Here is a 144179-nt window from a genome sequence, read left to right as displayed (position 1 = left end):
TGCATCCCGAACAAACTTCCTGGCAGTTGTGGATGGAATTTTTGTCGGTCTACCTGATGGTTTTGTTTTTCCAGAGCCCCTGATTTTCCATTTGGTAATCAGTTTGAACACTGTTGAATGTCATTATCAATTCCTTGGATATCTGTTTTATACAGTTCAAATACCTATTCCAGTTCACCCATCCTGACAGCACTATGGAGAACGTTCTTTATTCGGACTCCCATGACAGCACCACGAGAGAGGGGATCCGCCCTTCGGGAACAGGAAACCTACAGATACAAAAAGGGTGGCACCTCTCCCACGCATCAGTTGGTTTCCTGTTCCTGAGGGGACGGGATCCTACAGATATACCGGATCCCAGGCCGGCCGGCCGATACAGGTAGCGAGGGGGTCTCCTACCTCGGCCTGGTCCGGAGCTCCTGGAGGACGCCACGGTGGCCCAGGATGGGTGGCACGGCGGTGGTGGATACAGCAGGGAGCGGCGTCCGGAGGAGGTCCATCTCCATATGTGGTAGCCGCCGCCGGTAAGTATGCCCCCCCCGGGGGCTCCCAGCTCCGACGGCGCGATCGCGGAGGTTGGGGGGGGCCGGCGCAGCTGCAGGGCGCTGGGGAGAGCTCCATGGTGGAGCGCCCGGGCGTCCTGCGTGACCTCCGGTCACGTCGGAGTCGCGGTGACGTCAGGGGGCGGAGCCTGGGGGCGCTTCTGGGTCGGCGGTGCCACTGCGCAGGCGCGGGGACCCAAGATGGCGGCGCCCATCGGGAGGACGCCGGTAAGCGCCGGTTCCCCTGCCCGAAGCGGCACCAGCTGGGGAGGGGGGCCCTATTAGAGGGGAGGGCGTGGCAGGAGGAAATCTGTCCGGAGGAGGGGTATATAGGCAGGACCCTAGATGGGTGCCTTGCCTTGGCCACATTATTGCAAGCAGTAATGGAGAGCGATCAGGAGCAGCAGCGGCAACAGCGACAATCTTCACTGCCGCCCCTGGATGACCTTAGGCAGGTCAAACAGAAGAAGAAAGAGGCCCGTGACAGTAAGGAGCGTCCGGGACGAAGTGACCAATCCAGTCATAAAGGCTCCTCTAGGCGGACAGGAGCATCGACTGAGAAAAATCCCCCCTCATTCTCCGGTACTTGATTGTGGCACTGGTAAGTGATCTTCGTGAATGTTGACTCAGTGACGGGGCCTCCTTCTGTCTTTTATTCTAGGGGAAGAAAGCTACGAGTAAAACCAAACACAGGGAATGCACACTCTGTGCATGCCCGTTACCAGACTCATGCCCCAAAAAGTTGTGTCCCCCCTGTATCCAGCAGACAGTGGCGGAGGAGTCGCCCGCAGTAGCGGCATGTTTAAGGGATATAGTAAGGGCAGAGATGAAGGAAACCCTAAAATCCCTGTCCCAACCAGAGAGTTTAAGGGGTGAGGACCCGGTGGAGTCGGATTCCTCGACAGAGTGGAGGAGAAGTAAGGACTCCCATATTTCATCTCCCTCGTCCTCCTCAGAAGAAGAGGACTCTGGTCCATTTTGCCTGCCGCTTGACCGAGTAGACAAGTTAGTGAAAGCAGTCAGAGGGACAATGGAGGTGGAGGAGCCGAAGCCTCAATTATCCATGCAGGATGTAATGTTCGGGGGGCTGGAGCAGAGGAAGCGTAGAGTCTTCCCACTAAACGAAAAGATTCAGAATTTCATCCGCAGAGAGTGGAAAAAGCCAGATAAAAGAGGGTCGCTACCACCAGCCCTCAAGCGGAGATATCCCTTTGACGATTTAGCAATGAATACTTGGGACAAGGCCCCCAAATTAGATGCAGCTATTGCGAAAGCATCGAAAAGATCCTCACTACCCTTTGAGGACATGGGGTCCCTTAAAGATCCTCTAGACAGGAAGGCAGATACCGTCCTTAAAAATACCTGGGAGATGGCAGCCGGTTCCTTAAGACCAGCAGTAGCATCAACTTGCACGGCCAGGTCCATGATGGTCTGGTTGGACCAGTTAGAGTCGCAGTTAAAACAAGGAACATCTAGACAGGCAATCCTTGGGGCCCTACCAATATTCCAGGATGGCGCAGCCTTCCTAGCAGATGCCTTGGCTGATGCAGTCAGAATGGCCGCCAGGGCAGCAGGACTCTCTAATGCGGCTCGGAGAGCCCTGTGGCTAAAGTGCTGGCCGGGAGATATTCAGTCCAGGGTGAAACTCTGTACTATCCCGTGTGAGGGGGAATATTTATTCGGAGCAGTCCTGGACGAACTGCTGGAGAAGGCCAGGGATGATAAGAAAAAAATTCCCAAATCTTTGGTTCGCATCTTACCGACGTCCGTTTAATAGAAGGAGATTCGGTCAAGGGAGAAGGCGTAACCCTTCACCTAATAGAGACCGTCCCAGATGGGAAGATAGGAGAAGAGGTACGGGCTTCATGTTCAGACGCTCGTCGAGAGAGTGAAAAAGACAGAACCAATGACTAGCAATTCCCGTGGGGGGTAGACTGTCATCCTTCCTCCCAGCATGGCTACAAGTCACCAATAGTGACTGGGTGCGGAATGTGATATCCACCGGACTCAGGTTGGAGTTCACTCAAGTCCAATGGGATAGCTTTAAACCAACACCCTTAAGGTCTTCGCCCCTCGAGCAAGAGGCTTTAGAAGCAGAGGTCTTGAACCTGTGCCTGAAAAATGTTCTGATAGAGGTTCCAGAATCTGAGAGAGGAAGAGGGTTCTACTCTCCCTTATTCCTAATCCAAAAACCGGATAAAACATTCAGAACGATTATTAATTTACGTTTCCTTAATGAATTTTTGGTTAAACGTACCTTTAAAATGGAGTCCATTAATCCTACAATAAAGATGCTGTTTGAAGGGTGTTTTATGGCGGTCGTGGACTTGAAAGACGCATACTATCATGTGCCCATCCACGCAGATTTCCAGCAGTTCCTGAGAGTGGCGGTATCAATAGACTGTATAATCCGTCATCAATATAGAGCCCTTCCCTTTGGTCTCTCAGCAGCGCCCCGGGTATTTACAAAAATGGTGGCTGAAGTTATGGCTCATTTACGGGAAGTTGACATCTTAATTATCCCATACTTAGATGATTTTTTGATTGTGGGAAATTCAGTGGACCATTGTCTATCTCAGATAGAAAAAGCTAAGTCCAGATTAGAGAACCTCGGATGGATAATAAATTACGAGAAATCCCGATTTCAGCCCTTAAAGGTCCAGAAGTTTCTAGGCTTGCTGTTAAATTCAGAAGCTCAGCAGTGTCTGTTACCCGTAGATAAATTACAGCAGCAGGTTCTTCGGGCAATCGATAGACCCTCCATGACCCTCAGGCATGCCATGTCCCTGTTAGGCTCCCTAACCTCATGTATCCCAGTGGTCAAGTGGGCACAATTCCACACTAGGGCCCTTCAGAAAGACGTCCTGGTTAATATCAGAACCTTAGAGGTCTTCTTGCAGGGTCAAGTATTGCTAAGCCCCTCAACTATTAAATCTCTTAGTTGGTGGCTCGATGTCGGAAATTTAGCCTCGGGGGTGCCCTGGGTGATACAGATAACCCGCGTAATAACCACAGACGCTAGTCCTTGGGGTTGGGGGGGGCCCATATGGGGGACATAGTGGTACAGTGACAGTGGGACTCCGATGCTGAGACCTCATCTAACCAGAGGGAGCTACTGGCGATTGAATTGGCCATTAAAAAACTCATTATGTATCTACAGGGCCATCATGTGAGGATACTCTCGGACAACCAGGTAGCGGTAGTCTGTCAACCACCAAGGTGGAACCCGCTCCAACGCCCTGATGCGGATAACGGAACGTCTCCTTCAGATAGCAGAGAAAAATTTTCTATCTTTAACCGCGCTCCACATCAGCGGAAAAGACAACAGGAAGGCAGACTTTCTAAGCCGCAGGGCCCTAAAGCAGGGAGAATGGGCTTTAAACTCAGACATCTACAACCAGATTGTCCGCAAATGGGGTCCACCGGAGGTGGACCTCTTTGCCACCAAAGAAAACAGAAAGGAAAAAACTTTCTGTTCCCTAAATCCCAGGGAAAATCCACTGGCCGTAGACGCCCTCCTTATAAAATGGGACTTCTCGCTGGCTTATGCTTTTCCGCCTTTGAACCTTCTACCTCTGGTAGTGAGGAAGATCAGGGAAGACGAGGCAAGAGTCATATTGATTGCCCCCTTCTGGCCCAGAAGGACCTGGTTTGCATGGTTGAGGACCATGTCAGTAAGCGATCCCTGGGTACTGCCAAACCTTCCAGATCTCCTCTACCAGGGGCCAGTCAACCACCCACAAGTAGCGGGACTCCGTTTGACGGCATGGTGTTTGAGAGGACACTATTGAGGGATAGAGGTTTCTCAAAAAAATGTAATCGATACACTCCTAAAAAGTAGGAAACAAACCACCACAGGTATCTATGCTAGAACCTGGAGGCGATTCCTGTGCACTTTTGAGTTTAATATCAGGGATGGAATACCTGTAAAACAGATTCTAGAATTCCTCCAGAGGGGTCTCGAGTTGGGCCTTTCCACTAGTACATTGAAAGTACAGGTTTCAGCTGTAGGGGCCCTATTTGCATGCGACATTACCAGTAACCATTGGGTGGCGAGATTCATTAAGGCAGTTACCAGATCGAGACCCATACTCAAAGATAGGTGTATACCTTGGGACTTAAATTTAGTCCTGACAGCCATGACAGAAAAACCGTTTGAACCTCTGGATTCTGCTTCACTAAAAATGATATCACTTAAGACAGCCTTTTTGGTAGCAATAACATCTGCACGTAGAATAGGCGACATACAGGCACTTTCCAGATTGCCCCCTTACACAGAATTCTTACAGGATAGAGTAATCCTAAGGCCAGACCCGGCATACCTTCCCAAGGTAGCATCTCATTTTCATAGGACACAAGAAATAGTTCTGCCTTCCTTCCTCCCTAATCCAACCAATCCTAAAGAACAAAAACTTCAGGCTCTAGATGTTAAGAGATGCCTACTTAAATATTTAGCAGCCACAGATCCTTGGAGGAAGGAGAACGCATTATTTTTATCCTTCCAAGGTCCCAGGAAAGGGTATAGAGTGTCAAAGCGCACGTTAGCGAGGTGGATTAGGGAGGCTATCTCTCTTGCCTACACAGCAGGTGGCGGTCCGGCTCCACAGAACCTGAGGGCGCATTCCACTCGTGCCATGGCATCATCCTGGACAGAGAGATCGGGAGTATCCAACTGACCAGATATGTAAGGCGGCCACCTGGTCATCTCCTTCCACCTTTTTTAACCACTATCGGTTAGACATGGGTGCCTCCTCAGATCTCACCTTCGGGCTAAGGGTGCTGCAGGCTGAAGTCCCTCCCTAAATTAGTTTACATCTCTGTAATTCTCTCGTGGTGCTGTCATGGGAGTCCGAATAAAGTATTATGTTACGTACCGGTAACGGTATTTTTATTCGGTCGTCCATGACAGCACCACCTGAGAGAGGGGATCCGCCCTTCTTAGGAACAGGAAAACCTACAGATACAAAAGGGCGGCACCTCTCCCACGCATCAGTTGGTTTCCTGTTCCTAACAAGGACAGAACTCCCTACAGATCGTCCGTCATGGATAACCGAATCCCAGGCCAGCGGACCGACTCAGGTAGCGGGGGGTTCTCCTACCTCGGTCTCGCTGGGGGCCCTGGATGCGCCACGGTGGGTCCGGGTAGGATTTCCACGGCAGTGGTAAGAGCAGGCGGAGACAGGGTCCGGCGGTCGCCTTCTCCACGGGACCGGTGAGGTAAGCGGGTCCCCCTGTGTCTCCTTCCCCCGGGGGTGCGGTCCGTTCGGGCGGGCGCCGCCGGCGGTGTCCCACAAAGGGAGCGGCGGTTCCGAGCTGGCGGCGCAGTTCTTGCCGCGCGTCCCTGCGGCCTCTGTCGCGCGGGGAAGTGACGCGGCGAAGGGGGCGGGGCCTAGCGCCGAAACCGGAAGTCGGGTGCCGGCGACTTCCGGTTGTGGTGAACGCGCGCCGATGCGCGCCCGCCGCCTGAGGGGGCCGGGCACCTGAAGGGGAGGGGGAGGATCGCGGGGAGCAGTCCAATGGGGGGGCCGAACACCGGACAGAGTCCTGCTAATCCGGAGGGGGAGCCTTCTTAAGACAGAAGGCATCGCTGCTGAGGTGCTTCTGGAGGCCCAGCAATGGACACAACAGAAGCCCCCATGGACCCACAAGAGGTGCAGCCCGTGGCAAAGCGCCCCAGTGACCAACCTAAGAGGAAGGAGGGACGTTCAAGTGGACGGAGCCACAGCAGTTCCTCTAGGTCAAAGGATCCTCCTGCAGCCCCCCATGATCCGGTACCTGTCCTCATCTGCAAGGGTAAGAGATCTGCGAGAATGTACCCTGATGCAGTGTCCCCTTATGTGTTTGATTCTCAGGGGAAGAAGGCCACAGGGAAGCAGAAGCACAAGGAATGTGCCCTCTGTAGTTGCCCCTTACCTGATGGCCACCCCAAGAGATTGTGTCAGTCTTGCGTGAGACAGACGGTAGGGACGGAGATGAGGGGTAGAACGTGAGTGGAGTATCAGACTCTTACACTCTTTCCTATTTATACAGGTAGCGGAAGAAGCTCCAAGCTTCGCTACAGACCTGAGGCAATTAATCAGGACTGAAATAAAAGCCCTATCAAAAGAAGGTTCTTCTAAAAGAAGACGAGCTAGTGTTTCAGGCTCAGAGTCTTCAGTCGGCCCTAGGAAGGAAGATATCTCCTCAGAGTCCTCGGCCTCCTCTTCTTCTTCCGAAGAGGATTCCAGCCAGTTCTGCTTTCCCTTGGACCAAATGGATAAATTAATTAAAACCATAAGGTCAACCATGGGGGTAGAAGAAAAAAAGACAGAACTGTCTGCTCAGGACATTATGTTCGGGGGTCTAGACCCCAGAAAACAAAAGACTTTTCCACTAAACGAAAAAGTCCAGAGCCTGATTGACAGGGAGTGGAAAAAACCAGAAAAAAGGGGTTCTATGCCGCCCGCTTTCAAACGTAGATACCCCTTTTGAGGACCCAATAGTAAGTCGATGGGATAAGGCCCCCAAGCTGGATGCAGCGGTAGCTAAAGCCTCAAAAAAGTCATCTATACCCTTCGACGATATGGCCTCCCTTAAAGACCCCCTAGATAAAAAGGCAGATTCCTTTTTAAAGGGCACATGGGAGATGTCAGCAGGCGCCCTAAGGCCAGCAATAGCAGCCACGTGCGCAGCCAGATCCATGATGGTCTGGCTGGATCAATTGGACTCTCAGCTAAAGGATGGAACCTCGCGAGCCTCCATCCGTAAGTCTCTACCAATTATCCAGAATGCTGCTGCCTTTCTGGCAGATGCCTCGGCGGACTCAGTAAGAATGGCGGCTAGGTCTGCAAGTTTGTCTAATTCGGCCCGAAGAGCCCTCTGGTTAAAATGCTGGCCGGGAGATATCCAAGCCAGGTCCCGTCTCTGTTCTATCCCCTGTGAGGGTGTATACTTGTTCGGCCCCGTCCTAGACGAACTGTTAGAGAAGGCCGGGGATGAGAAAAAGAAATTTCCGAGTCTGCCGAATACATCCTGGAGACGTCCCTTTTCTAGGAAAGGGTATTCCCGCAGGAGACAGGCCAGAGATCAGAACAGATGGGACAACAAAAAAACCAGAGGTACGGGCTTCATGTATGGAGGAGGGGGGCGCCAAGAAGGTCCATCACTGGATAATAAGAAGCCGCCCCAATGACTAGTGGCTCCGGTAGGAGGAAGATTATCTGCCTTCTACCCGGCCTGGGCCAGAATCTCGAATAGCAGCTGGATACTGGGGGTGATAGCTACAGGACTGCACCTAGAGTTCGCCTGCGTTCCCCAAGATCGGTTCAAGGTAACTCCACTCAAATCTTCCCCGCTAGAACAAGCTGCCCTGGAGACCGAGGTCCTCGAGCTACTGGACAAAAAATTCCTGACGAGAGTTCCAGAGGAAGAGAGGGGGAAAGGCTTCTATTCCCCCCTGTTCTTGGTCCGTAAACCGGACGACTCATTTAGGGCTATATTTAACCTCAAAGCCCTCAATAAATTCCTGGTTGTACGTCCATTTAAAATGGAAACAATCAACACCGCAATAAAGATGCTGTTTCAAAACTGCTTCATGGTGGTCCTAGATCTGAAAGACGCTTACTATCATATACCCATAGGTCTAGCACACCAATCTTTCCTTAGACTGGCGGTTCAGTTGGATGGGTCAATCCAGCACTTCCAGTACGCGGCCCTACCCTTCGGGGTGGCGGTTGCGCCTCGAGTATTCACCAAAGTGATGGCAGAAGTGATGGCCCATCTGCGCGAGCTAAACATTCTAGTCGTCCCCTATTTAGATGACCTCCTTATAATAGGCAGTTCAGCCGAGCAGTGTTTAGGACAGTTACAGAAAACAACGGCGGCTCTAGAGCGGTTGGGATGGCTACTTAATATCAAAAAATCCCGTTTGCAGCCATTAAAAATTCAACAATTTCTAGGCCTAACCCTAGATTCAAAAAAGCAGGAATGCAGTCTGCCCCCAGAGAAGCTGCTGCACCTGCATGGCCGGGTCCTGAACGCCTCCAACAACCCCTCCATGTCCCTCAGGAAAGCCATGTCCCTGTTGGGTTCCCTCTCATCCTGCATTCCCGCAGTCCAGTGGGCCCAAGTTCATACGAGAACTCTACAGGGCGAAGTTTTATGGTATCAGAGGATTCTTGGGGGTAACTTAGAAGGTCGACTGACCTTATCTAGAAACACAATAGAGTCCCTGGAATGGTGGCTAGAAAGAAATAACTTGTCTAGAGGGGTCCCTTGGGAGTATAACATTACCCGCGTGGGATGCAAGTCCTTCCGGTTGGGGGGCGCATATGGAAGAAATTCTGGTCCAGGGCCTATGGGAACGAGATCAGATACAAATGTCTTCTAATTTGAAAGAATTAACAGCGGTAGTACTCGCAGCTAAAGAGCTCCTTATGTATCTACAGGGCCATCACGTACGAGTTCTATCGGACAATCGAGTGGCCTATATCAACCACCAAGGCGGAACTCGATCCAGAACTCTGATGAAGGTGGCAGGACAGTTGTTCCAGCTAGCAGAGCGTCATTTTTTATCTCTCACGGCTCTTCACATAAGAGGGAAAGAGAACATCGCGGCAGATTTCCTAAGCCGCAATCTGTTAAAACAAGGAGAGTGGGCCTTAAACACCTCCATTTTCGTTCAGATTGTGCAGAGATGGGGTCAGCCAGAGGTGGATCTATTCGCCACCAAGGAGAACTCGAAAACGACACAGTTTTGCTCCCTAAACCCCAGGGAGACTCCTCTGGCAGTAGATGCGCTTCTGATAAAATGGGACTTCAGGCTAGCCTACGCCTTTCCTCCCCTATCTCTACTTCCTCTAGTGTTGAGGAAGATCAGGAAAGACAGGGCAAGGGTCATAGTCATCGCCCCGTTCTGGCCCAGAAGAGCATGGTTTTCGAACCTCAGGATCATGTCGGTAGACGATCCTTGGGTTCTCCCGGACATCCCAGACCTTCTGTCCCAGGGCCTGGTCTTCCACCCTCAGGTGGCTGGCCTACATCTCACAGCGTGGAATTTGAGCGGTCACTGCTAGAAAGTAAAGGCTTCTCTCCAGACCTAATTGACACTCTACTAAAAAGTAGGAAAGTAGTGACAACTAAGATTTACGTCAGAATTTGGAAAAGGTTCCTCGAAAGCTCAAATGTAAATACTGGTGATTCCGTCCCCATAGGCCAGATCTTGGAATTTTTACAAAAAGGGCTGGACTTGGGTCTCTCCACCAGTACCCTTAAAGTACAGGTATCCGCCTTAGGGGCCCTCTTTAGCTGCAACATCGCGGCTAATTATTGGGTCAAAAGATTTATCAAAGCAGCGAGTAGATCCAGACCAATAGTAAAGAATAGACTCACGCCATGGGATTTGAACCTAGTCCTCACAGCTATGACAGAAGCGCCATTTGAACCCATCTCGTCGGCCTCTATTAGGAGCCTGTCCCTCAAAATAGCTTTCCTAATAGCCATAACGTCAGCCCGTAGGGTAAGCGATATTCAGGCATTGTCTAGGCGCCCACCTTTTCTTCAGGTAAAGGAGGATAGGGTAATACTTAGACCCGACCCAGCGTATTTACCAAAAGTAGCCTCCAGCTTTCATAGGTCGCAGGAAATAGTCCTTCCATCCTTCCTCCCTAAACCAACTAATGAGAAAGAGGAGAAGCTACACACTTTAGATGTTAGGAGATGCCTCTTGGAGTATCTAGCAGCTACCGATCCCTGGAAGAAAGACAATGCTCTCTTTGTCTCCTACCAAGGCCCTAGGAAAGGTTTTAGGGTGTCCAAAAGTACACTAGCCAGGTGGATTAGAGAAGCAATCTCGTTAGCTTATGCCTCAAAAGGTAGAGTAGCTCCGGAGAAATTGAAGGCGCATTCCACCAGAGCCGTGGCAACCTCGTGGGCCGAGAGGTCGGAAGTCTCCATCGACCAGATTTGTAAGGCGGCCACTTGGTCCTCTCTGAGCACTTTTTATAGTCATTATAGACTAGACTTGGGTGCCTCTGCAGACCTCTCCTTCGGTATCAGGGTTCTGCAGGCTGTAGTCCCCCCCCTAAAGTAGTGATTACTCTCTGTAATTCTCTCAGGTGGTGCTGTCATGGACGACCGAATAAAGTCTTAGTTACTCACCGGTTAACGGTATTTTTCGGAGTCCATGACAGCACCCATAGATTCCCTTCCCTTAGTTAATTTGGGTGTGCACGTCTTCCCTTTGTACATATCCACGGGTGATAAAGATTTAAGTGTTGATATTGTTGTACATATAATTATGCATTAACCTTGGAGGTCCTCTTTTTATACTCTGTAATCCAACTGATGCGTGGGAGAGGTGCCGCCCTTTTGTATCTGTAGGTTTTCCTGTTCCTAAGAAGGGCGGATCCCCTCTCTCAGGTGGTGCTGTCATGGACTCCGAAAAATACCGTTAACCAGTGAGTAACTAAGACTTTCGGAAGCCCATGACAGCACCCTTAGTTCCCTCCCTTGTTCACGTATAAGGGTGCACCCCTTTAGAGGATTGTTTTCGCGAGTTCACCTTATGTGGAAGATGGTTTAAAGAATTGTAAATAGGATAGATAAGTTGTGTATATGCGTTGTACTAACCATGGTAGCCTCTCAAGCTCTGTAATCCAACTGATGCATGGGAGAGGTGCCGCCCTTTTTGTATCTGTAGGTTTCCTGTTCCCGAAGGGCGGATCCCCTCTCTCGTGGTGCTGTCATGGGCTTCCGAAAAATACCGTTACCGGTACGTAACATAATACTTTTTATCCTCACTGGAACAGGAAACAACAAAAGGTTAAAAGGACCCTCCCATCTCCACCCTTCGGTGTTTTTTCCTGTCCCAATGAGGATAGAAACGACAAGAGGATGCTCCTTTCCCTAGTTGCACCAGGAAGATCAGCCTTTCCCTTCCTGCTAGCAAGAGATCTGCGGCCGACACCCTTAAATGGGGGGGTCACTCAGCCTACCTCAGTGAAGCGCTGCTCCTGAGTTGCGAGCCGCTTCCCCCTGCCAGGGGCTCTTGGCTCGGATGTCTTCCTCCGGCACGCTGCAAGTACTGTGGGCGCGCTTCCAGCGATGACCTCTCTGCAGGCCGGGCAGAGCACTTCCGGGTCACGGCAGCATGCGTTCCACAGTGGAATGCAGGAAGAGGATCCGGCGAGGACATCAGCAGAGAAGTCCGACGTATGGGTATCGTATAACTATGGTCCTGGAATGTGTGTAGGCAGCACTACTGTAAGCTTGGGACATGGAGGATTCCGCTAAGGCTGACATTCTCTTTATGCCCTTACCCTACACATAGAAACACATGACATATGCTCTGTGTATTCAAGGGGGGAAACACCTGTCTCAGCACCGCCAAAGAAGGATATCAAGAAGTCAGGGAAGTGTAGGAGATGTGCTGTCTGTAATGTCAAACTGACAGATACGTGGCACAAGTACCTATGTGAACCCTGCACTTCAAAAATCATCAGAGAGGAGCAGACTTCTTTGCTGTCGGACATGAGGTCCATAATCAGAGAGGAGGTCCAGGCCTCTCTTTCTCTGAGTTTATATTCTTATGCCTCACAATCTGAATCCCAGGGGAGGGTCCCGTAAAGACCAAGGGAGACAGACGTGTCCTCTGAAGATGAGATGTCTGAGTCCGGCCAGGTAGAAGGGGGAAGTATTTTCTGACCCACCAGAGGGGGAGGGAAGAGATATCTCTTTTCCTCCGAGGACACAGATGAACTCCTCCGTGCGATACGAAATGCCATGCAGGTGGAGGAAACCCCAAAACTCCTCTTCGAACAGGATGAGATGTTTGGGGGGGTTATGATTCCAGAGAAATATAGTATTCCCGGTCAACAGCCACATTTGTTCTATGATCGTGGTGGAATGGGAGGATGCAGAAAAAAGACTGGTTATCCTGAGAGACTTTAAACTTCACCTAGCCTTCGAGCCAGAGGGTGCCAAAGTCTGCGAAGACAACCAAAATAGAAGTTCTGGTAGAATAAAAGTGGCGAAGAGAATTTCAATCCCGTTTGAAGATTCCTACAGCTTGAAAGAACCCATGGACCAGAAGGCGGACAGCTTCTTAAAGAGAACCTGGGAAACTTCGGTAACCATAATCCGGGCGAACATCGCGGCAACCTCGGTGGCTCGATCCATCCACTTATGGGTCGACAACTTAGAGGAACATTTGAGATCTAAGACTCCCAGGGACACCATCCTAAAATCCTTTCCCCTCCTGAAACTGGCAACCAGATTCATGGCGGACGTGTCAGCAGAATGTGTTCGATTCGCAGCCAGCAATGGGGTTTTCCAGTGCCGCCCGAAGAACTATCTGTTTAAAGACTTGGTCGGGAAACACTCATTCAAAAAAAAAAAGCTCTGTTCTATTCCCTTCTCAGGCAATAAAGTGTCTGGGCCTGTTCTAGATGATATTCTGGAAAAGGCATCAGACAAAAAATTTGTTCCCTGAGGAGAAACCAAAGAAATATCAGCCCTTTCTTAGGCCCCATCCTAGCCAGTAGCCAGAAGTCAGGCTAAAAAGGGGAAGGGTTAAACGGGCAGATGGAGCTACCCCAAGGGAGGTAGGGGTAAGAATTCCATTTTTGGTTAAGGCTCAGGTAGAAAGTGACTCCATGAGAGTGGGGGGACTGCTAGGGCGGTTCCTTGGGGGCTGGCAGGAAATCTCAGAAAATAGTTTCCCACGGCTACAAAATAGAGTTCATCCATCTACCCCCAGAAAGGTTCATAATAACAAACTCCCGCCTTCAATCAGCTGCTTCCCCCATGTGGACAGATGTCCAGGACCTACTAAGAATTGGAGCGGTAGTCCCGGTCCCCAAACAGGAAAAATGCAAGGACCATTACTCCAGTCTCTTGTCAGTAAAGAAACCCTCGGGAGAGAGCAGGACAATAATAAATCTAAAGCCCCCTGAACCAGTGGATAAAATGCAAAAAGTTTAAGATGGAATCCATCAGATCTATGATTCCTCTTTTAAACAGGAATGCAGTGATGTGTACTCTAAATTTAAAAAAAAAAAAAAAAGCGTACTATCACGTTCCCATCCACGCTTCATACCAGAGATTCCTAGGGTTTGCTCTGAGGGTTCAGGGGAGGGTCCGTCACTACCATCTCCGATGTCTTCCCTTTGGCCTAGCTTCAGCATCCAGAGTATTCACCAAGCTTGTGGCAGAGTTAGTCACCTACCTAAGGAAATGGGACATCATCATAGTCACCTATCTAGACGACTTCCTAATCATAGCCAGCTCCGAGGATCAGCTCGGGGAACACTGCCAGACCTTGATTTCCAAGCTTCAGAGGCTGGGATGGATCCTAAATTGAGAGAAGTCGGACCTTGTTCCAGAGTTCAGAAAGAAGTTCCTGAGGGTCGTGCAAAAACTCCCATCTAAGAACATCTTTCTTGCCAGAAGAGAAACAGGGTGCCATACTGGAGAGAATCCACCAATGTACAGGAAGCTGCTGCTCCATCAGAAAAGCAATGAAAATCCTGGGACTGATGACATCTTGCATTCCCTGTGTACGGTGGAGTCAGTTCCACTCTCGGGAGTTCCAGGGAACGGTTCTATCTGCCTGAGACAGACATCTGTCGCTGGACACAGTGATGCCCCTCTCTCCCGGTGAAGGAATCTCTCTACATTGGTGGACTACTCCAGAAAACCTCCAGTAGTCGAATCAGCTAGGCTTGGTTCCCTCTGCTGAGGAAAATGATGGAAGAAGACTCCATCCTCCTTCCAAGGAGAAAAGACCTCCACCAGGGCCCATTTCTCCACCACAATCCAGACAGTCTTCAGCTCTCTGCATGGATCCTGAGAGGCAGGTCCTGAAGTCAAGGGGATTGTACGACGAAGTATCGTCCACCCTTCAAGCAAGCAGAAAGCCTGTGACCTCTGCGCTATATATATATATATATATATATATATAAAAACAGGAAGCGCTTCTGCATTTATTGCGGAGAATCATTGGTAGGTACATCACCAAGATCCTTGATTTCCTGCAGACAAGTTTCAATAAGGGTCTCAGACCAAGTACTCTAAGTGACAGATCTTGGCCCTTGGCGTATTTTTCAACTCTCCCCTATCTGCCCACCCCTGGATAGCTATTCAGAGGCTGAAGCCTTCTGTAAGGAAGCCTGTCCCACCTTGGGATCTAAACTTAATGCTAAACGCATTTTGTAAACACCCATACGAACAAGCAAAGGATATGGACATCAGTAAGCCCTCATTTAAAACTGCTTTCCTGGTAGTAATCACATCGGCCAAAAGAATAGGGGAATTACAAGCCCTATCTATTCAAGACCTGTATTTTTACAGGTGTTTGAAGACCGACTGGTCTTGAGGCTTGACCCAGCGTTCCTCCCCAAATTAGTATCAACTCCGAACATGAATCAGGAAGTTGTACTGCCCTCCTGGCAGCACCCTAGAAACCCGAAGGAGCAATCCTTTCATTGCCTAGATGTTAGAGACGGTGCTTCAATACCTAGAGGCAACTAGGGACTGGAGACAGGACACAAACTTGTTTATTCAGTATGGGGGTTCAAATAAAGGTAAGAGTGGCCAAATCCACAATAGCTAGGTGGATCGGATCCATGATGGGCCTAGCCTATGAGGCTCAGGGAAAATCTCCACCGGACACTCTCAGGGAACATTCAACTAGAGCCATAGCTTCATGGGCTGAGAAAGAGGGGGCTTTAGTGGATCAGATTTGTAAAGCCGCAGCTTGGTCTAGTCAAAATACCTTTTTCGAGACATAAGTTAGACGTAGTCTAAGGGCAATTGGTCTTCAGTAGGAAGCTTCTTCATGCAGTGGTCCCACCCTAGATAATCATACTTTGGTATTCTCTCCATGGTGCTGCCAGGATGGTGAACTGGAAAGCAGTTATTAGACCCACCGGTAACTGTATTTCCAGGAATCCATACTCACAGCACTACTAGTTGCCTCCCTTCTGAGAAGATTCTATACTAATGTGACATAACGTTTGTATAAAGAATGACTAATACATCTTATGTTGCATCCAACCAGATGTAGTACTTTAAAAAGACACTGAGGGCTGGAGATGGGAGGGTCCTTTTAACCTTGTTGTTTCCTGTCCCAGTGGGGATAAGAAGGCCATCCTCCAGAAATGTCAGTGGCTGAATGAAAGATGCAAGAGTCTGTCTGGATCCCAGAAACTCACTCCGCTTTTATGCGCACACACTTGATTACAAGCAAACAGGTCACAGGTGAGGATATTACCTTTAGTAACCATTCAAACCCATTTGTGTCAACTTCTGTGCATGTTATCCAAAATACCAGGGTATATAAACTTTTGATCAGGGTCATTTGGATGTTTTGGGAGGTCATTATGATTTGAAAAGAGAACACACAGTAGTTTAACAATAAATGGCTTCACCCAAACACTAACCATGAGTGGAGAAAAAGTTTTGGTGTTATCATTCATATTCTCTGAAAAAAGGCCAAGAAACCAAAAATTCTTCTGGGGTATGTAAACGTTTGAGCACAACTGTATATTATAGAGTCATTACAAACCGTGATCTATTTCAAGTGTTTATTTCTGTTAATGTTGATTGGCTTAGAGCCAATGAAAACCCAAAACCATTATCTCAGTAAATTAGAATACTTTATAACACCAGCTTGAAAAATTATCTTAAAATCCGAAATCTTGGACTACTGAAATGTATGTTCAGTAAATGCACTCAATACTTGGTCGGGGCTGCTCTTGCATCAATTACTGCATAATTGCGGTGTGGCATGGAGGCAAAGCAGCCTGTGGCACTACTGAGGTGTTATGGAAGCCCAGGTTGCTTTGATAGCAGCCTTTAGATCATCTGCATTGTTGAGTCTGGTGTCTCCTCTTCCTCTTTACAATACCCCATAGATTCTCTATGGGGTTAAGGTCAGGTGAGTTTGCTGGGCAATCAAGCACAGTGATACTGTTGTTTTTAAACTAGGTATTGGTAGTTTTGGCAGTGTGGACACAGGTACCAAGTCCTGCTGGAGAATTAAATTTCCATCACCAAAAAGCTTGTTGGCAGAGGGAAGCATGAAGTGCTCTATAATTTCCTGGTAGAAGGCTGTGCTGACTTTGGTCTTGATTAAACACAGTGGACCTACACCAGCAGATGACATGGCTCCCCAAACCGTACCCAACGCTAAATATAGGGTACACTGATCGCATGCAGCGTCATGCGATCAGAGAAGGAATTGACCGGAGGGGGAGGGGCTTAGCGGCGGCCCTGTGCTGCACCCGAGAACGCTAGTGTGAAACTAGCCTAAGGGACCTTTTTAAACACTTAAGGAAGCCTTTGTAGGTGTTTTTTGTTAATTATCCTAATTTACTGAGATAATGACTTTTGGGTTTTCATTGGCTGTAAGCCATAATCATCAACATTAACAGAAATAAACACTTGAAATCACTCTGTTCATATTGACTCTATATAATGCGTTTCACTTCTTGTATTGAAAGAACTGAAATTAACTTTTTGATAATTTTCTAATTTTGTGAGAAGCACCTGTATATGTATGCTATAACAGCCAATTTCTATATTTTCTTGATTATGTTTTCTAATGGTCTATTGTGCGCCACCACCTGTTATCTCCTAATGGCCCCGTCACACAGCGACGCACCAGCGATCCCGACAACGATATGACCTTTTCAGGATCGCTGGTGCCTCGCTACATGATCGCTGGTGAGCTGCCAAACAGGCAGCTTCACCAGCGATCAGGACCAGCAACGACGCGGGTAACAAGCGCGCATGCCGCTTAGTTACCCGCTGTGTACCTTAGATACCAGCGTGCTGGCGCTGGGAGCTGGTAACCAAGGTAAAAAGCGGGTTTCTAAGCGCTGCGCGGCGCTTAGAAACCTGTTTACCTTGGTTACCAGCTCCAGATCGCTGGTCTCCCGCCTGCCACACGCAGCGATGCGTGCTGGCCAGCGGGAGACCAACGATCAAAAAAATGTCCAGGGCTTTCAAGCACGATCAGCGATACCTGGCGGGGGGGGGGGGGGGGGCGAGGTCGCTGATACATGTCATACACAGCGATATCGCTGGTGAGATCGCTGTTGCGTCACAAAACTTGTGACTCAGCAGCGATCTCGCTAGCGATCTTGCTGTGTGTGACGGGGGCTTAATACTATGTTTCCCCCTTTCTTCACACATTCTCTTTATTTTTACAGAGGGTGGTATTAGTATTCCGGGGGAATATACCTCTTATTTGGCGCCAATCTCTTCCTCCAAGCTTTACAATGAGGTGAGGGCATGCAGAGAAAAGGACAGAGACCCAGAGGTGAGTTGGTAATGTTAAGTATAACTTTTGGCCTTTCTGTGTATAGTTTCATCCATAAATTTCCTGGAGCCACCAGTGCCAAGATGAGGAGCAGGCATCTGCCCAGACTCCGTTTCAACCAGTTCAGTGGAATAACCACATCCTACAAGTATATGCAATCGCACGAAACTCGAGGGACGCAATATGCTTAACCCTTTACCAACACTGGATGTACTAGTACGTCCAATGTCGGGTGCTCTTTGGTGTGGGCTCAGCTGAGCTCTCCTCTTTCCCAGCAGATGATAATGATTGTCATTCAGCCATCAACTGAATCCAACAGCCACAGGTGAAGCTGAACTCCGCCTGCCACTGATAACGTCTTTACATGCTGCTGTCAATCTCTGACCGAAGCATTTAAAACACATCCTATTGGGCACACCATTTCACATCCCCATCATCCTCCCTCCCCTGCAATTGGATCGTAGTGTGCTGATGGGTTGCAGTGACAGCCAGACTATTGACAGTGCTCCTCCGGGCATCATGGTAGATTGTGAATTTTGCTTTATGCTGCAATACTATTAATGCAGTATATAGTATAGGCAATCAGACAATCGCAGGTTCAAGTTCCTTAACATCCAATAACGGATATATCCGATATTGGGTGCCTCCCCCTGTTTGGTGTGGGCTCCGGCGATGAGCCTGCACCTTTTCCGGCCCATCGCGATCGATCCACACGCGGCTGTTAAAACTGACAGCGGCATTTAACATGTTATCATGCTCGCACAGGAAGTGCATCATTAACCCCGCCCATCGGCACCTGTGTCACATGACTGCTGGTCGCCGATAGGTTGGCATGACAACCCAGGGTCTGCATGAGACCCCTGTGGTTGTTTTGGCCTGATCGCTATGAGCGCCGCCCAGCGGTCGGTGCGCATAGCAAGTGAGGATTTCTGCTACATAGAAAAGTACTGCAGCCCTGCTCTATGTAGGACAAGCGATTGGATGATCACACCTTCTAGTCTCCCATGGAGACTGTGGAAGCAAGTAGAAAAAAAAATGAAAAATATATGCTTAAATCACCCCCATTCAAAATAAAACAAAAAAATACACATATTTGGTATTGCCTCGTTCAGAATTGCCCGATCTATCAAGATATAAAAAGAATGAATCCGATCGGTAAACGGCATAGCGAGAAAAAAAAAATCAAAATTCCAGAAATATTTTTTTGTGTCACTGCAAGATAGCAATACAATGCAGTAACAGTTGAAAAATAAGCCCTCACCCAGCCCCGGTTTCCGAAAAATGAAGACGCTACATATCTCGGAAAATGGTGATATATTTTTTTTTTTTTTTTTTTACAAACTTTGGATATTTTTTCACCACTTAAATAAAAAAGAACCTATACATGTTTGGCATTTACGAACTCAAAATGACCTGGAGAATCATAATGGTAAAAAAAAAAATCCAAAAAACAGTCGTAGAATTGCACTTATTTTCAATTTCACTGCACTTTGGAAAACAGGAAAAAAAATTCAGTGCACAGTATGATAAAATCAATGGTGCCGTTCAAAAGTACAATACGTCCTGCAAATAACAAGCCTTCATGTGGTTGACGGAAACATAACAAAGTTATGGCTCTGGGAAGAAAAGGAGCAAAAACGGAAATACCCCTTGACCTTAAGGGGTTTAGAGGGCAAAAACAAAGTAAAAATTGATTTCTCCATCGCTTCATTGGGGACACAGGAACCATGGGGTGTATGCTGCTGCCACTAGGAGGCTGACACTGTGCACATAAGAAAATTAGCTCCTCCTCCGCGGTATACACCCCACCGACTGGCGCTGAATTAGTCAGTTTAGCTTGGTGTCAGTAGAAGGTGGACACGGGTCTTTCATTAGACCCCTATCTACCTCAGCGTGCGTCGTTCCCTTGCAGGTTCCGGAGGGATACAGAGTGAACAGTCACATCTGTACTCCCACAGAGACTGAGTACGGCGTGTACTGCCACCCCGTATCCTCATAGGTCTAGCCGGCAGGATCAAGAACTAAAAAGATCCTAGCCTCTGCTTCACACCCACTTGCCCACCAGAGCCTGTCGGTAGATGGAGGCACGGACGTCCGCTGAAGGGTACGGACATCTTATTTCCTCACTGGATGTAAGGTACAGCGTGGCTCCATGGGTCCTAATGCAGCAAACGCTGGCTCAGACATCGGGCGTTGCAGCGTCCACAGCCCTGGGCTCTCAGAGCGCCGCGACAGAGCGACCTGGATTTGAGGTACCTTTCCTTCCAGGGGAAGCCCGGTGACAGCGCTGCTCCATGGGTCCTAAGCAAGTGCTGGCTTAGGCATCGGATGTTGCGGCGTCTCCAGCCCCGTGCCCTCATGGAGCCGCGACAGTGCGGCTGGCGGGATAACTCCGTGCCGCACTGCGTCCCTCCGGCAGACTCCGCTTCAAATCTAGGCCCCGGCTTCTATTCGGGCCTTGTGCTGGGTGAGGCCACGCCCCCTCGCTCGGGCGGGCTTTCTCCCGCCCGTCTCGTACCTCCCACCGCCACACTAAGGGGACTAGGGGTGGTGAATGGTTCCGCCCTCTCCCCCCACCTGTCCTATGGGCTCTTGAGTGGGTCTTTCACAGGGGGAGCGTCCAAGCGTGGTTGTTCCGCCCACCTTCTCTTCCGGCCACATTTGCCACCCACTACTTCGGCAGGGGGAGCTTCCAAGTGCGGTTGTTCTGCCCAGCTTCTCCTCTGCAGAGCGCGTCTTCTCCCAGGCAGCCACCATTTTCTTCAGCCTGAGAGCCGGTCGCCTTCCCTGTCTACAGGAGCCGTTCCCAAGCGAGCCAAGCAATAGCTGAAAGTCGCTTCACAGGTGCCGTGAGTAGCTCTGCACTGCAGACTGACACCCTTCTGAGCTCTTGGTCCCCTAACCGTCTGGCGCCGCTTAGTGGGTTAGCAAACCATGTCTAATTCTAAGCCACTTCGCTCTCGCCCCCCAACTTCCTCTTCTTCCTCAGCTGTGGTTAGTCACTCCGCATGTTCTGCTTGCAAACGCAAATTTCCATCAGGCCAGTCCTCTCCCCTCTGTCAGGACTGCAGCAACCCCATTGATCCCACCGCTCAGGAGCCCCTGGCTGGCCCAAGTGAGAGTGAGACGCCTATTCCAGAGTGGGCGTTCTCTCTTTCTCAATCTGTGGCAGATCTCACCAAGGTGTCTCAGACCCTGGTTTCTGTACTTGATAAGTTGCCCCTGCAGACTTACGCAGGGCCCAGCAGGCCACAGGAAGCTCTGGCTGAGCCTACCAACATTAGCCGCAAAAGATCCAGACAGGGGCACCGCTCCAATTCGTTTTCTTGCTCCGTCTCGCCCCATAGCCCGTCACAGCGGCCCTGGTCGGCCAGATCCTCTTCTCCTGAACCAGGGGAAACTTTCTCGGACGCGCCCTCCGAGGATGTTTTGGAGCTGGACTCGGACCAAATCGCAGACGTGAGGGATATGGTCCAGATCCTCATTGGTGCGATCAACCAAACCTTTAAGATCAAGGACTCACCCACGGAACAGGCAGATCAGGGTGTTTCGTTTAGGCGGTCTAAATCGCTTATCAAGGTCTTCGCTCATCATTCTGAGTTTCAGAAGATTCTGACCAGGGAAAGAGAGAATCCGACCAGGTGCTTTCAAAGAGGGAAACGCCTTGGCGTCTTATACTCTTTCTCGCCGGAGCTCACCGCAGAACGGTCAACTTCTCCTGTCGTAGACCTGCCGGTTTCCAGACTATCTAACAACACTGTCCTTCCGATCTCTGGGGGAGCGCCGCTAGGAGATCCTAACGACAGAATCATAGAATCTTTTGAGAAATCAGCCTTCGAAGCGGCGGCATCGGCCCTAAGTCTGGCCTTCGCTTCTACCTGGGTTTCGAAGGCCATGACCAACTGGGCTAAGGATCTCTGGCCGGGGCTCGTCCAGAGCAACTGGTGGACCTCGCCAACCAGATTTCCCATGCGGGCAAATATTTTCTATCTGCCTCCCTAGATGCTGCGTCTTGCGCAGTCCAGGCATCTAGCAACATTGTGGCTATTCGACGCACAGTTTGGCTTAAGGCCTGGCAGGCGGACTTATCATCAAAAATGTCCCTCACCAGCCTACCCTTTCAGGGTTTGCGCCTCTTCGGTGACAGACTAGACCAGATCATTAAGGACGCCACTGGGGGCACAAGCTCCCTTCTGCCCCAGTCCAAGCCTCTCTGCCTCCTCCAAAACGTCAGTTTCGGCCCTTTCGTTGTTTCGCGACCGCAGAGTCGCCTTCTAACCAACGGAGGCCACAAGCGCGCCAAGATAGGAAGAGAGTTTCCTTTAGGCCCACTCTTTCCTGGCGCTCCCATTCCTCCCAAGGTAGATCCACCAGGTCTAGACCTGGAAGGTCTTCCTCACCATGACTGACGTCAAAACCCCGGCGCATCCCACCGCTTGGGCGGCCGTCTTCTTGCTTACAGGGACGTCTGGCTCGCCTCGGTGGAAGACGCTTGGGTCAGGGAAATTGTATCCTCAGGATACAAAATAGAATTTGTTTCTCGTCCTCGGGATCGATTCTTCGAATCACGACCCCCAAAAGATCCCTCTCTGATTTATCTCCGTTCCAGAAGCAGAGCGCTTCACGGGTTTCTATTCGAACCTGTTTGTAGTACCAAAGAAAGGCGGTACAGTTCGGCCCATTCATTCTAGATGTAAAGTTACTAAACAAAAGGGTCCACCTGCGACACTTCAGAATGCTGTCCCTTCGTTCAGTAATCGCTTCCATGGAGGCACAAGAATTTCTGTGCTCCATAGACATTCAGGATGCTTATCTACATGTTCCCATCTTCCAAGGACATCAGAAATTCTTGCGCTTCGCGATATATCAGGAGCATTTCCAATTTGTCGCTCTACCGTTCGGTCTCGCCACCGCTCCCAGGGTTTTTACGAAAATCATGGCAGCGCTGATGGCCATCCTCATGAAAGCTCCGTCCCTGCCTCAGGCTCACGAAAGTCTCGCCATCGTTTGCGACACCCTTTCCCGATTCGGGTGGATTATCAACAGAAAAAAGTCCTGACTGATCCCAACGCAACGTCGTGTTTCTAGGCCTACTTTTCGACACCCGTTAGGCAAAGGTTTTCCTTCCCGAAGAGAAGAGAGTAACTCTCCGGGATGTTCGCTTGCTTCAGAGTCCTCGGCCCACTTCTCTCCGTTCAGCCTTGAAAGTCTTAGGGAGGATGGTAGCAATGGCGGAAGCGATTCCCTTCGCCCAGTTTCACTCGAGACCACTTCAGCAGGCCATTGTGGCACAGTGGAACAGATCAGTGTCCTCCCTGGATAATCCAATCCGACTCTCGTTTCAAGTCAGACTGTCCCTCAATTGGTGGCTAACATCACCTCATCTCCCAGGGATGGTCTTTTCTTCTGGTGCATTGGCAGGTAGTGACAACGGACGCAAGCCTCCTCGGCTGGGGTGCGGTATTTCGCCATCTGACCGTCCAAGGGTGTTGGTCGTCGCAAGAGGCAGCCCTCCAGATCAACGTCCTGGAGATACGGGCAATTCTTCTGGCCCTTTTTCATTTGCACAGGCAACTCGGGTCTGCCAATTCGGATCCAGACGGACAATGCCACGGCGGTGGCATATGCCAACCACCAGGGAGGGACTCGGAGTGCCTTGGCCGAGGTATCCAAGATCCTTCGTTGGGCAGAGGCCTCAGTTCCAGCGATATCCGCGATACACATCCCCGGCGTGGAAAACGAGGCAGCCGACTTTCTCAGCCGCAATGGCCTCACGGCAGGTAAATGGTCCCTGCATCAGGACATCTTTCATCAAATTTGTCGGCAATGGGGAAGCCCGGATGTGGACTTTATGGCGTTCTGTCTGAACAGGAAGGTGACTCGGTTCGTGTCCAGAGCACGCGATCCTCTCGCGGTAGGTGTCTATGCTCTGACCATTCCTTGGTCACAGTTCGCACTCCCCTATCTATTTCCTCCCCTTCCTCTTCTCCGCAAACTGTTGAAGATCAAGGCAGAAGGGGTGCCAGTCATTCTCATCGCGCCGGATTGGCCCAGGCGGGCTTGGTTCGTGGACATCGTCAACCTTCTCGCGGATGCGCCTTGGAGACTTCCAGACAGACCGGATCTTCTGTCTCAGGGTCCGATCTGCCACCCCTCAATTCTCGGTCTCTCAATTTGACGGCGTGGCCGTTGAGACCGCGGTTCTGAAAAAAATCGGGCCTGTCAGACCAAGTAATTCACACCATGATCCGTGCTAGGAAACCGTCTTCCAGAATATACTATAGAACGTGGAAGGCCTATTTTGGGTGGTGCAAATCCAATTGCATTTTGCCTATGTCTTTCGCTCCCTTCTATTCTGGCTTTCCTCCAGGTGGGCCTTGACGCTGGACTTGCCCTAGTTCCCTAAAGGGCCAAGTTTCGGCTCTTTCCGTGCTTTTCCAGAGGTCGTTATCTTCTAGTCAGCAGGTCAAGACCTTTCTGAAGGGGGCAGCTCACACAGCACTGCCGTATTGAGCGCCCGTAGATCCTTGGGATCTAACTCTAGTCCTAGAGGCCCTACAAGGTCCCCCTTTGAACCTCTCAGGGAGGTCTCTCTATCCTTTCTCTCTTGGAAGGTGGCCTTTCTGGTGGCCATTACTTCCATCCGGCATGTCTCAGAATTGGCGTCCCTTTCTTGTCGCCCCCCTTTCTTGGTGATTCACCAGGATAAGGTGGTACTGCGACCTCAGCCTTCCTTCCTAAGGTGGTATCTGCTTTCCACCTGAATGAAGACATCGTTTTACCTTCTTTTGCCCGGCTCATCTTATCCCCGGGAACGCTCCTTGAACAGACTGGACCTGGTCAGCGCCACGAGGGTCTATTTGGCTAGGACCGAGGAGTTCCGGAAGACAGACTCCCTTTTCGTCATACCGGATGGTGCACGAAAGGGCCTACCAGCCTCCAAGGCCACAATTGCTCGCTGGATTAGATCGGCAATCTTGGAAGCTTACCGGGCCAAGAGCAGTGTGCCTCCTCCAGGGCTTAGGGCTCACTCCACTCGGGCAGTGGGTGCCTCCTGGGCGGTGCACCACAGAGCTTCGGCACTGCAGCTTTGCAAAGCTACAACCTGGTCATCTCTTCACACATTTGTGAAATTCTACAGGGTCCACACCTACGCTTCGGCGGATGCCAGCCTAGGGAGAAGGATCTTGCAAGCTGCGGTGGGGAGTCCGCTGGCCTGATGGAAGTTTGCTTTCCCTCCCCAGGGACTGCTTTGGGACGTCCCATGGTTCCTGTGTCCCCCAATGAAGCGATAGAGAAAACAGGATTTTTGGGTTGCTTACTGTAAAATCTGTTTCTCGGAGCCTTCATTGGGGGGACACAGCACCCTCCCATTTTGACAACTTCGGTCATTGGTTTTGTGTATTATAGTTACAGTTGAGTTGTGTGTTTGTTCCCTATTCTACTACTTCTCCTACTGCTTGCTCACTAACTGACTAATTCAGCGCCAGTCGGTGGGGTGTATACTGTGGAGGAAGAGCTAGTTTTCTTATGTGCATAGTGTCAGCCTCCTAGTGGCAGCAGCATACACCCCATGGTTCCTGTGTCCCCCAATGAAGGCTCCGAGAAACAGATTTTACGGTAAGAAACCAAAAATCCTGTTTTTAAAAATATGAAAAATTAAACAAAAGTTTGAATCGCACCCTTCCCCCAGTAAAAATAAAGGAAAAAAAATGCTTCTCTATGTCCGACCTATGAAAATATTAAAATGGTTAACCCGATTGGTTAAAAAATGCAGCAGGAAGAGATCAAGACACCTTATCAAGGTATCCATAAAAACGTCAGCTTGCCAATCAAAAAGCAAGCCTGCACACCGCTCCATTGACAGAAAACGTTGGAAACGTTACGGGTCTCTGATATTGGCAATGCAAATTTTCTTTTTCTGGTTAATTGAATGCGTATAATAATAATAATAATAATAATAAATTTTATTTTTATAGCGCCGACATATTCCGCAGCACTTTACATTTCAGAGGGGATTTGTACAGACAATAGACATTACAGCATAACAATAATCACATACAGTAGATTATAACAAATACCAAGAGGAGTGAGGGCCCTGCTCGCAAGCTTACAGTCTATGAGGAAAGAGGTAGACACGAAAGGTGGGTGGTAACAGTTGCCCTGATTGTATGGACCAGCCATAATGTTAAGTGTGTAACAGTACAGACACAGAGGGCTAATGGATGCATAAAGCATGTGGGAACATGATGCTGGGAACCTGGTTATGGTAAAATTTTTGGCTCTGCCACACAGGGATAGGTTAGGTTAATGTGTTGAGGCGATAGGCCAGTCTGAATAAATGCGTTTTCAGGACACGCTTAAAATTGTGGGGACTGGGGACTAATCGTATTGACCTGGGAAGTGCATTCCAAAGAATTGGCGCGGCACGTGTAAAGTCTTGGAGACGGGAGTGGGAGGTTCTGACTATTGAGGATACTAACCTCAGGTCATCAGCAGAACGGAGGGCGCGGGTAGGGTGGTATACTGAAACAAGGGAGGAGATGTAGGGTGGTGCTGAGCCATGGAGGGCTTTGTGGGTGAGGGTAATAAGTTTATACTGAATTCTGGAGTGGATGGGTAGCCAGTGTAATGACTGGCACAAGGTAGAGGCATCGGTGTAACGATTGGTGAGGAATATGATCCTGGCTGCAGCATTCAAGACAGATTGGAGAGGGGAGAGTTTTGTAAGAGGGAGACCGATTAGAAGAGAGTTACAATAGTCCAGACGAGAATGAATAAGAGAAACAGTAAGAGTTTTTGCAGAGTCAAAAGTAAGAAAAGGTCGAATTCTAGAAATGTTTTTGAGGTGCAGATGACAAGAGCGAGCCAGTGATCGAATGTGGGGGGCAAAGGAAAGCTCGGAATCAAGTATGACCCCAAGACAGCGGGCCTGTTGCTGGGGAGTAATAGTGGAACCACAGACGGAAATGGCAATGTCGGGTGTAGGTACATTAGTAGCGGGAGGAAACACAAGGAGTTCAGTCTTTGATAGGTTCAGTTTCAGATATAGTGAGGACATGATATTAGACACAGCGTTTAGACAATCGCCAGTGTTTTCTAGAAAGGCTGGCGTGATGTCAGGAGAAGAAGCGTATAATTGGGTGTCATCAGCATAGAGATGGTACTGGAAACCAAATCTACTGATTGTTTGACCAATAGGGGCAGTGTACAAGGAGAAGAGGAGGGGGCCTAGAACCGATCCTTGAGGAACCCCAACAGTAAGAGGAAGGTGAGAGGAGGAGGAACCGGCAAAAGAAACAGTAAAGGAGCGGTCGGAGAGATAGGAGGAGAACCAGGAGAGAACGGTGTCCTTGAGGCCAATGGAACGGAGCATAGTGAGGAGGAGCTGATGATCCACAGTGTCGAATGCTGCAGAGAGATCCAAGAGAATTAGCAGGGAGTAATGACCATTTGATTTAGCTGTTAGCAGATCATTAGAGACTTTAGTGAGGGCAGTTTCAGTGGAGTGTAAAGAGCGGAAACCGGATTGGAGAGGGTCGAGAACAGAGTTTTCTGAGAGATAGCGGATAAGACGGGAGTGGACCAGGCGTTCCAGGAGTTTAGAGATGAAGGGAAGATTAGAGACAGGTCTATAGTTAGCGGCACAATTTTGGTCGAGGGATGGTTTTTTAAGTAGTGGATGTATGATGGCATGCTTAAATGAGGAGGGAAAAATACCAGAAGAGAGAGAGAGGTTAAATATTTTAGTTAGGTGAGGGGTGACTATAATATGAGTATAATATGACTTGGTGGCAGTGTGTACAGTTGTGTTTCCGCCTTACCGTCAGTCACAGCAGAATATTCTTATTTTCCAGGCACAGTTTGAGATGCCGTATGTGGTGAGACTGCACAACTTCCACCAGCTCTCCGATCCCTTACCATGTTTCATGTTTCAGCATCCAAATAAAGGTGATTGTTGCTATTAATTGTGTGGATGTCTATACAGCCCCATTCGTCATGTGACATACATGCATAATACATTGGGCGCGGGTGTATCAAGCCGGCTAATAAGCAAAGGCCGAAGCTAGATCTGATCAATGATGGTTAACTCCTTAAATTCCATTGTCAGTCTCTGAAAGTTGCATTTAAGGCGCATGATTATGCTTCGGCTGCTTTTTCTCTAGGTGTGCAGATGGATTGTGAGGATAGCTGGAGCTTGTTAAAGTCCTCTGTCACTGCCATCTTGGTACTCCTGTCATACAGGCTGGACTTCAAAAGATGTTTTCTATATACTCTAGTACTGAAGTATAAAGATCAAGCCAAATACTTGCAGGTTCAAGCCCCATAAGCAGACTAAGTTTTATAACCGGCAAGAGGGGAAGGAAAGTTTAGGAAAACTTTTTTTTGTTAGGATTTCCAACCTTCTGGGCCACTTGCTCTCCTTGATATACTAGACACCAGAGCTAGTCATGGGTTACATGTCACCAGAGGTAGAAGAGAATGACTGACTCTTTTCACTGGCACATGATTATTTACATTAGTTTGGTTTGTTTATCTGGATATAGAATTATATTTGTGTTTATCGGTATCTTTGGGTAGGCTTTTCGAGATAAATAAGGTAGCTTTGCCTTCTTCTATACAGTAGTATCTGGGCAGTACAGTTTCGGATGTAGTCACAAAGATGTCTACTTATCCAATACTGATCCATGCTAGAGCCAGTGAATAAGACCGTATCTTACAGTTCCTTTTCTAGGCTATATTCAGGAGACACAATCTGCAGCTGTTTGCCACTGTGTGACTTCTGTGTAATAGATTTGGGTGTCCTGTTCTCGTTTCAGATCCTGTGATTGATAATAATCGTTACCGCTGCCTGAAATACGACATAAAGCTCAACACTGTGCTACATGGATTTGCGGGATACTTCCATACGGTGCTCTATAAGGATGTTACACTAAGTTAGTACTTCATCTTTACAGATTAATCTGCTACCTTTTCTATTTTTTAAAAAGAAAAAAAAAACATTTTTTATTTTTTGCCACTTTAAACTAAACAAACTTATTTTTAGTATGTTATATTAATTACAGGTATTTGCCCCGAGACACATTCTCCAGGAATGTTTTCTTGGTTTCCTATTCTCTTTCCTATAAAGGTGAGTTTTGTTAGAAATGATCTTTGTAGATTCTTTTGTATAATGAAATGCGTGTCTGATACTGGCACACCTAGACCATGCCAAAGTAGCTGTTCTACACAGTGAGCAACAAGCCAAAATTAGGTTGCAGATGACCTCAAGCATACCGAATAATGAAGACGGTGGTGGCATCAAGTCTCCTGGTGCCCAGTGACAACTCAGCTGTGTAGAGCTGCTCACTTGGCAGAGAGAATGGCTGCTCAGAAGTAGGGAGTTCATGTTTTATGGAAACTTTGATGGGGTCACTGTTAATTACTGAACTTCTATGCTTTTCTGTTGTCTGGACCCCCATTTAGTGCTTACATAATTGAGTATTTAGGTGCCACAACAGCAGCTGAAATGGTTCTCATTTCCTACACGGTAATACTACAGTTGCTTCTTATATCTGTAGTATAAACTGGTCCAGTATCTTTTGGCTCTTTGTGGATGACTTTGTACTATAACAGCACTTTAGGACCCTTGAAGCAACTTTCCAGGATCACTATTAAAATCAAAATTCTTTAACTCCATTATGCTTATTAATGACCTTTCTTTACGATAGCACATCAATCCCATTCACATTAATAGAAGCTGAGTTATGATACCCCAGATTAGCTGCTACATATCATATGGAACTGTGCTGTCCCAGATTTGTACACTGTGGACATCCAGCTGCAGCAAACAGCTGATCGGAGGGGGTGTCAGGTCACACCCCACTGACATAGGTAAATGCAGGTCCTGGACAAACCCTTCATTTAAAATCCATTGCTATTGTTATAAAGTTTGTGCCAGACTTACCTTTATTATCAATTCTCTGATGCCCCAGTTCTTTCTCTTGTACTAATTTTCTATTTCTCTATTCTTTAGCAACCAATTCCTTTGAGGGAAGGAGATACGGTACATGTACAGTTCTGGCGTTGTAACAATGGCAAGAAAGTCTGGTACGAGTGGGCTGTGACCTCTCCCAGCTGCTCTGCAATTCACAATCCCACCGGTCGCTCCTACACCATTGGACTGTGACCATCGTGCTGGACTCCTACTATGGCTGCTGATTCCTGCTGATAGCAGGACTGTATTATACAGACTTCATGGATAGTGATTCTCTAAAGTGCACCGCCACAATCACGGTGTATAGACTTTTACCAGAAATCTTCAGTAAAACCTTTTAGTTCTTTTTTGTTTTTTATCATGTGATAATAGAAGCAGTAAATAATGAACTGTTAAACGTTCTCCTTACTTTACTTGTGGACGTCTTTATGGGGCCAGTTTTGTGTGTATGTACGTATACATTGTATAGAAGATAATCACCAGCAAGAGAACACAGAGAATTCCTACCTTCATCATTCTCATTGTTACTGATTGCTGAATGAAGTTGGGGTATATACACACTGTACAGTTGTTGCAGAAATTTCTGCCACTGTCCAATTATTTGTATGGGACTTGCAGAAATCCATAAATGTGCTGCAATAAGTTTCAGAAATTTCTTTAAGAAATTTGCTGTTTAGGAATATACATTTTTAATTTTTTGTCTTTTTTCAATTTGAAGGATTGCCTCCTCTGCTACATTCTATTTTAGAGTTAAACAGGAGAGAGGTGGTCAACGAGAGCAGAATTCTTGAATACAGTATCCTCAAGGGTATGTTCACACTGCCCATTTCTCCATCGCTTCATTGAGGGACACAGGAACCATGGGTGTATGCTGCTGCCACTAGGAGGCTGACACTATGCAAATAAAAGTTAGCTCCTCCTCCTCAGTATACACCCCACCGACTGGCGCTCGATTAATCAGTTTAGCTTAGTGTCAGTAGGAGGTGGACACGGGTCTTTCATTAGACCCTTATCTACCTCAGTGTGCGTCGTTCCTTTTCAGTTTTCCGGAGGGATACAGAGTGAATAGTCACATCTGTACTCCCACAAAGAGACTGAGTACGGCGTTTACTGCCGCCCCGTATCCTCAAACGTCTACCCGGCAGGATCAAGAGCCCCTAACACGGATGCGTGTCCGGGCTACCCACCGATCCTGGCACAAGTCTCCCACCCACTTGCCCACCAGAGCCTGTCGGTCGATGGAGACACGGACGTCCACTAAGTTTCTTATGGACGTCTTGATTTCTTCACCTGGATAATGAGGTACCTGTCTTTCCTCAGGTTCTCCTTAGGACAAGACTACGGAAGGTAAGTATCTGCAACCCGCCCGTCCCCCTGGCAGTAGCGTTTTCCTGGCTCCCACCCTGGGCAGTGGGGAACGGGTATCAGGGAATCTCTGTTTAGGGCAAAGTAACTCCCTTTCCACTGGGCCGCGTCACCTGAATCCTCCGTTCCCGGGGTTGTATCAGGCCGCTTAGTGCCGCGGCAGTGCGGCCTTTGGAATGCCTCCACGCTGCCCGGCGGCTGCCGTTTCCAATCTAGGCCCCGGCTTCTATTCGGGCCTTGTTCTGAGGCGAGGCCTCGCCCCTTCTTTCGGGCGGGCTTTTTCTCCCGCCCGTCTTGCGCCGCCCACCGCTTCATTAAGGGTCTGGAGGCGGCGCATGGCCCCGCCCACTCCCAGTCATCCTATAGGTGTTTAGCAGCGCCATCTTTTCACTCCTGGGAGAGGGGTTAGCTCCGCCCCCCTTTTGCCGACCACAGTGAGCTAATTATCGCCCACCGCATTCAGGAAGCGCGCGTTTTTACCTCAGCCTGTGAGCTGGTCGCCTTCTTTTCCTGTCTGCAGGACCAGCATACCCAAGCGAGCTGTGCAGCCTTTATTGGGAGTCGTTCAGGACACCGGTTCCGTGAGTAGCTCTGCTCTGCAGACTGACACCCTCCTCAGCTCTCCGTCCCCTAACCATCTGGCACTGCTTAGTGGGTTAGCTCACCATGTCTAATTCTAAACCACTTCGCTCTCCTCCAACTTCCTCTCTTCCTCCGTGGTGGTCAGTCATTTGGCATGTTCGTCTTGTAAACGCAAATTTCCATCAGGTCAGTCCTATCCCCTCTGTCAGGACTGCAGCAACCCCATTGAACCCACCGCCCAGGAGCCCCCGGTTGTCCCAAGTGAGGGTGAGGCCCCTATCCCAGGGTGGGCTTCCTCTGTCACAATCTGTGGCGGATCTCATCAGGGTGTCTCAGACCCTAGTTTCTGTACTAGATAGGTTGCCCCTGCAGGCTTCCGCAGGACCCAGCGGGTCACAGGAAGCTCCGGTTGAGCCTGCTAATATTAGCCGCAAAAGATCCAGACAGGAGCTCCGGTCCCTCTTCCCAGTCCGTCTCGCCCCATAGCCCGTCCCAGCGGCCTCCCTTGTCCCGATCTACTTTCTCAGATGTGCCCTCTGAGGATGTTTTGGAGCTGGATTCGGACCAAATCGCAGATATAAGGGATATGGTTCAGAGCCTCATTGGAGCAATGAACCAGTCCTTCAATATCAAAGACTCGCCTGCGGACCAGGAGGTCTCCTTCAGACGGTCTAAACCACCTTCCAAGGTCTTCGCTCCTCATTCGGAGTTCCAGAAGATTCTGTCCAGAGAAAGAGAAAATCCTACCATGCGCTTTCAAAGAGGAAAATGCCATGGCGTGTTATATCCTTTCTCGCCGGAGCTCATCGCAGACTGGCCAGCTTCTCCTGCCGTGGACCTGCCTGTTTCCAGACTATCTAACACGGTCCTTCCAATTTCTGGTGGAGCATCTCTAGGAGATCCTAATGGCAGAGTCATAGAATCCTTTGCGAAGTCAGCTTTCGAAGCGGCGGCATCTGTTCTAAGCCCGGCCTTCGCTTCTACTTGGGCTTCTAAAGCCATAGCCAAATGGGCTAACGATCTCTGCCAAGGCATTCTGGCCAGAGACCAGCCAGAGCAGCTGGCGGACCTCGCCAACCAGATTTCGCATGCAGGCGAATATTTGGTCTCTGCCTTCCTGGATGCCGCATCTTGCGCAGCTCAGGCATCTAGCAATTTTGTGGCTATTCGGCGCACAGTTTGGCTTAAGGCCTTATCTTCAAAAAAGTCCCTCACCAGCCTACTGTTTCAGGGATCGCGCCTCTTCGGCGACAGGCTGGACCAGATTAATAAGGATGCCACCGGAGGCACAAGCTCCCTTCTTCCCCAGTCAAAACCTTGCCGGCCTCCTCCAAAACGTCAGCTTCGGCCCTTTCATCGCTTCACGACTACAGAGACGCCTTCCCACCAGCAGAGGCCACAAGCGTGCCAAGATAGGAAAAGTTTCCTTTAGGCCCACTCCTTCCTGGTGCTCCCATTCCTCCCAAGGTAGATCCACCAGGGCCAGACCTGGAAGTTCTTCCTCCGCATGACTGGCATCAAAACCCCGGCGCATCCGTACAGGTGAGCGGCCACCTTCTTGCCTTCAGGGACGTCTGGCTTGCCTCGATGGAGGATGCTTGGATCGGGGAAGTTGTATCCTCAGGATACAAAATAGAATTTGTTTCCCGCCCTCAGGATCGATTCTTTACAGCCATCGCCTCTCTCCTCAGTTTGGGGTTGATTGTTCCCATACCAGAAAAAGAGCGCTTCACAGGTTTCTATTCGAACCTGTCTGTAGTGCCGAAAAAAGGCGGCACAGTTCGGCCCATTCTGGATCTAAAATTACTGAACAAAAGGGTCCGTCTGCGACATTTCAGGATGGAGTCCCTTCGTTCAGTAATCGCTTCCATGGAGGCACAAGAATTCCTGTGCTCCATAGACATTCAGGACACCTATCTACATGTCCCAGTCTTCCTGGGTCATCAGAAATTCCTGCGCTTCGCAATACATCAGGAACACTTCGTTTGTCGCCCTGCTGTTCGGTCTCGCCACCGCCCCCAGGGTTTTTACAAAAATCATGGCAGCGTTGATGGCCATTTTGAGGATCAGAGGTCTTGTGCTCTTCCCTTACCTCTACGACATCCTCATTAAAACTCCGTCCTTGCCCCAGGCTCTCGAAAGTCTGACCATCGTTTGCGACACTTTCCCGATTCGGGTGGATCATCAACAGAAAAAAGTCCTGTCTGGTTCCAACACAACGTCTTGTGTTTCTAGGCATACTTTTCGATACCCGTCAGGCAAGGGTTTTCCTTCCCAAGGACGAGAGTAACTCTTCGGGATGTTCGCTTGCTTCAGGGCCCCCGACTCACTTCCCTCTGATCAGCCATGAGAGTCCTAGGGAGGATGGTTGCAACGTCTGAAGTGATTCCCTTCGTCCTAATTCCACTCAAGACTGCTTCAGCGTGCCATTCTGTCACACTGGAACAGGTCTGTCTCCTCCCTGGATCGTCGAATTCGACTCTCGTTTCGGGTCAAGCTGTCCCTCAATTGGTGGCTAACATCACCTCTCATAGCCCAGGGCCGGTCCTTCCTTCCGGTACATTGGCAAGCGGTGACGACAGACACCAGCCTTCTCGGCTGGGGCGTAGTGTTTCGCCATCTGACCGTCCAGGGTCGTTGGTCGACGCAGGAAGCTACTCTTCCGATCAACGTCCTAGAGATACGGGCAATCTTTCTGTCCCTGCTCCATTGGGAGAAGCTGCTCAAAGGCCTGCCAATTCGGATTGACTGACAATGCCACAGCGGTGGCATATGTCAACCACCAGGGAAGGACTCGAAGTTCCTTGGCATTGGCCCAGGTATCCACGATCCTTCATTGGGCAGAGGTGTCAGTCCCAGCGATATCCGCGGTACACATTCCCGGCGTGGAAAACGGGGCCGCTGATTTTTTTCAGCCGCGAGGGACTCGCGGCAGGGGAATGGTCCCTACATCAGGAGGTCTTCCGTCAGATTTGCCTTCGGTGAGGTACTCCGGACGTGGACCTTATGTCTTCCCATCTGAACAGGAAAGTTCCACAGTTCATTTCCAGGGCCCGCTATCCCCTCGCGGTGGGCGCCGATGCTTTGATCATTCCTTGGTCACAGTTTGCGCTCCCCTATCTGTTCCCTCCCCTTTCTCTTCTCCCCAAGCTGTTGAAGATCAAGGCAGAAGGGGTGCCAGTCATCCTCATCGCGCCGGATTGGCCCAGAAGGTCTTGGTTCGCGGACCTCGTCAACCTTCTCTCGGACGTTCCTTGGACCCTTCCAGACAGACCAGATCTGCTGTCTCAGGGTCCGATTTACCACCCCAATTCTTGGTCGCTCAATTTGATGGCGTGGCAATTGAGACCGCGGTTCTGAAGGAGTCAGGCCTTTCAGATCGGGTAATTCACACAATGATCCGGGCTAGGAAGCCCGTCGTCTTCCAGAATATACTATCGGACGTGGAAGCCCTATTTTCGTTGGTGCGAGTCCAATCACATTCCACCTATGTCTTTTTTGCTCCCTTCGGTGCTGGCTTCCTCCAGGTGGGCCTGGACGCTGGTCTGGCCCTTAGTTCTCTAAAGGGTCAAGTTTCGGTGCTTTCCATTCTTTTCCAGAAGACGCTATCCTCTCGTCCGCAGGTCAAAACTTTTCTGCAGGGGGCAACCCATGCAGCACCGCCGTATCGAGCTCCCGTGGACCCCTGAGATCTCAATCTAGTCCTAGAGGCTCTACAAGGTTCCCCCTTTGAGCCTCTCAAGGAAGTTTCTATCTTTTCTCTCTAGGAAATTGTTTTTTCTCGTAGCCATTACTTCCATCCGGCGCGTCTTGGAGTTGGCGGCTCTTTCTTGTCATCCTCCTTTCTTGGTGATTCACCAAGATAAGGTGGTACTGCGGCCTCCTCCGTCCTTCCTCCCCAAGATGGTATCTGCTTTTCCACCTGAATGAAGACCTCGTTCTACCTTTTTGCCCGGCTCCAATTCATCCCCTGGAACGCTCCTTGAACAAAGTAGACCTGGTCAGGGCGACAAAGGTCTATTTGGCTAGAACTGTGTGAAGTATAGCGTAGCACTACCACAAGGTGCACAAGTAGGTTACCCAGACCCAAGTGAATAATAATGGTACCTTGGCACTCAACTGAATTGTCCTTTTTAGGTGAAGTTTTTATTTGTGCAGTCGTACAAAAAGACGTTTCGGTCTGCACTTGGCCTTCGTCAGTCTGCCACAATAAACATGAAACAAAAGCATAAAGTCATAACAAGTCCTCATGATAAATACAAAACATAAGGTGACAAACATATCAGTCGATAACATTATTGTTAATATAAATCTACATACAGTATAGACTGTTTCATCACGATTGTTATAAGACCAAAGTGAACGAGAGAATGGGTGATGTGAGCTGTGAAAAAAGAGGAACATACCCGACTGCTGTCTATATAGTAGGAACAAACGTATGTCCACGAGCAAAAAATTTTTTTGTAAGTTCCTATAACAAGGTAAGTGGGGTAGTATCAGAACTTTGTCATATAATGGTGGCATTTTTATTATTATGAGAAGGAATAGTGCCACAATTATACCTGCTTCCAAATATGGTGTAGTCATATAGCAGGCTTCTAGCTACCCTTAAGGCGTGCTGTGCTACAATGAAGCAAGGGACATGAGATCATGAATGGTGAGGCATAAAGAACGAGAAATGAATCAAAAAGAAACATCAGAAGGTATTGATCATATACCTGGTAATTCAATTAGATGCAATATATTCTATAAGGACATGAGAGGTTCCCGCTGGATTGCTGAAGCAATTTGCCTGAAATGTGGGGGAAAAAAAAGAGGAAATCAGCTGACCACTGTGAGTAAGGCATATATAATATATTGTGTCAAAATATACCTGTGGAAGATGTCTGTACTGAGAACCGTGTGAAAATATACCTATAGAAAAGGTCTGTACTGAGACCGGTAGCAGAAGGCCCGTATGGGGCTGTAAATGAAGAAAATACTCGCATGAGTCCTGGAGTTATGGTGGCAATGCCTGATAACACAGAGCAGGCTGTACTGGGAGCGCTTATCATATAATAGTAGCTTGCAGGTGAGACCGGCAGCCTAAGGCTAATGTGGGGCTGTAAATGAGGAAAATAATCCTATGAGTCATAGTATAATGGTGGCAGTGCCCGGTAGTACAGGGCGGGCTGGAGTGAGACCGCTTACCTTATAGAAGTAGGTTGCAAGTGTGCAGGGCTGAACGCGGTATCCGCCGCCGTTTGGAAGCCCTGTGTGTTGTCACTGGCAGAACTAAATAGTGTGGAGGCGGGACTAAGCCCGGAAATGGAAAACCGGAAGTGCCCGGTCAGAGGTGTCAATCAACTAGTGCTCTGTTCTATATTATAGAGGCCAATAGGGGCTGCACTGCTCCAATGGAGTGCCTGGATATGGGTCACGTGTGGATGGGAGGAGCTACTGGGTTACATGTTCACCATTAGATGAGCAAAAGGAAAATGTGGCGTTATAGAGACACTTATAACGCTCTTGTGCTGTGATGTGCGTTCAAAACGTAGAGACTTATAGGCTCAAAGAGTCCTAAAGATGCCACACTTGGATTTCACTTTATATATTATGTTTCTACCACAAGAAAAATGTGAAAAAAATTCATGTTATTTTTCATTTATTATTGACTTACCAGGAATATGGAAATATGAAAAAGGAGCTTGTAGATGGTGGAGTGAGGAATATTATCTCTTAAGGCAATATGATGGCAATGTTTCCTAATAAAATTAACAGTTGTGTATATAAGTGAATCTAAATGCCAATACCAATACTAATTTTCACAGTCGGGTGAGAACAGTGAGGTCTAGACGGACGTGTTACGTGAAGAAAGCCCATTTGATATCAGTAGAGATGATTCTAAAATGAAAAGAAAGATAGCATTAATATACGAAATTATTTTTTAACCCCTTCACCCCCCCAAGGGTGGTTTGCACATTCAAGACTGGGCCAATTTTTACAATTCTGACCACTGTCCCTTTATGAGGTAATAACTCTGTAATGAAACGCTTCCATGGATCCCGGTGATTCTGACATTGTTTTCTCGTGACATATTGTACTTCATGTTAGTGGTAAAATTTCATTCAAATAATGTTTGTGAAAAAAATGGAAATTTGGCGAAAATTTTGAAAATTTCGCAATTTTCCAACTTTGAATTTTTATGCCCTTAAATCACAGATATGGCACACAAAAAACTTGATAAGTAACATTTCCCACATGTTTACTTTACATCAGCACAATTTTGGAACCAAAATTTTTTTTGTTAGGGAGTTGTAAGGGTTAAAAATTGACCAGCGATTTCTCATTTTTGCAACAACATTTTATTTTTACGGACCACATCACATTTGAGGTCACTTTGAGGGGTCTATATGATAGAAAATACCCAAAAGTGACACCATTCTAAAAACTGCACCCCTTAAGGTGCTCAAAACCACATTCAAGAAGTTTATTAACCCTTTAGATGCGTCACAGGAATTTTTTAAATATTTAAAAAGAAAAATGAACATCTAACTTTTTCACAAAAAAAATACTTCAGGTTCAATTTTTTTTATTTTACCAAGGGTAACAGGAGAGATTGGACTGCTAAAGTTATTGTGCAATTTGTCCTGAGTACACTGATACCTGATATGTGGGGGGGAACCACTGTTTCGGCGCATGGCAGAGCTCAGAAGGGAAGGAGCGCCGTTTGACTTTTTCAATGCAAATTTGGCTGGAATTCAGATCGGACGCCATGTCACGTTTGGAGAGCCCCTGATGTACCTAAGCAGTGGAAACCCCCCACAAGTGACCCCATTTTGGAAACTAGATCCCCTAAGGAACTTATATAGATGTGTGGTGAGCACTTTGAACCCCCAAGGGCTTCACAGAAGTTTATAATGCCCGGGCATGAAAATAAAAAAATCGTATTTTTTCCACAAACATTATCAATTAGTCCCCAATTTTTTTTATTTTCCAAAGGGTAACAGGAGAAATTGAACCCCAAAAGTTGTTGTCCAATTTGTCCTGAGTACACTGACACCCCATATGTGGGATAAAACTACTGTATGGGCACACATCGGGGCTCGGAAGGGAAGTAGTGACGTTTTGGAATGCAGACTTTGACGGAATGGTCTGCGGGTGTCATGTTGCCTTTGGAGAGCCCCTAATGTACCTAAACTATTGAAACTCCCCACAAGTGACCACATTTTGGACACTAGACCCCCCACTGAACTTATCTAGATGTGTGGTGAGCACTTTGAACCCCAAGTGCTTCACAGAAGTTTATAACGCCCGGGCATGAAAATAAAAACATTTTTTTCCACAAAAGATATTTTTGCCCCCAATTTTTTATTTTCCTAAGGGTAACAGGAGAAATTGGACCCCAAAAGTTGTTTTGCAATTTGTCCTGAGTAGGCTGATACCCTACATGTGAGGGTAAAACACTGTTTGGGCGCATGGCAGAGCTTGGAATGGAAGGAGCACCATTTGACTTTTTCAACTCAGAATTGGCTGGAATTGAGATCAGACGCCATGTTGCATTTGGAGAGCACCTGATGCGCCCAAACAGTGGAAACCCCCAATTCTAACTCCAACCCTAATCCCAACACACCCCTAACCCTAATCTCAGCCCTAACCCTAGCCCTGGACCTAACCCTGCCCTGGACCTAACCCTAATGGGAAAATGGAAAAAAATACATTTTCTTTTAATTTTATTATTTTTCCCTTACTAAGGGGGTGATAACGGGGGGTTTGATTTACTGTTTATGGCGGTTTTTGTTTGGCAGCTGTCATACGCTAAAAGACGCTTTTTATTGTAAAAATAGTTTTTGCTTCACCACATATTGAGAGCTATAATCTTTCCGTATTTTGACCCACCGAGTCATGTGAGGTCTTATTTTTTGCGGGACGAGTTGACGTTTTTATTGGTACCATTTTCGGGCACGTGACTTTTTTGATCGCTTTTTATTCCGATTTTTGGGACGCAGAATGAACAAAAACCAGCGTTTCATGAATTTCTTTTGGGGGGGTGCGTTTACACCGTTCCGCGTGCGGTAAAGTTGATAAAGCGGTTTTATTCTTCGGGTCAGTACGGTTACAGCGATACCTCATTTAGGTCATTTTTTTATGTTTTGTCTGTTTTATGCAATGAAAACTTTTATATAAAATTATTTTTGCATCGCTTTATTCTGCGAGCTATAACTTATTTATTTTTTTCTCTGACGCTGTGTGGCGGCTTCGTTTTTTGCGGGACGATGACGTTTTCAGCGGTTCCATGGATATTTATATGCGTCTTTTTGATCGCGCGCTATTGCACTTTTTGTTTGGCGGTATGATAATAAATCATTATTTTTTGCTTCGTTTTTTATTTTTATTTTTTAAGGGGTTCGCTAAAGGGTTTAACTAATGGGACAGTTTTATAGGGAAGGTCATTACGGACGCGGCGATACCTAATATGTGTACTTTTATTATTTTTTTGTTTTTTTTATTTCCAAAAAATAGATTTATTGGGGGAATATTTTTTTTTCTAATTCATTTGGTGATTTTTTTTTTTTTTAATTATTTTAACACTTTTTTTTTTTTTTTTAGCTTTATTACATAGTCACAGGTGGGGATATCACTGTCCTGTGACAGATCAGCGATCTGTCACAGGCACTGCTGCAAACTTCCTCATGCCTGCGCTTTGCAGGCACTGAGGAAGCCAGCTCCCTGCAGGCCCCCATCGCCATCTTGGATTCTGGGGCCTGCAGGGAAGGAGCCCCCCCGCAGCAGCGCTGCACATTGCGCTGCCGTGGGGGGCTCAGGGAAGCACGGAGGGAGCCCCCTCCCTGCCGATGCTTCCCCTTAATCCCCCAGTACACCGCGATCATGTTTGATCGCGGTGTGCAAGGGGTCAACGTGTCGGGGGCGGTCCGTGACCGCCCCTCACACATTGTGCCGGGTGTCAGCTGTGATAATCGGCTGACACCCGGCCGCGATCAGCGGCGCTTACCACGTGGGCGCCGCTGATCGCTGAGACGTACTATCCCATCCATGGGTATAGGTGCCCGGGTCCCATGGACGGGATAGTACGTCTGAAAACCAGGGGAAGAGTCTAAAACCAGGGGAAGAGTCTTGAGGAGATCATTTGCATATTCCCAGTGCCTTCTGGGATAAGTGAAGAGTCTCCGCGAGCTCAACGATCACTGGGTTTTGGCCGAATTTTGGCTCATCTTTCATCGTTTTTAAGAAATCTCAAGATAGAAGAGGCCAGGAGCCATTTGGTGAGCTGCATTTCTTGCTACATGTTCACAGATTTACCAGTGGAAAAGCCAAACTTCACATGCCACAAATGCAAGCTTGTGTCCCTGTTGGAGGAAAAGTTGCAAAATCTCGGAGAGGTTAGCTACGTTGAAGATCATTAAGGAAGGTGAAGAGTTCTTGGACAGAGCAGAATTATCTCCATGTTACAGAAAGAGAAGAAATTCGAAGTGCACCTGAAGAAACAGAGGAATGGAGACATGTGACCCAGAGAAGCAGGAGGATCAGGAGGCAGTCAGCACCCATACTGCTCAGAAACCAGTACCAGGCTCTCACGCAGGAAAACGATGAAGAAATACATCAGGATAAGACTTTGCCAACAAACAGCAACCTTGTACGCCTTCAGAGTCCTCCTGGATGGAGAAAGAAAAATGTTGTTAAGAAGAAACGGAGAGTGGTGGTCATGGGGGATTCCCTGTTGAGAGGAACAGAGGCCGCTATCTGCAGACCGGATATAACTTCAAGAGAAATGTGCTGTCTTCCAGGTGCAAAAATTAAAGATGTGTCTGACAGGATATCAGGACTCTTCAGACCTACAGATGACTACCCATTCCTGCTACTACATGTGGGGACAAATGACACCGCAAGAAACGACCTGGAAACCATCTGCAGAGACTTTGAAGACTTAGGCAAGAAAGTTAAAGAACTGGGAGCGCAGGTGGTCTTCTCTTCCATCCTCCCAGTGGATGGCCATGGAACAAGGAGGTGGAATAAGATTCTGCAGGTGAACAACTGGCTACGTCGATGGTGCCGTCAGCAACGATTTGGATTTCTGGATCACGGAGTGAACTACTTATACGATGGACTACTTGCTAGAGATGGGGTGCACCTTACGAAGACTGGAAAGCATGTATTTGGAAGTCGCCTTGCTACACTTGTAAGGAGAGCTTTAAACTAGAACAACATGGGAAGGGAAGCAAAAGACCAGAAAAAGCCATACACCTGACAAATGCTATTGAGAACTCTGCTATTAGAAGTGGAAAGGAAGAGCAAAGACAAAAGAATCTAATTAATAAAAATATTGGAGAAAGAGAACCCAATCACAAACTAAAATGTTTCTATACTAATGCACAAAGCATGGGCAACAAACAAGGAGAATTGGAACTACTAACACAGGAAAAGAAATATGATGTCATTGGAATCACTGAAACTTGGTGGGACAATACACATGATTGGAATACAAGACTAGAAGGATACAACTTATTTGCAAGAAACAGACTTGATAAACGAGGAGGGGGTGTCGCATTGCATGTTAGAAACGCGTATATCTGCACAGAGATTGAAGCTTCAGAGACTGGGAGTTCTGTGGAAACTTTGGGTAAGAATACAAGGACAGAACAATGGAAAGGACACCATTGTAGGCATTTACTACAGGCCGCCTGTGCAAGCTGAAGATATGGATGAACTCTTTATGCATCAAATGGCCAAGTTCTCCAAAAAATATGACATAGTTGTCATGGGAGATTTCAACTATCCAGACATTTGTTGGGAATCTCTCAGGCAAAACTAACAGGTCAAGGAAATTCTTATCCTCTCTTGCTGACAACTTTATCTTCCAAAAGGTAAGGGAGAAAACAAGGGGAACTGCTACCTTGGATCTAATCCTTATAAACAGGGAGGAAATGGTTGAGGAGGTAAAAGTGGCTGGGACCCTAGGAGGTAGCGACCATGCTATTTTAGAATTTTGGATAACTGGAGGCGGAAGACCTGTGAAGACTCAGACGTCAAGGTTAGATTTCAGAAAGGCAGATTTTAAGGGATTCAGAAAGAGAATTGGAGGGATCCAATGGCTGGATATCCTTAAAGACAAAAATGTCCAGGAAGGATGGGAAATCTTGAAAAATGAAATTCTCAAAGCACAGTTGTTAACAATTCTGAAAAGAGGGAAGAATAGGAAGCATTTAAGGAAACCAGGATGGATGAACACAGAACTTAAGCACATGCTAAAAAGGAAGAAAAAAATGTTTATAAAATGGATAGAGGGAGGCATATCTAAAGAAGAATATAATGCTGTCTGCAGAACCTGCAGGGCACAAATCAGATTATCTAAAGCTGAAAATGAATTGAGGCTTGCAAGAGATGTCAAAAGCAATAATAAAGGATTTTGGGGATATGTCAAAAGTAAAAGAAAAGTCAAAGATGCTATAGGATTTTTACAGGATGAAAATGATGAAATGGTAAGACACGATGTTGAGAAGGCTGAACTTTTAAATTCCTATTTTGCATCTGTTTTCTCTCAGAAAGGAAATGTAACATCAACTGTTCTTCACTGTCCTATTAAGGGAATAGAAGAATCCAGGATATCTATAAACAGAAAGATAGTGAGGAAACACTTAGCTAACCTAAATGAATTCAAGTCTCCAGGTCCAGATGAATTACACCCCAGAGTACTGAAGGAGATAGCAGAAGAAATTTTTGAACCCCTCTCCATAATCTTTGAAAATTCTTGGAGAACAGGAGAAGTGCCAGAAGACTGGAGAATAGCAAATGTTGTTCCTATCTTCAAAAAGGGGAAGAAGGTGGACCCAGGCAACTATAGGCCGGTGAGTCTGACTTCTATACCAGGAAAGATCTTTGAACAAATTATTAAACAACATGTATGTCAATACCTGGATAAGAATGAAGTGATTAAACAGAGTCAGCATGGGTTTGTAACTGATAAGTCATGTCAGACTAACTTAATTTCCTTCTATGACGGTATCACTGATTGGGTGGATCAAGGAAATGCTGTAGATATAGTATATCTTGACTTCAGCAAAGCATTTGACAAAGTCTCTCATACAATCCTTATTGAAAAAATGGCTAAGTATGGAATGGACAAGCCAACTGTTAGGTGGATTCATAACTGGCTTAGTGATCGGACCCAAAGAGTGGTCGTAAATGGCTGCACATCCAGGTGGAAGAATGTCTCAAGTGGGGTACCACAGGGCTCTGTCCTGGGCCCTGTATTGTTCAACATCTTTATTAGCGATTTAGATGAAGGAATTGAGGGTAAACTGATTAAATTTGCTGATGACACAAAGCTAGGAGGGATAGCTAATACTAGAGAAGAGAGAGAGGATTCAAAAAGATTTAAATAAACTGGATAAGTGGGCAGCAACTAACAGAATGGTTTTTAACAGGGAGAAATGCAAAGTACTACATCTGGGCAATAAAAATGAAAAAAGCATATATAGAATGGGAGGAATAGGGCTAAGTGACAGCACATGTGAAAAAGACTTGGGTATACTAATAGATCACAGACTGAATGAGTCAACAGTGTGATGCAGCAGCAAAAAAGGCAAATGCAATTCTAGGATGTATTAACAGAAGCATACAGTCTAGATCACGTGAAGTCATTATTTCCCTCTACTCCTCTTTGGTCAGACCTCATCTGGAATATTGTGTCCAGTTTTGGGCACCACATTTTAAAAAAGACATCAACAAACTGGAGCAAGTTCAGAAAAGAGCGACCAGAATGGTGACCGGTCTGCAAACCCTGTCTTATGAGGAAAGGTTGCAGGATTTGGGAATGTTTAGTTTGCAAAAGAGAAGACTGAGAGGAGACTTAATAGCTGTCTACAAATATCTAAAGGGCTGTCACATTGTAGAAAGATCAACTTTATTCTCATTTGCACAAGGAAAGACTAGAAGCAATGGGATGAAACTGAATGGGAGGAGACACAGATTAGATATTAGAAAAAACTTTTTGACAGAGTGATCAATGAGTGGAACAAGCTGCCACAAGAAGTGGTGAGTTCTCCTTCAATGGAAGTCTTCAAACAGAGGCTGGACAGACATCTGACAGGGATGATTTAGCGAATCCTGCTTTGAGCAGGGGGTTGGACCAGATGGCCCAGGAGGTCCCTTCCAACTCTACGATTCTATGATTCTATGATGTCAGGAAGGGGTTACATTTTTTAAAAAAAAAATTTAAAAAAAAAAATTTTTTCTTAAAAATCTACCACATAATGACAGGAAACATAGTTATATATCTCGATATGCTCCAAGATATAGACCTCTAGGAAAAGGAATAGTGTTATAGGGCATCATGATCATCAATCTATAGTAGTATCACATGATGGACAATAGGTCATAATCCCTGTTTAGTCCCTTGGGGGCCAATGTTTGTAATTCATGAATCCAGTAGGATTCCCTTCGTTTCAATATCCTAATCCTGTCACCCCCACGTCTAGGGTTTGGGACATGTTCGATGACCTGAAACTTCAATTGTGTGGGCTTAGTCCCGCCTCCACACTATTTAGTTCTGCCAGTGACAACACACAGGGCTTCCAAACGGCGGCGGATACCGCGTTCAGCCCTGCACACTTGCAACCTACTTCTATAAGGTAAGCGGTCTCACTCCAGCCCGCCCTGTACTACCGGGCACTGCCACCATTATACTATGACTCATAGGATTATTTTCCTCATTTACTGCCCCACATTAGCCTTAGGCTGCCGGTCTCACCTGCAAGCTACTATTATATGATAAGCGCTCCCAGTACAGCCTGCTCTGTGTTATCAGGCATTGCCACCATAACTCCAGGACTCATGCGAGTATTTTCTTCATTTACAGCCCCATACGGGCCTTCTGCTACCGGTCTCAGTACAGACCTTTTCTATAGGTATATTTTCACACGGTTCTCAGTACAGACATCTTCCACAGGTATATTTTGACACAATATATTATATATGCCTTACTCACAGTGGTCAGCTGATTTCCTTTTTTTTTTCCCCCACAACATTTCAGGCAAATTGCTTCAGCAATCCAGCGGGAACCTCTCATGTCCTTATGGAATATATTGCATCTAATTGAATTACCAGGTATATGATCAATACCTTCTGATGTTTCTTTTTGATTCATTTCTCGTTCTTTATGCCTCACCATTCATGATCTCATGTCCCTTGCTTCATTGTAGCACAGCACGCCTTAAGGGTAGTTGGAAGCCTGCTATATGCCTACACCATATTCGGAAGCAGGTATAATTATGGCACTATTCCTTCTCATAATAAAAATGCCACCATTATATGACAATGTTCTGATACTACCCCACTTATCTTGTTATAGGAACTTACAAAAAATTATTTTGCTCGTGGACATACGTTTGTTCATACTATATAGACAGCAGTCGGGTATGTTCCTCTTTTTTTTCCACAGATCACCTCACCCATTCTCTCGTTCACTATGGTCTTCTGGCACACGGTTGCTTTGGTCTTATACCATAATTGTGATGAAACAGTCTATACTGTATGGAGATTTATATTAACAATAATGTTATCGACTGTTTGATATGTTTGTCACCTTATGTTTTGTATTTATCATGAGGACTTGTTATGACTTTATGCTTTAGTTTCATGTTTATTGTGGCAGACTGACGAAGGCCAAGTGCAGGCCGAAACGTCTTTTTGTAGGACTGCACATAAATAAAAACTTCACCTAAAAAGGACAATTCAGTTGAGTGTCAAGTTACTTTATTATTTGGCTAGAACTGATACGTTCCGGAAGACAGACTCCCTTTTCGTCATCCCAGATGATGCGCGAAAAGGCCTGCCGGCCTCCAAGGCGACTATTGCTCGCTGGATTAGATCGGCAATCTTAGAGGCTTACTGGGTCAAAAACAGAGTGCCCCCTCCTGGGGTTAAGGCTCACTCCACCCGGGCAGTGGGCGCTTCCTGGGCGGTGCACCACAGGGCTTCCGCGCTGCAGCTTTGTAAGGCTGCAACCTGGTCTTCTGTCCACACGTTTGCAAAATTGTACAGGGTCCACACCTACGCTTCGGCGGATGCCAGCCTAGGAAGAAGGATCTTGCAGGCGGTGGTGGTGAGTCTGCTGACCTAATGGAAATTTGCTTTCCCCTCCCTAGGGACTGTTTTGGGACGTCCCATGGTTCCTGTGTCCCCCAATGAAGCGATGGAGAAAACAAGATTTTGGTTGCTTACAGTAAAATCTTTCTCGAAGCCTTCATTGGGGGACAAAGCACCCTCCCATGTTTCAATTTGTTTGTTCTGTGTATTATAGTTACAGTTGAGTTGTATGTTTGTTTTCTAATCTATTGCTTCTCCTACTGCTTTCTCACTAACTGATTAATCGAGCGCCAGTCCGTGGGGTGTATACTGCGGAGGAGGAGCTAACTTTTTTATTTGCATAGTGTCAGCAGCATACACCCATGGTTCCTGTGTCCCCCAATGAAGGCTCCGAGAAACAGATTTTTCGGTAAGCAACCAAAAAACTTGTTTCTTCAATCAACCAAAAACGACAGTTTTTAAAATTCTTCAGAAAACTTTATGCCTTAGTTTTGAAATCCTGATTTTTTATTTTTTTTTTGCTTTGGCAATTTTAGGCCATGTGCACACGATGCAGATATCCAGCGGATCCGGAGCGGATTTTACCACGCAGAAACGCTGCATATCCGCATTGTGATGTCCAGTAGCATGTTAGTCAATTGAAAAAAAAACCTGTTGTGCAGACGCTGCGGATTTTTCCGCGCAGTTTTCGTGTGGTTCAAAATATGCAGCATGTCACTTCTTTTGTGCGGTTTTCCACCTGCTCCACTCTCCAAATCCGCAGGGGGAAATCCGTTCAGATCAGGTGAACAAGGGGGCTATGTCATTATTTTTTCTTCTTTTAGACTTTTAGTGGCCAGCCATGCTGTGGAGTATTTGGATGCATGTGATGATGGAGCATTGTCCTTTATGAAAATCATGTTTTTTCCTCTTCGCCACGACAGCACCCACTGAGAGAGGGGATCCGCCCCCGGAACAGGAAACCTACAGAGAGATAAATGGGGTGGTCCCCCTCGCTCCCTCAGTTTGGTTTCCTGTTCCTGGAAAGGAACCCACAGAAGAGGATTCCTGGTCTAGTAGCCGCCTGCGTGCAGAATATGAGCAGCAGGGGCCCCAGGACTGGAGGCAGCATCGGGCGGAGAGGTGTGTCCCCCCCCCCCCCCCCCCCCCCCCCGAGCTGGTAATGCAGGTGAGGCCGGAGGTGACAGCGGTGCCAAGGCTCACTAGGGGAGAGGGACATGGCTATACCCCCCCCCCCCCCCGAGGGGGCAGGCGCATTACAAGTACCATATGGGGCATACTGGGCCACGCGCCCCCCCCCCCCGAGGCAGAAGAGCTCGAGCGCCGTGCAGAGCAGCGCCACTGGGATTCATACCTGCGGCAGGGGTTAATGGAGAAGGACCCTGTGGATGGCGGGGCGCAGATGCGCGGTGAGCATCGCCGGCCGCATCACTATTCACGGTGACCGAGCGTTCCCCCAGGTGAGGCAACCCGGAAGTGGTTGAAGACTTCCGGGGTCAGGACAGGAGGCAGAGACCGCGGGACAGCGCCCGCGCATGCGCAGTAGAGAAAAAAAAAAAAATGGTGGACGAAAAAAAAAAAAAAAAGGGGAAGAGGAGCAGCTATAGCAAGGCTTTAAAAGGAAGCCGCAGACACAGCGCTAGTGCGCAGTCATGTCGTCCTTAGATGACCCAGCTTCGCTCCCGTTAGGTCAGCCAGTGGAATTCCCACATGGCAGTAGACAGAGCAGTGCTACAAGGAGAAGCAGTAGCACCAGGAAAAGTGGCAGCTCCAGGAAGGAATCTAGTGGACCTTCCAGGCAAGATGAGCCCTTAGAGAAAAAAACGCAAGGAGAAGAAGTCGTCCCATGCCTCGCCTCAGCCTGGGTCGCGGACACCGCAGCCGGTAGTTTACTGACGAAACTCACGGGTGAGTGTTTTTTGGTCAGAATAAATGATTGATGGCCTTCTCTTTCTGGTCCATACCCCTTTAGGCTAAAAGAACGGAGAAGGCGAAACATAGAGAGTGTGCCTTATGTTCTCAGCCCCTCCCAGACGGCCACCCTAAGAGATTATGCCAATCCTGTGTTGAAGAGGCCTTACAGGAGGAATCCTCACGGAAAAATGAGGATATCCGGGCAATGATAAGAGAGGAGCTACGGACCTTAGGCGGTTCCAGTAGTTTGGGGGGTCACTCCTCAGTGAGAGAAATATGTTCGCCAAGAGGAGGAGTTTCGCTGGCGTCAAAGTCGCCGTCAGAAACTGGGGATCTAGATTCTGATAAGTCCCAGGAATACCTGTCCTCAGAGGACGAGGACCAGACGTGTTTCCCCACGGACAGTGTCAGTAATTTAGTGAAGTCTGTCCGAAATACTATGGGGTTGCCAGAGAGTAAGGACCCCAAGACCCCTCAAGACATAATGTTTGCGGGCATCTCCCGTAGAAAAGTCCAGGCATTCCCAGTGGTCCCAGCAGTAAAAGAGCTAGTGAAAAGGGAGTGGGACAAACAAGGTCAGAGAACGTTTCTCCCCTTAACGTCAAAGCGTAAGTATCCCTTTGACGATGAGGATTTAACAGCCTGGTCAAGAGCCCCCAAAGTGGATGCGGCAGTGGCCTCTACCTCTCGTAGATCCTCCTTGCCAGTAGAGGATTCGGGAACTTTGGCTGATTCTTTGGATCGTAAAACCGATACATTCCTTAAAAGATCGTGGGAAGCATGTACGGCAGCCTTTAAGCCCGCAATAGCAGCCACGTGCACGGCAAGATCAATGTTGGTGTGGCTGAATGACTTGGAGGACAATATTAAAAATGGAGTAGCTAGGAATAGACTCCTTTCCTCTATGCCCCTCATTAAGGGAGCAGCGGCCTTCCTCTCAGACTCCTCCGCGGACTCCCTCCGGTTATCGGCTAGAGCGGCAGGACTGACCAATGCAGGCAGGCGGGCCTTATGGTTGAAGGGGTGGAAAGGAGACACACAAACAAAGACTAGACTGTGTGCTATACCCTGCCAGGGTAAGTACCTGTTTGGCACGGAACTGGATGAGATTTTGACAAAAGCGGGGGAGAGGAAGAAGGGTTTCCCTAACCCGTATGTTCCGTTCAACAGGAGGGCCTACAGGAAGCCGCCGTTTGGTAAAAAGAAGGACTTTAGGCCCCAGGACCGCTGGGGAAATAAAGACCCCAAGCCAGGGCCGGACTGGGACTAAAATTCAGCCCTGGCATTTGAAGTTACACAGGCCCACTAGTCACATGGTGACTATATCTTTGTACACTTGTAGTTTACAAGAAGTGAGGAGATTAACACGACTATATAACATGTAGTCATAGCTGTGCTCAGTATTTCAGCTCAGTCCTATTTATTGCTTTTAGGTACAGTACTCCTCCCAAATCTCTGTCCCCTTTTGTATGCATGATTACAGAATTCCTGGCAGAACTGCTCTCTATTGGGCAACCAGACCCCCTGGTCATAGCTGCCCCTATCATACCTCCCAACTTTTGAAGAAGGGAAAGACGGACAAAGACTGCGGCGCGCGCAGCGCGGCGCTGCAAATTTTCGGCCACGCCCAGCCACACCCATTTCACAACTAGTCACACCCATGTCCACACCTAATCGCACCCATTTAGCACTGCTGATCACACTGACTGGCACTAAGGAAGAAAGAAAACAGAGAGAGAGAGAAAAAAGAAAACAGAGAGAGCGAGAAAGAAAGGGGAAAGAATGAAAGGAGAGAGAAAGAAAGAAAGATTAGAGAGAGAAAGAAAAAGAGAGAAAGAAAAAGAGAGAAAGAAATAACGAAAGATTCTATAAAGATACTATAGCAGCCCGGCTCTCATTGTAGTGCCCACCTGAGCCTCCCGGTGCAGGACCTATCATGATCCGCTCACATGGCCGACATCCCCGATTCCAAGGCGATCCTGCTGTCTGCGCTGTCGGAGGAGGACACGGTGATGGATCTGAGGCATTCCTGGTTCCGTCACAATCTCCTCAAGAAATTATCTCATTTCCGGTCAGCTTCCAGCACATCACTTCAGGTGGAACGTCATGTGTGTGTTTTAAAATGCTCCTCGGGGCTCCGCCGTGTACTCCTGTGTCCGTGGGAAAAGCCCGCTTTGTATGCTTTGTACACACTTGGCTCCTCTCCGTACACATATGGCTCCACTCCGTCCACCTCGTACACGCGTGGCTCCGCTCCGTACACCTCGTACACGCGCAGCTCCTCTCCGTACACCTCGTACACACGCGGCTCCGCTCCGTACACCTCGTACACACGCGGCTCCGCTCCGTACACCTCGTACACACGCGGCTCCGCTCCGTACACCTCGTACACACGCGGCTCCTCTCCGTACACCTCGTACACGTGGCTCCGCTCCGTACACCTCGTACACACACGGCTCCGCTCCGTACACCTCGTACACACACGGCTCCGCTCCGTACACACGGCTCCGCTCCGTACACCTCGTACACACGGCTCCGCTCCGTACACCTCGCACACACTGCTCCGCTCCGTACACCTCGCACACACATGGCTCTGCTCCGTACATCTCGTACACACGGCTCCGCTCCGTACACCTCGTACACACGCGGCTCCGCTCCGTCCACCTCGTACACACAGGGCTCCTCTCCGTACACCTCTTACACACACGGCTCCGCTCCGTACACCTCGTACACACGGCTCCGCTCCGTACACACACAGCTCTGCTACATCCACACTGTAAATCCTGACCCCACACATACTTACCTCAACCAGCACCATGACAACAGCAAAGCAGAGTCTTGCAGACGGTAGAGGAAAGGCTGAGCGCACAGGACCTGTGATGAGGTCACAGGAGGGGCGGAGTCAGGGGTGACATGATCGGGGGTCTGGACAAAGGCTCCTGATCATGTGACCCCCCTGACTCCTCCCCTCCTGTGACCTCATCACAGGTCCTGCGAACAGAGCGAGCAGGCAAGCGAGTGCGACGCTGTGAGTGGCTGCGGGGGGGAGGGGGTCTCATGCTAAGGCGAGGATGGGGTGCGAGGGGGGGCGTGGCGGCTTATCTCCCTGCAGTGCGGGAGGAACTTGAAACTATCACCCCCGTGCCCGCAGAGGGCCGGCGGCAGGAGCAACAGTGGCCGCAGCAGCTGGCAAGCGGCCCACGTGACAGCGGCCCAGCGGGAAAATGCCCGGTTGGTTATATTGCCAATCTGGGCCTGCCCCAAGCAAAGGGGCAACCTATTCGGGAAACGTGCCTTCAGGGGAGACAGGTCCCGATAAAACCATTACACCGGTAGGTGGCAGGCTATTAAAATTCAGCCGCCAATGGGAGAAGGTGACATCAAACCCATGGGCCATAAATATTGTGTCATCAGGCCTAAGATTAGAATTTGTTCGGCATCCACCGAACTCCTTCCTATTGACTTCTATGAAGTCCGGGACACAGCAGGAAGCACTGGAGATGGAGACTGCAGTACTGCTAACTAAACAGGTCCTGGTAGAGGTCCCAGAGGACGAAGTAGGAATGGGCTTTTATTCTCCTCTATTTTTATTCCCAAAACCAGATGGCTCCTTTAGGACCATAATAAATTTAAAAAAGCTTAATACCTTCTTAAAACTGAGGTCGTTTAAAATGGAGTCGATAAAGTCTGCAATAAAGCTTTTGTTCCCCAGGTGTTATATGGCAGTCTTGGACCTAAAGGACGCCTATTACCATCTCCCCATATATCGTGGGCACCAGAGGTTCCTGCGGGTAGCAGTCTGGTTCAGAGGTTGGATTCAGCATTTCCAGTTTGCGGCAATGCCATTCGGACTATCCATGGCTCCTCGGGTATTTACAAAATTGATGCTGGAGGTTATGTCGTATGTAAGACTGAATGACACACTAGTGGTCCCTTACTTGGACGACCTACTCATAGTAGGAAAGTCTGTTTCACAGTGCGAAGCCAGAATATCTAAGATTATCCCATCCCTGAGAACACTAGGCTGGCTAATTAACTGGGAGAAGTCCAGGCTAGAACCAGTAACCTGTCAGAGGTTCCTAGGCCTGCAAGTGGACGCCGTAGCTGAGGAATGCTTTCTACCACACGCCAAAGTGATAGCCATAATCAATAAGATACGGAATACTATAGAAAGACCTGTAATATCATTGAGACAGGGTATGTCCTTGCTGGGATCCTTATTATCGTGTATTCCAGCGGTGCAATGGGCCCAGTTCCACTCCAGAGAACTACAGTGGGCTATTCTGCAGGAAACAGACTGCAGGGGCGGTTGGAGGGGAAGATGTCCCTATCGCCCGAGGTGGTTGAATCCCTAAGATGGTGGATAAATCCTTCCAATTTATCGAAGGGAGTGCAATGGTGGGTGACTCCCTCCAAAATACTCATCACGGATGCCAGTCCCTTGGGTTGGGGGGCCCATCTAGAGGAGCACATGGTACAAGGCTGGTGGCGTAATGATGAAATAGAGACCTCCTCTAATGTAAAGGAGCTAACAGCAATTTTCTATGCGATATCAAATTTTCTCCCGCAGTTAAGGGGCGCCCACGTAAGAATCCAGACAGACAATACCACCGCAGTGGCCTATATAAACCGGCAAGGAGGCACGCGGTCAGTGCCACTGATGTCTTTTGCGGGAAAGATCCTGGAGATGGCCGAGGTACATCTTCTTTCCTTGTCAGCACTCCATATAAGAGGAGTAGACAACTCCCGAGCAGACTATCTCAGTCGCCAAGCCCTATATCAGGGCGAGTGGGTCCTCAGCAGGCACGTCTTCGAAATGATAGCGTCAGAATGGGGCACACCACAGATAGACCTATTCGCGACCAGAGCCAACAGGCGCGTAAGAAGGTTTGCTTCACTCTACAGGTCAGACAACCCAGACATTCTAGATGCCCTCCAAGCACCCTGGACATTCCAGCTAGCCTATGCCTTCCCTCCAATGGTTCTACTACCAACAGTAGTCAGGAAGATAAGACAGGAGAGGGCGAGGGTCATCTTGATAGCCCCGTTTTGGCCAAAAAGACCGTGGTTTTCATGGCTGAGAGCCATGTCAGTAACCGACCCGTGGATCCTGCCGCTGCACCAGAATCTTCTCTCGCAGGGACCCTGCTACCATCCACAGGCCAAAGCCCTGCACCTAGCGGCCTGGAATTTGAAAGGGAGCTACTGAGGCAGAAAGGTTTCTCAAAGAACCTAATCAATACCCTGCTGCAAAGTAGGAAGGAATCCACAACAAAAATATATGCTAAAGTGTGGAAAAAGTTCCTGGCCTTTCACCCAGCAAAACTAGCCGGGGAAGTACCTATTACGGCCATTCTAGAGTTTCTGCAAAAAGGCCGAGAATTAAGGCTCTCGGTAAGCACTCTAAAGGTCCACGTGTCAGCCCTAGGAGCCCTATTTAACTATAACGTGGCGGCAAATAGATGGGTGACGCGTTTCATCTCAGCTTGTCAACGCTCGGAACCGGTGCATGTTCCTCAGCTACCAGCATGGAACCTTACTCTAGTTTTGGATGCTTTCACTCAGGCACCATTTGAACCCATAAGCTCGGCATCAGTGAAGTGCCTCTCGTTAAAAACTGCTACGCTAGTAGCCTTAGTATCGGCTAGAAGAGTGTGTGATCTTCACGCTCTATCAGTGGACCCTCCGTTCCTGTCAATAACACGAGACAGTCTGATTTTAAAGACAGACCCGTCCTACCTTCCAAAACGGGCAACTAAATTTCATAGATCTCAGGAGATATACCTACCTTCCTTCCATGAGAACCCGTCAACACAAGACGAGGTGAAATATCACACTTTAGATGTGAAAAGAGCAGTGCTAGCCTACCTAGATAGGACCAGTCCCTGGAGGCAGAGTAGGTCTCTTTTTGTCTCCTTCCAGGGTAGCAGGAAGGGGTCTGCAGTTACATCAGGCACGATATCCAGATGGATTAGAGATGCGATCACAATGGCATATTTGGCAAAAGGAGAAGACCCTCCACTGGGGATTAAGGCGCACTCTACTAGAGCCATATCATCCTCCTGGGCCGAGAGGGCGAACGTCCCAATCGAACAAATATGTAAGGCTGCAACCTGGTCTTCTCCGTCTACCTTTTATAGTCACTATAGACTAGATTTGTCCTCTACCGAGGATCTAACCTTCGGTAGATCAGTCCTTAACACGGTGTGCCCTCCCAAGTGATTATCTCTGGAAATCTCTCAGTGGGTGCTGTCGTGGCGAAGAGGAAAAAACGGATTACTTACCGGTAATACTCTTTTGTAGAGTCCACGACAGCACCCGCTCACTTCCCTCCCGTATTAATTTTGCACACATGGGTCTCCTTGGTGGTGGAGATTATGAGTTAAGTTAGATATGTGATTAAACTTAGTAAGCATAAGAAGCTACATAGGGGTAAGATAGATGAATCGCCCAAACAATTTAACTAAAACATGTATGGCGGTTCTTCCGTTGTTCTCGGTAACACAAACTGAGGGAGCGAGGGGGACCGCCCCATTTATCTCTCTGTAGGTTTCCTGTTCCGGGGGCGGATCCCCTCTCTCAGTGGGTGCTGTCGTGGACTCTACAAAAGAGTATTACCGGTAAGTAATCCGGTTTTCTTGAACGATACTGACTTCTTCCTGTACCACTGCTTGAAGAAGGTGTCTTCCAGAAACTGCCAGTAGGTCTGGGAGTTGAGCTTCACTCCATCCTCAATCTAAAAGGTCCCACAAGTTCATCTTTGATGATACCAGCCCATACCAGTACCCCACCTCCACCTTGCTGGCGTCTGAGTCGGAGTGGAGCTCTCTGCCCTTTACTGATCCAGCCTTGGGCCCATCCATCTGGCCAATCAAGAGTCGCTCTCATTTCATCAGTCCATAAAACCTTAGAAAAATCAGTCTTAAGATATTTCTTGGCCTAGTCTTGACGTTTTATCTTATGTTTCTTGTTGAAAGGTGGTCGTTTTTCAGCCTTCCTTAGCTTGGCAATGTCCCTGAGTATGGCACACCTTGAGCTTTTTGATACTCCAGTAACGTTGCAGCTCTGAAATATGGCAAAACTGGTGGCAAATGGCATCTTGGCAGCTTCATGCTTGATTTTCCTCAATTCATGGGCAGTTATTTTGCGCCTTTATCAACACGCTTCTTGCGACCCTGTTGGATATTTGCCATGAAACGCTTGATTGTTCTGTGATCACGCTTCAAAAGTTTGGCAATTTCAAGACTGCTGCATCCCTCTGCAAGACATCTCACAATTTTTGACTTTTCAGAGTTCGTCAGATGTTTCTTCGGACCCATTTTGCCAAAGGAAAGGAAGTTGCCTACTAATTAAGCACACCTTATATAGGGTGTTGATGTCATTAGACCACACCCCTCCTCATTACAGAGATGCAAATCACCTGATTTACATAGTTGGCAGTTGGCTTTCAAGCCTATACAGCTTGGAGTAGGACAACATGTATAAAAAGGATGATGTGATCAAAATACTCATTTGCCTAATAATTCTGCACCCAGTGTACACGCAAGAAAACTCAGGGAATTCTTTAATCTTGTCACCCTCTTCTCATCCACAACATACGATCAAGGCAATTCCTTATTGTGAATCCAACAGAATTAAACATCTGTGTTCTGAGCAAAATATTTTTTTACGAGAAAGCCAGACGGTAACTAAATGATTGGCGTGCCAGAGGTTACAATCGCCATAATGTTAAAGCGGTTTACAAAGTTTTTGGGCAACCCAGATCCCTGTTTTCTAGTAAAATTCTGGTTTCCACGGGTTCACTTCTGTCGTAAGATTTTCAACCCCATACAGTACTCAATTTAATCAATTTGGAACTATTGTGAAAAAATAGCTACTGGTAATTAACCAGGATGATAAATTATGTCAGATTATTGGGACTGGCTGCAGATATGTAACCAAAAGGGGTTTCAGTCTAGGTAATTCTCTTTCCCCCAGCCTTCTTAAACAACATTCAGCTTCTAAATCATAGTTGTCTACAACCGGCTTCCACAAATGCGCCGGCAGCCGATGCGTTTTTGCACCAGACAAAACCATTCAGTCTTTTTCTGGCTTTTCTCAGAACATAACATCCTTTATCAGCTGTGATACACAATACATGGTATACTGTATTTGCTGTCTTTCATACAAAATTCAATATATTGGCTGCGCCACATGTACAATTTAAAAAACGAATAGCTGAGCATTTAACGAATATCCAAAATAAAAATGTGGCTTACTCTGGTGCTTCCAAGAATTTTGTAAATACCCATCAAGGGGATGTTACACACTTTGTAGATTTTTTCAAAGGCATAAAAAAGCAATCCCATTCGGGGTGGAAATACGCCAAGATTATTAACGACACGGGAAGCTTTTTGGATCTTGAAGTTGGATACTAAATACCCCAAGGGTATGAACTCGAGGAATGATTTATTTTATGTCAATGTTTTTTGTTTCACTCACACCTTTTGCATATTTGATTATTCACAGACTTTGGTTCTTTGTTTTAATTTATTCTGGCTGTTAGTTTGGTTTTATATCCTATGAGTAAAGGTGCAGGTAACGCACGTGAAACGCGTCAGGTTCTTCATGTTTTTAATATGGCTTGACGTGCCTGAATAAAGTTTTTTGATTTTTACTCATCGGGTGGAGTGCCGCTGCCTTCCCTTCCATGTTTTGCTGTGTTCACCAGTGGGACGGGCACCCACCTGTTTGAATCGATTGGACTCGACCTCATTTGGCTGAATGCTTGGATTTCGTTGAAGCTCCCAGAACTCGTCATAGTACTCGTCATAGTATGCCCCAACCACAATAGAGCCCAGACCGATTGTTTCTGGAAGTACACTAATTGCTCAGCATGAAGTAATAAAACGCCTACTACAAACCTAAGTCTTATGTAAGACATTACTGGATAGACAGCCACATACATGTATTTAATGACATATATGCCAATAGACAAAGGGGTTCAAATCATAAGATCAGACAGCGGCAGCCCAAGCCAGAGGCGACGGGTACTGTTTGGGTATGTAGTCGGACGCTTCCTATTATTGCTGCTTGGTGATCTTTCTGTGGCACACATTAGCCGCATGGCCATTGCGTGATATGTTATGATTTGATAAGATGATGTCTTTAAAGCTCAGTGGCATTAATAGTGCTATATGTGTGAGATAAATATGGAATTGTCATTTATGGCCATGTACCATTTTAGATGACTATTTTAGTCTACTTTTTGAGGCAGATGGTTTCAATAACTTGCTCGCTGTATCATATTAGTGGTTGAATAGTATATATTTCTATAAATGTACATTTTGCACTTTGTATGGTCTTGGCCTCCTGTTGGTCTGGTGCATATTTTACAGTGCGATCACTTTTTTTAATTGTCTATTTGCATATATGTAATTAAATGAATTTTTATTTTTTGGCTTTATGATCCCGTATTCATATGGGATATATATTTTTGTAGAGTTTGAGATTACCTAATGATACTTTTTTTTTTTTGCAAGATAATCTGGTGTTAACTAATTAAGTGACCATGTTCTTAAGGTACTGTCACACTTAGCGATGCACCAGCGATATGACGCGGTCAGGATCGCTGGTACATCGCTAAGTGGTCGCTAGTGAGCTGCCACACAGGAAGATCTCACCAGCGACATCGCTGGGGACGGGGGTCGCTACTTACCTGTCACACTAGGCGATCCTGACGTCCTCCCGCCCGCGTCCACGCTCGTCTCTCCACAGGAAGCTGACGACGAGAAGCGGTCCTGGACGTTCTCGCGCGATCAGCGATAACCAGTGGGGAGCGGGTCGTAGGTAAGTATCAGACACAGTGATGTCGCTAGAAATATCGCTATAACGTCACAAGTTATAGCGATATTGCTAGCGATATCGCTTAGTGTGACAGTACCTTAAGTCTGCTGCAGAGAAGTGCAGAGTTGTATGCAACTTGATATTCAAATCAACACGTGTCCAAATAATAGCTGTGGGCACTTCACATAACAATATCAAACTATCCTGTACTGTAAATACAGGACTAAGAAGAGATCCCAAGATGAATAAAAACAATTTTATTACATGCTTTTTTTAAAAATACAACAAAAATAAAAAAGCAAAAATGCCGTATATGGGGACGCAAGAGCACACCTGTATAATCATCCTTGTGGGGCTGATAATAACATAGTCCAGAAATATAAACATTAATCCAGGGAATTAAATAGTAATAATAATATTCTTATGCAGACATGCAATTATCCTCATAACATATAGAAGTCAAAGAACAGCTAACGAGGAGCAGATAATAGTATCAAATCACTAAGCATAAAAATTACCCTGTGACATGTGAATATGATAAACAATGACAGATTGAAATAATCAGAAAAATATCCTAATCACATAGGTGGCATAGCCTGTATATTACTAAGAAATACCCAAGTGCATGGTAACACAATACATAGGGTCACAAGCGGGGAGGAACAGTCCTAAAATACCCCAAATATAACTGCATCAATGATAAGTAATATGGCAAAAACGCCTGTGTAAGGACATAATTACCGAAGGTAAACGGAGATGCTCCTGGCGTCCCCTCACCCCGACGTGCGTTTCGCCGCCAGCTTCTTTTGCCATATTACTTATCATTGATGCAGTTATATATATATCATTCCACCGAACACCTCTCTGATTACCGTGGGCACAACGCTACTCAGACAACACAGAGTGAGGGTTAAACAGTGTGGCGATACTTTATTGAACCACAAAACAGGCAGATAACACACAGAACAGTTCCAGCACAGTACCCAAGATGGTGCACATTAGAGTCTCACCTTCTGCTGACTCGCCGGGATAAGAACTGCTGTGACTTCAATGCTTCCAGGGCTGACTATTCCCCACCTGTGGTTCACACAGAGAGGCGGTAACGACAAGTTTAAGAAGATGACAGTCCATTGAGGTATAAAGCCAGTTTTCCAGAGGGTCACAACCTGGCCTGGCTCAGAACATCTCCATGGAGCCAGGTGATCAGCGGGTCCTATTTCTGGCACCTACAAACATTCATTGGGCGCAGGCGGCAGGTAGGTCCAAATCCTGACTACCCCAAACGTATCCATGGATTTGCGAGGGTCAATGGAGCAGATCTGTATTCTTCCAGCTGGGCGTGTGGTCTCCTAAGCTGACATCCTGTAGAATGACAAATCTGTGTCCCTCGTGATGTTACCATGATGTCTTGGCTGCTGTCCTGCAGAGAGTCTCTGGTTCTTGGGATCTCAGGATCTGATGGCTGCCTGGAGGCAAGTCTGTATACGGAGGCATCTATCCTTTTTATAGTTAACAAAATTTCCTTCAAGCTTGCATTCACAGGTCAAGATGAAGAATGGTGATGAAACCAACTTGCATTGTTTATGTAATCTATAAGCATAGTTTTTCCTCTATTTTCCAAGTCACTAACTAGCTGGCCTTGACAAAGTGTATTAAGCATATCAGCAAACTGCATTGTTCAATTACCATGCACGACTGTCTTGCAAAGATAGCAGACAATAAGTTGTAGGAGCTGATATAAGAAGCATTTCATACATTTAGAAATCTCAATTTAACCTACAAGAAGAGAATATTTCAGACTCTTGACCAACAAGAAAGAAACATATTCAAAAGTCAACATATAGATAGCAGTCAATGACTTCTGGCTTACTGAAAATAGACATCTGGTTAAGGCTGGGGTCACAGTTGTGAGAAATTTGCACGAGTCTCGAACCTCAATATCCGGCACTGCTGCCAGCACTCAGGACTGGAGTGCCGGCGGTAGTGCCGGATATTGAGGTGCGAGACCCGTGCGAGTTTCTCGCAAGTGTGATCCTGGCCTAATTGTGATAAAATGTGTCATCATACCAACCCTTTAATAACAGCATATTACAGGGAGAAACACTCCCAGCATAAGTAAAATACTGTGGCATTTGTCTAATACTGCCTAATGCCAAAGATAGTGGACTCTTTGTTATTCATGAGGCATCGGACCACCCTTCTTACCAGTAACTTACTGTTGAGAGCAGGGCTGTGGAGTCGGAGTCGTGGAGTCGGAGTCGGTGCTCATTTTGGTGGAGTCGGAGTCGGTATAAAATGGACCGACTCCGACTCCTAAAATATATAATAAATTGGGTACAGTAATTCAATGCAGGATATGCTGAATATTTTTTCATAGGAGTTTGGGAAAGTTATGAAATGTCCTATAAATGGCTGTTATATTCCTGATCTAAGGCTACATTCACACACAGCGGTTTTCCTGTGTTTTTTGAGGATACGTTTTTCAGCTGCAAAAGCTGATAATCTTTTTAAAAAACTGCATCACCTGAAAGGTTTTTGAGCTCATAGATAATGTTTTCAATAGCAAAAGCAGATTAGAAATCTGCTCTATCTATCCATTTATCCATATCTGTCTATCCATATCGTATCTGTACCAAAAAGAATGAAAACCGGGTAGTACACCAATATATATTCTGTTCTATCTAAATATCTTGATTATTGGATCATAAAAATGATTAAATGTCTGAGGTTCACATTGTACTACAATAAATTTTTCACTTAAATATAAGCAATATGTGTGGGAGTCGGAGTCGTGGAGTCGGAGTCGGAGTCGGTGTAAGGGAAATTGAGGAGTCGGAGTCGCAGGTTTGGCTTACCGACTCCACAGCCCTGGTTGAGAGTATATATGTTTACATGCACGGCAACCCATCAGATCATGGGAGTGGAAGAAGGCTGCTCAATAAGCTGCTAAGATGCCAAAACAGATATACTGGTCTCCCTCATTTACAGAAATGCTGGGCCTAGTGGTGCCCTATGACACAATTAGCACATATGTCATGCGCTTTCCCAGTATATGCTATGAATAAAAAAACTTAATGAGATAGAAATTGTTATATGTGCAATGCATATAAGCTGAAAGGTAGCGCTGTCATTCACAGAGATCACTCGCTTGGCAGCCAAAATATCACATCCGGCACGGGTTTTCCACAAAATCATACCTCCATGCGGTTTATTAGGCATCATAAACCCACAGCAGCAACATAAAGTTCATATCAGCAGCATAGCGTCCATGACAGAGCTTCACTCTGTAAACCCTGTGGTCACACAGGTTGTGCACTGTTCAATGTGCAGGCTCTCAAGCCTCACCACAGTTATATCCCCTTGCTGTCAGGGTTACCTCATGGCTGTTTCTCACTGTAGACGTTCATTCCCTCCTCTGGGAACTCTCAGGCACGTGCAGCCATTACTCACAGCATTCACAGTTATCAGGCAGGAAGCCCCATCTTCCCAGCGGGACCTTCCACAACGGACCAACCGGGTCCAAGCATTCACCCATGTGACCTACCCTGGCCACCTTATATGGTCCGTAGCCACGCCCACCGGGTCACATGGCTATGACCTCATCACAGGTCCTTGAACACTCTTTACAATATCGTTCTTAACCACACCCCTGGGTGGATTTGTAGGTAACAAGTCCGCCGCCCGTCTCCCCAGCTACCTGGAGACTTCTCCTGGACACATTGAAACAGCACCTCAGCAGTATCACTGCTGATCAACACACACATAAGTCTCCATCCAAGGCCACCCACCTTGAGATACACAGCGGTCATTCAGCATTTTGCCACTCTCCTAGGACATCCACAGAGCGCCCCCTAGCGGACACAGTGGTCACTACACCACAGAGCATGTTCACACGGTGGCCATTTCACAGACAAAATCCAAGAAATGCAAAATAAGCAGATGCCCTATAGCAAGTAAATAGTGCATGGCTGACACTATTTTGATCAAAAAAGCGTAAAAGCGATCCCACCGTAACAGGGTGTACCTGATTGGGACGGTCTTCTCTCTAGTATGAAAACCTCACCTTGTATAGCATACACTATAAATGTGACCATAAGGTGTGATGTAAACAGGCTACAAGAAGTGTTAGTGGCTCATGGTTGTAGCAGCCCTCTTTTCTTCCCTCCACTTTAATGCCCCTGGCAGGGCATTGGTGGAGTAATGCTGGGTCACATAGTGTCCAGCATCATGGTGTAACCACACAGAATGGCAGAGGACTGGTTTTGCCTTTTGTGTTTCTTGATAGCTTGGGAGACATCAAGCTCCTACACTGTGGGACTGGCCATTATGTCTGTAGTGCCACCTCCTGGCTTAGGGGCTTGGTCGCAACTGCAGCCAATATAAGGGGTGGTTCACATTGCGTTAGGGGCCATGCGTTGAGCACATCTGTTACATCGCGGCACTAACGTTATGTAACGGATGCGTTGACGCACGCATTGGCGGCAATAATAGTAACACATCCTAACGCATGCCAAAAGTGGCATGCATTAGCGATGATGCATTACTTTATGACGCAACCTCAAACACGGTCTGCGTTTTCAGGTGCGTCGGGTCTAGCGCACAGAGAATGGACGTGTTCGCTGTGCATAGACCTGTATGGCTAACGCATGGCAGAAAAAGGCTACCATGCGTTAGCGCATACCGTCAGTGCTAAGTCACAAAAGATGTAAAAAATGACATCAGCGTTAGCGCATCCGTTTAACGCATCCATTAAAAATGACATCAGCGTTAGCGCATCAGTTTAACGCATCTATTAAACGGATGCCCCTAACGCAATGTGAACTAGGCCTAACTACTGCACTGGAAACATGCTCACTGATGCGTCCATAAATGTTCCCTCCGCCCTTGATGTATCCTGCTTTACCCACTGCCTGTATAGCAGTGCATGGAGGCTGTACTGCCCCTTAGGCCAGAGCCATGCAGCCCCTGTAAGGACATAAGCCGCAAATCATCAAGGCTGGTGTGAACAAGGCCGATCTTGATCAGGGGCGGTGCTGGAGACAGACGCCGCTTTTTCATTAGGATGCGCACACTTTTTAATGAATCTCGTAAGTCTAACATGTGGCCTGCGCCTCCATGCACCTCACAAATCCTACTCCGGTCGGGGACTACAATAAGATTTATAGAGTAAGGAACAGCACAACTCAGCATGAGCTGGGGCCTCACGCCTCCTTTCTGGTGGAGATGGGCTAAACTGGTGTGCTGCCCAATGGAAGCTGCCACGATTTATATATATATATATATATATATATATATATATATATATATATATATATATAAAAGGAACACTTCCCTTTACCTCTTTGAGCAGTGTATATATATATATTATATATATTTTTTTTTTTCATATTCCCTTTAGTTAGCAAGGGAGCGATGCTCATATATATATATATATATATATATATATATATATATATATATATATATATATGAGCCTGTGGTACACTACATGGCAGGGGTCAGCACACCACCTGTGGGACTACAACTCCCAACATACCCTGACATATACCTCTGCTGCCTGCATGGGCTTCGTTACAAGAGAGCAGCACAATAAGCCTGGGCTCACTGCTCCTTCCTAATCCTCACACACGGCCTATATACACCAGTCCGGTAACACCGCTACTTCCCATCAGGCGGGTCACGCCTCGCTTTAATTCTTTCCCGTGATTTGCCCAGAGCCAGCTTCCTGAAAGTTTCCATTGGTGGTTTCTTTTTTTAGCCCGCCTACTTCTCTGACGTCACGGGCTGCCATTGGCTGAATTGTTTCCGTGTCGTGGGAAACTACTGGAAGGTAACAGGCTGAGTGCCATACTGTGTGCAGTGCTACGGAGTGCTGGCGACAGCGGGTGAGTGGCAGTTGCCGAGTGGCCGGTGTGGGAGGATATAACTTGCAGCACTGGTGAGTGTGGTTCGGTAACGGACGAGTAGAAGGCGTCTGTAGTGTATATAGCAGCTGTGCTGGATGTGTCTGCACCTCGGGGGCCGGGGAGGTGGCGCGCCCAGAGCCTCCGTCACCTGGGAGTCCTCCTTGTACGTCACGTGATGTTCCCATGGCGGGTCCCCTCCTGTCCCAGTACACCTGACGTGCCGCACGGATAGTGACAAGGCGTGATGGGGAGTTGTTAGCTATGGACGTTCTCCCCTATCCCAACTGACCCTCGTGTGAGTGCACTGCTGTTCCATTCATTCCTATGGGACCAGCAGCTCTGCTCCTCTGCACTCTCACTGAGTGAAGCAGACACACATGATCCACCTGTGCGCGGGTCACACACGGCTCGGGGGATGGCTCCCAGACTTGGTACAGCTGTGTACTTGTGCAGCGGCAAAATGTTACAGTATAGCTGCACAGGTGCCCGCAGCTCACCCGCTGAGACGGACATGCGGTGCGTCTCTCCAGACCACAACGTGTCTTTATTTTGCGGAGATGCGATAAATCTCACCTGTACAATGTATTGGACGCCGTGAATCCGCACGGTTCAGTGACCACATGTGGAGTCGCCTGCGTTCAATAGCCGGCAGCGGACATGTGCTGCCAATTCCTGATTGTGGGCACATACCCTGACACAGTCACCGCTGGCCTTTACCTAAGGCTAGATGCACACGTTCGGAATTGCAGCAGAAATTTTTTGTGGAAATTCCGCAACTCACTGCCGTGGGAAATACACATGCGGAATTGGCATGCGTATTCCCGCTAAACACTAGTGTTCTGCAAGCGTAATTAGCTTGCAGAATTGCTAACGTTTTCCAAGCGATCTGTAGCATCACTTGGAAAACTGATTGACAGGTTGTTCACACTTATCAAACATAGTGTTTGACAAGTGACAAACTTTTTACTATTGATGTTAAAAATAATAATTAAAAAAAAAAAATCATGATATTCTTACCTTCCGGCGGCCCCCGCAGCGCTCACGATGCTTTGTAAAGCACTAGCAGCACTGCTCTCGGGTGGAATGGAGAACATGATGGAATGCACCAGTGTGTCTTGGTACTGCTGCATTTTACGCTCCCGATTCAACGGTGTTATGAGGCTTTGTAAGTTGTCCCGGTAGCGAGGATCTAGGAGGGTGTACACCCAATAATCAGCTGTGTTGAGAATGTGGGCGATGCGGCGGTCATTTCTCAGGCACTGCAGCATGAAATCAACCATGTGCTGCAGACTCCCAACTGCCAAAGAAACGCTGTCCCCTGCTTGAGGCGTCATCTCTGCCTGCTCGGCATCACCCCACCCTCGCTGTACATACTGACTAGAGCATTGTGTACCTCCCTCTTCTGGAGAGATGTCTTCGTCCTCCATTGACTCCTCCCCATCCTCCTCACAAAGTGTCCCATGCCTAGGCCTTTGTGAGGAACGACGTAGCGCACTGTCCAGAAGCAGATGACATTTGTGATTCCTCATCCTCCACCTCTTCCAAAACCTCCTCCCTTAGGGTACCGTTACACCTAGCTATGCACCAGCGATCCCGACCAGCGATATGACGCGGTCAGGATCGCTGGTGCATCGCTAGGTGGTCGCTAGTGAGCTGCCACACAGGCAGATCTCACCAGCGACATCACTGGGGACGGGGGTCGCTACTTACCTGTCAGACGCGGCAATCCTGCGTCCTCCCGCCCGGCTCCACGCGTCGCTCGTCTCGCCGCAGGAAGTGACCGACGCGGAATGGTCCAGGAGCTTCTCGCGCGATCAGCGATAACCAGCGGGGGAGCCGGTCGGAGGTAAGTATCGCATGCAGCGATATCGCTAGCAATATCGCTGCAACGTCACAAAATCGGTGACTTTACAGCGATATTGCTAGCGATATCGCAGTGTGTAACGGGGGCTTTTGTGCTTGCAGTGGTTTTTGAAGCAGGCAGATAAGGGGGACAGTCATGCTGACTAGTGCATCATCTGCACTCGCCATCCGCATGGAATCATCGAAGGCACGCAAAACGAGGCAGATGTCCTTCATAGAGGCCCACTCAGTGGTGCTGAAGTGACCGGCGCACAGTGCGACTTATTTGCGCCTGTTCCAGCTGGTACTCCATTACTGCTGCCTGCTGCTCACACAACCGCTTCAACATATGTCACGTTGAATTCCACCTGGTGGGTAGGTCACATATGATGCAATGTTCCTGAAGGCGTAATCGGAGCTGCAATGCGTGATCTTGCCATGCTGGAACGCCGCAAGTGAGTGCACTCTATGCGGACCTTGTACAGCAGTGCATCAAGATCCGGATAGTCCCTCAGAAAGCTCTGCACGACCAAGTTGAGCACATGTGCCAGACATGGGATGTTAGTGAAGTTGCCTAGGCCCAGAGATGCCACCAGATTTCGGCCATTGTCACACACTACCAAGCCTGGCTGGAGATTCGCTGGCACAAACCACACGTCGCTCTCCTTCTTGATGGCATTCCAGAGCTCCTGCTCTGTGTGGCTTCGATTCCCCAAAGAAATTAATTTCAGTACGGCCTGTTGACGTTTGGCCACGGCTGTGCACATATCGGTCGTAACAGGCTCCTGCTGCGCGGATTCTGAGGAACTGGAGTATGAGGAGTCAATGTGTACAAACTGGATTCCTGCAATCCTTGGAGTTGGCAGAACACGTACAGCGCCACTCTCAAGATCTGTACCCAGCTCCACAACATTGACCCAATGGGCAGTGAGGGAAAGGTATCGTCCCTGTCCATGGTTACTGGTCCATGCCTCGGTGGTCAGGTGGACCTTGCTACTGACGGCGTTTAGTAGCGCATGTTTATCTTTACCCTCCACATGCTTTTGCAGGGCAGGGACGGCTTGCCTGCTGAAATAAAAGCGGCTGGGCACGCTGTATTGTGGGACTGCCAATGCCATGAAGTTCCGGAAGGTGTCTGTCTCCACCAGCCTGAATGAGAGCATTTCAAGGGCCAGTAGTTTGGCAATGCCAGCATTCAGAGCCTGTGCTCTTGGATGGTTTGCCAAGTATGGCTGCCTTTTCTCCCATGCCTGTGCTACCGATGGCTGTAGAGTGGCCTGGGAGTGTGAGGATGAACGGGAACGTGGTGCTGTGGGTGGAATGTCACTGGGTCTCTGGACAACAGTGCCAGAGGTTCTTCCATGGCGATCCTGTGAGGAAGCCGAACCAGCTGTGTGTGAGCTGGAGGAAGAGGCTACAACACGAGCTGAAGAGGTGGTAGGTGCTGCTGTAGGTTGGCCTACGTCTTCAGTGTGTCTTTGTAACTCCACCACGTGCTTGAGCCGCACATGTTTCCACATATTTGTGGTATTGAGGTTGCTGACACTTTTCCCTCTTTTCACTTTCTGATTACACAGCTTGCATTTGACAAAGCAAATGTCGTCTGCAACTGTGTCAAAAAAGGACCACGCAGTGCAAGTCTTGGGAGCGCCCATTTTGGCTTTTGGAAGAGGAATGCTACTTACGGGTGCCGAAGTGGAGGCTACAGGCAACCAAGTCTGCCCCCTCCCTCTCCTCCTGTTTTGGCCGTTCGGGGAATCTCTTCCTCCGAGCTGCTCCCACCACCTTCCTGTTCCTCACGCCATGATGGGTCAAGGACCTCATCATCTACACTCCCCTCTTCAAACACCTGCTTCTCCTGGGTAGTCTCGCCAGCACCGTACGCACCAGAAAGTGGCACCTGAGTCTCATCATCTGATGTGCCTCTTCAGATTCAGAGGGGCAAAGCAGTTGCGCATCACTCCATACTCCCTCTTCACATTCTTGAATGCTGCTTGGTTGGCCCCAGAGGTCACATTAACGCCTGTCTGGGCGTCTATGACGCACAGGCAGGCGAAAAAACACCTTCAAATTAGTACGATACGTTCACGGGACGCATCGTTCTAAGATACAGTGGCAGCGAGTTGGACCGATTACCCTGGTGACGTCAGCAGCCGCAGGACCGCGGCTGTCCATAGTATACATTACACAGCTTGGAAAAGTTACTCAGAAACAACTGTTGCATCTTACAGTAGAGGGCGCTGTGTGACTGAAATTCCACAAACAGTCTCTGCTCCAATGAGAGCACGGAGTATCAGGCAGCGCACCAATGACTGCAGGGATGAGGGGCGTGGCTTAGAGTGTGCGGCCAGGTGAATGGAGCTGAGCATAGTGTGGGCTGCGAGGCGGGACTCTCTAGTACAAAGGATGGGTCCCTGGGACTTTACGCTGGTGTAGCGGGGGCGCGCACGGGAAAAAGGGGACACCCGGCTTTCGGGGTGCAGATTACCGGGGTCCCGAACATGGGTAACGCGGGGGAACCCCGTTATTACCCCTGAAAGTTCCGATGCCGGACCCAGGGGAGCTGGAGGAGAGGTTCGCTCTGGTCTTGGTAAGTTGTGAAGTGACTTTCTTATGTAGACGGTGACGGGACAAAAGACTAGATGTGTCCACGGTGATCTGTGCACACGGGGGGCAGTGCCCGCAGAAGTGTCCGGGGTGTGGAGTGATGGAGGAAGGGGAGCCCCGGTTACTCCGCGCTGGGAGCTGCACCCGGACGGCTTATATGGGGGAGTCTCACACTGGGACTAGTGGCAGCTTACTGCGGCTGGCCAGGAGCATGGGGCTGTCTGGTTGGCGATGCCCAGGGGTGAGAGCTGTCTGGTTGGCGATGCCCAGGAGTGAGGGCTGACTTTTTGCTGATGCGCAGGCTATGACCCTTGCAGGGACAATTTGTGATTGTTCATGTGGTCACACAGTTTACCAAGTTGTTGAATCTTAGAAGGTCAGAATTTGATACCAGAGACATTTTTTGTGAAATTTTCTGGCGACTGTCCTGATTTCTCCTGTGCTTGGCATGGTTCACACCTGTCTGTGGGCATCCAATAGAATGTGACGTCTTGTCACAAAGAAGAGCAAACCACCATTACTGTGAGCCAATGTGGCTTAAGCCTTGATGGCCCCGTTGTACACCGTGTACCCCTGCCCACAGAGGTCGCATTAACGCCTGTCTGGGCGTCTGACGCACAGGCAGGTGAAAAAACGCCTTCAGATTAGTACGATACGTCCACGGGACGCATCGTTCTAAGCTACAGTGGCAGCGAGTTGGACGGAGCTGGGGAAAGGGCAGTATCAGATGTTGCGGAGCGACTCACGTCATCGCGGCGCGCCCTCTGTGCTTGTCTCTCAGCGGGTGGTAGCGTGCAGCAGCGGCCGTACGGACACGTGACCCGCTCGACTGACGTCATCGCGGCGCACGCGCTCTCTGTGCATCTCAGCGTGTGTAGCATCAGTCGGCCTCTCCGCGGCCAATGGCAGCCGGGGGTAGGGCTTGCTGGCTGTGCGTTATTGGCGGCATGTGACGTGGGCGTCACTCGTACGGTGGTCAGCACTCTTATGGAGATGGGGGTGCAGTATACTTAACCTCTGTGGTGAAAAATACACCTCCAAAAATATTGGGAGGAGTATTTTTACTCCTCTAAAAAATATGTAGCGCGGCCTCTGACTGGCCCCCTCTTTCCAAGCCAACAGATTCAGAGAACAGAAGTAGAGACTGAGATGGCTCCTGTCCAGGGCTCTATGACTGCCTGGGCAATTTGGCAGGTGGTGAAGAAACAGATGGTTGCTCTTCAGTGCTCTGGCCCTGAGAGGATGTGGAAGTCATTGAAGTCGATGCGTTAGCTCAGCTGCCATCCATCCGACAACGGCTTCAATTTGTTCGTCCCGCAGCAGTGGGGTACGGCGAGGTCCTACAAAGCTGCGCATAAAGGACTGTTGCCTGGGGGATGCTGACTCACTGGTGCCCACAGCAGGCACAGAATCCCCACATCCTCTCCCTGCGAAACTCCACGCCCACGTGCCTTACTCCCTGCCGCCTTCATCTTGGTAGACTGATAAAGATAGGCAGAAAAGTGCAAAGGGGGGCTTAGTGTGCTTATTCCTGAACAGCTGCTAACAGGTATAAGAAACACTAATTTTGTAAAGTGTGTGGACTACACTTTAATATGAGTTAATGTGGCCTACACAACTGTCAAGTGGAGTGTTTGGTGAACTTTATTTTTTGTTTTTTTTAAAAAAAACAAAGGATGTGACCAAAGATGTGAAAGCGATAGTATCACAAACATTTTGGAGCTATTACAATGCAGGAAGGTAACCTATAATGCAATAGATGAGACTCCAAAAAATAGGGTAATACTAATCTGGCTGCGGCTGAAGGGCACAAGCCAGAAAAAAAACTATCTAATCCTATATAGTGTTTGCAACCAACCAATGTATATGGATACGGATGGATGCACACTAATAGGAGAATTAATGAAAAATTAACTGCAATGAAAGAAAAATGTGTGAGGCAGTGACGCACCCTGAGCGGTCTACAACCAGACGTGGCTGCAGGACACACTACAGCGTGAGCTGCACTCACACACAGAGACCTCTCAGACAGCCGTGAACAGTGCAGATAACTGGGCACTAGCACTGAAAGGCTGCAGAAAGGCTCCACTGTCTACTCCTATAGTGTTTGCAACCAATGTATATGGTTACGGATGGATGCACAGTGCACACTAATAGGAGAATTAATGAAAAATGAGCTGCAATAAAAGAAAAATATGTATGAGGCAGTGACGCACGCTGAGCGGCCTACAACCAGACGTGCCTGCAGGACACACTACACAACGTGAGCTGCACTCACACAGACAGCTGTGAACACTGCTGCAAGGCAAAAGAAAGCTACACTGATTGATAATGTAGCCTGGGTAAAGCACAATATTTAGAAAATCGCTATCTCTAACTGTCCCTCAGAGTCTTGAACAGCAGCCTGTCCCTAACTGAATTCACAGCAGAGTGAACCCGAAATGGCGGCGGTGGCTTTTAAAGTGCATCATGGCATCATTTCAGCAGCCAATCACAGCCATGCCATTAGTTAACATGCCTAACAGGATGTGCCCACACTTCTGAGGATTGTCATTGGCTGAATCAAATCAAACTGGCTCATAGCATTATGGGAACTTCCGATTCCGGTATTCGATATGATAAAAGTATCGGAATTCCGATACCACGAATATCGGCCAATACCCGATATTTGCGGTATCGGAATGCTCAACAATAGTCATCACTCTTCCATCTCTCTCCATAGATGTACTCTCTCAATGAGCAGAGTCTCTTTTGGATGAAGATGGATTTTTAAAATATACAATAAATGGGGTACAGTCATACAATGCAGGATGAGCTGTAAAATGTTTCCATAAGAATTTGGTAAAGTTATGAAATGTCCTATAAATGTCTGCTCTGTTCCTGATCTGAGGATCTCTGCTTTTAGTGGAGATGAATCTGTGCTGCACTTTATGTACATGCTCAGTAGGGGGCAGCACAGTGAAGTCGGGAGTCAAGGAAATTGAGGAGATGGAGGTCTAGCTTACCGACTCCACAACCCTGGTATTCAGAGTGACTAACGTATGTGCACATGGTCAGAAATCGGCAGCGCTTTGGACGCGCACATGTCTGCTGCATCCACAGCGCTGCCGGCTTTTGACCACAGGTGATTCCTCATGTGTTTGTTGAGCCGTGTGGAATCACCAGGTCCAATACATTGTATGGGTGAGATTTATCTTGTGGAAACTAGCGTCTCCACAAGATAGACATGCAGTCTGTAGAGGCATGCCGCATGTCTGTCTCCACAGGTGATCCATGGGTGTCGGTGCACGCATGTGGAGATGGGATTGCATAGTGGAGATGGGATTTCTTGAAATCCCATCCACTATGCTGTAACATCTGCCCGCTGCGGGTTGGATGCAACTACCCTGACCCTTAAATATTTATCACGCCCTTCTCTACCCTTGTCTGGGAATGAATTTTAGTTTCGTCTGCACTTGCCATTTACTAGATGTAATGTTGTATTGGAGAGTTATTAATTTTATTGTTGTCCGCAGAACAAGCCCCCCTGACCAGACATGGCTTCTGATGACTTTGATATTGTGATTGAAACAATGCTGGAGGCTCCCTATCAAGGCCAGGAGAAGGAGGCAAGTGGAAACATCTTTGTACTACATGCAGTGGCCTTTTGTAATCCTGTGTAATGTCATGACAATGGGATAGTTATCCAGATTACCTCTTCCCCTGCTGAGGTTGGGCATTTCTTAAAATGCACCCCGTGTTTTAAAATGAAAGAAAAAACCTAAATAAAATTAGTGTCACTCTATGGTTTGTCATCTTTCTTGGCTTGTGGCGTCCTCCCCAGCTCATAGAGAATATTGGTAAGTAAAATGTGTGGGCCTGCTCCCGCTCGTCACACAATGTCTGTGCCCTAATATTCAGCCAGAGCTCCTTATGGGCTTTAATGTGACTGAAGATCTGTTGCTTCACATTCTAGTGTCTTGTGTGTGGTCTGAAGTATGCCAGAGCTTGTAAAGTAAGGTGCACCTTTCTCTTCTAGCCCTGCACAATATGGAAGTCTGCTAAAGCAGGGTTCCCCAACTCCAGTCCTCAAGGCCCACCAACAGGTCTTGTTTTCAGGATTTCCTTAGGATTGCCCAGGTGATAATTGCATCACCTGTAGAATACAAGGGAAATCCTGAAAACAAGACCTGTTGGTGGGCCTTGAGGACTGGAGTTTGGGGAACCCTGTGTTAAAGAGTTGTTGGCTGATGGCTCCTCTCATACAGCAAGTTTGAGTTCTTGAATTTGGCCATAATTACCATAGTTCAAATTTTGAAATGGGTTTCCACCATCATTTGTCCCTTCTCAAATGTCATAACTCCTCTGCATTTCTAAAGTACTTTATTACCGGAGTGTATCTCTGAGCGCAACCGGGTGTGGGTCATGTGATCCTTTCTTGACATACCGACTCTGCCTGCTCTGTCCCCGATCCACCCCTCTTCTGGGTGCAGAATTTGGAGGGAATGAGGAGCATGTTACTGCTGCTGATGGGGCCGAGGCACAGGTTTGAAGTGATTGGCAGGCCGTCTGCGGCACGCCGACTGTTTTGTTTTCACTGTCCTCAGCACTTATCGTACAATGCTTTTCAGTACCGAAGGGGCCAGCACTCCAGCAGCAGCAGGGTGACATTCTCCTCTCATTCCCTCCAATTCCAGTGCCCAGAAGAAGGGCAGATTGGACATATCGGAGCAAGAGGTAGTGCCTGCATGCCAAGAAGGGATCACAGGACCCACACCCAGATGGGCAGGTAATAAAAGCATTGTCATTGACATATGAAAGGGGGTCCAATAGTAGTAGAAGGCCCTTATACTGGGCAGCTCTTAACTAGTCCTTACACATGAAAGTGTCTGCTTATAAACCTCCCTGCCATTCCGATTGTATCCAGAGCTGTTCACCATTGCTGTAAAGCCTGCTCATTCATGTAATTACAAATGTCTACATACTATGTCTGATACTGGGTAAGGGTCCTGTAACTGAATGGCGTGTGCATTCCTCAGTAGGTGGGATACAATTCATTTTATTCTTGAAAAATTGTATGATCTCAGTGGCTTTCCCTGTAATTGTTAAAATCTATTACCATCTTCTAAAATGATCCCACATTGCTGAGAGATGCCATAACTTTATGAATAGAGGGGTCTAACTTCAGGACCCCCACTGATCTTTAGTATAAGAGTGCTTCACTGTTGCCGCCCCTCAAAGGGGTTTTCCCATAAACAAAGTACATTTTAATTAACCACATCTTGGCGTGATAAGTTCCAGGAACATGGTCTGATCAGACCACCGCTCCAGGGCAGGAAGGAGAGTATACAGACATTACAGCAAGGGATTACAACTGATTCTTACTGTGAGGTAAAACCTTTTCTGTATATTTTTAAACAATGTTTTACCTCAAGGAGAGAATCAGCTGTGATCCTCTGTATACTCTTTTGCTTCCTCCTCTGCCCAGGAGCTGTGGAATGATCAGACCATGTTCCTGCACGGTCAGACACAGCCATTACACAGTACACAGCAAGGACACATTTATAAGATTATCTCAGCACAGGAACATTTTATTTAAAACACATCCAATTATGGAAATTATTATTCCAAGATCTATGGATTAAAATGTGCTTTGTTTGTGGGAAAACCCCTTTAAAGGGAACCGGTCACCGGGTTTTTTCCATATAACCTACAGTCACCTCCTTTCAGCCCCATGTGACAGTACTCTAGAATGCTGCGCATATGACTCCAATTTGCCCTGCTTCTTGTACTCTCGCCGCGTGGTCTGGTCCATTGGGTGTTGCTGTTCTTCATCCTGTGCCTCCTTTCTTTTTGCGATGCCATCCTCCTTTTCTGCTTTGTGTGAGGACGATGGCGCATGCTACATCATTGTCTCCCCTCGCGCGCCTTCTCTCGGCCTTGCCTAGGTCAGAGCAAAGTGCTGTAATGCGCATGCTCCAGTGCTCTTTGGCCTTTCCTGGTGCATGCGCAAGAGCGCGATGGGAGACCCTGTGTGGATGACGTAGTACGCATCATCCACACAAAGCATTGGAGAAAGGCATTGGACCAGACCGTGCCACAGGTGAGTATAAAGTTTTTGGGTTTTTTTTTATTTTATTTTTTAACGTGCAGGGTGAATTGGAGTCATCTATACAGTGGCATAGAATGCTGCCACATTTGGCTGAAAGGTGGTGGCTGTAGGTTATATGGGAAAACCTGCTAACCGGTTCCCCATTACGTCTTGCACAGCAGTTCTGCACACCTGCAGAAAAGTATCCCCTTCATTCTCAGAACTGGTGGGGGTTATAGATGTCCAAGTGATGGCATTTAGTAATATGCTATCGCTTTGAGTAGGATGAAAGAAAAGATGTTTCTTTTTGCGTTTGAGGTTTAGTACTTGATTAAATTTAACAAAGAAACCTTGTATACACTTCATAATATGATGACCTAAAGTGATCAGTTATCATTAAAAAAAAAAACCTCAGCAAATCTTTTGGACGCTTTTGTCATATAGTAGATACACTAGCCTAAAATGTAACTCATGAAAGGGAATCTATCATTAAGTTTTTGCTGTCCCACCTGAGAGCAGCATGAAGTGGGACCCTGATGTATCACTTACTGGGCTGCTTTCTGTAGTTTTGATTACGGTAATAATAATAAAAAAAAAAACTGTTGCAGAGGTACCAGTTATCTAAATGCTGAGCTCCGTATAACCCCATTCTCACAACTTTCTGTATGCACTGTGCATAGGTAGAAAGCTGTCAATCAGGGGTGGGGTTATACCGAGCTCATGAATATGGAGGACTACATGGCAGCAGGTTTACTAGTCCTGTAGTAATAAATCTCTGTTATCTCAGGAGGAGATTGTGAAAATTGCAGAATGTAAGTTAATGTTACATGGATGGAATCGGGGTCTCAGACCCTACAACGTGCTGCTCAGATATGGCAAAAGCTGGTGACAGATTCCATTAAGTAAAATTCATATTTTAGCTGTTGCAGTCTTTCTCTTACAAGCCTCTGCCAAGTCCTTATGTCTGTGCTTCTGCCATCTTTGCCTTATTGCTGTGCTCTGTGTTTAATCACTATAAGTCATTGTTATAATGCCCTCTGTTTGCTCCAGGCCCAGGAGTCAAGATACAGTGGGGAAATAGCCCATAGTAACTAATGTATGTATCAGGTAAGGTATATGTGTGAGGTACACATTCATCCTTCATTAAAGGTCACATTATTTGAAAGATGTTATGTAGGTAGCTCTCTTTGGCTTAATGATTTTGCAAACTATTATTTTGACACTTGTGTAAAATTTAAAAAAAAAAATTTTATTTTTTTTTTTTTCTACTTCCTTGCCCTATCTTTTTTTTTTTTTTTTTTCTTTTCTTTTCTCCTTTAATTTGGTCTTTGCACCTTCCTGATCATCATCTGTCGGTGTGGCATTTATTTATTGGGCTGAACAGGAGGAACTTACAAGTAAAGAGAAAAAGGAGCACAAAAGGAGTAGCCATCCTGGAAGCAATGGCAGTAGCAGGTAAACACAAATTTATATTTTCTCTATAAAATTGTGTCTAACCCCTTCCCAACATGGTGATTTTTAAGTGGTGAAAGCAATTTGTTAAAAAAAAAAAAAACAAGTTTTGCTTGTTGCCATTTTCCTGGACTTATAGTGTTCTCATTTTCTGCCATTGGAGCTGTGAGCGCTTGTCTCTTTACATAGTGAGCTGATGATTTTAGTGATAAAATTTTGAGGATGATATGGTTGCTTATTGTTCCTATTGTGGGACTCAAAAATCGTAGTTCTGGCTTTTTTTATTATTATTATTATTATTATTATTATTATTATTATTATTATTCCTCATTACACCAACTATTGTTTGAGGGCAGTGAAAATTTCTGTTGGTTGGCGCTCTTTTCACTCACCCTGCTTCTATTGCCGTTCTGACTGGGTTTTCACAGGAAGGGTTTTATGATGAAGCAAATTGGGAAAGTATTTAGGGTGTAAAAATATTTATTAAGTACACTTTAGGTATTGGACCAACCACTTACAGTTGTGGCCAAAAGTATTGACACCCCTGCAATTCTGTCAGATAATACTCAGTTTCTTCCTGAAAATGATTGCAAACACAAATTCTTTGGTATTATCTTCATTTAATTTGTCTTAAATGAAAAAACACAAAAGAGAATGAAACAAAACATTGATCATTTCACACAAAACTCCAAAAATGGGCCAGACAAAAGTATTGGCACCCTCAGCCTAATACTTGGTTGCACAACCTTTAGCCAAAATAACTGCGACCAACCGCTTCCGGTAACCATCAATGAGTTTCTTACAATGCTCTGCTGGAATTTTAGACCATTATTCTTTGGTAAACTGCTCCAGGTCCCTGATATTTGAAGGCTGCCTTCTCCAAACTGCCATTTTTTAGATCTCTCCACAGGTTTTCTATGGGATTCATGTCTGGACTTATTGCTGGCCACCTTAGAAGTCTCCAGTGCTTTCTCTCCAACCATTTTCTAGTGCTTTTTGAAGTGTGTTTTGGGTCATTGTCCTGCTGGAAGACCCATGACCTCTGAGGGAGACCCAGCTTTCTCACACTGGGCCCTACATTATGCTGCAAAATTTGTTGGTAGTCTTCAGACTTCATAATGCCATGCACACGGTCAAGCAGTCCAGTGCCAGAGGTAGCAAAGCAACCCCAAAACATCAGGGAACCTCCGCCATGTTTGGCTGTAGGAACTGTGTTCTTTTCTTTGAATGCCTTTTTTTTTTTTTTTTTTTTTTTTTTTTCTCCTGTAAACTCTGTTGATGCCTTTGCCCAAAAAGCTCTACTTTTGTCTCATCTGACCAGAGAACTTTCTTCCAAAACGTTTTAGGCTTTTTCAGGTAAGTTTTGTCAAACTCCAGCCTGGCTTTTTTATGTCTCGGGGTAAGAAGTGGGGTCTTCCTGGGTCTCCTACCATACAGTCCCTTTTCATTCAGACGCCGACGGATAGTACGGGTTGACACTGTTGTACCCTCGGACTGCAGGGCAGCTTGAACTTGTTTGGATGTTAGTCGAGGTTCTTTATCCAATATCCGCACCATCTTGCGTTGAAATCTCTTGTCAATTTTTCTTTTCCGTCCACATCTAGGGAGGTTAGTCACAGTGCCATGGGCTTTAAACTTCTTGATGACACTGCGCACGGTAGACACAGGAACATTCAGGTCTTTGGAGATGGACTTGTAGCCTTGAGATTGCTCATGCTTCCTCACAATTTGGTTTCTCAAGTCCTCAGACAGTTCTTTGGTCTTCTTTCTTTTCTCCATGCTCAATGTGGTACACACAAGGACACAGGACAGAGGTTGTCAACTTTAAACTGGCTGCAAGTGTGATTTAGTTATTGCCAACACCTGTTAGGTGCCACAGGTAAGTTACAGGTGCTGTTAATTACACAAATTAGAGAAGCATCACATGATTTTTTAGAACAGTGCGAATACTTTTGTCCACCCTCTTTTTTTTATGTTTGGTGTGGAATTATATCCAATTTGGATTTAGGACAATTCTTTTTATGTTTTTTTTCATTTAAGACAAATTACTGTAACTACTGATGTATAGGTATGTCCTCATTTGTGTAACTCCCTTTGATGCAGGCTCTGGCTCTGACAGCGGCATTTGACACAGTCGCACAGAAAGCGCCACAAACCCCTCCCATCGGCACCCCTGTCACATGATCACAGTGCACCGATGGGTTGGGATGACATCCAGGGGTCTGCAGCGACCTCCGTTCTTGCCATTGCTGATCCACTCTGAATGACGGCCTATGGCCGGTGTTCATAGAAGATGATTTTTGCTATACATGATAAGGCTTCAGTTCTGCTATGTGCAGCACAAGCAATAAGAATTGCAGCTTCAAGTCTCCTAAGGAGACTATAGAAGCAAATAAAAAGTGGGAAAAAAAGTTATAAAAAAAGTAAAATCACTCCCCTTTTGCCTCATTCAAAATAAAATATTAAAAGAATATAAAAAATATACCTATTTGATATTACTGCGTTCAGAAACGCTTGATCTATTAAAACTTAAACAAAATCCAATCGGTAAACTGCATAATGAGAATATCAGAATTAAGTTTTTTAGGACCACACACCATTGCAATAAAAACATTATCTACCTGAAAATGGTATCAATAAAAATGTCAGCTTGGCGCGGAAAAATAAGTCTTCACCCAGCTGTAGTTTCCGAAAAATAGAGCTTCTACGGGTCTCGGAAAATGGCGTTTTTTGTTTGTACAAACTTTGAGTTATCTTTTAACCATGTTTGGATTGCCCATAGAAAACAAACTCGTAATGACCTGGAGAATCAGAATGGCAGGTCTGCTTTAGCATTTAGTGAACATGGTAAAAAGAAAAACAGCAAAAAGCTGTTGTGGAATTGCACTTTTTTTTAAAGTTTCAATGCTCTTGGAATTTTTCTGTTTTCCAGTACACGATATGGGGATAGCAACTCTGTCGTTGAAAAGTACAACTCATCCCGTAGAAAACAAACCCTCTTATGGCCATATTAACTGAAAAATACAAACATTGTTCTGGAAAGAAGGGGAGTGGAGGAAAAAAAAGAATTGCAAGGTTATGAAGGATTTACAGGGGGGTATTACCATCTCTAAGATCCTATCCCAATATGTAGTAGGTGTAATAATATTAGCAAATACCTCCAATTACAAATGTAGTATAGTTTTCTGGAGTAGCTATGTTTTTCCCAGTGTGCAGACAAACATAATTGAATTGCATTACTGCACTAAAAATATGAAAAATTGAGAATACTTGGCGCATAAATTGGCAAATTCATGTGTACCTGGCAGCCACGTTAAAGCGATTCTCGTTTGCCAGGGCCTAATGCCAATCCTCTCTTAGTTTGTCTTTCTGGAGGAGTATGATCCTGTTGCATTTAAAAACGCCTGAGGCTATTTTTGTATACTAGATGATGGCCCGATTCTAACGCATCGGGTATTCTAGAATATCTGTCTCTCCATCTCTCGGCGGGGGCGTGTGTTAGAAGTCGCCCAGTGACGCGGGTTTTCCGTTAGTCAGAATTAGACGATTATGTAGTAGATGAGTTGGCGACTCCTAGGTAGGCACCTGTTCACACCTGATTTATGTTTGGATGTGATGGTCAGTTTTTTTAATGTTTTTATTAGCCTTCTGACTGAGCACTCTGCCCCTTAGCCTCAGTCGTAGCCTGATATATGTAGACTGTGTGAGAGGTTTGGCATTAGGTCCTGGCAAACGAGAAATACGTGGCTGCCAGGTACACATAAATTGGCCAATTTATGCGCTAAGCATTCTTAGTTTTTCTTATTTCCTGTGCAGTAATGCAATTAAATTTTCATATTTCACATTTGTTTTCTATAGCGCTAAATGCCTGCACATAAGAGATGGCAAATCAAAAAACTATTCTGTATTTGATAATCTTATTACACCTACTACATATTAGGATAGAATCTTGGAGATGGGAAAGACCCCTTTTATTGCTTAACAGCAGCAGCTGGAGGTTGGCTCTGCTTGCTGCTACTAGAAGTATATGATGGCTGTGTGATGCAGCCATATACTCCTGAGACTATCAAAGATCTTATATGATAGGGTACGGGTGAATGGCCTGTCTGGGGATTTTCCTTTGTATAGGGGAACACTGCAGGGGTGCCCTTTGTCTCCTGCTGTTTGCGATTGCTATAGAGCCTCTGGTGGCAGCGATACGGAGGGATAAGGATATAAAGGGTTATAAATATGGAAGTCATGAAGAGAAAGCCCTGTATGCGGACGATGTATTATTTCTGGAAGATGCGCGGGAGTCTTTGAGAGTGGCTATGCATAGCATTACTAAATTTTGGGCTCTTTCGGGACTCGCTATTAACTGGGACAAGTCTGTGTTGTTGCCCTTGGACGTAGCGGCTCCTCTGACACTTGACCCTGGGATGCCCTTAAGGGTGGTACATGAGTTTAAATATTGGGATATCGTGGTTTCTGACAAAATAGAGGACTATGTGTGGCTCAACCTGACTCCTTTGCTTGGGAAATTTCCGCAGAAGATTGGGAAGTGGAAGAAACTGATTCTACCTGCCACAGACAAAAATATTCTGATCAAAATGATACTTATGCCTCAGCTCCTTTTATATACTGCATAATGTTCCAGTGTGGTTGACACAGAGCAAATGTTATAGAATTAATACTTTAGGCTAGGTTCATATTGCATTAACCCAGCCCGTTCAACGCATAGCGATGACGGGCTGCGTTAACGGTCTAGCATAACGCAAACGTGTTATGCTATACCCGCTAGCGCAGATGATTCATCTGTGCTAGCGGTGACGGAGCCTCAGACGCTGCAGCCCGCGTCCGAGGCTCCGTCACTGAATGACAGCACATCGCGAGCGCATTCCGCTTGCGCATGCGCTTGATAATGGGGGTCAATGGCAGCGTTAAGGGACTGCGTTACACCGCGTTATGGGGGTTGGAGTACTGGTTATAGGGGCTAGTTCATGTTAAATGAAAATGTTTCAATCTGTAATTTTGGTATCTGTCTGAAGCTTGTCACTGTATTACATTTGATATATGCCTTAATAAGTACTTGATTTAAAAAAAAAAAAAAAAGCATCTGATATTATGTAATGGTCATATTGTGAGGGTATAAAAGGCTTTCTGGCACATGGGGAAAATTTTTCTTTTGCTGATTTTCGTCACAGATTTGAAACTATTTCTACATGTTCTACCTGTGGATTTGTTTGCTGATTCACTTTACACAATTATTGCAGATTCAGATGTTAATGTTCTTCATGTATGTAAAAAGATGTTCCCGGTGTCATCCATAGGTGTTTTTCACCTATGGATTGATAAATGACAGTTTCTCCTTTTCAATGTTAACCACAGACAGCATGTGGATTGCTCACTGATGCCATCCCTTTTTAAATGGACCCTTGTATTGGCACACTTCATCTATGTTGATGGAAAATATCCATATCTCAATTTTTGCAAGGACGAACAGTCAGTGAGAACACATTAAGGGTATTGTGTCCATGAAAAAACACAGAACACGTATGTGCAACACTGACATCTGAATGAGGCTTTTCAAAGCATTGAATAGGGTGAAATCCACAAGAATGCTCATTAGGTTAGAGTGTAAATTCCGCAATATACTAAAAACCCCTTTCACTTGCATTATACTGAGTATTGCTGGGGACTTACACTGCGGAATTCACACCACAAATACTAAATGTTGGAACATGTCTAATGTTTTTACTAGGCTATAATAGATAAAGCAATACTTTTGTTATTGCAAAACCAAGGCGTTAATTGGTTTAAAGCACACTAGAAGGATGAAAAGTCATGTTGTTCTGTGTGTGGAGAGCTACAAGGGAAAGAACACTGCCTGTTACTACAAATGTAAAGTTTACCTTCCAATTAGAGCAGGCACATCAGTAGCATGTGTGGCTGCCGGACACGACCCTAAGCGCCTCCTACCCGTGTGACGGGCATTGCAGAATGTTGGTAAATTGCATATAGTGTGCGACCAAGGAAGGATGTAATGGATTGTATTGCCATGTATTTATTTGTGTCTGTTTGTTCTTACCAGCAGAAAGAGGAGTCGATCTCGGAGTTGTGAGCGACGTAGAAGGTAACTGTAAACTGTTTCCTCTCTTAAAAAAAAACAAAGAACAGTGACTCAGAGGCTGGGACTGTCGCCTTGCAACTGCAGAGTTTGGATGTTGCTCATGTGTTTGCATGGCCTTCAACCATGTATACTACCGTTCAAAAGTTTTGGGTCGCCCAGACAATTGTGTTTTCCATGAAAACTCATACTTTTATTAATCAAATGAGTTGCCAAATGAATGTAAAATCTAGTCCAGACATTGACAAGGTCGAAAAAAGATTTTTATTTGAAATAATAATTTTCTCCTTCAAACTTTGCTTTCATCAAAGAATGCTTCCTTTGCAGCAATTCCAGCATTGCAGACCTTTGGCATTCTAGCAGTTTGCGGAGGTAATCTGGATAAATTTCACCCCATGCTTCCAGAAGCCCCTAACACAAGTTGGTTTGGCTTGATGGGCACATTTTCCATACCATACGGTCAAGCTGCTCCCACAACAGCTCAATGGGGTTGAGATCTGGTGACTGCGCTGGCCAAGCCATTACAGATAGAATACCAGCTGCCTGTTTCTTCACTAAATAGTTATTACATAATTTGGAGATGTGCTTTGGGTCATTGTCCTGTTGTAGGATGAAACTGGCTCCAATCAAGCGCTGTCCACAGGGTATGGCATGGCGTTGCAAAATGGAGTGATAGCCTTCCTTATTCAAAAGCCCTTTTACGTTGTATAAATCTCCCACTTTACCAGCACGAAAGCAACCCCAGACCATCACATTACCTCTACCATGTTTGACAGATGGCATCAGGCACTCTTCCAGCATCTTTTCAGTTTTTTTTCTGCGTTTCACTAATGTTCTTCTGTGTGATCCAAATACCTCAAACTTGGATTAGTCTGTCCATAACACTTTTTACCAATCTTCCTCTGTCCAATGTCTGTGTTCTTTTGCCCATATTAATCTTTTCCTTTTATTAGCCAGTCTCGGATATGGCTTTTTCTTTACCACTCTGCCCTGAAGGCCAGAATCCCGGAGTCGCCTCTTCGTTGTAGATGTTGGCACTGGAGTTTTGCGTGTACTGTTTAATCAAGCTGCCAGTTGAAGACCTGTGAGGCGTCAATTTCTCAAATTACAGACTCTAATGTACTTGTCTTGTTGCTCAGTTGTGCAGGGGGGCCTCACACTTCTTTCTACTCTGGTTAGAGCCTGTTTGTGCTCTCTTCTGAAGGGAGTAGTACACACCAGGGCTGTGGAGTCAGTAAGCCAAACCTGCGACTCTGACTCCTCAATTTCCCTTACACCGACTCCAACTCCACGACTCCGACTCCAACATATATTGCTTATATTTAAGTGAAAAATTTATTGTAGTACAATGTGAACATCAGACATTTAATCATTTCTATGCTACAATCAAGATATTTAGATAGAACATAATATCTATTTATTGGAATACAACTTTAGAACACAAACTGTAATAAATTGTAAATATGTAATACACTGTATAATATCGATTACATACGGTACAGACCAAAGTTTGAACACACCTTCTCATTTAATGAGTTTTCTTTATTTTCATGACTGAAAATTGTAGATTCACTCTGAAGGCATCAAAACAATGAATTAACACATGTGGAATTATATAATTAACAAAAAAGTGTGAAACAACTGAAAATATGTCTTATATTCTAGGTTCTTCAAAGTAGCCACCTTTTGCTTTGATTACTGCTTGCACACTCTTGGCATTCTCTTGATGAGCTTCAAGATGTAGTCACTGGAAATGGTCTTCCAACAGTCTTTAAGGAGTACCCAGAGATGCTTAGCACTTGTTGGTCCTTTTGCCTTCACTCTGTGGTCCAGCTCACCCCAAACCATCTCGATTGGGTTCAGGTCTGGTGACTGTGGAGGCCAGGTCTTCTGGCGTAGCACCCCATCACTCTCCTTCTTGGTCAAATAGACCTTACACAGCCTGGAGGTGTGTTTGAGGTCATTGTCCTGTTGAAAAATAAATGATGGTCCAACTAAACCCAAACCGGATGGAATAGCATGCCACTGCAAGATGCTGTGGTAGCCATGCTGGTTCAGTATGCCTTCAATCTTGAATAAATCCCCAACAGTGTCACCAGCAAAGCACCCCCACACTATCACACCTCCTCCTCCATGCTTCACGGTGGGAACCAGGCATGTAGAGTCCATCCGTTCACCTTTTCTGTGTCGCACAAAGACGTGGTTGGAACCAAAGATCTCAAATTTGGACTCATCAGACCAAAGCACAGATTTCCACTGGTCTAATGTGCATTCCTTGTGTTCTTTAGCCCAAACAAGTCTCTTCTGCTTGTTGCCTGTCCTTAGCAGTGGTTTCCTAGCAGCTATTTTACCATGAAGGCCTGCTGCACAAAGTCTCCTCTTAACAGTTGTTGTAGAGATGTGCCTGCTGCTAAAACTCTGTGTGGCATTGACCTGGTCTCTATTCTGAGCTGCTGTTAACCTGCGATTTCTGAGGCTGGTGACTAGGATGAACTTATCCTCCGCAGCAGAGGTGACTCTTGGTCTTCCTTTCCTGGGGCGGTCGTCATGTGAGCCAGTTTCTTTGTAGCGCTTGATGGTTTTTGCCAATGCACTTGGGGACACTTTCAAAGTTTTCCCAATTTTTTGGACTGACTGACCTTCATTTCTTAAAGTAATGATGGCCACTCGTTTTTCTTTACTTAGCTGCTTTTTTTCTTGCCATAATACAAATTCTAACAGTCTATTCAGTAGGACTATCACCTGTGTATCCACCAGACTTCTGCACAACACAACTGATGGTCCCAACCTCATTTATAAGGCAAGAAATCCCACTTATTAAACCTGACAGGGCACACCTGTGAAGTGATAACCATTTCCGGTGACTACCTCTTGAAGCTCATCAAGAGAATGCCAAGAGTGTGCAAAGCAGAAATCAAAGCAAAAGGTGGCTACTTTGAAGAACCTAGAATATAAGACACATTTTCAGTTGTTTCACACTTTTTTGTTAATTATATAATTCCACATGTGTTAAATTCATAGTTTTGATGCCTTCAGAGTGAATCTACAATTTTCATAGTCATGAAATAAAGAAAAGTCTTTGAGAAGGTGTGTCCAAACTTTTGGTCTGTACTCTGTGTGTGTGTGTGTGTGTGTGTGTGTGTGTGTGTATACGCACACGCACAGTCTATGACTTATCTCGGTTAAGATAAAACCTAGATCCTCAGGCTACTTTCACACTATGGGCGTAGCCACGATCAAACCTGGGGGGGTCAGTACCTCATACTGTTCCACGGAATTTTATACTTCACACCCCTACACTTGAAAATAAAGCCTGCACCTTAAGATGTGGTGATGAATGCAGTCTATTTATTTCTACTATCAATTGATGTTGATGTGTTACTGAAGATGAGCAATGCCTGTCCTGGGCGTCCTTTTGGGCAGCTATGAGGTATACCTGACTGGTGCTAAAAAAAAAAAGAGTGTTAGTCTGTGTGCTACCCGGCTTTCATTCTTTTTGGTACAGATATGATATGGATAGACAGAGCAGATTTCTAATCTGCTTTTGCTATTGAAAACATTATCTATGAGCTCAAAAACGTTTCAGGTGATGCCGTTTTTCAAAAAGCTGATCTGCTTTTGCAACTGAAAAACGTATCCTCAAAAAACGCAGTAAAAACGCTGTGTGTGAATGTAGCCTTAGATCAGGAATAGAACAGTCATTTATAGGACATTTCATAACTTTCCCAAATTCCTATGAAAAAATATTCCGCACATTCTGCATTGAACTACTGTACCCAATTTATTATATATTTTAGGAGTCGGTCCATTTTATACCGACTCCGACTCCACCAAAATGAGCACCGACTCCACGACTCTGACTCCACAGCCCTGGTACACACCGTTGTAGGAAATCTTCAGTTTCTTGGCAATTTCTCGCATGGAATAGCCTTCATTTATAAGAACAAGAATAGACTGTCGAGTTTCATGTGAAAGTTCTTTTTTTTATTTCTGGCCATTTTGAAAGTTTAATGGAACTAACAAATATAATGCACCAGATTCTCAACTAGTTCACAGGAAGGTCAGGTTTACAGCTTCTCTAATCAGCCAAACTGTTTTCAGCTGTGCTAGCATACTTGCACAAGGGTTTCTCGTTCGCCTTATTGGGGGACACAGAGACCATGGGGTGTATGCTGCTGCCACTAGGAGGCTGACACTATGCAAAAAAAGGTTAGCTCCTCCTCCGCAGTGTACACCCACCGACCGGCAGGGATTTCCTCAGTTTAGCTTAGTGTCAGTAGGAGGTGGACACGGGTCTTTCATTAGACCCATATCTACCTCGTCGTGCGTCGTTCCTTTACAGGTTCTACGGAGGGATACAGAGTGAACAGTCACATCTGTACTCCCACATGGAGTCTGCGAGTACGGCGTGTACTGCCACCCCGTATCCTTGCAGTTCTCCGCGACAGGACCAGCAGCCCAGACGGACGCCGACGCCAAGACGTGCCAGCGACTCCAGGGGTCCTTGTCGCCAGTCTCCCACCCACTCGCCTACCAGAGCCTGTCGGTTGGAGGAGACACAGGGGCTCTTCAATCCAGGTAATGGATCGGGGATGGGTGAGTATGGCCTTTATTTTACCTGGCTGCCCATTCCCGACGGACAGGGGGTCCTCTTCATTGGCACAGGGATGCGGGCGCGCAGCCACCCTACGGGCACATCATCCTTATATTGCTGCCCTCCGCTCTTCCCCTTCCCTCCCCCCTTTCTGGGGACAGAGAGCACAGGGCCTCTCCCTCCCCTTCTTCCATGCTGGGAAGCGGCTTCCAGCGGCGGCGTCCTTGTCCCGACCTCCGCGCCGACCCCCTGCTGACAGGCGGCCGCCGCAACTAATTTAGGCCCCGGCTTCTGTTCGGGCCTACCGCAGCGTCGCGGCCACGCCCCCCGCCCCTTTCTTCTATGCGGGCTTTTCTCCTGCTCTCCCCAGGCCCTCCCACTGCCTTTCCAGCGATTGGGTAACCCTGCGGCGAGCTCCGCCCTTCCCCTTCTCCTGGACGCTCGCTTCTCTACAGGCAGGCGCCATCTTCACAGCCTGTCAGCCGGACGCACATCTCCGGATATCCAGCAGCCTGTGCTTTGGGGACACCGGTCCGTGAGTAGCTCTGCACTGCAGACTGACCCTTCTCCGCCTTCTGTCCCCCAACCTTCCGGCACTACCTCAGGTTTTCATTATGTCTAACTCGAAATCTGATCGTACCCGCTCTATGGCCCTCCCCTGCACCCTAGTCAAGTTCTTTGCATGTTCTTCGTGCAATCGCAAACTTCCCTCAGGTCAGTCCTCTCCCCTCTGTCTGGATTGTAGCAATCCAATTCAGTCGGACGCCGCCCAGGAGCCATCTATGGCCCCAGGTGAGAGTGAACCCCCCCCCCATGCCTGGCTGGGCCTCCTCTCTATCTCAATCAATGGCAGACCTCACCAAGGTGTCTCAATCCCTAGTTGCCGTTCTGGATAAGTTGCCCCTGGACACTTCGGCAGGGCCCAGCAGGTCCCAAGAGATTCCATCTGAGTCAGCCAGCGTTAGTCGCAAACGACCCAGGCGAGATCCCCAGCCGGAATCCTCTCCTAGCCCCATCTCACCGCATAGCCCGTCTCAGCAACCTTCCTCTCGGGCCTCCTCTCCCGAGTCAGGTGAAGCGTTTTCGGACAGGTCATCTGAGGGGATTTTAGAGCTGGATTCAGACCAGGATGCGAACATGAAGGTCACAGTGCAGAACCTCATTGCAGCGATCCATCATACCTTCGATATTGCTGATTCCCCTGTGAAATCCTCAGATCAGGAGGTTTCATTCAGACGGGCAGAAACTCCCTCCAGGGTATTTCCTTTCCATTCCGAGTTTGGAAAGATTTTTACCAGGGAAAGAGAAGATTCGACCAGACGCTTTCAAAGAGGGAAGCGTCTCGGCGTAATCTATCCGTTTGCTAAGGAGCTCACGGACAACTGGTCTGCTTCTCCCTCGGTGGATCCGCCCGTGTCCAGGCTTTCCAATAACACGGTTCTCCCGCTTTCAGGCGTGGCGTCCCTAAATGATTCTAATGACAGGATTATAGAATCCCTGGCAAAGTCTGCTTTCGAAGCGGCTTCAGCGGCGGTATATCCAATCTTTGCTTCATCCTGGGCAGCAAAAGCCATAGCGATGTGGGCAGACGACCTCCGTCAGGGCATCCTAGATAAGGCGCAACCGGAGCGTTTGGCCGATCTCGCCAATCAGATCTCCCATGCGGGGGACTATCTTCTTTCCGCTTCCTTGGATGCAGCATCCTGCGCAGTTCAGGCGTCAAGCAACGTAGTTGCAATTCGACGTACTATTTGGCTAAAGGCCTGGCAAGCTGACTTGTCTTCTAAAAAGTCCTTCACTAACCTGCCTTTTCAAGGGGTGCACCTTTTTGGGTCCCAATTGGACCAGATTATTAAGGACGCCACCGGAGGCACGAGTTCACTCCTCCATCAGTCCAAGCCTCGCAGACCTCCACTAAGGCGTCAGTTTCGACCCTTTCGGACTTTCCGCCGTTTCAATACGGCGGACAACTCCTCCAATCAACAGAGACCGCAGGCACGCCAGGATAGGAAGAAAGTTTCTTTCAGACCCACTCCTTCCTGGCGATCCCACTCTTCCCAGGGCAGACCGTCCAGATCTAGATCTGGACGGTCTACATCAGCATGACTATCGTCGGGCACCCGAGGGGCCCTTCCAATTGGGAGGTCGACTTCTTTTCTTCAGAGAAGTTTGGCTGGCCTCCGTAGAGGACGCTTGGGTCAGGGAGGTCGTATCCTCAGGATACAAGATAGAGTTCGTCTCTCTTCCACGGGATCGTTTCTTCGAATCTCGGCCTCCAAAAGATCCAGCCTTGATCCCGGGGTTCTCTACGGCTATCGCCTCTCTTCTCAGTTCTGGAGTGATTGTGCCCGTTCCCGAATCGGAGCGCTTCACAGGGTTTTATTCAAACCTGTTTGTAGTGCCGAAAAAAGACTGCGCAGTTCGTCCCATCTTGGATCTCAAGCTGCTCAACAAGAGAGTCCGCCTTCGCCATTTCCGAATGGAGTCGCTTCGCTCGGTCATCGCTTCCATGGAGGAGCAGGAATTCATGTGCTCAATAGACATCCAAGATGCCTATTTACATGTTCCAATCTTCTCCGGACATCAGAAGTTTCTGCGTTTTGCGATTCGGCAGCACCATTACCAATTCGTCGCACTGCCCTTCGGTCTCGCCACCGCTCCCAGAGTCTTCACGAAGATCATGGCTGCGTTGATGGCTTTGTTGAGAGTCAGAGGTCTCGCTCTTTTTCCGTACCTCGACGATATTCTGATCAAAGCTCCCTCATTTCAACAGGCTCACCAAAGTTTGTTAATCGTCCTGGACACTCTTTCCAATTTCGGGTGGATCGTCAACAGGAGAAAGTCCTGTCTGGTTCCTACCCAACGTTTGGTCTTTCTAGGCCTACTGTTCGACACTCGTCGGTCAAGGGTCTTTCTCCCTCAAGAGAAGATCCTTTCCCTGCAGCAGGAGGTACGATCGCTGCAGATCACACGATCCCCGTCCCTCCGTACAGCCATGAGGGTCCTGGGAAAGATGGTGGCGGCGATAGAGGCGGTTCCCTTTGCCCAATTTCACGCCAGACCTCTCCAGCAGGCCATTCTGTCGAGATGGAACAGGTCGCCTCTGTACCTGGATCACCCTGTCCATCTTTCATGCCGGATCAAGCGGTCTCTCAACTGGTGGTTGACGTCACCTCTCATCCTATCGGGTCGATCCTTCCTTCCCATTCACTGGCAGATAGTAACCACAGATGCCAGTCTCCTCGGCTGGGGTGCAGTGTTCCGCAACCACACTGTTCAGGGTCGATGGTCGGATCGGGAATCGGCACTACCGATCAACGTTCTAGAGATTCAAGCGATCCATCTGGCTCTCGTTCACTGGGAGAGGCTTCTCAAGGGACTGCCTGTTCGGGTTCAGACAGACAATGCCACAGCGGTGGCATATGTCAACCGCCAAGGGGGAACACGGAGTGTCTCAGCCCTGGCGGAGGTGTCCAAAATTCTTCTTTGGGCGGAGATTTCCGTTCCGACAATTTCCGCGGTCCACATCCCCGGCGTAGACAACTGGGCCGCCGATTTTTCTCAGCCGTGAGGGTGGTCCCTACATCCGGAGGTGTTTCATCGGCTCTGCCTTCGGTGGGGAACCCCGGATGTAGATCTCATGGCGTCTCGCCTCAACAGGAAAGTCCCACAATTCGTGTCCAGGTCTTGGGACCCTCTGGCAGTGGGCGCCGACGCCCTGGCCGTTCCTTGGTCCCAGTTCGATCTTCCCTACCTGTTCCCTCCTCTGCCTCTTCTTCCCAAGCTGTTTGAGGAAGATCAAGGCAGCAGGAATTCCAGTCATTCTCATCGCCCCGAATTGGCCCAGAAGGTCTTGGTTCGCGGACATTGTCAATCTTCTCGCGGACGCTCCCTGGAAGCTTCCGGACAGAGCAGATCTGCTGTCCCAAGGTCCGATTTGCCACCCCAATTCTCGGCCGCTCAATTTAACGGCGTGGCTGTTGAGACCGAGGTTTTGAAACGAGCTGGATTTTCCGACCAAGTAATTCAGACCATGATCCAAGCCAGAAAGCCATCATCTTCCAAGATCTAGTACCGTACTTGGAAGGCCTATTTCACTTGGTGTGAGACCAATGACATCGCGCCCATGTACTTTTCGCTCCCTTCAGTCCTAGCCTTTCTCCAGGCAGGATTGGAAGCGGGGCTTGCCCTCAGTTCCTTGAAGGGGCAAGTTTCGGCGCTGTCCATTTTCTTTCAGAGAACGTTGGCTTCCCGTCCTCAAGTCAAGACCTTTCTTCAGGGCGTGGCTCACACGGTTCCGCCGTACAGGGCGCCCGTGGATCCATGGGATCTTAATCTGGTTTTTGAGATTCTGCAAGGTTCTCCCTTTGAACCTCTCAGGGAAGTTTCCCTTTCTCTTCTTTCTTGGAAGGTGGCCTTTCTGGTGGCCATCACCTCCGTCCGGCGAGTGTCGGAATTGGCAGCTTTTTCTTGCCGCTCTCCTTTCCGAAGGTGGTGTCCTCGTTTCACCTCAATGAGGATATCGTGCTACCGTCCTTCTGTCCGAGTCCAACTCATCCCCGAGAGCGGTCTTTGAACAAGCTGGACCTGGTTAGGACAATAAGAGTCTATCTGTCTAGGACGGCTTCCTTGCGAAAGACAGAGTCTCTTTTCATTATTCCAGATGGGGCACGGAAAGGTCTCCCGGCGTCAAAGGCCACTATTGCTCGCTGGATCAGATCGGCAATTTTGGAAGCCTACCGAGTTAAGCGTCGCGGAGCCCCTCTGGGGATCAGGGCCCACTCTACTCGGGCGGTGGGTGCCTCCTGGGCGGTACGCCACAGAGCTTCCGCGCTGCAGCTTTGCAAAGCTGCAACATGGTCATCGGTTCACACGTTTGTGAAATTCTACAGAGTCCACACCTACGCTTCGGCGGACGCCAGCCTAGGTAGAAGGATTCTGCAGGCCGCGGTGGTGAGTCCGCTGGCCTGATGGAAGTTTGTTTCCCACCCCAGGGACTGCTTTTGGACGTCCCATGGTCTCTGTGTCCCCCAATAAGGCGAACGAGAAAACAGGATTTTTGGGTTGCTTACCGTAAAATCTGTTTCTCGGAGCTTTCATTGGGGGACACAGCACCCTCCCATGTTCTACAGCTCCTGTTCTTACTTTGGTTGAATGGTTACAGTTGAGTTGTTCTGTTTTCAATCTATTCTGTTACTTCTCCTACTGCTTTCTCACTAACTGAGGAAATCCCTGCCGGTCGGTGGGGTGTACACTGCGGAGGAGGAGCTAACCTTTTTTTGCATAGTGTCAGCCTCCTAGTGGCAGCAGCATACACCCCATGGTCTCTGTGTCCCCCAATGAAGGCTCCGAGAAACAGATTTTACGGTAAGCAACCCAAAAATCCTGTTTTTCTAACCATCAATTAGCCTCCTTACACAGTACCATAAGAACACTGGAGTGATGGTTGTTGGAAATGTGCCTCTATACACCTATGAAGATACTGCATTACAAACCAGTTGTTTTGCAGCTGGAATAGTCATTAACAACATTAACAATGTATAGTGTATTTCTGAATCATTTTAATGTCAGCTTCATTGGAAAAAAAACTGTGCTTTTCTTTCAAAAATAAGGAAATTTCTAAGTGACCCTAAACTATTGAATGGTAGTTTTAACAGACTCTAACCCCCCCAAACACCACCTCCATTCCAAAGACATATTGCTAGAGGACTAGTGATGAACAAACGTGCTTGGGTGTTATCCCAATATCTTGGGTGTGCTCGGATAATAAACAGGCAATCCCCGCATATGTTGCAGCTGTCTAACAGTCGCGAATCATGTAGCCACAGGGACTCAAACATATTTTCTATGTACACCGAAGATACTCGGCTAACACTCGAGCTTGCTCCGATAACGCGTTATCAGTGCACGTTCGCTCATCACATATAGGGACTTTCAGATTGTGGGAATAGTGATGATGATGCTTCCATAGCGTCATTAATCTCCACTGCACTTTACAGACAAGTAAAATGAAACTTTTTCTTAGCCGCAGTCGGAGCAGGGACCGACACAGACGGCGGAGCAGTAGAGATCGGCATAGAAGCCATGAACGCCGATACAGAAGCCGTAGTAAAGGCAGGAGGAACAGCTCTAGGAGTCGTGATGGGGGTCGCCGCCGCGAAGAACGTTCAAGGCATCGCAGTCCTGGGTGAGCTAAAATTACAGAACTCTGTTTACTTATTTTGGTGTCTCCATGTATAATTATTTTGTGATAATTTGCTGTTTTTAGGTGAAAATAATAAATTGAGCGGTTACTCGCCCTGAAAGGTTTCCGAGATAGTCATGACTTTGGCTGCAGCGGTCACATGCACTAGTCAATGGGCTTTGGCGATTTATGCTGATGTAGAAGGCACAAGTCACTGAGCCCATTAATTGGTTTCAATGACCACATGCGCATTTGTTGTGATTTAAACATTTTTAAAATTACAACCACGGGGGAACGGCTTCCCAAAATCGCATACAAAATTGGGAAAGATAAGACAACACACACACACACACTCTCCTCCCCTCTCTGTTGACTTTTTCTGTAGTCTTTCAACAAAAGCAGGAGCAGCTGTGGCGAGGCGTCATAGTGGCTGAAGGCAATGGCGCCTTTTGTTATTTTCACCTAAAGGAAGCAATTCTGCATACAATAAATATGCCAAATCAGAGCTCATTCTTTGCACTGAGGATAGGCAACACCCCAAAACATGTCTGCAAATTGAGATTCTGGGTTTGGCTTTTATTCTATGGCAAGGCTCATGAAAGGTTGCTGTTGACTTTTAGGATTGCTACTTCCAATAAAGTCCTCTATCTATGAAGAGGCAATTTGCATGTTTCATTTGCAATAGGAGCATTTCATAGCCTAAGGGCCCCCGTCACACATAGCGATCTTCTAGTTTTGTGACACAACAGCGATCTCACCAGCGAGATCGCTGTGTGTGACAGAGACCGGCCCCCCTGCCAGGATCTCTGTAGGAAACCGCTGGACATTTCTTTTGTCGCTGGTCTCCCGCTGGCCAGCACGCATCGCTTCGTGTGACAGGCGGGAGACCAGCGATCTGCTGGTAACCAACGTACACATCGGGTATCCAAGGGACGCACGTCCCTTGGATACCCGATGTGTACGTTAGTTACCAGCTCCCTGCATCAGCGTGCTGGTAACTAACGAACACAGCAACGCCGCGCGCTCGGCGTCGCTGTGCTGATTGCTGGTGAAGCGGTCTGTGTGACTGCCCACCAGTGATCCTGACACGTTGATATCGTTGTTGGGATCGCTGGTGAGTCGCTATGTGTAACTCCAGCTTAAGTCTCCTTATACTGACGTCACTCTCCACAATGAGAAACTTTTCCACGTTGGTGTTTTCATTTTTTTTTCCTCCCCCTTCTCCCAAGAGCAGACGTAAGTTTTTCATCAATTTAGCCATATGAGGGCTTCTTTTTTGATGGACGAGGAATTGTACTTTTGAATGACAATTCTTTATTGCTTCATTGTGGGAAGCAGGTAACCATGGGTGTATGCTGCTGTTGCTAGGAGGCTGACACTATGCAGAAAAAGGAAAATGGCTCCTCAGCAGTATACACGCACCGACCGGCACAAAACTACCCAGTTTAAGCTTAGTGTCTGTAGGAGGTGGACCTGGATCTGATCCTAGATCCGCAGTTTTTTGGCTTTGTGAAAGCCTCATGAAAAACACACTTATCATTATATAGCAATACCATGTGATTTAATACATGGATCAAATTAAATGGGAAAATCACTATAATTATTAGAAAACCAAGAAAAAACTACAATCAATAATCCCAGAACAACTCGCAGTACATTACAAAAAGTGATGCTTTATTAAATTTCAGGAAACAAGAGGAGAAGGAGGAATCAACACCAAAATACGCACATGCGCAAAAATAAGGCGCACTGTGGTCATATATAAATATATAATTAAGCACTTTATGCACATCATTAGTGTAAATTGCACATTCCCTATTGGCCTTCACAGTGATTGTGAGGAGGACATACATAAACCAATGGTTACAAACAATAACACAAATCCCAAATTAGGTCATAATGTGTATAATACCTGTTAAAAAATTGACAGGGAGTCCCACAGCATGCGCCGCCTTTTCTCCTCGCCCCCTCCCCAATGGCCAGCCAATCGCAGTACCTCTTTCGTTTTTGCCCGCCTGGCGGGTTCCCTAGGCTGGCCACGCCTCCCGGGGCGTTGGCCAATTAGAGTGACGCTTTCTATTTCGGCTGGCTGGCAGATTCTTAGGCCTGGCCACGCCCCGAGCGCGTCGGCCAATTAGAGGGGCGCTTTCGTTTTCACCGGCAGATCCTCAAGCCTAGCCACACCCCCTTCGGCACTTCAACCAACTGGTTTCTTCTTTTCCACCTTTAGCCACGCCCCCGCTCTGCAGCGTGCTGCTGTGTCTGCGCTTACGTGGCCACCCTCGGGTCTGTGCCTCCACTGTCCCGGCATGTTTTCCTGAGATACTAACGGTTCCAGCCACCTCCTGCATTCTCTGTGCCTTCAGACTCGCTGCATCTGCTACAGACGTCGGACAAGGGGGTCACAGCTAACTTTCGGTCATCTGCTGTCTATCACTGGCATCGGGTATGCTCTGCCCTCTCTACCTTTTTAGGCTCCTGTTCTATGTAGCTCTCTTCAGCAATATCAGCAAGGCTCAACTTATGCTCAACTCTGTTGGGGCTTCTCGTCCCCCCTCTAAACCCACTGTGACTCATTACGCCTGTGCACGCTGCAAAATAAAGTGGTCTTTAGGTCAGCCGTCCCTTTTCTGTCCATCCTGCAGTCCTTCCACCATGTCTGCCCCACATGAGCACTCTAAGGGCCCCGTCACACATAGTGACTCAAAAGCGATCCCGACAACGATATCAACATGTCAGGATCGCTGGTGAGTCGCTACATGATTGCTGGTGAGCTTTCAAATAGACAGCTTCACCAGCGGCATCGCTCTACTTTAGTTACCAGCGCGCTGATGCAGGGAGCTGGTAACTAAGGTACACATCGGGTTTCTAAGCACCGCCCGGTAAGAAATATCCAGGGCTTTCCAACAGCGATACCGGCAGGGGGGCCGGTCGCTGATAGGCGTCACACACAGCGATCTCGCTGGTGAGATCGCTGCTGCGTCACAAAACTTGTGACTCAGCAGTGATCTCGTTAACGAGATCGCTATGTGTGACGAGGCCCTAATACCTGGGATGAGAGCACACCCCTCCCTCTGGAGTGGGCTGTTGCCAAGTCTGTCGGGCTCGAACCTGACTAAAGTATCTCAGTCCCTGGTCCAGGCACTGGAGCGCTTTCCAAACTTATCTGCTGCCGCCAGTGTGATTCGCACGCACTTGACCACAACCTCTGCAGTGACAGGTCGGGGAAAAGAGCCTAGGAAGCGGGCTCTCCCCAGCTCCCCTTCCAGTTCCCTGGGCTCCTCTGCATCTTCCAGGATGCCCCTCTCTCCCCATGTCTCATCGGAGGAGGAGGCGGCATTTGGGTCGGATGTGGATTCCCAGTCCGGGTCTGAGTCTGATCCGGACCAGATTTCAAAAATGCAGGACATGGTTGATAGCCTTATCTTGGCTATAGCTCAAACCCTCATATATAGCACTCAGTTTCCTTCAAACAGGTAAAACGTCCTTCTCTGACCTTTCCCAATCATAAAAAGTTTGATGAGACTATGGCCAAACACTGGGCGTATCCCCAGAAGCGTTTTCCGGGAAGGAAACAGCTGGACATTCTGCATTCCTTTAGCCCAGACCTTGTCGGCAAATGGGCAGATTCCTCTACGGTGGACCCGCTGGTCTCTCGCCTGTCCTCTAAGACCAGTGCTGTCTCTACCAGATGGTGCGTCTCATGGATAGGCAGATCGAGTCGTTGGCCAAATCGGCCTTTGAAGTGACTGGTGCCTCCATCTGGGTGTCAAAGTCTATCTCGGCATGGGCTAAAATTCTCCGCCAGGGCATCGTAGCCGTAGCGCCTCAGGATGAGTTGGCAGACCAGATTGCTCATGACGGCAAATATCTTCTGGTCCCCTCTTTGGATGTGGCCGGCTGTTCCGCCAGAGCAAGCAGCAACATCATTGCTATACGCCACATCATTGCTATACGCCGCATCCTTTGGATGAAGGTGTGGAATGCAGATCCAACCTCTAAGGCCTGTTTCACACTTCCGTTTTTGTGTCCGCCAAACGGATCCGTTTCCGTTTTTTTGACGGAAACTGATGCAAACGGATCCGTTTTTAAAAAAACGGATCCGTTTTTTTGACGGATCCGCGGTAACCACTAATGGAAGTCTATGGGACAAAAAAAACGGATCCTGCAAAAAAAATGGCGGATCCGTTTTTTTACGGAAACCAACGGATTTTGACGGATTTGAAAAAACGGAAGTGTGAAACAGGCCTAAGATGTCACCAACCTGGCCTTTCAGGGTTCCAGGCTCTTTGGGTTCAGACTGGACCAGATAATTTTGGACGCTACCTGGTGGAAGAGTACGTCTCTCCCTCAGTCCAGACCTAAACGTCCTTTCAATAGGAAAAGGCCCCTGCCCTTTCGGCCCTTCTCTTCAGGGACTTCCTTCCAGCCCAGCAGGACCGCTCGTCCACCCCAAGGGAAAGGAGGAAACCATCCTTCAAACTGGCACCTCACTGGAGGCAGAAGGGCTGCTCCTCCAAGCCCTCTGGGTCCCACTCTCAGGTTTTCCTCTGACGGGTCACCTCCACCTGGGAATCTTTTCAGAGTGGGAGGCCGGCTTCTCTTCAGGAACGCATGGTTGTCAGTGGTTGATGACGCCTGGGTCAGGGAGATGATTACATCCGGCTACAAGATCGACCCCCCCCCCTTGGAGGAAGCTTCTTTCTGTCTTGTCTGCCAAAACTTCCGTATTAAGTCCCAGGGGTTCTTCAGACCGTCTCTTCCCTTCTAAACTCAGGAGCGATTGTTCCCTGCAATGAATGGTTTTCAGGGTTCTACTCCAATCTGTTAGTAGTCCCAAGTGACGAATCGCTCCGTCCGATCTTGGACCTCAAGCAGTTGAACCACCACGTTTGGATCCGCCAATTCAGGATGGAGTCCTTACGTTTGGTGATCACCTCCATGGAACCAGGAGAGTTTTTGTTCTGTAGACATCCAGTATGCTTATCGCCTCATTCCTGTTTGTGTGCAGCATCAGAGATTCCTTCGGTTTGCAATCCAGGAGGATCATTGAGTTCACGGTCCTTCCCTTCGACCTGGCGTCTGCCCCAAGAGTTTTCACGAAAGTCATGGCCATTCTTCGCTCCAAGGGGATTCTCATAATCCCTTACCTGGACGATCTCCTTGTCAAGGGACCGTCCCGCCGAGATTGCGACCAGAGTCTCTGGATCACTCTGATCCGTCTCGGTTGGATAGTCAACAGAGCGAAATCCTCCCTGATCCCAGCTCAGCGCCTGGTGTTCCTGGGTATGGAGTTTGACTCGAACCAGGCCCGTGTCTTCCTTCCTAAAGAAGTTTTTGTCTCTCCCTCAGGGAATCCGCTCTCTAAGGTGACCAGCTCACCTTCCCTTACGTTCCTGCATGAGGGTCCTGGGTAAGATGATTGCCTCCATGGAAGCTGTGTCTTATGCCCAGTTCTACACTCGTCCTCTCCAGCTGGCTTTCCTGTCTGCCTGGGACAAGAGAACCGTCTCCCTGGACTGATGGGTACTTCTACCTCTCAAGGTGAGGCAGTCTCTGACATGGTGGACGCTATCTGCCTCAGTCCTGCACGTAGGGAGGTCCTTTCTCCCTCTCCGGTGGCAGGTCATGACAACCGATGCCAGTTTCCTGGATTGGGGGGGTGGTCTTCCTTCATCCCACAGCACAGGGTCGCTGGAACGTTTAGGAAGCCCTCCTCCCCATCAATCTCTTGGAGATCAGGGCAATCTTTCTCGCCCTTCTCCGCTGGCAGTCCCTCTTCGCAGGCAAGCTGGTCGGCATTCAGTTGGACAACGCCACAGGCGTGGCTTACATAAACCACCAAGGCGGGACTCGCAGCAAGCAGGATATGGCCGAGGTGACAAAGATTCTGCGATGGGCGGAACGTCATGTCTGCCATATCAGCCGTTCACATTCCAGGAGTGGAAAACTGGGCAGCCGATTTTCTGAGTCGTCAGGGTCTCTCAACTCCGCTGTCTTCAGCCAAATATGTCAGGGATGGGGCACTCCGGATGTTGGCCTAATGGCATCTCTGATGAACCACCAGGATCCTTGATATGTAGCCAGGTCCCAGGATTTGATGGCCATCTGGTGCGATGCTCTAGTTATCCCATGGTCCCAGTGTCAGCTGCCCTATCTTTTTTCCCCCTCTCCCCTTGATTCCCAAGAGTCGTAAAAAAGATAATAGCTCCAGACTGGCCAATACGGCCTGGTATGCGGAGCTGGTGAACATGCCCATGGACGTCCCCTGGAGGCTTCCAGACCGTTCAAATCTTCTCTCGCAAGGCCCCCTCTTCCACCCGAGTTCTCAGTCTGAGTTTAACGGCATGGCCATTGAGGCCACTGTCCTGAAGGGAGCTGGTTTTTCTCACAAGGTCATCCAGACCATGATTAGGGCGAGAGAACCAGCATCCTTGCGCATCTACCACAGATGTTGGAAGGCCTTCTTCCGGTGGTGTGAGAACAGTTTGTTTCCAATGTCATGTTCCCTTCCTTCCGTCCTTGGTTTTCTCCAAACGGGTCTCGAGTCGGGCCTATCGCTCAGTACCCTAAAGCAGGGTTCCCCAACTCAAGTCCTCAAGGCCCACCAACAGATCATGTTTTCAGGATTTCCTTTGTATTGCACAGGTGAACCAATTATCACCTGAGCAATACTAAGAAAATCCTGAAAACGTGACCTGTTGGTGGGCCTTGAGGACTGGAGTTGGGGAACCCTGCCCTAAAGGGACAGGTGTCTGCTCTGTCCTCTTCCAGAGGGATCTGGCTTCCCTTCCCAGGTGAAGACTTTTCTTCAGGGCGTCGCCCACCTGGCGCCACCTTACTATTCTCCGGGGGATCCATGGGATCTCAATCTTGTTCTTTGCGCCCTTCAGCGTGCGCCTTTTGAGCCAATTCAGGATATTTCTTTTTCTCTCCTGTCTTGGAAAGTGGCCTTCCTAGTCGCCATTACGTCTATTAGGAGGGTTTCTGAGCTGGCAGCATTGTCCTGCCGTTCTCCTTTCCTTATCCTGCACCAGGATAAAGTAGCTCAAGGTAGTTTCTGCCTTTCACATTAATGAGGACATCATCCATCCTTTCTTCTCTATGTTCTTCTCCAGTTCATCTCCCTGGAAAAGTCCCTCCACAAGCTGGACTTGGTCAGAGCTATTTGAGTCTACCTTCCTTGGACTGCTTCTTTACGTCAGTCCGATTCCCTATTTGTCGTCTCAGAAGGTCGTCGAAAGGGGTTCTCCGCTTCTAAATCCACTTTTGCTCATTGGATTCGTTCGGCGATATTGGAGGCATACCGCGTTCAGGACAAACGGCCTCCTCCGGGAGTGAGGGCTCACTCCACCCGGGCCATGGGGGCTTCCTGGGCTGCTCATCACCAGGCTTCGGCTTTGCAGATCTGCAAAGCTGCAACCTAGTCGTCCTTACACACCTTTGCCAGGTTTTACAGGGTTAATGCCCATGCCTCGGCCGACGCAGGCATGGGTAGGAAGGTACTGCAGGCGACGGTTTCCCTCCGGCCGACCGAAGTCCAGTTTTTTTTCTTTTCTTTTTCCCACCCTTGGGGACTGCTTTTGGATGTCCAATGGTTTCCTGTGTCCTCCAATGAAGCGATAAGAGGGATTTCTCCTTCGCCTCATTGGGGGACACAGATGCTGTGGGTGTATGCTTCTGCCGCTTGGAGGCTGACACTAAGTGGGGGGAAAAAAAAGAGGTTCGCTCCTGCTCCGCCGTATACACCCTCGCCCCTATAGCGGCGGAAATCCGTTTTTTGCTTAGTGTCCATGGAGGCACACGTCTGGTCTTTTTTTCCAGACTTTTTTTTGCTTTTTTTTCCCATGAAGATTAGACAGGGGCAACGGATCCTATTGAAAGGATCCGATTTCCCCAAACCAACAACGGGCGAGCACGTGTGAGTGTCACCTCCTCTCCCGCGACGTGGGACACAATGCTGGACTTAGCCCTGACCACCCCTAGGTATGGAAACCATGGGCTGTACAGAGGCACAAGACTAGTCCGTGTGGCCCCCCACTGCTCCACCAATGCTTAGACTGCGGTGCTGCAAGGCGGCGGACGGTCCCTCTCCTCACCCCCTGTAGGGGTTAGACGGAATTAGGACGGTGCAGGCACCCTATTTTTCAAGGCCCCCTCACATACTTGAGCTGGGAAGCTGAAGAGGAGCGGCAGAGGTGGATGGCCTGGGAGGGCTCCTGCGGCAGGAATCCGAGGGCTGGAGCCCTTAGCCGGTGGCCAGCAACAGCAGCAGCCCCCTGGCAGTGAGTAGCGCCATTTTCGGTGCTGTGGGAGTGTGCCCCTCCCCAGCCGTGGGCATGCGATTAATTGTGGCCGCGGCTTTAGCTGGAGCTAGGCCGCAGCCAGAAGTCCCGCCTCCCGGCTCGGGTGTCACTTCCGGCAGCCCGCCCCTCAGGCCTGAGCGGCGGTGGGAGAAAATTAAGCCCCCGTCTTCGGAGCGCGGCAAGGCCGGAAGTATCGCCCCTGGAGCGGTTCATCTGCGGCCCGCCCCACAGCTGTGGTGCGCATTTTTGGATGAGAAAGACGTTCAGGACTCGTGGGGGCACAGGACTGGGTTAAGTACTGCCCGAGAGGCCACGCTACGTGAAAAAAACGAGGTGCTACCTCCTCCCTCCCCAGCAGTCCGGTCAGATACAGCATGTCCGAGAAAACAAAGACGCACACGTTTTATTACTCTGAATGCATCTCTTGTCGGGCTGCGTTTACGCGGGCGCAGAGCAAGCGATTATGCGAAGCCTGCAAGTCCAAACGCGCCAAGGAGCCCTCCCCTGCGACCGCGACTAATGTGCCGTATCCCCCGCAGTGGGCCCTGTCACTGTCCATGGCGTCGCTTACGAGTGCAATCGAGTCCCTTCAGGCCCCAGACAGGGGCAGGGACAGTGGCTCGCCAGCCTTACAGGGAACCTCCACCTCACTAGAGCCTTCGGCCTGCAGGGGCCGCTCTCATGTCAAACAGACCCGGGGAAAATAATCCATGCGGTGTCGCCCAGTCCATCTGGTGCTTTGGCATCCGTAAGTTCTGCTTCTTGCTCCCCGTCACCAGTTGTTGATAGCGAGCAGTCGTCAGATTTCGACTCAGACGAGCCCCTTGACCTGGATGTTCCAGGGTCACGTGAAACAGTGGACAGCCTCATAGAAGCCGCCAATCAGACCTTGGGGATTGCGGATGATCCCGCAGCGGCTATGGGGCATAAGGTGGCGTTTAAGCGAGTGAAGAGGCCGCACAGAGTTTTTTCCTCTCACCCTGAGTTTGAGGACATAGTGCAGCGACACAGAGAATGTCCAGACAGGCGTTTCTCGGGTCAAAAGGCACTCGAAACAAGGTATCCGTTTGCTCCGGACCTCCGGAAAAGATGGATGGAAACTCTGATGGTGGATCCACCGGTTTCGCGCCTAGCCACTAAAACTCTTATCCGTACCTAGTGGTTCTTCTATTAAGGATCCCACGGATCGCCTCATAGAGAGCTTAGCTCGCTCAGTATATGAGGCGTCTGGGTCAGCACGCTCTCCCTCGTTCGCAGCAACTTGGGTAGCCAAGGCCATGATCTCATGGTCAGAATCATTAAACAAGGTCACGCAGGAGCAAGATCTACCTGCGGAGATATAGGAGATCGCGAGTCAGATGGCCAGGGACTACGTAATCAATGCATCTTTGGATGCGGCCAATTGCTCGGCACTTGCTGCCGCTAACGCAATTTCTATCAGAAGAGCTCTGTGGTTAAGGACATGGCGGGCCGATTCTACTTCCGAAAAGTCCTAGACTTCCCTGCCTTATCAGTGCTGTCTATTTGGGGAGAAGTTAGATCAACTTATCTCCGACTCCAGGAAAGAGCGGTTTTCTCCCTCAACAATAGGTCAAACAGCCTTTTCGCCACCCTATTCAGGCACGTTTTCGGGCCTTTCGCAACCCCGGGTGGACCACAGTGGCCAATTTGCAGTTTCAGGCCGCCCTAACCAGGATAGGGAGCGGCAGGTCTCATATAGAACCCAACCCACTGGGGAGAATGCGTACTCAAGAGCCCAGATCGAGGGGATCCAGATCCCAAAGATCGTCAGCCAAATGACTCGAGGCGTTTGCCAGACGACACCAGCAAGGTGGACGGCCGACTACTCTGGTTTCGCCACGTATGGTTCAGTGCCGCACGCGACGCATGGGTAAAGGAGTTGGTAGCCTCAGGTTACAAAATAGAATTTGTCAGATACCCTCCAAAACGGTCTTTTCTTTCTAGTCTTCCCAGGGTGGATACCCAGGCAAGGGCTTTGTTAGGAGCTATCAAGTCTCTCCAGCACAACGAGGTTGTTGTTCCCGTGCCAGAGCACGAAAGGGCTCAGGGCTTCAATTCCAACATGTTTGCGGTTCCCAAAAAGGACGGGTCTGTCAGACCTGTTTTGGATCTGAAGTTTCTGAACAAATTCATCAGGATCAGACATCCGGATGGAGTCTCTCCGTTCAGTCATATCGGCCATGGAGCAGGGAGAATACTTGGCCTCGATCGACATTCAGGACACATATCTGCATATTCCCATTTTTCCTCCTCCTCAAAGGTTTCTACGTTTCGCCATCAACGGTCGACATTTTCAGTTCGTAGCGCTACCCTTCGGGCTAGCCACGGCTCCCAGAGTGTTCACAAAGGTTATGGCAGTTGTCATGGCCATACTGCATTCTCGAGGCATAGTCCTCTTGCCTTACTTGGACAATCTATTGATCAAGGGCCCTTCAATACGGGCATGTGAGGAAAATGTCAACTTCACGCTAGATATTCTTGCCCGCTTAGGATGGTTGGTCAATGCTAAAGTCATCCCTTGTACCAGCTCAGAGGATTTCCTTCTTAGGAATGATCTTCAACACTTGCCGAGGGTTGGTAATTCTCCCTCAGGACAAAGCGCTGGCTCTCCGGCAGGGGGTCCGGACACTTCGCCAACCAGTCCCTCATAGCATTCGTTCTGGGATGAGGATTCTAGGGAAAATGGTGGCAGCAATGGAAGCGATACTGTTCGCCCAGTTCCATCTTCGCCCTCTTGTCAGCCTGGGAGAAGAATCCTTTCACGCTCGATCGGCGGTGCCGACTGTCCTCTCAAGTCAGGCAGTCGCTCGGGTGGTGGATAACCAGCTCCTCTCTGACCCAGGGGAAACACTTTCCACCAGACCATCGGTTGATGACAACAGACGCCAGTGTCCTCGGCTGTGGAGCGGTGTTTCCCCACCACACGACCCAGGGGCGGTGGTCTCCGCAGGAGACCTGCCTCCCGATCAACTTGTTGGAGATAAGAGCAATCCGGCTGGCTCTGCAACATTTTCATCACTTCTTAGCAGGCTGCCCCGTCCGGATCCAATCGGACAACGCCACGGCAGTGGCTTACATAAATCATCAAGGGGGCACCCGCAGCAGAGCAACCATGTGCGAGGTGGGGCACGTTCTTCAGTGGGCCGAAGCAAATCACTCGGTGAACTCGGCAGTTCACATCCCGGGCGTGGAAAACTGGGCGGCAGACTTTCTCAGCCGGCAGGGTCTTGCGTCCGGAGAATGGTCGCTACATCCCGAGGTCTTCCAGCAGATTTGTTAACTGTGGGGAACTCCGGATGTGGACCTGATGGCTTCCAGAGTGAACGCCAAGGTGCCCACATATGTCGCTCGGGCCAGGGCCACGCAGGCAATTGCTGTGGATGCGTTGGTCCTGCCATGGAACCAGTTTCGCCTCCCATATCTATTTCCCCCACTGCCAATACTTCAGAGAGTCATCAAAAAGATCAAGACGGAAGGGGTTCCGGCGATTCTATTGGCCCCGTCGAGTGTGGTACGCAGATCTAATGCAGCTGCTCGCCGACGTTCCTTGGCGTCTGCCAGAGCGCCCAGATTTACTTTCCCAAGGGTCGATTTGCCACCCGAACTCGGGGGCCCTGTGTTTGACGGCATGACCGTTGAATCTTTGATTCTAACCCAGGCAGCAAGGTGGTCGCTATAATGGTTAGCGCCCGGAAGCCGGCTTCGGCACGAATTTACCACCACACCTGGAAGGTATTCTTTGCTTGGTGTCGAGGCCGGGGTATTTCTCCACTGAGATTCTCGATTCCCAACATTTTGGCCTTTCTCCAGTCGGGCCTAGACTCAGGCTTGGCCCCAAGTTCCCTCAGGAGACAAATATCGGCCTTATCCGTTCTGTTCCAGTGCAGAATTGCTACCAATTTGCAGGTGAAGACGTTCATCCAGGGAGTCTCCCATTTGGTACCTCTCTATAAGGCACCTATGGACGCCTGGGACCTTAACCTGGTCCTAAGTGTTCTGCAGGAAGCTCCATTTGAACCACTTCAGGATGTCTTAAGTACCTTTCCTAGAAAGTGGTGTTCCTAGTGGCCATAACTTCTATCAGGCGTGTTTCGGAGCTGGCGGCCCTATCCTGCTGAGCTCCTTTCCTCACTTTCCATAAGTATAAGGTGGTGCTCAGAACAGCCCCTCCTTTTCTGCCGAAAGTTGTGTCCATTTCACACTAATGAGGATGTTGTCTTGCCTTCATTCTGTCCAGCACCAGTGCACCGTGTGGGAAAAGCTCTTCACACGTTAGACCTGGTAAGAGCCCTCCGAAGGTACGTGTCAAGGACGGCTCCCTTTCGTCAGACGGACACACGCTGTTCATGCTCCCCGAAGGGCGCAGGAAGGGACTCGCTGCCTCAAAATCGACCATAGCCAGATGGATTTGTTTGACTATTCAGGAGTCCTATCACATTAGAGGCGTGTCCATTCCAGCAGGGATCAAAGCGCACTCTACTCGGGCAGTGGGTGCCTCTTGGGTGCTTCAGCACCAAGCTTCAATGGAACAGGTTTGCAAGGTAGCTACCTGGTCCAGCCTGCACACTTTTGCCAAACATTACAATATCCATACTCGGGCCTCAGCAGATGCAAGCCTGGGTAGAAGGATTCTCCAAGCAGCGGTGGTGCACCTTTAAACAAGAGGTGCATGTAGCTTGGATCGGTGAGTCAATTTCCCACCCAGGGACTGCTTTAGGACGTCCCACAGTATGTGTCCCCCAATGAGGCGAAGGAGAAACAGAGATTTTTGTGATAAACTCACCGTAAAATCCTTTTCTCCGAGACTCTCATTGGGGGACACGGCACCCACCCTATTAGCCAAGGTGGCTTCAGTTTTGTTTAATACACATTTATTTGATATAAGTGTGGTGTTTTTTTCTGGACATGTTGTACCTGTATTAAGGCTGATTTTGTTGTCCTCCTACTGCTTTGGCACCAAACTGATTTCCGCCCGCAATAAGGGCGAGGGGGCGGAAGAGGAGCTAACCTCTTTTTCACTTAGTGTCAGCCTCCAAGCGGCAGAAGCATACACCCACAGTATCTGTGGCCCCCAATGAGCGTCTCGGACAATAGGATTTTACGGTGAGTTATCACAAAAATCCCTGTTTTTGGTACTTACTGTAAAATCTTTCTTGCAGCCTTCATTGGGGGACACAGCACCCTCTCTAATGTTTGTACCATTATTGGCCTATGTGCCCTTGTTTTGGGTTGGTACATATGTTGTGCTTCTGGTTGCTTCTCCTACTGCTTTAACACCAACTGAGTTGCTTTGTGCCTGTCGGTGGGTGAATACTGGTGAGGAGGAGCTATTTTCCTTTTTCTTTTTTTTTGCGTAGTATCAGCCTCCTAGCGACAGCAGCATACACCCATGGTTACCTGTGTCCCCCAATGAAGGCTCCAAGAAGGATTTTACGGCAAGTACCAAAAATCCCTCTTTTTCATTTTACCATTTACTATACTGAAAAAACAGGAAAAAATTCCTAGTGCGGTGATAGTGCAACTCAACAATTGTTCTGTTTTTTTTTGGGCCTGTGCTCATGAGAGCACCATAATGACAGGCATGGGGGTTAAGTCATCAGCAGATCCACAGTTATGGCAACCCATCGGTGCCCTGTGATCAAGTTATGGGCATGCTGATGGGAGCATGGAATAACGCGTGCCCCAGTTGGTGAAATGCCACTGTCAAGAGTGACAGCGTGATTTAACAGGGTAACGGCTGCGGACGGAGCACATCTCCACTGGCGGCTGTTAAAGCACATGATGGCTGATTTGATTAAATCAGCTGTTATGTGCGGGGCAAGATGCGGTATCAGCGTGTCTTCAAAGGGAGGGACACGACATATGACTTGTGTTTACGTTGTTTGTCGAGAAGGGGTTAAGATGGAGAGCTATAGCCTTCCAAGTATGTTACCCGAATACTTAAGGCTGTGTGCACATGCTGCGGATTCATCCGCGCGGATTCTGTAAAATCCGCAGGTGAAACCGCAGGTCAAAATACCTGCGGATTGCTCTGCGGTTCTGCCCTGCGGTTTTTCATCTCCTCAATGGAGGAGATGGCAAACCGCAGCAGAATCCGTAGAAAGAATTGACATGTCAATTCTTTCTGCGGATTGAAAACCGCAGATAATCCGCGCGGAAAAATCCGCACCGTCTGCATTGCGGTTTTTGATTCCCATAGGGAATCATGGTACTGTACACCGCAGCAAAAACTGCTGCGGGTCTGCAGCGGCCAAAACCGCTGCGGAACCGCAGCAAAATCCGCAGCGTGTGCACACAGCCTTATACTGCTGGTTATAATTGTTGTACACACACTTGTTTACCTACCGTTGTGTTGAGTAATACATACTGATATTGATAAATTTTGAACTCTTCATCAGCAGACGGCTTCACACACGTAGCAAGAGTCGCAGTCCTCGACAGAAAGATAAAAGTCCACTGAGGTATGTGCCAGCTTGCTAGAAAGCTCTAGTCCCTGGGGTGCTCAGTTATTTCCAGGTCTTTGCATGTGTTTACAGGAGCTGTATAGAAGACTCTAACCTTATGTATGGCTGCATCTGCATGGCAACACTGCAAAATCACAACATGGCTGCATGATCAAGTACTGTTGTTCTTCATCTTAAGTGTACAGGGTTTTGTAGCCAATCTAGGCCTTTCTGCTGTGAGACCACCTTCAATGGGAGTACTTGGTGTGTCTTCATTGAGTGCGAGTACTGTCTCTTGCTGTGCTTTAAGTGGGTGTTGTACAGTGTATGATCATAGCCTTGGATTGCTTTATCTTGAAACTAAAAAGTATAACCTCCACTGTGTCCTTAGGCAACCAGAACCTAACACGACCCCAGAAGAGCGAGATGCACGGACAGTGTTCTGTATGCAGCTGGCCGCACGCATTCATCCCCGAGACTTGGAAGACTTCTTTTCAGCAGTTGGCAAAGTTAGTCACTTCTTGAGAATTGCTGTAATAACTGCGTTTTTTTTGTTTGTTTTCTGAACTTATTAATTTTATTTTAGGTGCGTGATGTAAGGATGATATCTGACAAAAACTCAAGAAGGTCAAAGGGTATAGCATATGTTGAATTTGTTGACATTGAATCTGTACCTTTAGCCATTGGGCTAACTGGGCAAAGGCTGTTGGGTGTACCTATTATTGTGCAGGCTTCACAGGTAAGAGCAAACTCTGAAAGTGGTGGTTTTTATTTTTTCTTTAATGTGGTATTCTAGCAATACCAATTATTTATGAACTAGATGGAGGCCTGATGCTATCGCATCGGGAGGGCGGTGACGCCCTGATGGGGGCAGGCTTTGCCGCACTGAGAATCTATGGCTAGGCGTTAATATAATGCTGCAACGTAGCACTGCTAATTTACAACTAATGAATGTGGTCACACTGCGCCCCGTAAGTCAACATATGATCTCATTCACTATCATTACTAGTAATGATGATTTAAGGAGCGCGGTTTTGCAGTCGCAATGTTGTCTGGGTTCAGCGGCGGCCAGCCGGCAGGAAAGTCCGCGGCTTGCGGCCTGTGCAAAGGCTGCAAGCCGCGGTGTTTCCTGCCGGCTGTGACAGGTGGGGGGGGGGGTCCGGCGGGGTGGCCAGCGGCGGTGTTCGGGTCTGGCTGGGTGGCCAGCGGTGGGGGGGGGGTCCTGGCGGCAGCCAGCAGGAAAGTCCACGGCTTGAGGCCTGTGCACAGGCCGCAAGCCGCGGACTTTCCTGCCGGCTCTGACGGAGGTGGCGGCGGGGTCTGGGGGGGGGGGGGGGTCCCGGCAGTGTCCCACTGGTGGTACTGTGAAAGGGCCTGGTACCACCAGCGGGTGCCTTATTGAAATACCCCTTACTTGGGTATTTCAATATGACTTTCGGCGTACTTCCGGTCGGCGCGGTGGATTGTGGGATTCGGGGACATCCAGACGGAAATGAAAACGTTACAAGGCAATTATGTATATAGATATCATATTCCATAGGAAACAATGGTGACCTTCACTTGGTTTTCCTCAGTAAAACATGGGTCCTGTAGGTGTTAATATTGTGTGATATAACGGTATATGTGAATGTAAAAGCAAATAACATTATCCAGAAGTTTGGATATGAAGCGTCACATCCTGCATTGTACTACTGTACCCACTTTATTATATGTTTTATGCCGACTCCACCAAAATGGACTCCCAACTTCACGACTCCACAACCCTGGTTTCAGACAGAGCACTGTCCTTGGTCCTTTGTATTACTGTGACCTATCATTAGCATGAATTGAAACCTGGCAAGTACGGTACTTAATGAATCCTTAACATGTAATTAGAAGTGTTGCAGTGAGGCTGTCAAAAGCAGTACAATTTTTTTTTATGACTATTTCCATGTTATGAACTGGTATTTTACAATGATATGCAATCACTTGCAGCCACTGGGTCCCCATCAATTACCGTTTGTGGCTGACTAGGCAACAGTGCTGAAGGGCCATAGATTGGACCTCAGCTAATAATGAAAGGAAACCTGTTATGTTCCTGAATGCTATTAAGCTGCAAATATAGGGTTTATATACATATTAAGGCTACATTCACACGTTCAGTATCTGGTCAGTATTTCACATCAATATCTGTAAGCCAATACCAGGAGTGGGTGATAAATCCAGAAGTAGTGACGTGTTTCTATTAGATTTTCCTCTGAGTGTTCTACTCCTGATTTGGGCTTCCAAATACTGATGTCAAAATACTCAACATGTAATGTAATAGTTACAATTCTGTCCGTCTGTCTTACTGACAGTGCAGCTGCCAGAAGAAAATTCACTTTATTCCTCTCAAGTACTACTGGCCTTCAGTCATAGAGATGATCTGGAGCAGCTACTGTCACAGGTCAGTACGCATCGGCGCTTTGATCGTTCTCTGTCCACAGAGGCAATGCGGAATGAGATGTCAAAGTGCCAGGGTGTGCTTACAGTCACCACTCGCTGTATAGTGAGCAGTGAATGTAGCTGCTCTGGGCATGCCTCTGACTGAAAGCTGGCGGCTCTTGAGCGGGAAAAGAAATTAATTTTCTCCTGGTTGCTGAGCTTGTAGTACTACAGCTGGGCACCATTGTAACTCAAACCTACAGATTAACAATACATTAGTGGTGTCCAGAAGGAAAAAGTCGCACTCTGCGGGAAATCGTCGAAGTATTTATTGACACTGAATTACATGTCAACAATACATTAGAAGACATGACACCCCTTAAGTGAGAAACATTAGATGGGAGTCCCGTTTTATATGTCTATAAAGGGGGTTTTGGCAAACATCACAATAAGCAACACACATTTGGTGTTATAGCCATTCCAATCTACCAACAAAAGTAACGTCATCCCTTGTTATACATTGTGATGTACTCCCAACAAATGCTTTGCATGTATGTAGTAACCATAATGCAAAGGAGTGGGTTAGATATTGGTATAATACTAAGCTATCACAGTTCAGTTAACCGTAGATCTCTGTTCATTTGCTAAAGTTATTTCTTGCATTTCTTTTTTAAGGCTGAGAAGAACCGCCTGGCTGCGATGGCGAGTAATATGCAGAGAAGTAATTCTGGACCCACGCGCCTGTATGTGGGATCTTTACACTTCAACATCACAGAGGACATGCTGAGAGGAATCTTTGAACCCTTTGGAAGGGTAAACTTATCTGTTTGCTTTGGTAACTAAATATGATTGAACTATTTCAGGTGGTAATTTGTTTATGATCTTCATACAGATTGAGAATATTCAACTATTGAGAGAACCTGACACTGGACGATCCAAGGGCTATGGTTTTATAACTGTAAGTGTCTAAGGGTTATATTGTCATTTAATAACACTTTCTATCTTTAACCGCTTCCCACTCATGTCTTAGTGTGAGTGTATGGTGCAGGCTCAGGAGCAGAGCCTGCTCCACATAAGTTAGGAGCAGAAGATGGCTGTGTGAAACAATCTCTAACGGCAGCAAGCGTCACTGGATACTGTTAATGATTGAGAGCAGCGTTTAAACCACATACCGTATTTTTGGGACCATAAGACGCACTTTTTTTCCCCAAAATTTTTTTGGGAAAATGGGGGTGCGTCTTAGTCGCAATATACTTACAAATCCTGTGGCAGCGGCGGTGGTCCTGATGCAGAACTATGTGCTGCTATAGACTGTTCCCTTCCCAGGCTGGTGCGGTGGGCCTCTGTGATGTGGTGGTGGCGTGGCGGGCTGTGCTCCGATAAAGCGGCTCTGTGGTCCGTGGGGGGCTCCGCCGGCATTTCGTCAAAGCCCGGAGGCCCCCGCACATCCATTGCTGCCATGTTGCGGCTGCCATGTTGCGGTGGCCTCTGGGAAGATGGCCACCGGTCCGGGAGCGGCGCATGCTCAGATTCAGATCTCGTTGCCGAGATTTGAATCTGAGCATGCGCCAGCCCGGCGGCCACCGCAACATGGCAGCAATGGATGTGCGGGGACCTCCAGGCTTTGACGAAATGCCGGCGGAGCCCCCCACGGAGCACAGAGAACCACTGCACCGGAGTACAGAGCCAGCACCAGCCTGGAACACCGAACGCCCGCTGTGACCACTCCTCCACCTGTGCCGATCCCTTCCCTGGTAAGCTGAATTCGGACTGTAAGACGGACCCCATTTGACACATTTATTTTCTTCCCTCACTATTTTCCTTCCGAAAATTTGGGGTACGTCTTATGGCCCGGTGCGTCTTTATAGTCCGAAAAATATGGTAATCCTGCCTGGCGTTCCTTTCTGGCTGGCTAGATCTCCCATATGATGTGATCATGGGGTGTTAATGAGTTGCAGTGGCATTCAGCTATGGTTGTTCTTCTGTGAAGATTGACCTGGGGCTGGGCTTCGCAGGAGACCCGGATTAGAACTATGTGCTGCTATAGACTGTTCCTAACCATACAGGCGACTCAAGGGGAGCCTAAAAATAAGGCTTATTTTTTCACTAGATGCCACTAAGGCTTACGATAGTGGGGATATCTGTGGTCGATTCGAGAAGAAATGTGTTTTGGGCCTAATTTCATTAAATGGGTTAGGCTATTATATAAGGCCCCGACAGCTAGAGTAAGGGCTAATGTCTATCTCTGGCCTAATACTACATGGCAGGACGAGGTGGGGATGCCCATTATCACCGTTGCTCTTTGCTTTGGCGATTGAGCCTCTGGCCTGTAGTATTAGAGGGCATTCAGGAATAGAAGGTGTTAAATATGTGGGCAAGGATGAACGGATTGCACTATATGCAGATTTACTTATGTATATTAATTTAAGTACCTCAATCCCTGCTATAATGGAAGCTATTGAGAGGTTTGGGCTATTTTCGGGCTTGACTATTAATTGGTCCAAATCTGCCTTGCTTCTTTAGGCGAAGAGACACACTGGCCTTTGAAAAGTACCTCGGTATTCACATTACAAGGAAAACGCAGGATTATATTTCCCTAAATCTCATCCATATAGTGACTAACATAAGATAGTGCCTGAGGGAAATCACTACTGTCTGCATTAGGGAGAACAAACTTAATCAGGCCTTATGCCCGGTGTTTTATACATTCTCCATAATTCTCTAGTATGGATTCCTAAATATTGGTTTAGAAGAATTTTATAATATTTTTAGGGACCTGGTTTGGAAGGGGGGGTATGCCCAGAATTAAATTGGAAAAGTTACAATTACCTAAGGATCGGTGGGGATTAGCAATGCCACATATATGGGGGTATTTATTTTTTATTTTTTTTATTTTTTTTTTTTTGGCCTCCCAAATTTTTTTTCTTCTCTTTCAAGTTACATCGGGGGCTTCTCTACAGCATTACAGAATGCTGTAGGTAAGCCCCTGATATTGGTGCCGGCAGCTCATATTCGAAAAAAGGGGTGACAGATTCCCTTTAATGACCGGGCCAATTTTTACAATTCTAACCACTGTCACTTAATGACGTAATAACTCTAGAACTCAACGGTTCCCGGTTATTCGGAGATTTTTTTTCGTGCCATATTGTACTTCATGTTGGTGGTAAAAGTTCTTTGATATGACTTGGAGTTATTTATGAAAAAAAAACGGAATTTGGCAAAGAATTCTGAAAATTTTGTGATTGTGAAACTTTAAATTTTTGTACCCTTAAATCAGAGAATTTTCACACAAAATAGTTAATGAATAATATTTCCCACATGTCTACTTTACATGGCACAATTTTGGAAAGATTTTTTTTTTTTTTTGTTAGGAAGTTATAAGGGTTAAAAGTTGACCAGCAATTTCTCATTTTTCCAACAAAATTTACAAAACCATTTTTGGAGGGACCACCTCACATTTGAAGTGAGTTTGGGGGGGTCAGTATGACAGAAAATACCCAAAAGTGACACCATTCTAAAAACTGCATCTCACATGGTGCTCAAAACCACATTCAAGAAGTTTATTAACCATTCAAGTGCTTCACGAGAACTAAAGCAATGTGGAAGGAAAAAATCAACATTTTACATTTTTCCACAAAATTTACTTTTAAAACCAAACGTTTTTTCTCTATCGCTTCATTGGGGGACACAGAGACCATGGGGTGTATGCTGCTGCCACTAGGAGGCTGACACTTTGCACAAAAAAGTTAGCTCCTCCTCCGCAGTGTACACCCCACCGACCGGCAGGAAATTCCTCAGTTTAGCTTAGTGTCAGTAGGAGGTGGACACGGGTCTTTCATTAGACCCATATCTACCTCGATGTGCGTCGTTCCTTTTCAGGTTTCCGGAGGGATACAGTGTGAAGAGGCACAACTGTACTCCCACAAAGAGGCTATGAGTACGGCGTGTACTGTCACCCCGTATCCTCATAGCTCTCCGTGCGGACCAGAAGCGCAGCACAGGTGCATGCCAGCAACAGGTGGTCCTTGCCCCCCGCGTCCCACCCACTCGCGCACCAGAGCCTGTCGGTCGGACGAGGCGCGGACACGGGAAAAATTACAGACAGCGTTGGATAAAGAAGGTACCTTTTATGGAGCGTATAAGAACCAGCGCCGCAGGTTCTTATATGCAGCCCGCACCTCCCGACGGTCGCCTCATTTCATCTAGGCCCCGGCTGCGGTAACCCCCCTCCCCCCCCCCTGTATTCATCGGGGGCTTCATCTTAGAGCATGGTTCTGGCAGTGTCTTCCTTGTGGGTGGCCGCGGCAGCGTTACGGGACTTCCGCGACGCCCCGTGCTGACAGGCGATCGCCGTCTCAAATTTAGTCCCCGGCTTCGTTTTGGGCCTTCGCGCTCGTCGCGGCCACGCCCCCCGTTCACTCACATAGGCCAGCTGCGCTCCCGCCCGTTCCAAGGCCCTCCCACTGCCTCTCTTGACCTGTGGCTGGGTAGGGGGGGAGGTTTCCCTTGGTTCAGGCAGCTCGCTCCGCCTTTCTTCTTGTCCTTCCTGAACCGCGGATTCAGACCAGGACGCGGACATGAAGGTTACGGTACAGAACCTCATTGCTGCGATTAACCACACCTTCGAAATCTCAGACTCCCCTGCGAAATTCTCAGAGCAGGAGGTTTCGTTCAGATGGCAGAAACACCTTCCAGGGTCTTTGCCTCCCACTCTGAGTTTGTCAAGATCCTTATCAGGGAAAGAGAAAATCCGACCAGGCGCTTTCAAAGAGGGAAGCGCCTCAGCGTGCTGTACCCGTTTGCCAAAGAGCTCACCGACAACTGGTCTGCTTCCCCCTCGGTAGACTCACCCGTGTCCAGACTTTCTAACAACACGGTCCTCCCGATTTCAGGTGTGGCGTCACTAAAGGATTCTAATGATAGAATTATAGAATCTTTAGCAAAGTCAACATTCGAAGCGGCTGCAGCGGTGCTAAGCCCAGCCTTCGCTTCATCTTGGGTGGCGAAGGCCATAGCCACTTGGGCAGAGGATCTCCGCAAGGGCATCCTAGATAAGGCCCAGCCAGAGCAATTGGCCGAACTGGCCAACCAGATCTCCCATGCAGGGGATTATCTGCTCTCTGCCTCCTTGGATGCTGCGTTTTGCGCAGTTCAGGCATCAAGCAACGTGGTGGCAATCCGACGTACAATTTGGCTCAAGGCTTGGCAGGCGGATTTGTCTTCAAAAAAGTCCCTTGCCAATCTGCCTTTTCAGGGAGCGCGTCTCTTCGGATCCCAGCTGGACCAGATTATTAAGGACGCCACTGGAGGCACTAGTTCCTTCCTCCCTCAGTCCAAGCCTCGCAGACCTCCGCTAAGACGTCAGTTTCGGCCCTTTCGGACTTTCTGCCGCTTCAATATGGCAGACAACTTCTCTAACCAACAGAGAGCGTAGGCACGCCAGGATAGAAAAAAGGTGTCTTTCAGACCCACTCCCTCCTGGCGATCTCACTCCTCCCAGGGCAGAGCCTCCAGATCTGGACGGTCCCCATCAGCATGACTATCAACGAACTCCCGAGGGTCCTTCCCAATTGGGAGGTCGACTCCTTTTCTTCAGAGACGTCTGGCTTGCCTCAGTAGAGGACGCTTGGGTCAGGGAAGTTGTATCATCAGGATACAAGATAGTTTGTTTCTCGTCCCCGGGATCGTTTCTTCGAGTCCCGACCTCCAAAAGATCCTGCCTTAGTTCCGGGGTTCTTTGCGTCCATCGCCTCTCTCCTCAGTTCCGGAGTGATTGTGCCCATTCCCGAATCAGAACGTTTCACAGGGTTTTATTCAAACCTGTTTGTGGTGCCAAAAAAAGGCGGTATAGTTCGCCCCATCTTGGACCTCAAGTTACTCAACAAGAGAGTCCGACTTCGTCATTTCCGAATGGAGTCTCTTCAGTCGGTAATCGCTTCCATGGAGACGCAGGAGTTCATGTGTTCAATAGACATTCAAGATGCCTATCTACATGTTCCCATATTCTCCGGGCATCAGAAATTCCTGCGTTTCGCGATTCGCCAGGAACATTACCAGTTCGTTGCACTGCCGTTCGGTCTCGCCACCGCACCGAGTATTTACAAAGATCATGGCGGCGTTGATGGCTTTGTTGAGAATCAGAGGTCTCGTTCTTTTTCCGTACCTCGACGACAAGGTCTGATTTGCCACCCCAATTCTTGGCCGCTCAATTTAACGGCATGGCTGTTGAGACCGAGGTTTCGAAACAATCAGGCTTTTCGGATCGAGTTATTCATACCATGATCCGGGCCAGAAAGCCATCGTCTTCCAAAATTTATTACCTTACTTGGAAGGCCTATTTCACTTGGTGCGAGGCCAACGACATTCCGCCCATGCGTTTTTCACTCCCTTCTGTCCTGGCGTTTCTTCAGGCAGGGCTTGATGCAGGCCTTGCTCTCAGCTCTTTAAAAGGTCAGGTTTCGGTGCTGTCCATTTTATTTCAGAAGACGTTGTCCTCCCTGTTATGAACTCATTTTCGGCTCCACCAGTTGAGTTCCCCTCCCGTTCTCCCTCTGGTGGTGACAGGAGGTAGTGAGGTTGGTTTAAGTGGTAGTTATCTGCCACCTGATGAGGAAGATAACGATTGGATCTCTGGAGTATCAGACTGGATATAAGACAGCCGACGCCCTATCCTAGTGCTGGTGATTCAGTCTGCTTCTCAGGTCCTGGACTTCAGCTCTCTTCCAGTCTTCTCAAGTTAAGTTTTGTTTTTTGCTATTGTTCACACTTGCGCTTGTTGGTCCAGTTTCTTGTGTGGTCCGCCTGCCCCTGCTGGGGCTATGCTGAATTTCCACTCCTATGTATCAGTATTTGCCAAGCTGCTTTTTGTCCCTTATTGGATTGGCCTCTTTTTGCTCTGTCTCAGAATATTTCAGAGTGCTGATATAGGTGTAGAAGTCTAGTGACTTCAGGGTTAATTTTGTTATCAGAAGTGTTGGACAATATTTTTGTAGGTTTTTTTGGCAGATTGCAGACAGTGTCTTTCCTTTCCTGTTTAGTTAGCCGGGCCCCCATCATTTGCTCAGCCTATTTTCCTGCCTTTGTTTGTAATTTCATCTTATTTCACCGTCAATACATGTGGGGGGCTGTCTTTCCTTTTGGGGTCTGCTCTGGGGCAGTTAGTTTTCCTCTTTTCCTGCTTTAGGCTTATGTAGCTCTCCGGTTGTTACGAGGCGTCTAGGAACATCGTAGGAACGCTCCACGACTACTGCTAGTTGTGCGATTAAGTTCAGGGATCTGCAATCTGCATAGTTACCAACTTCTCTGGTTTTCTGAGACTTAGCTTGTTTGTTTTTTCCTCCTCGGTGACCCATTCATAACACCTCCCGTCCTCAGGTCAAAACCTTCCTTCAAGGAGTGGCTCATACGGCTCCTCCATACTGAGCGCCCGTAGATCCTTGGGATCTTAATCAGGTTCTCGAGGTTCTGCAAGGTCCTCCCTTTGAACCTGTCAGGGAAGTTTCCCTATCTCTCCTTTCATGGAAAGTAGCCTTCCTAGTAGCCATCACCTCCATCCGGTGCGTGTCGGAATTGGCGGCCCTCTCTTGCCGCTCTCCTTTCTTGGTACTCCACCAGGACAAGGTAGTTCTGCGGACTCCGCCCTCTTTCTTGCCTAAAGTGGTGTCCACTTTCCACCTGAATGAGGATATTGTTCTCCCATCCTTTTGTCCGAGTCCAACTCACCCTCGGCAGCGCTCCTTGAACAAGCTGGACTTGGTCAGGGCGATGAAGGTCTACCTAGCTAGGACGACTCCTTTGCGGAAGACAGACTCTCTCTTCATCATTCCAGATGGGGTCGCGGAAAGGTCAGCTGGCCTCCAAAGCTACTATTGCTCGCTGGATCAGATCGGCAATTTTGGAAGCCTACCGGGTCAAACATCGATTGGCCCCTCCGGGAATTAGAGATCACTCTACCCGGGCAGTGGGTGCCTCCTGGGCGGTGCGCCACAGAGCTTCCGCGCTGCAGCTTTGCAAAGCTGCAACCTGGTCACCGGTTCACACGTTTGTGAAATTTTACGAAGTCCACACCTACGCTTCGGCGGATGCCAGCCTAGGTAGAAGGATCCTGCAGGCAGCGGTGGTGAGTCCGCTGGCCTGATGGAAGTTTGTTCTCCCTCCCCAGGGACTGCTTTGGGACATCCCATGGTCTCTGTGTCCCCCAATGAAGCGATAGAGAAAACAGGATTTTTGGGTTGCTTACCGTAAAATCTGTTTCTCGGAGCCTTCATTGGGGGACATAGCACCCTCCCATGTTCTACAACTCCTATTCTTCTGTTTGTTGGTTATTTACAGTTAAGTTGTCTGTTCTGTTTTTCAATCTATTCTGTTACTTCTCCTACTGCTTTCTCACTAACTGAGGAATTTCCTGCCGGTCGATGGGGTGTACACTGCGGAGGAGGAGCTAACCTTTTTTTGTGCATAGTGTCAGCCTCCTAGTGGCAGCAGCATACACCCCATGGTCTCTGTGTCCCCCAATGAAGGCTCCGAGAAACCGATTTTACTGTAAGCAACCCAAAAATCCTGTTTTCTCCTTCGCCTCATTGGGGGACACAGGACCATGGGTATTATGCTGCTGCCACTAGGAGGACACTAAGCAAATACACAACGAAATTAACTCCTCCGCCACAGCAAACACCCTCTGCTGGTTCTATCCTGAACCAGTTCTTGCTTGGTGGCTGGAGGAGGTACTATGGTCTGGTTTCAGACCTGGATTCCATTTTTTATTTTTTTACCACAAAATCTTCCAACAGCAAAGGGCGACGGGGCCTTTCAAGGTCTTGATCTCCCAAACCCATCAACAGGCTGGCACGCGGTGTGTCGTCTCCCCGTATCCCCTCCTGCAACCTTAAAGCAGGCCTGGACTCTCCATGGGGGCAATGGATCCCTTCAATGGGTTCGTTCTCCCCACATCAGCAACAGACAGGAATATTGGGTGTCGCTCCCAAGTACCCCCTTCTGGAGCCAGGTTTTTCAGCTGGCCATGCCATGCCCTGCCTCACCTCCATGCAAGAGAAATTACCTCATTTAACATGCAGAGGCTCCATGCGGCGTCCGTGCGGCCCCACCACTGCCCGAATGTGGATGATGACAGGAGGCGAAAAAGACCTCTCCACCTCACTAACAAAGGGGTGGTGGATTGAGGAAAAAACTTAGCGGACATAAACTCCAGCTTGGCCACAGCACCTGGTTCTGCTTCACCACGCTTCTGGCTGCTTCATACCCTGTGAGTGGCAACAGGGTTCCTCCAAGGCAGAAGGTGCTCCGGGTTCTGTGGGATGTCCGGGCACCCCAGGGGGATATGTGCGCTGACTACCCGCCGCTATCGTCCCAGCGCCAACACCGGGACGCTGCCACGGTCTCAAATTTAGGTCCCGGCATCTAGTGGGCATAGGCCAAACTCTGCCCACCCGGCCGGCTATGCCCACTTTTTAGGCGCTTCTCGCTCTGAGCGAGTAGCGCTGCTGCCACGTTCTACCCCGGGCCCTGACTCTGCCCCCTTTTGCTGGTGCTTCTCGTTTCTCACGAGAAGCGCTTTCCTTCCTTCTGACTCCAATTCCGGTCAACTACAGGCCGGGGATACCATCTTCTCACCACACTTGTGTCTTCAGGCACTACAGCAGCGCAGACTTCTCTGGGGGCACGGACACAGGACCTGGGTAAGCTGATACAGTGCTTAACCCCTTCCCTGCAGCAGTCTCTAAGCAGCACCTACATGCAAAATGTCTCAATCAAAGGCATCTAAAAAAGCAGATAAAACACATAGTGGTGCATGCCTCATGTACCGCATGTAATGCCCCACTACCACGCAGACACTGTACCGCAACATGTGCGGCCTAGGAGCCCCCTGCAAATGCAGATCCTAGTGGAACTAGTCCACTTGAGTTGGCCACGTCCCTGGCACAGTCCATGGCTTCCCTGACTAAAGCCATAGAATCCTTCCGTGATTCCTCCTGAAGCCAGGACATCACCTTACCCCGGGGGCCCCCCCCCCCCTTCCCCGTAGAAGGCCCTTCAGCCACGCAAGAGTCTTCCTCAGACGGGCCGGACTGCAGCAGAAGATACCCAATTTTCCAGAAAACATCCTCATGAATCGTCCCCCAGGCACTCTTGTGCCTCAACGTCCGTAAGCTCTGCTTCCCACTCCCCCTTACCAGGGGTTTGCAGCGAACACGACTCAGAATGAGTCCGATGTGGCCGTAGAGTACCAGGAGTCTCTAGATTCTCTCATTAAAGGACAATAAGGGTCTGAGAGAAAGCGATTAACCTGGAGCTAGTCCGGATCACTCGGTGTCCTTCAAAAAAACATACGTCCTCACATGGTTTTTGCTTACCACCCTGAGTTTACAGACATTGTTCAAAGGCATAGGAGTTGCCCGGACAAGCAATTCACATGGCAAAAATCGCTGGAAGCATGGTATCCCATTACACCTACTCTACGAAAGGAATGGACCAAGTCCCCTGCAGTAGATCAACCCATATTACGACTCTCTTCCAAAACCCTCCTGTCTTGACGGCTCGTCCATCACAAACCCTACTGATCGACAAATTGACAATCTTGCTCAATCAGTCTTTAAGGCTGCTGGAGCAGCACTCTTTCCTTGCTTCGCCACCACTTTGGTGGCCAGAGCTATGGTAGCCTGGGCAGAGGTTCTAGCTGAGACCGGTTGAGACAATAAACTACCTCCCGAGGCGTTCAGTCTCGCTTACCAGATTACCCGGGCAGGGGATTATGTTGTGCATGCCTCCCTAGATGCGGCTAACTGTACCGCACTTGCAGCCGCAAACACCTTTACCATCAGGAGAGCCCTATCGCTCAGAGAGTGGCGGGCGGATTCCGCTTCCAAGAAATCCTTAACCTCCCTGCCCTACCAGAGCGGGCATCTGTTCGGAGACAAGCTTGACCAAATTATCTCAGATGCTACTGGAGGAAAGAGCAAATTCCTTCCTCAGCAAAGACCCAGTCGGCCCTTTCAGAATCCATACCAGGTCCGCAACAGCTTCCTCTAGCTCTGCCCGTCCCCCGCGCAGGGACAGTGGCTCACAACCTCTATTCAAGCCCTCTAATTCCTGGAAAAACAGACCTTCACGGTCCGGACCCAAGGGTACCTCTTCCCGCAAGTTCTCTGCTCAATGACTCATTGCAGTATCCGGAAGACAGAGTAGGCGGCCGTCTACTCCTGTTTCGTCAGGTCGGCGGTCGTTCACGACCAATGGGTCAGAGATCTGGTGTCTTCCGAATACAAAATAGAAGTCGTGTCTCCCCCGCCAACACGATTCTTCTGGTCCCGTCTTCCAAAGACAAAGGTACATGCAGCCCCATTTTATCAGGCCAACAACGGAGTCATCCCGGTCCCACACTCAGACAGGTTCAAAGGGTTTTACTCAAACCTGTTCGTGGTACCAAAAAGACGGAATCATACATCCCATCCTAGACTTAAAACTATTGAACAAGTTTGTCAGAGTGCGTCATTTCAGAATGGAATCTTTCCTTTCTGTTATCACCTCACTGGAAAAAGGGGAATACCTCGTGTCTGTCGACATCAAGGACGCATATCTTCATGTTCCAATCATCTCAGGTCACCAAAGATTTCTACACTTCGCCATCAGAGACGAGCACTTTCAGTTCGCGTCCTTGCCCTTCGGTCTCGCCACTGCCCCCAGAGTGTTCACCAAGGTCATGGCAGCCGTCATGTCTATTCTGCACTCTCGGGGCGTGGTGATTCTGCCCTACCTAGACTATCTCCTCATCAAGCGATCGTCCCTTCAGGCCTGCGCAGAGTGTCAGCATCACCATGGACTCTCACTCGTCTAGGTTGGCTGGTGAACCTGAGCAAGTCCCATCCCAGAAAATCTCCTTATTGGGGTTGATGCTGGACACTTCCCGAGGGTTGGTAATTAACCCTCCAGAAAATATTTTGGCACTGAACCATTCAGTCATTTCTGCAGTTCATATTCCAGGAGTAGAGAATTGGGCAGCAGATTTTGTCAGCCGCCAAGGCCTGGCCTCAGGAGAGTGATCTCTTCATCCGGAAGTCTTTCAGCAGATTTGCCAATGCTGGGGAACACAAGATGTAGACCTCATGGCCTCCAGGCTAAACGCCAAAGTTCCGGCATTCGAAGCTTGGCCCTGCGACCCATTAGCCATCGGGTTGGATGCCCTGCTGCTTCCATGGCATTGGTTTCGGCTCCTTCATATTTTTCCGCCGCTTCCGCTAGTCCCAAGGGTCATCTGGAAGATCCGTCCTGTTCCAGCGAAGGATAGCTTCCAAATCGCAGGTTAAGACCTTCATACAGGGGGTGTCACATCTCGTCCCTCCCTGCAAGATGCCACTGGAGCCTTGGGACCTTAATTTGGTCCTAGGAGCCTTGCAAGAGGCTCCCTTTAAACCCCTGCTGGACACGTCACTTACTCTTCTTTCTTGGAAAGTTGCTTTTCTTGTGGCAATAACATCCATAAGGCGGGTTTCGGAATTGGCGGCTTTGTCTTGCAAAAACCTCCTTTTCTGGTTTTCCACCAGGACAAGGTGGTGTTGAGGACGTCTCCGTCCTTCTTGCCTAAAGTCGTTACCTCTTTTCATTTGAATGAGGACATAGTTTTGCCCTCGTTCTGCCCAGCTTCAGATCATCGTACTGAGAAAGCTCTCCACACTTTGGATTTGGTGAGGGCACTCAGGAAATACATTTACAGAACAGCGTCTCTTCGCAAATCGGATTCCTTTTTTTGCTTCTGGAGGGACACAGAGCCTACCTGCTTCCAAAGCTACAATAGCCAGATGGATCCGTTCAGCGATCCAAGAGGCTGACCTTTGGCAGGTCAGCCTATCCTGGCAGGGATCAAGGCACACTCCACTCCGTCAGTGGGGGCCTCCTGGGCCATTCGGCACCAGGCGTCAGCACAGCAAGTCTGCACAGCTGCGACTTGGTCCAGCCTGCACACGTTTGTTTAGCATTACAACATTCATTCTCAAGCTTCTGCGGATGCAGCCCTTGGCAGACGGATTCTCGGATTCTGCAATCGGCAGTATCACATCTGTAGGGCAGATTTAACCTGTTGGTACTCAAGGTTTCAGCTGTCGTGCTGTTTCCCACCCAGGGACTTCTTTAGGACGTCCCATGGTCCTGTGTCCCCCAATGAGGCGAAAGAGAAACAGGGATGTCTACTCACCATAAAATCCTTTTCTCCGAGGTGCTCATTGGGGGACACAGCACCCAGCCTGTTGTCTTGTGGTGGGTCTTTGTTTTTTTTGACATGTTGCATTATTGTTTGCGATTTTATGAGCTCCTACTGCTTTGGCACCGAACTGGTTCAGGATATAGCCAGCAGAGGGTGTAATACTGTGGAGGAGGAGTTAACTTTGTTGTGTATTTGCTTAGAGTCCTCCTAGTGGCAGCAGAATAACACCCATGGTCCTTTGTCCCCCAATGAGCGGCTCAGAGAAAAGGATTTTACAGTCAGTACTCGCACATCCCTGTGTTTTTGGTGTTTTTTTTTTTTTTTGTTTTTTTTTTTTCACAAGGGTATCTGGAGCAAATGCACCACAACTTGTGGTGCAATTTCTCCTGAGTTCGCCGATACCCCGTATGTTTGGGTGCATGGCAGGGCTCAGAAGTGAGGGAGCACCATTTGACTTTTTGAGCGCAAAACTGGCCGGAATCAGTGGCTGGCGCCATGTTGCGTTTTGAGACCCCCTGATGTACCTAAACAATGGAAACCTCCAACCCTAACCATAACCCCAGCAAGCCATCCCAAATACCATTTATTTTATTTTTTTCTTGAGGTGATGATAATCAGGGGTTTGATTTTACTATTTTATTTATTTTTTATCACTGTGAAAGACCCTATCACATTGATCAAAATAAACCAATAGGAAAAATTTCCTATTGTTGCCGGGTGCCGGCCGGCCGATCTCGGCGGGCGCACTGCGCATGCGCCCTCCATTTTCTTCCCAGAAGACGCTGGGGGACACAGCTGGGAGGGACCTGGGAACTCCGGAGGTACTAGGGGGGCTCAGGGGACCCCATTTCTCTCTCCTCTGATGTGCTCAATCATATCAGAGGAGAGCGAAATAAGTAAAAAAAAAAAAAAAATTCCAGTCGCCACTATTCCGCAACACAGGTGTCTGTAAATACCGACCCGAATCCTATTCCTATTCTCCGGGGTCTCGGCTATCCCTGGTAGCCAAGACCCTGGAAATTTTTAGACGCTGGGGGGAGCTATAACCTTATTAGAGCCGTTGAAAAGTGGCGCTGAGGAATAAGTACCCTTTATTACCGCCATTAAAAGGCGTATTGGGGGTTGTACTAGCCGAGTATAGTCCACGGTCATCTCGTTTATTTTTGTTTTTATCTTTAATTTATAAAGTAATCTAATATGTGGTTACAATTTTTAACCAAAGGAGAAAAAAAGATTTCTTTCTCTTCCAGTTTGTAGATGCAGAGTGTGCCCGTCGGGCTCTAGATCAGTTAAATGGCTTTGAACTGGCTGGTCGAGCAATGAGGGTTGGGCATGTAACAGACAGAGATAATGGCAATTCTGATGTCTCATTCCTTGATGATGATGACCTTGAGAGACGTGGTATTGATTTAGGGGCAACTGGACGACTGCAGCTTATGGCTAAATTGGCAGAAGGTAAGTGGAAAGTGATTAGCACAGTTTCTTTTAAAGCATTTGTATATACAGGTGCTTCTCAGAAAACTAAAATATCATCAAAAAGTTAATTTATTTCAGTTCTTCAGTACATAAACAGACTCTCGTATATTATATAGCGTTATTACAGACAGAGTGATCTATTTCAAGTGTTTATTTCTGTTAATGTTGATTGTGGCTTAAAGCTAATGAAAACCCAAAAGTCATTATCTCCAGTGAACTAGAATAATTTATAACACCAGCTTGAAAAATGATTTTAAAATCCAAAATGTTGGCCTACTGAAACGTATGGTCAGTAAATGCACTCAATATTTGGTTGGGGCTCCTTTTGCATCAATTACTGCATCAATGTGGCGTGGCATGGAGGTAATCAGCCTGTGGCACTGTTGAGGTGTTATGGAAGCCCAGGTTGCTTTGATAGCAGCCTTCAGCTAATCTTCATTGTTGGGTCTAGTGTCTCATCTTCATCTTGACGGCGCGTTTGCTGACCAATCAAGCACAGTGATAGTTGTTTTTAAACCAGGTATGGGTAGTTTTGGCAGTGTGGACAGGTGCCAAGTCCTGCTGCAGAATGAAATTTCCATCTCCAAAAAGCTTGTCAGCAGAGGGAAGCGTGAAGGGCTCTAAAATTTCCTGGAGACGGCTGCGCTGCCTTTGGTCTTGATAAAACACAGTGGACCTATACCAGCAGGTGACATGGCTCCCCAAGCCATTACCGATTGTGGAAACGTCACACTAGACCTCGAGCTTGGATTGTGTGCCTCTCCACTCTTCCTCCAGACTCTGGAACCTTGATTTCCAAATGAAATGCAAAATTTACTTCCATCTGAAAACACCTTTGGACCACTGAGCAACAGCACAGTTCTTTTTCTCGTTGGCCCAGGTAAGACACTTCTGGCATTGTCTATTGGTCATGAGTGGCTTGACACAAGGAATGCGATACTTGTAGCCCATGTCCTAGATACGTCTGTGTGTTGGGGCTCTTGAAGCAATAACTTTAGCAGCAGTCCAAATTTTTCAATGGCCTTTTCTTAATAATCTTTTCAAGGCTGCTGTTATTCTGGTTTCACGTGCACCTTTTAATATCACACTTTTTTTTTCCTTCCCCTCAGTTTCCATTAATATGCTTGGATACAGCACTCGGTGAACAGCCAGCTTCTTTAGCAATGACCTTTCTTTATCGCTTCATTGGGGGACACAGGTAACCATGGGTGTGTGCTGCTGTTGCCAGGAGGCTGACACTATGCATAAAGGAAAAGTAGCTCCACCCACCGACAGGCACCAAGTACCTCAGTTTGTGCTTAGTGTCTGTAGGATGTGGACCTGGATCTATTCCCAGATCCACAGCTAATCCTTTTTCCTTTCAGGTCATGTTGAGTGTTGTTAATTTTTTCCCTTTTTTTTTTCAGGAAACAGCTTCAGAGTAACAGGGTGTAAATTCTCACCCTGCTTTCCCACATTTATGTGGCTGAGTGAGCAGTGTGGTTTCACCCACATCGCAACTCTCAGGCCTGCAGGCAGGATCCTATCCCCTGTCACCCTCACGGTTGCTTCATGGTGAATTTCCGTGGCTGGTCCTTGCCATTTCCCCTCACCCCTCTCCTCGGACAGGGCTGAGAGGAAGATGTTCACCAGCGTTGACCTCCCCCTTCTTGTAAGGGTTGGTGTCGTCTTCTGCACTGTCTGGAGTCGGTGCGGTAGGAAGGATCTTCGTTCCCAGCGACCCTCTCCACCCGAGGGCCCCTGTCGTGATCCTCACCTCATCCCTGAAGTGGAGCCGGACAATTTTCAGGTATGTAATGCTTCCCCCCAGGCTCCAGCGGTGCAAGGCTTTATCACTACAGACTCCCCTTATTTCCCGGCACTGTCAGTCCACCGGCCCAATAGGACCTTCCGGTGTCCGCTCCACATTTTGAATTTCGTGCCCTCATATACGCTCGTCTCCCTTGCACTGCCAGTACTCGGGCCCCACGGTGTCTGCGCCACATTTTGAATTTTGCATCCTCATATGCACGCATCTCCCCGGCACTCAGTCCTCAAATCCCCACGGTGTCCACGCCACATTTTGAATATCGCGCCCTCATATGCCCGCGTCTCCCTCGCTGATATACCGGCTTCTTTCTTCCCTCCTGACACGCCACCGGCTTGTCAGCCTGTCGGCTTTTACTTTCGCTTTCTCCAGGGTGCTTCCTCTTGACACGCCCCCTGCTCTGCGCCTATTCACTTGGCGCCGTTTTTTAACCATCATAGGCCGCATTTCAGCACGGTGCACGCGCCCTTGCCAATCAGCCTATTACAGGGGTACTTTCACTTTGAATCACGCAGTTCCCCCAGTCTGACTGCACCCCCTTCGGCGAGCCGCCCATCACGCTGCTCGACAACTAAGCCACGCCCTCCACTCACGTCACGAAGGTCCTTGCGTTACTCCAACTTGGACGCTGCAAAGCACCTCGTGCACCGTTCAGACACAGCCCTACCTATTCTACCTCATAACGGCCACACAGTTCGGGGGACACAGCTAAGCTTCGATCTGATGCGGATCACTGGTACCGGTTAAGCTCTGCCCCTGTTCCCTCCTTGCCTCTGTGCTAATAAATAGCACTCCTCCACAGTATCACCATTTATGGCACCGTTCTGCAATATTGCAACAGGCTCTACCTATGCCCAACTCTGCAAGGGCTTCTTATCCTAAGCCCACTGTGACTCATTACGCCTGCGCCCGCTGCAAGAAAAAGTGGGCTTCAGGTCAGTCGTCTGCCTGTCCTGCAGTCCTTCCACCATGTCTGCACTGCAAGAGCGCTCTGTCTACCGGGATGAGAACACTTCCCTTCCCCCAGAGTGGGCCGTTGCCATGTCGGTCGGTCTCTGACCTGACTAAAGTATCCCAGTCCCTGGTGGTCCAGGTCCTATAACACCTTCCACAGCTGTCTGCAGCCACCAGTGCTCCGAACGCCTCTCACGGCGATTCGCACTCGCCTGACCACGACCTTCAAAGGGACAGATCGTGTAAGAGATCTAGGAAGTGGGCTCTGTCTGGCTCCTCTTCCAGCTCACTGAGCGCCTCCGCAGCATCCAGGCTGCCGTCCTCGGAGGACGACGACCTTGGGTCGGACGTGGATTCCCAGTTCAGGTCTGACTCGGATACAGACCAAACTTCCAAAATGCAGGACATGGTAGATGGTGGCTATTATCCAAACTCTCAAACTGAGGACGAGATGCCCTCCCAAGACCCCTCTGTCTTATTTAAACGGGTAAAGCGTCCCTCCCGATCCTTTCCCAATCACAAGGAGTTCGATTCTACCTTGACCAAGCACTGGGAACATCCCGAACAGCTCTTTCCGGGAAGGAAGCTTCTAGACGTGCTATATCCCTTTTAACCTGGATCTTCTCAACAAATGGGCTGTGTCCCCTAGGGTGGATCCGCCGGTCTCTCGTCTGTCCTCCGAGACGGTCCTGTCTCTACTGGACGGTGCGTCTCTCAAAGACGCAACAGGCAGATTGAGTCACTGGCCAAATCTGCTTTTGAGGTGTCTCCCTCTGCCCCAGTTTCACCTACACCTGGGCCAAAACACTTTGCAAGGGCATCTTAGCATCAGCTCCTCCAGATGAGCTAGCAGAGTTGGCATACCAGAGTACCCAAACTTGGACCTCAAACTGCTGAATCGCCACGTTCCGATCCACCACTTCAGGATGGAGTCCTTGCGCTCGGTGATCGCCTCCATGGAGCCGGGGCAATTTTTCTTCTCTGTAGACATTCAGGATGCTTATCTCCACATTCCTGTTTGTGTACAACACCAGAGATTCCTTCAGTTTGCGATCCAGGAGGCTTGGCATCTGCCCCCAGTGTCTTCACGGCTGTTATGGCCATCTTTCGCTCCAGGGGAATTCTCATAAGCCCTTACCTGGACTATCTGCTGATCAAAGGCACGTCCTGCCGACACTGCATTCAGAGTCTTTAAGTCACTCTGGCCCATCTAGGCTGGATAGTCAACAGGGAAAAGTCCACTCTGAGCCCGACTCAGCGACTGGTATTCCTGGGCATGGAGTTCGACACGAGCCTGGCTCTGGTTTTCCTTCCGACGGACAAGTTTTCACCTCTCTGCAAGGGAATCAAATCCCTAAAGCGCTCAGTCCCCCTCCCCCTTCGTGAGACTAGAGGCTACGATAACCTGATTGCCTGTGCTACACACAGGCAATGATCGGATGGGCGGGATTAGTAACGTGCTTCCAGTGCGATCACATTGAATGTTGCTGTCAGAGATTAACAGTGGTATTTTACGGTTTAACAGCCGCTGGTGGATGGTGATTCCACCCTCAGCCGTTAGGGGCATATAGCTGTTCAAATCAGCTGACGTGCTGGGAAAAGATATGGGCTCTGTGCCGGATCCCACTTCAAAGGAGGGACGCGACATGCGCTGTACATGTGTGGCGCATGTTGTGAAGGAGTTAACAGAATTAAACACTTGAAATATAGAGCACTCTGTAATGACTGAGTTTCAGTTTTTGTATTGAAGAACTGAAATTAACTTTATTTTGTGAGAAGCACCTGTATTTCACCTTTTTACAACTACTGTTCAATTAAGGAGGCACTCCCGCAAAACGTATTCCCTAAACCAGTGTAAATATTTGTAAAATATATCACCAATCGCTGTCTTTCCTGGAATCCAGCGCCACTCCGGTTCCGTTCTCACTCTCGTGACTTTATTCAGACTTGGTGGATCACATGTGAGTCTGTTTTTTTTTGGGTAAGTTCTCGTGACTGTAAAAAAAAAAAAATCGAATTAATCAGTTTCATACAGTAAAGTGGGACAATTTTTTTTTTTTTCTCACTTGTCATTCGTGTGCAGTATGCAGCCCATCTTTGTACAACTGCTAGTAAACATAGTTTCCCATGTTGCAGAATTGCAATGTATCCATTAAAATCTATTGAGGCATCCAATTCTTTTTTTTTTTCTTTTTTTTTTTACCTCCTCCCCCGTGCCGATTCGGTCAGTGCAATGTTTTTTTTTTTTTGTTTTTTTTTGTTTTGTTTTTTTAAATAAACAGGTAGTAGGACTCATAATACGGTCATGTGCAGGAGCCTTTACAATGTAAGTGTATAGGGCGTCAGAACTTTCGTACATTTGAGAAAGAGACTCTGGCTCAGTCATATCAGTGTGATCTGGCATGTCTGAATAGAAGTCTCGTGACCCAGAAGATGACCGTCGCTGTGCTGGAAATCGGGGAAGATGGCGGTAACTCAGTAAGTATATTCTCCTACTTAAAGCACAGTCAGACGACAATCCCATCACTGTGCGTGGACTGGCCGGCGGCGCTCTGGACCACAGCCTGACAGCTGCATAGAGATGCATGATGCCATACTTTGGTCGGGCCAGCCAGTCTGAGCATTGCGATCGTCATCTGTGTTACACGGCCGTCTGACTGCGCCCTTGTACTACGTTACATGTACATACTCAGGTTTAGGCAGCAAGTGTTTTGCGAGTGCTGCTTTAGGAATATTGGTTAGTAGCTCACTTCTTGTTTAGAGAATTATCAGTTTTTTTTGTTGGTCGCTACTGCACTGTTTCTTTGTTACAAATATTCTCGTCAGACTGCTAAAATATAGTAATTTCCTTTTTGTTAATCAGGTACAGGTCTGCAGATACCTCTTGCTGCACAGGCAGCTCTTAACTTAAATGGAGGCCTTCCATTCACCGCCCTGAACCCTGCTCTTTCTGGTAAATGAATCTCTATGCATATGCTTAGAGCGCTTTTACCAAAGTCTTCGTGTCCAAATAATTCATTTTCAATCTTTTTGTAGCTCTCAACTTTGCAACGCAGTCCATCTCCACACAGAGCTTTCCACTTTCACACTACTTCAACCCACAAGCTATGTGAGTATGGCTGTCTTCTTCTTTTTTTTTTTTTTTTTTTTTTTTTTTTTTTTTTTTTACTTTGGCCCATTGTTTTATCAAATTTGAAGTAGTGAGAAGTCTTTGTGAAAACATACATTTTAGTGAATGTCAGTGGCGTGTAGTCTTTTGAAACACACTCAATACATTTAGCACAAGCCCAAGAGTCCTCAGTGTTCATTAGCTGTGGGCTAACCCCACCACCACTGTCCTAAAGCCACTGATTTACAATGTTGTCTCAATGCACAGTAGCAGTAGTGAGGTTGAAAGCTATGAGCTCAGGAATACCAGGGACTTTTTCCTCAAAATGCAATGTGTGCGCTGCAGTGTGCCCGTCCCTGCATTGTTCAGTACTCAGAGGTGGGTGGGTAGGCTGCAGATTCCCTTTAAAGGGAACCTGTCAGCAGGATTGTGCACCGTAACCATCTGTATGGCTTTTGACAGTTCACTGATCCCTCAGTGACTTGCCCCCTATTTTACATACTGCATATGATATTGTGGGGTTTAAATAAAAATAAATTAAAATTAACATTCATCAAAATGGTGCCTGCGCTGTGGCATGATACATGGCTAACGTGCATATATTCATTTATGCAGCAGTTCTTATAGTAACTTCTTTTTTTTTTTTTCCCCACTCACATGTTCTTCCTCAAAATGACGGCAGCGCTTGCACACTAGCATCTATCACATTTTGATAGATTCTACTGTTCATGCGTCATTTTGGTGGAGCCAGTAATTTTTTTCTCTAGCAAAACAGCGGCGGAAAGTGACAGATGCTACTGTGCAGGCGCCATGGCCAGCAGCATTTTGGTAAAAATGTCAGGGGGAGGGAAAGGACTATAGCATAAATGAGTATCTGCATATTAACCATGTATCCAGCTACAGCACAGGTGCAGCCGACTCCCATTTTGAGTTAAAAAAATTTTTTTTTTTTTTTAAACCCGCAAGCATTATGTTGAATAGGAGGCAGGTCAATGATGGATCAGTGACAGTCATAAGCCATCAGTATGTATACCTAATCAGAGCACCACATAAAGACCCATCCGGGGCACGAGCATATCATTAACTGAAAATAAAGATTAAACAACAACCACAAGACAGATTTCATCAACCAAGGTATCATTTTAACCAGTATAACGGCACCAACCGGACACTGTAGGTTAACTGTGCACAATCTTGCTGACAGGTTCCCTTTAAGCTTTCAGTAAAGTACTTCGTCTTCTGTTGTGCTTTTTGTAACTTTTTTTTTTTGTCTATCCCTTCGCAGGTAAATGAAGAACCACATGTTTTCTTACAGATTTCATTTATTAATGGATACTTCTCATTTGTACTTTGCCGACTGGCTGGGTGAGCGAACCCAGAATCAGTAACATTTCATTTTTGTAAAAAGTCCTAAGTTAGCTGGGAAAAGCAGTCTTTTGTGCATAAGTTCCTCCACTTACACCTAATATAACTACGGCTGGAATTCTTGCTCCGTTTCATTTAGTGCATTATTTTTCTCAACTCCTAGTATGCGCTGTCGAGATTTCCCTCTAGTCACACATCTGTAGCCTCAGGGGACCCTCTTTTTGGAAGGTTGGAATATAATATGTGAATATAGATATGTTGTGCATTCTGCTTGCGTATAGAAACGGATCACACTTTAGATGCATCCACAGTAGTATCACAGGCTTTTGATGTTCTTGAGAAGTACAAGAATAATGTGTGGTCCTACGTAACACCCCCCACACTGGGCTGGATCCCGTATACCTTGTGTGTACAGCGGCTCATCACTGCTGCTTATTGGCTACGCTCATACTTTGAATACTAGCTATTAGGGAAGACCTCAAATTTGACTATGGGTAGCAATTACTACTTTATATGAGAGCTGGCAGCACTTCAGTAGTGTTAAATAACTTTGGGAGATTAGGCACCAGTACTGTCAGCTGATAACTGTGCTTTGTTAGATACGAGTAACTCCTCACACTTCAATATTCCGGACCTTTTCAAGGTGGTGCATACGCATAGTGTTCATATAGTACAGACGAGAAGAAAAGAAATGGAGCTCTCACCCGGTCATGTTCAGTTTCTTTAATCTCAATAAGGTGCGGTGGCAGGGGAGTAAGCAGGTTAACAAGCCTGATGGACTACGACCGTTTCTCACTGTTCGTGTGCTTCGATGCAAGATGAACCCATAGAAGCGTATAAACAGCCGTAGTCTGTCTTGTTCACCTGCACACCGCACATTGACATGTGGATGCCATTTTAATATGGATTAAGGAAATTGAACATGAAGGACCGGGTGAGTGCTCCATTTCTTTTCTCCTCGTCTGTGTACTTCAGTAGTGTTAATGTTTACTTCTCATGTTATTACCGTAGTGTTTGGGGGGGTAAGCAAGGTATGTCTACATAGCTGGCTATAATTTTTGTTCACTCTCCTGTTATTTTTGTGTCCTTCTCCCACTGTTAGAAGAATTCTTCTATGAGGTTGATAAGAATGTAAATATTTAAGCAATGTGTGTAGCAGATCGCTCATTATCGCTCAACTGTTATTTACTAGGACCCCTCACCGTGTGTGTGAGAATGTTCATTTACCATCTGGTACAATTATATCCTGTATAAATGGTTTTCCATAAAACGTACCAAATATGAGGTCCTGTGGGCTTCAGTTTATTTTGTAAAGTTGCTCTTTTTTTTAATATATTTTGGTTTAAAAAAATAAAATACAATTACTTGTAAACTCTGTATGCCTTGCATCTCTGAATTGTTTCATGTGAGTGGCACAAATTTGTTTTCTAACAAGTATTAGTTTATCATTTTTAAGTTAATGTGAAAAATCTGTGAGGAGGAAGAATTGACAAGTGACGAAGGCCACAGTGTGAACAAGGAAAATAAGGGGGAGGGGAAAAAAAAAAAAAAAAGCCAGCTAACTGGATTCAATGTGATCACCACCACCAAATAAACATACAGGGGAAATGCTCTTTCTGGAGGGAACAGATCCATTGTCCACCCGCACCCTACCCATTTACTGGGTATTTCAGGGGCTTGTGTACGTGACCGTATATTCGTTTTGAGTGTGATCTGATGACATCGGATCTTGCTCAAGCCAGTGTTTTATGGGGTCTTGCAATTGTCTGATATTTTCCTCAGACAGAGCCAGTGCGAAAAAATCGCAGCAGGACCAAGTTGAACCAGATTACCAGATCACACTCAGCCATGGAAGTCAGTGAGTCTGCAGAAAACATTGGGCAGCACTTGGATTACATCTGAGTGCAGTCAGATTTCACAGATTGACAGATATAATATTCCCACTTTCATTCCACTGATAAACCTCAATTTATTATGCATACATTAGAAATATAAAATAACGGTCACAATATTGCAATGGGATTTCCTGGGACAATGGACTCCATCCTTGTGCACAAAACACCGTTGCCCTTAAGTTTTAATGCCATAGATGAGTGATATCCAATCTGTTACGGGATCAATGAGGATACCGGAAGAGACTTAATTTAAAATAGCTGTACGTCCTCTCTCAAATATTACGTTTGAGGGTAGTGTATTACAGTTGTTGATGCATCACATCATAGTATCCTTTTTAAATGCAAAGACTTTTTCAAGGGAGATGTTTAACCATTTTGGTACCAGGCAATCTAACCAAAATTTCCAAAACATCACTACAGCTCATTGTTCTTTGCAGACATGAGAACATCCAACTTGTCCAATTGGTGTAACTTTCATTAATCAAGGGTCATTCTGATGTTTTAATATAAAATGTTTAGTTACGCTGTGGTGCATGAACACGTCTACTGGTAAGTCTATGGTTATGTAGATTTTCATTCAATATACAGAAATGACCATCCTGATATTAAAGTGCATACACATTCTAAAAGCTACACATTAGACTCACCACTGCAGATTAAGAACTATTTGATCTCCAAAGTTTTCCCTGATAGAGTACTAACAAATCTTTCTATTTTTAAAGTCTGATATTATGGCAGTCATCTCTGATATGGCAACGTGTATATAAACCCCTATTACTTCCAACCTATTTTGCTCTTTAATTCCACTCTCTAACCCTAAATTACAACAAGGTGGTGCAATATTTTAAACTTGGATTTACAATAGATGGCTGTTGGGTCTAATGCACAACCTTTCTTCTTTTCAAAAGGGATGAAATGAACACCCCTTAGGACAGTGTTTCTCAACTCCAGTCCTCAAGACCCACCAGCAGGTCATGTTTTCAGGATTTCCTTAGTATTGCAGAGGTGATGGAATTAATGCTTGAGCAGATGATGACATTGTCACCTATGCAATACTAAGGATATCCTGAAAACTTGACTTGTTGGTGAGTCTTGAGGACTGGAGTTGAGAAACACACTGCCTTGGGATAAAGGTATGTAACAACCTTAGCTGTGCAACATCAAGGTAATGTAACAAAGTGTACAATTTGCTTGTGACTGCTTCCTTTTGCGTCAGAAGACCATTTACAGTCTGGGTTACAGTAGCATTGCAGTGCTATGGATTGTGGCTAGTTAAGCTGGCCATACACATCAGCTAGTTGTCGGATACATTTATTGATGGCATACAGTCAGTCTCTTCTGTCTCCCCATACAAAGAAATTCTTGACTCAACCGAGTATTCTTTGTTCTTTGAGAGCTGCTGCTAGTTTACTCTAGCAGTGGCTTATTTTCCTGAAAATAAAAGGATTAGCAATTTGAAATCCAGCTTAGGCGGGGGTCAGACTTGAGGGAAACTTGGACGAGTCTCGCACGTCAATACCCGGCAATGCCGCCCGCACTCGGATCGGAGCGTTCAGCTGCATGTATTTCTATGCAGCTGATCGCTTCCATCTGCGTTCCAGCGGCAGTCCTGGGTATTGACGTGCGAGAATCGTCCAAGTTTCTCGCAAGTCTGACCCCGGCCTTATACTGAGATGAGTTGGGAGACTCCGATGGACACACAGTAAACTGTCGGCTGATATTGGTGGATTCAGCTGACTTTATTCTGTGTATGTAGGCCTTTAGAAGCACCAACCAAGTGACCCTAATATTATGGACATACAGCAGGGATAAGGAGTGAAGGCACATTTGAGGACTAATTTGGGAATATACACAACACTTAAACACAATGAGAGGTTCTGAAGTGAAATACTCCCTGAAAAGTGACCCTATTACAAATGGTTTTTGCTGAGTGCTCCTATATTCTCAATGACCAAGCCACAACAAGATGAGAAGCGGCATGTCTTCCTGAGAACAAAAGGATCTGCTGTCAGAAAGCCGATGCGTCGGATCCTTCTATCCCTTGACATTCTCTGTCGGGCAATTGTTGGGAGGCCATCATACTCAATAGACTGTCGGCCGGCCATGCTGACATTGACAGATTTAGCTGACTTTAGTCTGATGTATACAGGGACTTTTACAAGCCATAAACATCTGTTGTTTGCACGGGTGTATGATGGTATTAAGGCGTGAAAGAGCACAATGCACTTGAGGACTAATTTTGTGAAATGCACAATGTTGTGAAATGATTTCTGAGGCCTGACCCAGTTACTAATCCTTTGCTTGATGCCAAAGCGTCATATTACTGCATGCTCCCCTTTCTAGACTTACCTTTTGCTTCCGACTCATTTGATTACTCTGTCGTTGCAAACTGTCATTCTTTGAAATAAGATGTGGCCATTTCTTGGATCTTTTTACACTTCCTTTACATTAACACACAGCTGCCTTATCTTCTGTCTGTTGGTGTCCCTCAAGAATCTGATCTGAGCCCACCATAGAGACCTCTCAATCTTTGGGCTGGGACAACTCATAGTGGCTCTCCATACCATTTTTGTGCTGATAAAAGGACACTAATAGGAGAGAAGAGCACGAATAGGGTCTTATCCGATAGAGATTTCATGATATACAATCCGATTGCACTCACCTGATGTATTTTTACATTAGAGCATAGAAACTCATCAGAGTTGACAGCTGCTGCAGACCCACAGGTAAAACTGGCAACCGAATCATAACATTAAATCTGGAAAATTTGTGGATACCGTCTGCGCTGCTGCATAAAGGTCCAGGCGAATTGAAGATAAAGAATGGTGGTTTATACTCAATGCGTTTTGAAGTCAATAGGACTTCTTCCTCAGGAGAAATCAAATCTCATGCTTGGGCTGTAATTGTCATGTGCTGTACCGTGTGTCAGTTTTATGAACTTTGACACTCTGACACGTGGTTCTCCTTTGGCGCCAGATTTGAATGTGGAATCCATTTCAACAATATGTAGTGATATTATTGTACACCTATAGTATCTCCTGAGGAAGAAGTCATATTGACTTCCAAACGCTTTGAGAATAAACCACCATTCTTTATCTTCAACTTGCCTGGACCTTTATTTATGCAGCAGCGTGGACGGTATCCATGAATTTTCCAGATTTAATGTTATTTTTGTGCTGATGACACACTGAAGGCCTCTGTGACCCAAGTGTTTTGGGTCTGTGATTAGATAAAGCCTTCTCTGACTTTTCTAAGCTCAACATTGGTGAAGCTGAATCACGTTTGCAACATCTCATGCAAGTCCCTCACTAGACGCATCAGTCATTGTTAATTCCTCAACATGGTTCCCATTGCAAAGCAATGATTGACCCCTTCACGACATGCTCTGTACATGTACTGCGCATGTCATGTGTTCCCCTTTGATGCGGGCTCCGGCGCTGAACCCACATCTTTCCCACCACATATCAGCTGTTTTCAACAACTGACATGTGCCATTAACAGCTGTGGGTAGAGTAGAATAGTGATCCACTGTGGCTGTTAAATGCTGTGATTGTGGGTCACCGATGGGTTGGCATGACAACCAGAGGTCTCCAGCAGACCTCTATGGTTGTCACAGCCAGTGAGCATTTCTGCTACACACAGGTGATCTGATCATTGCCTGTATGTAGCAGAGCTGATTGGACCGCTGCAGCTTCTAATCTCCCGTGGAGACTATTGAAGCATGCAAAGCAGGGCTGTCGAGTCGGTAAGCCAAACCTGCCACCCCGACTCCTCAATTTCCCTTCCACCGACTCAGACTCCAACATATATTGCTTATATTTAAGTGAAAAATTTATTGTAATACAATGTGAACATCAGACATTTAATCATTTTTATGAAACAATAATAAAGACATTTAGAATATAATATCTATTTATTGGAATACAACTTTAGAACACAAACTGTAATAAATTGTAAATATGTAATACACTAGGTAATATCGATTACATATATACAGTATATATAACACTGTAATAAACTATAAGTGTCAAAAAACAGTTCTCAACAAAAACATACTAAATAACATTTGTGCAGTCTATGAATTTGTTCTAAGAAATAGAATTGCCTCCATCAGATCCTCCTTCATAGATGACCTCAAATCTGACCTAATAATTTTAAGGCCAGAGAACAACCTCTCTACACTAACTTGGGTTGGAGGAAAAGCCGTAACCGCATGGGCAACATCTCTGACAATTTCCAAGTATAAAGGAATTTCCTCATGCACAGTCAGTTTTGATGAACGGTTGAATTTTTCTTTGAGAGCAAGTGAAACATTTTGCTGAAATATGGTCAATCTGCTTGCTATAGGAGACGGAGTGAAATCTTTTTCCTTGCAGCAACGCTTTTGCCTGCTCCATATCATCCAAATACTTGTCAAAGTCAAACTCCTCATCTGATGAGGATGAAGATATGGCAGCAGTAGCTCTGTCAGGACCCAAGTCCTCTTGCGCCTGACAGGCCACCTGTAGGCCACTCATCCTAACTGCTACCTCAGTCAGAGCTTCTTTTCCTTTGGTAAGCTGTTGATCATCAAGCAATATATGATGACTTGGGTCCACATAAACAGCTGCCAGAAAAAAATTATTTTCGAATAGCTGTGTCTCTCTCCGTTTCATTGAAGCAGAAATGCCATCTGCGATTAAATCTCTTTGGGACAGGCAAAATAGCAAGTTCTTCCACTCCCTTATGAAAATGCCAGGAGTTAAATCCTCAGCTTGTAATTTTTTAGTCATGGTAAATGGGTGATTAAGCAATTCCTTCAATTCAGCCACCTGTGTCCATTGACCTTTATTTAGGGTTGCCTGAGGGTTCGCCATATCTATAAGAAACGGTTTTCATAGAATCGTAGAGTTGGAAGGGACCTCCTGGGCCATCTGGTCCAACCCCCTGCTCAAAGCAGGATTCAATAAATCATCCCAGTCAGATGTCTATCCAGTCTCTGCTTGAAGACTTCCATTGAAGGAGAACTCACCACTTCTCGTGGCAGCATGTTCCACTCATTGATCATTTTAGCCAGGATCAAAACAAGGGGGGGGCAGAACCTCATACTGTTCCGCAGAATCTCATACTGCACACCAGCTGCTGCAGAACCTTATACTGCACACCCCTACACTTGAAAATAAAGCCTGCACCTTAAGATGTGATGAATGCAGTCTATTTATTCCAACTATCAATTGATGTTGATGTGTTACTGAAGACGAGCAATGCCTGTCCTGGGCGTCCTTTTGGGCAACTATGAGGTGTACCTGACTGGTGCTATAAAAAATTTTAAAAAAAGGAGTGTTAGTCTGTGTGCTACCCGGCTTTCATTCTTTTTGGTACAGATAAGATATGGATATACAGATATGGATAAATGGATAGAGTAGATTTCTAATCTGCTTTTGCTATTGAAAACATTATCTATGAGCTCAAAAACCTTTCAGGTGATGCGGTTTTTTAAAAAGCTGATCTGCTTTTGCAGCTGAAAAACGTATCCTCAAAAAAGCAGCAAAAACGCTGTGTGTGAATGTAGCCTTAGATCAGGAATAGAACTGCCATTTATAGGACATTTCATAACTTTCCCAAATTCCTATGAAAAAATATTCAGCACATTCTGCATTGAACTACTGTACCCAATTTATTATATATTTTAGGAGTCTGAGTCGGACCATTTTATTCCGACTCCACCAAAATGAGCTCCGACTCCACTCCACTCCACTACACTCCCTGATGCAAAGTGTAAAAAAATAAATAAAAGTTCAAATCGCCCTTTTTCGCTCCATTCAAAATAAAACACAAATTTGGTATCAATGCTTTCAGAATCGCCCAATCTAGCAAGCTATAAAAAGAATTAATCCAATTGGTAAACGGCGTAGCAGAAAAAGATAAACCCAGAATTACATTTTTTGGTCGCAGCAATATTGTATTAAAATGCAATAACGGGCGCCAGATCCTGGAACGTGGAGACGCTACAGGTCTCAGAAATGATGCTTTTTTTTTTCTTTATAACAAACCTTGGATATTTTTTTCACCACTTATATAAAAAAGAACATGTTTGGTGTCTATGAACTCGTAATGACCTGGAGAATCATAATGGCAGGTCAGTTTTAGCATTTGCTGAATGTGATAAAAAAAAAATAGTTGTGGGATTGCACTTTTTTGGCGATTTCACCACACTTTGTCCAAAAGTGCAACTTGTACCGCAAAAAAAAAAAGCCCTCACATGGCCATATTGAAGGAAAAATAAAGTTATGGCTCTGGGAGGAGAGGCAGCGAAAAACAAACGCAAAAACAAAAAAATTGGCTCTGTCATGAAGGGGTTAAAAATATAATTAAAAAGGATGAGTGGTTGAAAAAGTTAGGCTTGTTTAGCTTAGAAAAAAGCATGTATAAATGAGTGGCAAGTACAAAGGTCTGGCGCATGACATCCCTTTCATACTAAGGATCAGGGGGCACTCATGGGTGGAAGTAAGGCTATGTGCACACGCTGCAGATTCACCAGCGGATTTTTCCGTGTGGATCCGCAGGTAAAGTGACCTGCGGATTGGCCAGCGGTTTTCCCCTGCGGTTTGACACCTGGACAATGGAATAGTTGTCAAATCGCAGCGGAATCCACAGAAAGACTTGACATGTCAATTCTTTCTGCGGATTTAACACCGCAGCTTTTCAGCAGTGAAAAAACCGCAGCATGCGCTCTGCGGATTGTAAATCCCATAGACTTACATGGTATTGTACACTGTCTGCGGAACTGCTGTGGATGAGAACTGGTCGTTTCCTCCTACTCTACTAAAAACATGCCCTCTTTAGAAACAACCCCACCCTCCATAGCAACAGGCCCTCCCCGACCACATGAACAAGCCTATCCCTCCTCACACAGTAACAAATCCTCCCCCTCTAGCAGCCTCAGTGCAGAGAGCAGACCACCCAGCTGCTCTTCCCCCAGACACACGCTGAACAGTGATCTATGGAAAGTGAAACTATTGAGGAGGAAACGATCAGTTCTCATTTCAATGCCAGAACACACACCCCTGGACATTTTTATTACAAGCAAGAGCTGATATCTAACAAACGCTGAAAACTAGCCACAGAAGGTAAATTACTTATTGTCAGTATTCTGCAGCCCAGATATGCATTGAGATTATGTGAAAAGCCCGGACAACCCCTTTAATTTAGTGACAAAATGTTCAATTGGTGGAGAAATGTCGTCGGACTTTGTGGAACCAAAGTCTTTTTTTCAACCTGTGTAAAACTATGTAAAAAGTCTGTAGCAGCAAGCGGTTAAACTGTTCCTGACAAATTTTTCACGGTGCATAATCTGGGTAAAGGAGGCTGATTTGAAAACACTGTTCTCTTGAAAAGGGTGTACTTAGGCCTGGATCACACTTCCGTTTTTTAAAATCCGTCCAAATCCGTCGTTTTCCGTTAAAAAACGGATCTGCCATTTTTTTGGAGGATCCGTTTATTGGTCCCATAGACTTTCATTAGCTGTTACCGTGGATCCGTCAAAAAAACGGATCCGTTTGCGGTAAAACGGAAACGGATCTGTTTTTTCACACAAAAACAGGTGCAAAAAACGGATGTGTGAAACAGGCGTTTAGTCTGCAACGTTGCTAAAACGAACATCCACATGAATTTGGGTCCTCTCTCCTTCTGTACTTGTGTGTCCCTTGTCTTACACGTTTATTGTACTTGTCTATTTTTTACTTTTTCACATTTAAAGTTCGATGGAATAAATGGCACTATATAAATGTATAATAATTTCAGGACGGAAAGGTGTCAAAGCAGAACAATGTTCAGAGCATTGCACTGCTCTACCAGCTCGCCTTCATCCCATAGAGTAGGGGTCTCAATCTGGGCTTGGTATATGGGCCGCATGTAGAAAAAAAATTAGAATTTGGGGGGCTGCATGCTTTACAGGACAAAGTGACATTTTTTATACACACCATTTGAGCATTTTTGCTGTGTCTTTTATTTTTTTATAGCTTGGGTTGTTATGGTTGTGACGATAGTAAACAAAAAAAAGGGGGGGCGTGGCCTAGCTCACAGACATGTGAGACAGGTTTCTTGGGAGCTCTGAAGGGACACCTCAAAATCCGACTTTTAACTCCACTTCAGCAAGCTATCCTGTCTCCAATTATCTCTCAGAGTCCTTCTGGCACTATGAGGATACTTTTGGCTCCAAAAGTTATCATCTAAATCAACTTTTGAGAGAAGATAGGTATTGGGGCCCACATCCTCACCAGACCTCACTTCTGGGCCTGCCAGTACTTACACCATAGGATTTCTACCTTAAGGACCCCTCAAATTCTGCAAGGCATCACCGATGAGGCACCCATCTGCAACCCCCAGGACCCCCTAATCTTCATCTGGGCTCCAACAGGAGAAAGCCACAAAAAGAGAGAATTAGGCAGCCGTAGATCGCAGCTGTGACCCTGCGTCGGAAGACCGGGACAACAGACCCTCACAGCGGTTCTACAATGATTCAGTGGTGAAGAGGACAAGTGACATCTCAGCTGTGACCCCTTCTCAGGAACTGGGACGGCGACTCAGACTGTGGCTGCTTTGAGAGAACGGGGCGCGATTGTGAGTATAGCGCTCACCGACTTCACCCCTTGCCACCCCCTTGGGCGACTTCTCCAGCGGTTTGACTACCTCCATCAGCTCCCGGAGCTTTGCCGTGCGGGGCTCTGTGGTCGCAGCTGCGGCGCCTCCAGTCCAGTGCAAGATAAACCCCTCACACCTCTACTGCAGCCGGCCCTTGTTCTCCCCGGCGACCCCGCTGCGTCTCTATAACTCACGCAGCCTGCTCGTCCCTTCTGGAGCTGCAGGGACATCTCCACCTCCCTGCGGCAGCGGCGGAGAGGCTCACTAGCTGATTACAGGCGATCGTCTTCAGCTTTGAGGGGAGAGCTTCCTTTACATGCAAGCTGCGATCTCTGCCTATAAAACGTGACGCAGCTGCGGCGTCTCCGGGAGCGCGGGGGAAACTCCTACTTTTGCTGTCGGTTTCACTGCAGCCGACTCCCGCTCTCCCCGGCGATCCCCACTGCGTACTTATAACTCTCGCTGCCTGCTCATCCCTTCTGGAGCTGCGGGGACTTCTCCATCCTGTAGCAGTGGTGGAGAGGCCCACAGAGTATATACAATTTACAGTCTTCAGTCCCATATTAGGGATCTCTTTCTGCATCAAAGTTGCGACCTCCAATCACAGCACCTACATCCCCTGCATCTCCTAAGCGTTTACATATACTTTAACAGTAAATTGATTCACAGGTGACTGCTCCAGGGTCACAACTAGTTCTTAGGACCTCATTGTTCCAAGCGACGCTAGGTCCAACTGTGATAAGGACCTACTTACATTAGCCTAACAGCGCCTGGTGATCTCTGTTGCGACATCCTTTGGGATCCTATTTTAGTTCGCAGCTGCGATCTCAACGATAATTAAAGAACCTACTACAACCTTAGAAGAGACCTCAAATTCTGCATTGGCATCCCTTCTGGACCTAATCCTAGTGTCTCTGAGATTAAAGCACTTAAGATGTTGCACCTAGTAGCCTGAACTATTATACTGAAAGTTTTGTTTATACACCTCTTGGGTCAACTCAGCTACTTTGTGGATCAATATTGACTTTCTTGTGGAATTTACCTTAATTCTAGTATATTCCGTGATTGATTCTAGTAACTGCTACATCCGTATATGATGTGAATAATTCTGGTAACCTTTAGTGATTCTAGTGTTTTCTAACCCGAATTTTATTCTAGTATATTTCCTCATATTGTTATCACTCTGTAGAATTGTACTGCAGGAATCACTTCT

The 144179-nt window shown here is 47.5% G+C and overlaps 2 protein-coding genes across 13 annotated transcripts in view; both read left to right on the top strand.

Annotated features, from left to right (window-relative positions):
• The window catches only part of PRMT5 (protein arginine methyltransferase 5), a 50090-nt gene extending 19872 nt beyond the window's left edge, over positions 1 to 30218 (top strand). Inside the window, exons 13-17 of the mRNA XM_073575443.1 lie at positions 17735 to 17844; positions 27702 to 27795; positions 28665 to 28781; positions 28911 to 28975; positions 29861 to 30218. Coding sequence (XP_073431544.1) covers positions 17735 to 17844; positions 27702 to 27795; positions 28665 to 28781; positions 28911 to 28975; positions 29861 to 30013 — 539 coding nt within the window. The 3' untranslated portion in view covers positions 30014 to 30218. The remainder of the gene's footprint in view (positions 1 to 17734; positions 17845 to 27701; positions 27796 to 28664; positions 28782 to 28910; positions 28976 to 29860) is intronic.
• Positions 30219 to 64307: 34089 nt separating this feature from the next.
• Positions 64308 to 133826, top strand: RBM23 (RNA binding motif protein 23). 12 transcript variants are annotated; one of them, XM_073575433.1, is made up of 15 exons: positions 64308 to 64421; positions 72462 to 72554; positions 76401 to 76471; positions 82539 to 82580; positions 93194 to 93355; positions 107037 to 107114; positions 108081 to 108140; positions 108514 to 108631; positions 108709 to 108861; positions 111201 to 111338; positions 111418 to 111483; positions 124989 to 125193; positions 130839 to 130928; positions 131012 to 131084; positions 132370 to 133826. In XM_073575433.1, the coding sequence occupies exons 2-15, from the start codon at positions 72483 to 72485 to the stop codon at positions 132371 to 132373; spliced, it is 1332 nt and encodes a 443-aa protein (XP_073431534.1). In that variant the 5' UTR covers positions 64308 to 64421; positions 72462 to 72482; the 3' UTR covers positions 132374 to 133826. The 12 variants fall into 12 exon arrangements, with proteins under 12 accessions (XP_073431534.1, XP_073431533.1, XP_073431538.1 ...); XM_073575432.1 differs by having other exon boundaries at positions 64356 to 64476; XM_073575437.1 differs by having other exon boundaries at positions 64383 to 64529; positions 82542 to 82580; positions 93200 to 93355.
• The last annotated feature ends 10353 nt before the right edge of the window (positions 133827 to 144179 follow it).

The sequence above is a fragment of the Dendrobates tinctorius genome, unplaced genomic scaffold (genome assembly GCF_039654945.1).
Source record: "Dendrobates tinctorius isolate UK_male_01 unplaced genomic scaffold, ASM3965494v1 ptg000044l, whole genome shotgun sequence".
Classification (NCBI taxonomy): domain Eukaryota; kingdom Metazoa; phylum Chordata; class Amphibia; order Anura; family Dendrobatidae; genus Dendrobates; species Dendrobates tinctorius.
The sequence above is the reverse complement of the archived record's forward strand: the minus strand, read 5'-3'. Positions and strand labels throughout refer to the sequence as shown.

Bases quoted from the DNA above. Each gene is read 5' to 3' on its own strand.
- RBM23 (XM_073575433.1), top strand. From the start codon at position 72,483: ATGGCTTCTGATGACTTTGATATTGTGATTGAAACAATGCTGGAGGCT. The intron at 107,115-108,080 runs GCAAGTACCAAA...CTTCATCAGCAG, and splicing joins GCTCCAAGAAGGATTTTACG to ACGGCTTCACACACGTAGCA. The intron at 125,194-130,838 runs GTAAGTGGAAAG...TTTGTTAATCAG, and splicing joins TATGGCTAAATTGGCAGAAG to GTACAGGTCTGCAGATACCT.